The 144,179-nt window shown below is 49.2% G+C and overlaps 1 protein-coding gene across 1 annotated transcript; it reads right to left on the bottom strand.

The window, feature by feature from the left end:
• Positions 1-24,143: 24,143 nt before the first annotated feature.
• Positions 24,144-138,125, bottom strand: ZNF516 (zinc finger protein 516). Its single transcript, XM_060121446.1, has 6 exons — positions 138,065-138,125; positions 89,907-91,839; positions 43,780-45,177; positions 37,844-37,948; positions 36,930-36,997; positions 24,144-28,305 (listed from the first exon to the last, which is right to left on the bottom strand). Exons 2-6 carry the CDS (start codon positions 91,663-91,665, stop codon positions 28,246-28,248), a joined length of 3,390 nt encoding a protein of 1,129 aa, XP_059977429.1. The 5' UTR covers positions 91,666-91,839; positions 138,065-138,125; the 3' UTR covers positions 24,144-28,245.
• Between the last annotated feature and the right edge of the window lie 6,054 nt (positions 138,126-144,179).

Raw genomic sequence — 144,179 nt, 5'->3', positions numbered from 1 at the left:
GCTCAGCACCTTGACAGCATCTTCTGCCTGATGGGACCCCATCCCTCCCCTTTCGACAGCAAAGGCAGGAAGACTGGAACCCGACACCCCGGCTCCCTCACCCACCCAGTGGCTTGAATTCTCGGTCGCCTTGCCTTCGGATGAAAAGTGGATCTTCCTGTGCAGCCCGTGGATTTGATGAAGGTGCCTGGGTGCTGACGTAAAAGCGGAGGAGGACTTATTTCACACGTCACTTAGGACTCCAGGTCGGAGCGACTCTCAAAAACGCTCCACGCTGTAGCACAGCTTTGCCGTGAACTTGCTCCTTAGGGCAGAGAGGGCTACGTTCGGGTGAGCTTTAGAAACGTGCATTTCTCGTTTTCAAGGGAATATGTGCTTGACTGATCCCTGACAGTTTTGGAAACAGATACAAATGCTTTGGCTTCAGCAGACAAAGCTGCACACGACACTTAATCCATTACACTGATGGAGCGCTCGGCCGGTGGGGCTCTCGCCGTGTGCACTGAAGGAAGGCCCGTGTGCACAGACTTCGGTTTTCGACCAACACTTCGTCTCCTCTTCAGAATATTCCCATCAAAGACCAGGCCCCGAGTCCAAGGGGAAAATGCCTGCACAAGAACCACCCTGCCACATAGACGTGTGTCAGGCCGATTTTTAAAGTTAAGTGCAAATACACATTCTTTTCTCTACATGGTGACTGAGGCAAACACCCAGTGAAGGGCAGCCTCCCTCTGGGTTCACGTGTACTCGAATGTTTGCTCGACTAGGGTAACCACAGCGACAACACACAATTACACTCTTCTACCCAAATACACCCTGTTCCTCAACATTTATCTTCTTCCCCCTTCTCTAGAAAACACTCCTACCCGGCGAGAAATCACCAAGGCACTGAAGTTCAAAACGATTATATAGAAAGAGTCTGTTCTCTGAATACTTTTCTGTCCCTCTTTCACGGGTCCTTTCACAGGTTGTCCTGGAGGGGCCAATGTCATCACAAGGGTCCTTATAAGGGAAAGAAGGAGGCGGGAGGGTCAGAGATGCGAAGTCGGACGCAGCTGGAAGGTGATAGGCCGCTGGCTTTGAGACGGAGGAAGGGGCCGCCATCCAAGGATGCAGGGGCCTCTGGGAGTTGGGAGGGCAAAGACACAGGTTCTTCCCCGGAAGCTTTGGAAGGAGTACAGCTCTGCCAGCACCTTGACCATAGCCTGTGAGACCCCTCTCAGATTCTGACCTCCAGGACTGTAAGATAAAATTTGTGTTGTTCTAAACCATCAACTTTGTGGTACTTTGTTCCAGCAGCAACAGGAAACTGGAATATATATACATACGTGTGGATTTCAATCATTTAAATATGTGTTTATGCAGTTCCTCTTCCCCACCAACTTCATTTCTTCCTTTACATTTTCTTCCTTCATATGAGGTCAATCCAGTTTAACTAACCCTTTACCCAACTAAATCTTCAGTTGCATGAACCATTGCTTTAACACCACAGAGAAGAGGCCTAAATAATATATTTTAAAATCGCACTTTATGGATTGTCTCAGTGAATAGTCCACTTTAGACTCCTCTCTGGGGCCAGACAGCCCTGGGGGGGATTCCCGGCCACACCACTAACTCGAGACTCAGGCGATCAGCTCTGGCTCCAAAGGCGCGGTTTCCTCATCAATATGACGGGCATCATAGGATGTGCTTTATGAAATTGTTGTGAGGCTCAACGAGCTTATGCACAGGAGGGACTTCCCATCACATGTCACCACTGTTTCCAACACGGTAGCTGAGTCATGGGATAAATTATAGAAACTGCTCTATACCTGCATCCCTAATACCTTGCCAGGGTCACCCCCTTCCCCGCCTCCCTCCTTCACAGTTTTGCAAACTCCCAGTGTCACCCCCCCACCCCGTGACGTCCTCAATTCTCCCATTTCCAAAGGAAAATTAACCCCTTCTGCAGCATTTTCTTTACAGACACAGAAAGTACTTGTATTATGTGAACGATGGTCGTGTCTCCATTTCTAACAATGTGGCTCGTACCCAGCGCTCAGAAACCGTGTGAAACCTACTTGTGTCCCTTGGGGCTCATGGCTGGTAACCCTCTCCGGAAAGGCAGGCAAAGACTTTGTCTTGGCCGTGGTCGTTTACAGGAGTGTGACAACAGAGCCCCCTGGTAAATAGCATTATGTAGCCATATGCAACCGATTCTGAATTTGCTGTGATGCGATGAGGCTTCTCCTTGGCAACAGCAAAGATTCTTGGTAATAATGTAGGAGAACTCACGGGCCCTTCTCATAGCACGGTAGGCGGCGTCTCCACTTCTTGGCCATAAAAATTCTCAGAGACACACTTTAGGTGAAATGGATACACTCAAGATGTGTGCAGAGGAGAACATTCAACTTCAACGTGAAAATTACAGCACACAGGGAGTCCTCTTTTCGTTGGAAAGCTCACGCTCCTTTTGCCAAGTGACTAATCGGGTCAAATGCTATTGCACCTACGGTAACGGAAGCACCTCTTTCCTGAGAGGTTAAATGTTGCTTGGAGCGCACAGCGCAGAGGCTGATCCCGCTGGGTTTACGACTTGGGTGGAAAAGTTTGACGAGAGGACCTAGATGATGCTACGTAACTAATTACAAAGTGACTGATGCGTGTATGATGGCCAAGAGAAAGTCCGGCTAACTGTACATTTTTTAAAACGTAATTATCTAAAAGTCCTCAATTCAGAACCAATCTCAACAACTTTTAAAAGATGTCCCCCTGTTTATCAGGAAAATTTTAACAGGGAACTTTTTACAGCTCTGTTGTCTTAAGAAACGTAACGAGTGAGTACACTGACACATTTTTAAACACTCAAGGGAAAATATTTTTGCCTTTTGAATGTTCCAGGGGAAGATACAGAGAGGCAGTCCTTTGTGTTAAGCTGTATTAACCTGCTTCTTTAAAAAAGAACTCCATGTTTGTGAGGCTACTCAGTCTTTAAAGTAAAATATTCAGAGAGTTCATTAAAAAACAGAGAGAAAACTGAAACCTTCCAAGAGGACTATCTCAATTTCTTCCAAGCTACACAATTTAATTCAAGCCTTTCTCTAATGGCCTGGATTTATTCAGAAGTGGTCTAAGGCAACGACCCTGTAATTACGGTGCCCTCCACACTGATCGAGGGCTGATTACCACTCAGGATCTTAAATCTCAGTAATCTCTTTGAAACATTATTAAATATTAGGGGTTCGTGTGATTTGCTTTGTCATCACTCTACTTGTAACTTCTCTGCCACTCACTGCCAAGAGATTATGAATAAGAGCTGCTCCTTTAATCTCAATTTGTTACACTAAAAATGCAAAATTAAAGAAAAATGGGGAAAGTGTAATATTACCAGGGAATGTGATTGATAACATTGTGTCACGTTACGAGCTTTAATATTATAAACTGAGTTTTATGTTACTCACTTGTAATCGTGACATATTTAACATTTTAAGACTGGATATAATAATTTTATGGGGTAAAATGGATATTATTAGATGATTATACTGTAGTACTTTGTCAAATTCTTGTATATTAAATACAGAAAAACTACAATAAAAATAAGAGGAAGTTCTGCCTTCAGCTGAGTGAAAAAAGACGATTCATCCCTGATTCTCTTCTTTGCTCAAGTGCTACCCTGGCCCACCTTAGGGATCTGAATCATGTCGTTTCCGTGGCATCGGATAAAGGCCACGAATGGTATTTTATCCCCATAAATAATTTAAAATCATTTGTTGCTGGTATCGTGGCTGTGTCTTCAGTTTTATTCTCAGGCAGCAGTCCCCCACCCTGATCTCATTCCTATCTTGGAATGCATTCTCAAAAGTCATAAAGAGCAGGGTGTACATGGCCAGTTTAAGAAAGGCTGCCAGATGACATTGCAGACCCTGGGATGCTGAACTTCTAGAAGAGTCTCTTCCAGCAATGCTGCTTAAACCTCTGAAATTACAGTGAAAGGCAGATCAAACTTCCATAGAACACCTACAACAGAGGAGCAGTTTTCTCTGGGGGCAAAGATTTCACATACTGCACACGGCAGGTATGTGTAAGACCTGCTCAGGTGAGAGCCACAGAGGTGAGATGAGAAAAGGGGAGGAATCAGGCTTTGCACTCCCCACTGAGATTTCGGGAAATTCTAGTCCTTCGGACCAAACACGGAACACACAGAGGGGTCTGGCGGCGGGCCCTGAGACCAGGAGCAGTGTTCTTTTTATGCCGTTTATACGCACTCTCTTAGCCTTTCCATGTGCTGTGTAGAGCCGACATTTCAAACATACTTGCACTCATCTCCACACTGTTTCAAGGGGTGTGGCGCTACTACTCCTTTGTGGATTAAGGCACATCTCTCTCTTCCTCACCTCCCTTTCCCGATACACAGCCTCCTGACTCACCGCTCCCCTCGGGGCAGGAGCTCACGGTCTCATCCCAAAGGCTTTCCTCTCCTCCCTGATCCTGGAATAGGCAAGTGGCAGTCGATCTTTTTGCTTCCTTTCTCTTTTTCAGAAAAAAGGGAGGAAGAGGAAATTAAGAAGGTGAGGATGCCGGGAGAAAAGGCAGAAAATAAAGCCAGGTCTTCCGACTCATCAGTTCTCACAGGAGCTTAAGATTTGTCACAAGCCTGAGGGTGTGACGGGGCGTGATCTGAGAAGTGAACCCAGCCGTCTTCTCAGTGTGCTGCAGTTGGTTACCTGGAGAAAGGCACTGAGAAGTCCTGTTCGCCTTCACCTCAGGAGGGAGCAGGGCTGTGTTCAGGTGAGGACACAGAGAATCGTCAAGGCTTCTCCACACCAGCTCACCTGTCAGTGACGCTCCACAAATCCACTGTTGGTGCAGAGGCTTTGGGTCACCCCTGAATTCACATCCATCCTTTTCTGAAAACAAGAAAAGTGAAAAGCAAAACTTTACCTTCACTTTCCTTTTTTTAAAAATACGTTTATTTATTTATTTATTTCTGGCTGCAGTGGGTCTCTGTTGCTGCGCGCGGGCTTCCTCTAGTTGCGGCGAGCGGGGGCTACTCTTTGTTGTGGGCCACGGGCTTCTCATTGCGGTGGCTTCTCTTGTTTCACATCACGGGCTCTAGGCGCGCCGGCTTCCGTAGTTGTGGCACGTGGGCTCAGTAGTTGCCGCTCGCGGGCTCTAGAGCGCAGGCTCAGTAGTTGTGGCGCACGGGCTCAGCTGCTCCGCGGCATGTGGGATCTTCCTGGACCAGGGATCAAGTCCATGTCCCCTGCACTGGCAGGTGGATTCTTAACCACTGCACCACCAGGGAAGCCCAGACCTTCACTTTCAAATGCTAAAAACACAATTACATCCCAAACACCTTATGACTGTCTCCTCCAGGCTTTCTGTCACTCTCGAACACACATATTCTGAATATCAATACAGATCTAAATACAATATAGATTTGGATTTAGATACAAATCCCATACAGATAAAGGCATAGATACAGATAGAGATTTAGATGTAAATTTTATCGATAGAGATCTATGTGGTTACCTTCCTGCTAGCTTCATAATTTAAATATCTGTGGTCATAGTAGCAAGCCTAGTAAAAAAAAAAAAAAAGATCCAGTAGAGATATGTCAAAAAATAAGAATACCCACCATAGGTCTGCTTGGCGCACCTTACATCTTCCCAGCCCATTGGAGAGGAAAACAAGGCCCAGCAATGTCTATCATTATCGTTCACTCAGAACACCTATGATAAAAGCAGGCCCTGCAATATCTAAAAAAATTCCCTCTGTTCTGATAGCAAAGCACAACATAGGAGTGAATCCAAGGTCCAGTCTACGTGGAAAAATTCCTATCAGGAGATGCACACGTTAAACCTCATTTCCAGTCCAAGAGATAGATTTCTAGTATGATTTGTTACTTCAATAATTCAATTTCCCTGACTCCCTTGATTAGAACTTAAGAGAAATGCAAGCAGCCCCCAGGACCCAAGCCCAGGGCCTCACGAAGATCCGGCATCTGAATTAAAAGGTGGTGATGTCACCACCTGGTCTCTTCTTTTCCTGTCATATTGGGCTTTTATGAGGCACAGTGTCGGTCAACGTCGTCCATACAACCTTTCAAGACCAGCGTCTTTTTCCTTTTAGGCTGATGATCAGAAAAGGGGGCTTAAGGATGGACATTCGTCAGGATGGGAAGGAAGGGTATTCAACAGACTGTGGTCCCGGGATGGGAATTTGACCCAGGGCAGCAAAATGTTTGCAGAGCAGTTTTTTTTTGAAAATTATCTGGAAGGCTGTATGTATGTGTTTTTCCTTCTAAAATCTTGTTAGTATAGAACTTTTCCCTTTATCTATATGGGAAAAGACAGTCAACATGGGTCCAGCTCAAGGATCCTGGATTAACCCCAGAGTTTTGACCAAAGCATCAAGACATATTTGAATTTGAAGAAAAGTTTATTTACAGCGTTCTTTCTTAAAGAAACCCAATCAACCTACCACACAAAGAACAAAAGATAGAAGCCAGAACTTTGCCTGAAAACTTTCATCGATATTTTCTAAAGACTAAAACAGTTAGACTAGCTTCTTCGTTAGACAGGTCTACTCAAAATTTAGCTACTTAAAGCTTTCAAATGGCTGAATTTAGTAATCATAAGAGTAAACAAGAGTAAACAAATGGCTCAGACTCATCTCGCTGGAGTGTTTTACAAGGTGAGCCCTGTGGTCTCTTCAGGCTGTGGACCTGGGTGGGAAGAGCTGAAACCCCTGATTCAATCCCTTTCCGGTCTCCCTCGCCTCTCAAGTCTCGGCCCGGGAACCAGGGATCCCTTCTTGGGAAGCCCTCCCAGAGAGCTCAGCCGACCCTCAGGACACCTGCCCTCTCGTCCACTCACGTATCACAACGTGTGTGTCAGTGCAGCCCGCTTGTCCGTCTGGGTGCTGGGCTTCCGGACCAGAAACCACATCTGTCCTGTCCAGGTGTGATCAGCCTCTTAATGAATGAACGGGGCCACCTTTCCATCACGTGCAGGCGACCGACACCCATAACCGTGCAATGCTGGCTGTGTGGCCTGTGACACGAGCTCACAGAACATGCTGGCAAAGTGGACAAGGCATATGGCGGCTGCATTTATTAACAATGACTTTGAGTTCCAAGAAAGCCGCGTGCACATTGTGCAAAATGCTCCCTGTGACCCCCAGGGGCTCTGTAGCACTGGACAAGACCCCAGCTGTCTTTAGGTGGTTGAGTCTGAGGCCCCCAGAGCATTAAAGCAGCAAAGCTCCAGAGAGAAGAAAACAGTCAGTCTTTGGAACTAGACAGATGCAAGTTCCAATCCTGGTTCTGCCACTTTACATGGGGCGACATTTGATAAGTTAATTAACCTCTCTGAGCCCCAGAGTGGTGATATTAATAGCTCTGACTCTCCAAAGTGCAAATAACAAAATCATCCTCAAGAGGTAGATATAAATAAGACGTGTATATGAAGACCACAACAAGATATTTTAGATGAAAATAACTCATTAAACTGCCATGAAAAGCCAGGGTGAGTGGGAAGAGGAGAGAATGAAAGGCTGGCTTCGAACTTGGCGAGAGAAAAAAAAAATTGAGAAGACATTTAGTGATTCAGCTGCGCTATTATTAATGTTATTATTTATAAAGCATGTTAAATGAGTAAGACATTTTACCAAACACAGACAATAACATGGTCTCTATTTTTACTTAACCATCACAAAGATGGTTTTATGATGACATAAAACCAGCCTCCTAATTGTCTCAGTCAGATGTTTCGGTGGTGTTTTAAGTAAATGTAGAGTTCATGGTGCTGTTGTAATGCTGTGTGTGACTTATGTCTGCGAAGCACAGCATCACACACACCCTCCAGACCACCTGGAGAAATGTGGGAAAAAAGAGAAGGAGGCTTACTGTTGGCTGTATCTTTATCCCATAACTTTAAAGTTTTTTAATAAAAAAAAAAAAAAAAGATTCCAACCAAAGCTAGAATGGCACCAGAAATGTCGAGAAATATGAAAAATAATTACTCTTCGGGAAGAAATTACTAGAAATACCAGTGAGTGTATATTTTAGATCTGATTCCAAGCCTGGGCCAAAAGATGGAGGATGTAGAGAGTCAAAGTCATCTTCCATTGATGTTCCGTGTAGCAGAATCCATCCCCTGACTCGTGACAGACGGATGATGGTGTCAGAGGCCCCGACGGGAGGGGCGCTTCCTTGTTCGACCCAACTGTTTCTGTGGACTTTTTGCCTAAACTCTTCCGGGGGTTCTCTACCCACCACTGCTTGTGAGAGATGGAGACGGGGGCTTCTCTTGCCCTCCCCCGCATCTCATAAACGAGGGTGTTTGTAGAGAGCGCTTTGGTTGAGTTTCAGATTGTCCAAAATTATGAAGCAGCCATTTTCTAAGTCTTAGCACCACCGAGCTAATTGCAGGGACCATTTTATATTATGACATGTTCGTAGCACAGCACAAGGGTGGCACGTGGACTTGTCAAAACAAATAAACCTCTTGTTTTTTTAAATGAAATCTATTGCACAAAGAGCTAAACAAATTACAGGGTAGAGGCAAATGTCTACCTCCCCAACAGCATTTACTACCTGGAGAAAAACAGTGGAAACGTTCAGGAATTGACTGAAAAATTAACTGAGCACAGATGAAAGGTGAGCACGAGGGCAGTCAGGATAACATCCTCCTTTATCATTCAGGGACCCAGGGACCCACCCCACAGGCCTAGACACAACTCACTGCTGAGACCGCAGGGGACTCTGTGCAGAGGCCCAGGAGAGGTGTCAAGGCCCTGGGGTGGCACAGAGAAGGGAAAGGAGATACTTCTCAGGTTACAGGACTGGGTCCATCCTTGGTCCCTGAAAGTCAGAGACTGGTTCAGCATCCAAATCTCTACCTTCTTGTTTTTAACCAGAGATGAGAGAATTGGCCCGAAACGAGAATGGCAAATAGACAAGAACCAGGGAGTCAATAAAAATAAAATTTAGAAGAAAGGGGCCTGCTTTAAAATGAAATGAATGAAATGTTCAGGTTGGAGGGCAAAGGAGCCAGAGCCGAGGAGAACCGATAGAGCCTGTCCGGATGGTCCCTGACAAAATGTTTCAGTTGCTTTTTCAGATCAGGGTACAAGGAAGACTGGAACAGTGCCCAGAGATGGGTGAGCCAAGGATGCTTCTCAGAGCTTTCCGTGTATTAACTTTTTTCAAAAATAGAAAATAATCTATAGGCCCTTCAAAACACAACTGGTTAAGTAAATAATACATCCACAAAACAGTTGGCTTTGCCACCACTGAAAAGGATACGGTAGACAAAAATTTATTAGCGTGGAAGATGTTCACATGATAGATTAAATAAACAGGTTATAGAACACATATAAAATATAATCTCATTTTGGAGAACGTAGGATACTCTATCCTATTATATTAGCTATCGCATCATATATAAGAACTCTTGGGAGACATAGTGACCAAAATGCTAACAGCAGTGGTTATCTCTCTTCACTGTGAGATTTCAGATAGTTGCTTTTTCTTTTTGAGAACCAGTCTTTTCTTTTTTTAAAAAAATTAACATGTTTAGTCTAATTTTTTTTTATAGATTTATTTTACTTATTTACTTTTTGGCTGCATTGGATCTTCATTGCTGTGTGCAGGCTTTCTCTAGTTGTGGCGAGCAGGTGCTACTCTTTGTTGCAGTGTGCGGGCTTCTCATTGCGGTAGCTTCTCTTGTTGTGCAGCACGGGCTCTAGGCGCACGGGCTTCAGTAGTTGTGGCATGCGGGTTCAGTAGTTGTGGCATGCGGGCTCAGTAGTTGTGGTATGTGGGCTCAGTACTTGTGGCTCGCAGACTCAGTAGTTGTGGCGCACGGGCTTAGTTGCTCCGTGGCACATGGGATCTTCCCGGACCAGGGCTCGAACCTGTGTCCCCTGCATTGGCAGGCGGATTCTTAACCACTGTGCCACCAGGGAAGCCCTAGTCTAATAATAAAGGGGAACTATTTGGAATTTTTTTAAAAGTAAAGTGAAAAGGAAGAAATAGCCAGACATCATACATAGTAAAAAAAATAAAGAGAGAAAATAAAAAGAAAAAGCCCACAAGCACACAGCAGAGGAGGCAGGGTGATACAGAAATGCAGCTGCTGTTGCTAGAGACAGACCAGCTTCCTTCCTTCTGTCTATGATCAGCCCCATCCACTTGTTTCCAAAGTGTGAGACCAAGTCATGGTCTCCTCTGTTTCTGAACGTAATAGAAACAAAGCCTGCAAAACCAGCCCCGGGTGACGGCAGAACATGCCTGGCTTTCCGAAGCACATTCCAAGTTTAATAGTCCATCATTAGCTAGAGACAGAGCACACATAATACTCTACCCGTTGACTTTTTTTTCCTCCTAATTCATTTAAAAGAATAGTGTCAGTAAATCCAAAATCAGGCAAGTCTGCCCGGACAATAGTCATTCATTAGACAGGTGACGTGTCTTTAAAATAAACATGGGTGTGTGATGTGGAAGCAGACACACACACAGATCTATAATAAGACCGTCGCTGGCAGGACGAGGGAGATGTTTGGATCAGTGGTACCAGCAGCGTTATCCACTGAGGGACAGCAAGGGACACACCGCACGCGGTGGTGGGCAGGTGCTTGGAGATGGTGGCCGCTTCGGATGGAAAAGATGACCCTCTCCTGGGGAGCCTGGGGGCACAGGTGAGGGAGAGCCGAGGTAGCCCAGGACCACAGCCCCCCACAGAGAACACTGCAGCCTGGCAATCACTTCCACCCCTCGTCAATATCGAGGCCATTCCCATGGCATCTCCTGGGTGAAAAGCATTTCTTTCATCAACCTCATTTCTATGGGGAAGTCAAGCTCATTGCAAGCTGGCTGGACCTTGTATGGCTTTCTCCAGACCAGATTACTGCAAATGCCTATTTTTTTTTTCAAATAATTTGCATGGTTTTGGTGTTGCTGCCAAGACAAACCTATAAAAGGGTCATTTTCCAAAAGAGACAGGATGTGAACGACTGTAACAATGACATAGATTTGCTTCCTGGGTCAACGCCCCTGAGAGCAAGCACCACCTCTTACAGATCAGCCAGAGGTGAGTTCTCCCCTTGAACCCCACATGACGGGGCTTCGCCGTGCTGCTCTGCGCCATCTGAGCGTGTCCTCCTGGGCGTCAGCCAAGGACACACACCGCATCCCTGAAAGAATCAGCCCAGCTCCGCCCTGAGCCTACGGCTAGAGAGATTTCCTGCTGCAAACATGGCACAAAATCATTTGCACGTGGGGAAAAGGACCAAGCAACTTACAACGACACGTGAGGGGCATGCATCATCTTAATGCAAAGCACAGAAGGGCTAGAACTAGCTCTTCACCTCCACTCTTACTTTTTGGTTATTTGAGACTGCGTTCAGGTGAGTGTCTCACAGGGACACACGCTCTCCGAAGAATCCCCAACATCACCCAAGCTTTCAGTCAACCTCGCTTTCCAGGCGGTGCTGTTTCCAGCTCTGTAGGTGAAGGACGCCCCGGAAGAACATTTATACAAGGAGAGGGACACAGAGGCTAACCAATACAAGCGCATAACGTGTCCGTTTCTGGGTGAGGTGGGCAGACAACGTGGCACCCTCTTTACCCAGTCTTGTTTGCTCGTAAAACCCTAGGGAACCCAGCAGAGCCCACCAGTTCATCCTAGAACCCCAGGGAAAACGGCACACTTGAGGTTTAAAGCAGACGCGCCGTAAAGAAGAAAGAGCCGAGCCTGAAGGAGAGAACCTGGGGACCGGTCAGTTCCAGCTCCAGTTCTTCACAAGGGGCGATACCACAGAGCACCCCCTTTCGTGCTCCAGGTTTCCAAACTATGAAACAGAGGCGAAAATATTGCACTGACATCCCTCCCAGAGGCCCCAACCCTCAGTGTGAGAGCACAGGACAGCACCATTGAGTGTCCGATGCTATTCACTCTGCGGCGGTGTGTCCACAGGAACGCACAAAGGCCATGACCTTAGAAGACGGAGAGTTCCGAAGCTTTCTTATTGGAACGGTTGCCTTAATTAATTTGCGCACTCTGCGAGCTCCGCCTCCCCCGCCCGCTTTAGGAAGGGGCACCGACAGGTGCCTGGATCATTTGGCCAATGCAGTGGGTCCTCCTCCCCTGGGGGAGGAGCTTTGGTGTGATGAGTAAAAGAGATCAAAGCTCTTTGTCCTTCACGTGCTTTTCTTTCTTTCCTTCTCCACATTGTAAGGTGATGTTTATGGGACGCGGAGAGAAGCTTGCAGTCCGCGAAGATTCTGTTTGGGAGTCTCCCTTGGGATGAGTCAGCAAAGGGCCGGGAGCAAGGTGTTTTGTCCCCATACTGTGGGTCATGGGGGTCCTTTTTCACCGCCCTCAGCATGTGTCCTGCGTCTTCTCCGTCTTCGTGGGAGTTGTTCATACAAATACAGAAGAGCTCGGAGCCCGAGGCAGCCGCACACAAATGATGGCGTCCTCTCAGCTCCACTACGCGTGGCTCAAGCCTGACCCTTGACCCTCGCCCTCCCTGCAGGTACCTGCTCCTCCTTCGCTGACTCCCCCGCTCAGACAAGGGCCCCATGGGCTTCTCCTCCAGGAAATCTGGGAGCAGCTTCACACTCGCTCATCCGGTCCCCTCCCGTCCAAAGCATCACGAGATGCTGCGACTTCTGCCCCCCGGTACACATTGGGGTTGGCCTTCCTCACCTCCACCCTGGATCACAACTTACTCCTCTCCCCTCACCCAACAGCCATGACGAGCCTTCAGAAATACAGTTCGGATCACGTCATCATCTGCTTTGGAGAGCCATCCGTGTCTCACTTAAAATCAGGACCGGAAGTCCTGGCCCTGGCACAGCAATAGGTCCCGCCTTTCTGGCCACTACACATCCTGACTCTTCCCACATCTGCACCCTTTCGTTTCCCTACTAAGCCACGCTTTTCCCTTTGCAAGCTCTTCCTCCACCTTTCCTGGCGCCTCCCTGCTCATCCTTCAGGATTCAGCCTCCACAGCCCTTCAGCTGAGAGTTCCCTGACCCCTCCTCCAAATCCGGATCAGGTCCCGCATTTTAAAAATATCAATTTGGGGGCTTCCGTGGTGGCACAGTGGTTAAGAAACCGCCTGCCAACGCAGGTGACACGGGTTCGAGCCCTGGTCCGGGAAGATCCCACATGCCGCGGAGCAACTAAGCCCGCACGCCACAACTGCCGAGCCCGTGCGCCACAACTACTGAAGCCCTCGCGCCTAGAGCCCGTGCTCCGCAGCGAGAAGCCACCGCAATGAGAAGCCTGCGCACCGCAATGAAGAGTAGCCCCCAGAGTGGCTGAAACTAGAGAAAGCCCGCACGCAGCAACAAAGACCCAACGCAGCCAAAAATAAATAAATAAAATAAATAAATTTTTAATATCAATTTGTCATTATAAATGTATTTGCATAGGGGTTCATTAAATACCTTTTGAGTGAACAAGTAAATAACTCATGAAGAGGTCTTTTCATTTGTACATATGTCCAGGTCATATTTTTCACTTCTCTGCAAGAAGAGCTGGTCCCATCCCTTGCTGCAGTCCAGATGTATGATTTCTCTCTTAATTTGTCCATTTACTAATGCTTTTAAAGCTTTCAAAGGAGGAAATGCGGTTAGACTCAGCATGATTGTTTCAATAATTTGTATTTATTCAATAGACATTTCCAGAATACAATGACATGTCAGCCCTGGGCCGGGAGGGGATGATGTGGAGGGACCAGTGACACAGTTCTCAGTGAACTGCTTCCTCTTCCAGGTGCTCTCAGACCGTCTCCGTAATGCCATCTTCCAGAAGACTGCTCAAGCAAACCGCTATGGACTGTGCAAATCTACCATCTTATTATTTTAAAAAACTAGAGCGACAGTTGTCTCTTTCTTGGAACTCCCTCAATTTTCACAGTCCCTCTAAGGTCACCGACACCGCTCTCATCTGCAACTTATTTCCACGTCTTCAGATGGACTTGATCCAGTACAGGACATTTAAAGGAATTTCAAATATCTTGGAAACACTTCTTTTTAACCCCACAAATTCTTTTGACCCCGCCTCTCTTTTCCCTCCCATCTTTCATCAAAGTGACAGTCACAGTGTAAGGTATTAGACACATAAACATGTCCCTGCCCTTGAGAAACGTTTTACAATGTATCGGCCCACGGTTACATAATCTAGAATTTATCTGAAAATAATAAGCAGCTTTATTGATGCCAGACATTTTATATCATAGTCACTTATCTATTTGCCTTGCAAATTATTTTAATGAGAAAGTATTCCAGTGACATTGTAAGTTCATCACAGTAGTTCCTGCAGTAAGTCCACTCTTCTTCTCCCCTGAAGTCTTACATTATAACAGATGCTTCCTCGTGGCTTCTTGAAGTGATACTATGATACAAGAAATGGTCTGAGAATCTCCAGTGACCACTTTCTTCCATTTAATAGTTATGTAACTGATTTACGTGGCTTCTAAATGTTTTCTATGAATAGTGCAAGTTTAAATTCTAGTTCTCCAAGCAAACATGTCAAAAGAGGCTCCTTAATTTGGTTCATTACAAACCCAGCAGGTGTCCAGCCAAGGGCCAGACTTGTACGTCTTCTGAGGAGCAAAGGCATTTGGGTGGCAGAAGTTCTGCCACGTCTGGCGCCGTGAAAGGTGCACCCTGCACTCTGAACTGTGTCTCCACGCTCCCCAGAAAGCCCACCCTCCCCATTCACAAAGGCGGGCTTCTTCCAAAGCACGGCAGCCTCATCATGGTCCGTGTTTGCCTTGATCTCACTCAGGCATGGAATGCTCCCCGTCCCGGCAGCTCTATGTCTGACCCTTAACTGGCTACAGTTCCTCCACCTTCATTCCTCCAGAAGCATCATCACCTAGCAGTACTTTGATCTCTTTTTCATTTTTATTTTTTCTTTAAAGAGCACACATATTTTCCCGGTTTTTGCCAAGAGTGACTAATTGCATACAAATTTTTATTTTCAATCTTACTCCCTAAATCTTAGGCCTATGTTTCCAGCTATTTTATTGTATTCCAGGACGCTGTCATTTACATATGAGGATAATGGTAATGGTGAGGACGGTGGTGATCAGGATGGTGATGGTGGTGATGGTGATGGTGATGATGACATCATCAGAACCTCACTCTTGCCCTGGACGGAATCCCTGCCTCTGGAAAACATGGTCATTCAGCAGATAATTTACAGGGAGAGAAAGAAGAACTACCTAGTCTAATAAATCTGCAGACCCCGAGAGATCAAGACACTCCAGGGTGCGAGACAAATAAACAACAACAAACATATGTACATACACATATATGACACACAGTGACAAGTACCATGAAGAAAAACAGAGCAGAGAAGTGCATAGAGAATAAGGAGGATGGTTCCACTTAGATAAGACAGCGCGGGAGGGGGGGCTGCTCCGAGAAGGGGTGGAAGCAAGTGAGGCGACAAGTCAGGCAAAGATCTAGGGAAAGGGCCTCCAAGAAGCACAAAAGTTTTGTCAAGGACAATAATACTTCTCCACCACGACGTGCAGCCCACTCGCTGGGACGCAGATAACGCTGCGTATCTGGTCACCAGAGTGTGGAAAAGCACAGTGTGTATATTGGGCTGTAGCGATATTTCCAAATGCTGACCAAAAACGTTAGATATGAGTCTTTCCCCAAAGCAGAAGTACTTCCAGCATTAGTGAAACGAACGGAATTTATAGGTGGACTCGCTGACAAGTTTGATGTAGAAAAATGCTTAAATCTGCAAATCTAGAAAGACCTTACAAGTCTACTCACCTACATTGCACTCGCCAAGCACTGTTTTCCAGAACCTTCCCAGTATTTTTAGTAAAGTAGGAAACCCCAGGGTCGTTTGGAGTCATTCAGGGCAGGCGAATGGGCCAGTTCCAAGGAGGGGGCTGTGTCCTGCCTGGGCCCCCAGCTCGTGTCCTGGGATGTGGCCTTGGACCTGGAGCCATGCTTCTCGCTTCATCTTTGCCAAATTCCGGGATTTACGCTCCCCTCGCCAGGTCTGCACACCTGGATCCCGGGGGGTCAGCAGGACCCGCGTGGATGGGGCCGGCAGGGGCGGGGAGGAGCTGCTGTGTGACCCACGCTGGGCCTGGCCTGGTGTGGCCTCAAAGACCCCCCCACCCCGGGTGCCCACGCTTCTTCCCCACCCACCTTCTCTGCAGTCAGCACCGTCTTCCCACCTTTAAGACAATTCACTCACTCGCGAGCCCCTGGAGCCCTGAGACAAGTGCGCCACCGACCACATCGGAGCTCCGCGCAGAGGGCCCAGTTGCCTAACCCCACCCCCAAGCCCCGCTGATCCTTTATTATCGTCCCCGGGACCTGAAGGCCTGTGGGCAGAGCTCACCGCCTAGACCTGCTCGGTCCAGCCTTTGGCAGAGCGCGTCCTCGGAGGGCTGACCCCAGGCATGATGGGGGTGACTTTCTCCATCTCCCCTCGCCTTGTGCCCGGACGCTGTGTCCAAATGGCCATCCCCTTCTCCTCCTGCATCTCCCCCGCCCACCCGCCCTCTCTCCCTGGGCTCCTTTCGGGGAGATGTTCACTGTTACGGACTGTTGCGGACTGCATTGCATCCCCCATCCACTGGTGATGCCTAACCCCCAATGTGACTATGTCTGGAGATGGGGCTTTAGGGGCGTGACTGAGTGGGGTCCAACAGGACTTGTGCCCTTCTAAAAATTATAGGAGACCCAAGACCTCTCTCTCTCTGCCGTGCGGGACCCAGCAAGGAGACAGCCGTCCACAAGCCAAGGAGAGAGGCCTCCCGAGAAATCAGTCCTGCGGACGCCCTGCTCTTGGGCGTCCAGCCCCCAGACTGTGAGACAATGTATTTCTGTTGTCTAAGCTGCCCAGTCTGTGGTGCTCTGGGACGACAGCCTGAGCGGACAGATGTGTTCAGTATTCCATTTATATTACAAAAGATGGACAGTTTTATTCCCCGAATACAAGAGTCTGCGTCCTCTGCAGTCACACCTCCTGCACCCCTTGCCCCGAAAGAACGTGGCATTCCAAGCCCTCACCATCCTCCCCGCCCCCACCAGCCTCGGCCCATCTCCCGTCTCCCCACCCCGGCTCCGTCCTGTCCTTTCTTCCGCTCACACAGCCACAGCGCCCGGCCCTTCTCCCTGCGGGGCTGGCGGCCTCTTTCCCCTCATGCCATGAGAATGTTTGAACCGTGGGCCCTTCCCAGTGTCCTCCAGGCAGAGCTGCCAGCCTGCTCCCCCTTCCCTCCTCGGCTCTCTCTCTGGAGCGTCCCCCGGACTCTGGACCGGAGATGTTGTGTAGACGCTGGCTGCCCCCGCCCTGCAGCCCAGCGCTCCTCTCCTGCGCCCGGCGCAGACCACGGGGCCGGTTGCCCTGCCCTGTTCCCGAACCTCTATGGATGCGAGGTCCCGGCCCCGCCGTTCTGGTAAAGAGCGCCGTGCACATGCCCCGAGACCCAGGCCCCCGTGGAGGCCTCAGGCCCGGCACAGCCCTGGTCGGGGCCCGGGAAGCAGGACGCCCCGGGAGCCTGGGGATGTGTCCGCCCTACAGCCTGTCTGTCCTTCCTCCACGCTCGGGACCCGGGACCCCAGTCCAAGCCCGGTCTGCTCCAAGCCCGAGGGCAGGGTCCTTCATTTCCACGACCCAAACGCTTCCTGCAGGCACGATAATCCACTCCGCCAACAGCAAAGCGAGTGGCCTTCGACAGACAGGAGGGCGGTCACGTCTGCCCACAGCGACCCCCGCCCTCTAGGGTCCCGCGGCCCCGCCCCCGGCCGCTCCTCTGGCCCCGCCCCCGGCCGCTCCTCTGGCCCCGCCCCCGCCGGCCTGAGCTCCTGCAGCCCTGCCTCCCCTGGGCTGCGTCGGCCTCGCGGGCCTCCTTGGCTGCGCACACCACGTGGTTTCCCCTCCAGCCCTTTGTCCTTCTCGCCCTCGGCCTGGATGTGACATTTGTCCTTCTGGAGGAGGGTACACGTCCGCAGAGGCCCTGCCGGCCACCGGCAGCCCTCTTCACGACTCCCGGCCTTTCTCTGTTTACCGCACTCATCTCCTTCCGAAAGCTGTGCATTTGTCCTTTTGACCACTGAGTGTGTACCCCCAGGAGAAAGTAAACGCCCTTGAGAGACGAGCGCTCGGCGTCCGATGCACCCCCCGCATCCCAGGTGCGTGGATCCCAGCGGGAGTCCAGCAGGTGCTCACTTCGGGGACAGCGGAAGGAATGCCATCGCCGCAGACGGCCAAGGCCTGCGCGCCCCCAGCGCCTTCATATGTCTTCATCTTGGCAGTGCCCTCACCAGGCAGTAAGCCCACTGTCTGGCATGCAGTAGGTGCTCAATACTTGTTTGTTGACAAAAGTGATGAATAAAATGAGTTTGAAATGGGGGTGCCTTTACATTCTAGTGTGACCGCCATCTGCCATCTAGTGGTGAGAGCGGGCAACTTCAGGACGACGAGCTTGGGAGAAGCAGTGAGGGAGCTGAACAGGGATGAAGGCCTATGGGTACCAGGGCGACGGCGGGGCTCCCCTCACCTCCATCCTCCCGTCTGTAGGAAGAGCCCTGAGCATTCCGCTGTGGAGCCAAATCTTGCCCGTTACTGCGGAGTAGGGTGGGTAACACGCTGAAACCCCAGCAAAGTAAATGATGCAAAAGAAAAGGAACCCCAGATAAATGCACATTAAGCTTCCAGTGGTCCCACAGGTAAGACTGTGCGAATATTCGTGGTTGTGTTTGATGCTCCGGTGGGACGATCTGCTTTTCTCCCGACTTTGGGGAGATCAGATCCGTACGGAGTTTTGACTGAAAAGTACAGCAACACTGCGTTCCGAGTTTCCTTGGGGAACCTACAGACAGTGGGGGAACATTCAAGTGAATTGAGAAGGAAGGAAGGATGAGAATGAGGGAAAGGTGAAGAAAGCACGGATTAGGGATCACAGAGATGCCCGAACGACACACACTCACTACATAAGATTACAAAAATGCCGTAAGACTGCAAACTCCAGGTACCTGTGGGTGTGGGGGAGTCACGTGACCCCTCTGGACCCCAGCTTCCTTCGTATAAACAAGAATTTTGGAAGACGTGGTCTCTAGGCATTTTACAACCTTCAGGTTTCCTAGGCAGATCCCTAACTAAAACCTTAATGTACATTCGTGACAGGTGTGAACTTTTCAAATATTTCCTTGAATAGTGGTTTGTTATGTTTCTGTAGGGTTCACCTCAAACTGAAGGGCGCTGATCCCAGATGAAATGTTACATGATTCATTAATACGTTAGCCTGCGCCTCGGTTATGTGGAACCCTAACAAGGCTTCGAGAAAGCTGAAAAGACACAGGATTGAGGAGACGGGAGTGGGCCTGCCACTCTGTGAGCCGTGGCCTACCCCGCACGGGGCGAGTCAGGCCACACAGGTGGCCAAGCACAGCATCATAAACAGACACCGAGAATCGCTGTCCGTGATGGTCCACCAGCAGGTGTTTTAATAAATCCCAGGCATTACTTGACCACAGGCTACACAGACAACCGTGGGATGGGCGCCAATCTTATTCTTGGGGTAGTTAGCCAAGAAGCCCTGGGGGTTCGGAAGTGGCAGCCCCTCCCCTCCCCATGCCCACACCCTCCCATACTCTCAGTGCACAGCCTAATCGCTCCCAGGTGTGGTGGTACCTGCGGGGCACCTCAGCCCACCTTCCACGCCGGACGGGCACTCAAACCATCCCAGGACGTGAGCCAAGGCCCCCCGCCCCCCCTGCCCCATATCCAGCCCCCCTCCACCACCCAGGCCCCAAGCAGAGCGCGCCCAGAGAACATCCACCACCTCACTCCTGAGAATGAGACTTGGGACCGAGACCCAGACACTGGGTGATGGAAAACCAAGCGAGGAGCGAGGTTTGAGAAGAAATTCCACGGAAGGCTCAAGGAATATGAGGAATGCAACATTCCTGTTATTGTGGTTTTTAAAAATACATCCCTCGGAGATGCACAGTGACATATTTACAGTTGAAATGCCATGACGTCTGGGAATTACTTAAATGATTCCAAGTCAAAACAACCACGACAAAAAGTAAAAGATACCAACAAATCTTGGCAAAATGTTGTCATTGTTGGAACCCGGATGATGAATATGAATGAGTGTGTGTAACTTTCCATTAAGAAAAAGAATAAATGTAGAATAGAAGGAAAAACTAATCACAATACATGACTATAAGGGCCTTGATAACTTAGTTTTAGGAAAGCAGATGTCTGGAGCATGAAGGAAAGAATGGAGAGAGAAGGAAAGACTGAGTCTGGGCAAGATTGGCTAATGGTTCACTGTAGGACCCACCTGGAAGTCACACTCAGAAATCGCAGTCAGTGTTTTCATCTCTATGTATGTCAGTTCTTAACTTACAGAAGGTCAGTCAAGGGAAACTCTGATACTTCTGAAATATGACCGCAGAAATCCAAAATGTCTTGTTCTGATCCAGTGATGGCCCTCCACCCATCTCTTGACGGGCCATGCTAGGTACACCCCTTACCTGGAGGATGGCTGCGGGGACCCACGGGATGATGGGTGTCAGTGCTTTGGAAAGCGGTAGCACGTCCCGTGAGGTTCATCATCGTTGCTAGGCTGCATGCAGGGCATCACGGCAAAACAGAGCAGGGGGCTCGCAAGCCCAACACAACCGGGCTCTGATGGTGTGGCCGCAAGTTACTGGCTGTGTCACTTTGACTAGGCTGTATCTCCTCCTCTGACCACCTATTTTTTTCGCTTATAAAATGGAGCTAATAATGCCTGCTTTGAAGAGTGCTGTGAGGCTTAAATGAGTTAAAACAGATGAAAACTTTCTATCTCAGTCCTTAGCACACAGTCCTTTAAAACATTAGCTCGTTGTTGCTATTGTCCTGAATATATACCTCAAGACTGAAAGGTGTATCACCTAGACCTAGACTAAGACAATTCACTGTGCAACACGGTCTGACCCGTGTCCTTCCTGGCCTTCGTCTTTCTTACCTAAAAGGTCTCACCCTCTGTGTCTCATGTTCAAGCTTCCCCTTGAGCCCTGGACTTCCACCCCTGGCTTGTCTCTAGTCCTTGCACGACGGCAGACACACACAGGAACTCCGGACAGATGCACGGAGTCTACACAAAGGCAGGCCATCGCGCTGATGCCGGCTTTTGTCACAGCAACTTCCCCACTGATACGTGTTGTGGATCTTTGCCTGGAGCCTCACTTTGAGTTAATGTCATCAACGGATAATTGACAATGATCTCCACCCCTTGCCTCTTGTCAGATTTGACAATTCAAAATACGTTCTAAATGTACCGAGGGGCATTTCGCAGAATACGCTTCCTCAGGCTCTTCCTCGCGGAAACTCACATGTCACTTTTCTCTCTCATGTCAAGATCTTCTTACAGATGATCCAAGTCAACTAAGGTCTGACGCCAGATGCAGATTCTAATTCCAAGTCATTACCCCGAGCATTTTATAAAATTGTTGCCAAAATTCCAGGCGGGTGCCACCCGGTCCCGGGGACACGTGGGCATCTGGTTGATTTTCCGAGCTCCTTGACCTCTCTCCCCAGGTGGACCCCATCCCTCTTCCATCTACACCCCCAGAGCTTGTAGCCCTCTGACTCAGAACTCATGTTGACGTCTGCCTCCCCCACCCCCCACCGACTTTGAGAGCACCGAGAGCATGTGCTATTTTGTTCCTCTCTCTATCCTGGTATCCAGGCCTGCCTGTACTTGGCCACAGCGGGCACCCAGAATTTGTTGAATGAACGTATAATGTCAAAGTTTCTGCACAATTTCAGAGAAGCCTGAAGTATTTTGATCAGATGAGACTTGCGTGTTCATCTGCTTCCAACTGCCCTCTCCATGCAGCGGCCCCGATACTGATCCCCTCCCACGTGAACATGGAGCTTCTGTTTGACCTCTCCAGGGTCAGGGAGTCTGTTGTCCTACTGCTGAATGGCCTGACCCTCAGGTCATCCTGTCTGTTAAGTCAAAGTCAGCCTGTACCTTCCGCCCACTAGTCCCAGGTCTGCAATGCAAAACATCCCCAAGTTCTGACTTGAGCTATTTCTCAGGGCAGACCTCCGATCACCTCGGAACTGCTCACCTGTCTCGTGTGACACCTGTCTTCTCTGAAAGAAACCCCCTCTTCTGGTTTCTGTTACCCCGTCCTGGAAATGTTTCTAGTTTGTCTTAACCACTCTCTAGATGTCATGCCCAACACTGAACAGAACATGACACAAGGAGACTCGTGGAGCACAGTCAAGTGGGAATGACCCTTCTCGTGACCTGAATACTGCTCTTCTGTTGACAAATCCCAGGACGCTAAAAGGCCAGCTTCCTCTTGCCCTTACAAGATTGGAACTGTTGGCAGCAAAGCTAAGGGTTCACTCTGATGCCCTTCTCTTAGCAGATCTGACATCCCGTTAGGAGAGGGGGCTTGGAATGGGTCTCTCCATTATGTCTTCTTTAGTTGAAAGAAGAGAGAGAGAGGGAGAATGAAAGAAACAGGAAGGAAAAAAGGAAGGAAGGAAGGAAGGGAGGGAGGGAGGGAGGAGGGGTGGAAGGAAGGGAAAGAGAGAAAGAGAGGAAGGGGAGGGAGGGAGGAGGGGGGAAGGAAGGGAAAGAAAAAGAGGAAGGAAGGAAGGAAGGAAGGAAGGAAGGAAGGAAGGAAATATTCTCAGTGCAATCTTCATTTCACTGCATCTTTCCTCTTCCCATAAAGGAAACTGACCGGAGAGGGGTGTGTGACCATCACAGGCTTCCAGATTCCTGCAGGACTTCCCCGACCTTGAAGCCTGCCAGGGCTGGTGCATCAGTTGGCAGAAAGGAAGTCAGACATTCCAAGAACTCGTCACAGAGGCAAAGGCCAGCGCATTTCACATTTTGTTTCAATAATCTTGCTGATCTCTCGCCTTTTAAAAAGGTAAGACTGAGAACATGAGTAGCACAGATCAGGAATGCACCGCTGTTGTTTTCAAACAGCAAGACAGCGAGGGGGAAAGAGTGGAGTGATTTGTTTTGTGTGTGCAGCTCGGCCAGATCGCCTCCAGCAGGGCAAGGGGTAGGTTACAGCCACGGCGAACGTTCAGGCGCCGTCTGCCACCTAAATCCCACCGCCAAGGATGACATCGCATGGGCATGTGGCAGGCCATCTACACCGCTCTTTGGTGACCAGTGGACGGACAGAGACAGGGCAGCCGCTTTCCTGAAGGAAGGGGCACGGACACGGTAGGACACCCCAGAACCGGGGGAAGTGTCTATCTTGGCTTTGACTCCACGAACATCCCACGCCTGTGTTCCCTGGAGGGAATTCCCCACACCTGGTGACACACACAGAGATCTGGGCCTATTCTGGTTGTGTCGCACACCAAGAGTGCTACCAGGCTGGCGCTGCCCCTTCCTCATTTAGAATCAGCACCCTTCTGCTCAGAACCCGCCGCCTGGGAAGAGAGAGGTTCTAGATAAACTGAGTCATAAACCTCCCCCGTGCCAGGTTGGTTCTGCAGTTTACAAAACTCACAAGGCCCTCCACAAACTCCTCAAATCGGCGTTTTCATCCAAGAATGGAGGGGCATGAAGGGGCCACCAGTGACCCAGGCCTGGACGCTCTATTTTCTGCACCGACACAATGTGAAAGCCACATTCAGGTCCTCACCCCATCCCTTCCTTTTCCTGCCAATTGGGACGCAGATCTTTTAACTTCAAAACACGTGTTATCTTTTTACATTAAAATTCTGTTAGTGCATCTGAGGCCCCCAAGTCCTGTTTCTGCCATCTAAGCAGTAAATCTACTGCAAGTCTTAGAACAGTGTGTGTATTTGGCGTCAGGAAATGAGAGGTGCCCGGGGAAAATGAGAAATGCAGAGTCACCTTGAAAAAGAAAAAAACTGTGCGTGTCCTGGAGTCCACAAAAGACTTGAAAAAAATGCTGCGGCCATCTTGGCATCTTTTTAGATGAACCATCTTGTAAATCATCCAAAAACTCTTCTGCTTATATACATACAGCGCACTAACACTTGGTTTGTGTACAGCCAACAGAAAGTTTCAAACCACAGATCCGGACGGGCTGTCCAAGGATTTAAGCCACCTCCTGAAACAGGGGAAAAAGGTCTTACAGATCTCAAGAACTCCAAGATGTTTTTATTGATTTCAGTTTCCAATAGAATGAATATGTTTTCTCTAAATATTTTTTATCACACAACTGAAACATTGAATTATTTTTTCAGAAATAGAGTTAAATACAACAATCTAGTTACAAATTCTAATATAAAGAGTACAAAATATAATGTTATAACTTGTATTTTAAAAAAGAAATACAAACTCTATGGTCTTTCGCATTTTACTGCCTCAAAGCATAATTAGCAAAGTTGAAGAATGAACATTTTCCCCTCCGTCGCTCCACACAGACACACTACGGGGCACCTAAACCATCACTTGAAGTCCTGGCCTGTGATCTTTTTATTCTCTTTCTTTTTGCTCAGTGTATAAAATGTCCTGCGATTGGAACACACCCGAGTTAAAAGCAGTGGAACAGCATACCCTGCTTCAGACACGGAGACATTCTGAAAGTGGAAAAGTAACGTTGTACAAACGCATTCGTTGTTTTGTGCGTCGATCACACCCCCCAGGGGGTGATTTGCCTGTTTTCAAGACGGCACGTCGGTAAAGAGAATCTGGCCGTGAAAACCCAGGAGGTGCATTGCGTTCCAGGCACAGACTGAGAACTGCCATTCACCTTCTGTGACCCTGTGGGCTACACTCTATCTCCCGCTGGAAAAGCTACCTGAGCCAGGTGCCTGGGAAACAGCAGGGAGGTGTCACCTGCGACCTGCTGGGCCCGAGGCCACATCCCAGAGGCCTGCCAAACGATGACCCTGCGTGTGCACGTGCCTCCGTGTACTGTCTGCCTGACGCTGTACACAACCTGTGACTCAGCGGCCAGATCTGAAGATGGGCAAAACCAAGGCTCCGTAAGCTTGCCAAAGTGGCATATGTCATCCCCGGGGCCATTTCCTGGAACACCTTCGTTTCAAGAAACTAGTGTCTTTCTTGGTTTACAAAATAAATAAAAGTAAATATTGGGAAGCATCTCTTAAAGCACTGAATACTTTTCAAAACCCAAAAGGCAAAATCCACTTGGCCTGAAAATCTGTACTGTACCATAACCGAGGTGAAACGCCTCCATCTGAGATGGTCCCAGGGCCTTCCAGGAACCGGGGAGAAAAGCGACAGAACGGCTGGCCAACGCCCGGAGAAGATGCTTGAACAGCTGAGTTTTCAGAGAATTTAAATGTTCATTCTTCAAGTTAAGGAATATGAGTGAATAACCTGAAAGAGTCTCTAAGCTCATTATTTGTGTTACAACAACGAGGAACAGGGCGAGCAGGGGAGGGGGAGGAGTGAGACCAGCAGCAGGAGTGTGCAGGCGGGGGCGGGGAGACACACGGAGAAGCTGCAGTGTAGACAACCAAACCCTTTATTGTCTAAGTTACATTGACGCCAACACTGTCAAATCCTGTTAAGAAACAAGGAAACAGCAGATTGGTAGAGGTAGTAGAAAGTCTGTAACAGTCAGAGGGTGACTTACAGGAGAGACCATGCGGAAATTATCCATCGAAAAAAAGTGAATCAAAACACATTGGCTAAATAAATAAGAAAAACACAAATCGTATTAAATACTATGGTCAAACTGACATAAACACATGGACAAACCAATACAATACTGATGCTCAGTGGCAGAAGGGAAGCACAGCCGGGCCCCCAGACGGCTTGTCTTGGAGGGTGGTGTTCTTGGACGCCGCCCCCCCACCCCGGACCCCCGTCTGCTGAATTCAGGGAAAACCTTATTTCTGTGCTCCAGGTGGAAACAAGTATTCCAACTGGCTCGGGCTGCGTGTACGGCCAACGGGACCCCGGGACGCGCCCCTCTCCACCATGCTCCCCGCAAAGGGGTCTCCCGGGATGACACCTGTGGCTCTGAAGGCCGCCTCTGAAACGGTAAGAACGTACACGATCGTGTCACTCTGGGTACAGAATTCCTCTGAATAACTAAAACACAGAGAAACAGACCGAATCACGAGCCCCTGTGCGTTCCTGAACTGTCACCCTTCGCTGTCAGCCAAGAAAATAAAAGCTAGAAAATGCAGAAACCATCACTGTGGGGAGACTACGGAAGTGATCAAACGTAAGTCAACAGAAAGGCATGTCGATTTCTAGGGTGAACAGAGGAATGTAGCTCTGAAACTTTGCTCAAAATAACTTTAGAGGACAGTCACTGAATCGTATCTGCAAGGACATTCCTAATGACACCAACACGACAGATCATTCTGGTACATATCCGGTGTAAGAATATCAGGAAAAAATAAGTAAAAAAGTTATATATATATACACACACATACATGCAGCTATATGCGTGTGTATATACATGTATATATATATTTATAGATATAAGCTAGCCAGTTACATTGCATTGTTTGCAAATGTTGCAAAGTAACCTGAACGGTCAAGTAATTTAAATTCAGTAACAAGGAGAATCCACACCCAAACATTAACTAAGAACAACAACAACAACAATAACAACAATAATAATAATAAAATTCAACGAATCATTAGAACAGGAAAACCACACTTTAGGGCGTGTGTGTGTGTGTGTGTGTGTGTGTGTTTCAACAAGTCTTTGTATCAGAAGCCCATTTTCTACAAAAACTGCACTAATCCATTACTGTATTAGGTAAACTGTCGCTCTCACCAGTATTAAAGATTAGGATAATTTCTGTACATGTAAAATTATTGCTTTTTTGAAAAATATATTTAGCATATGCTCGTTTTAATCCATTTCCTGCCTTTACAAAATTTCACAATTAAAAAAAACCTAGTAAAGCTTTTGCAAAAAATTTCACAGAACATTTTCATTCAAGGCAGCAGTAACTTTTGATAATGCATAAGATCATTATGTGCAAAAGTCTGACACTCTCAGAAACGTCACCATCACACACGGTGTCATGGTAATCGGAAAAGAAAATATCTATATCTGTGGAATACAATTTCAACTGCGTACACTGCAAGGTTTAAGACCCTTTGTTACGGCCCTTAACTCCCCACCGCTAAAACTGGCATCTGCGCGACTGAGGAAGAGGTATATAAGCTGCCCGACCCACGGGCCGGGGGGGCCTCCACGCTCTGGGAATGAAGGGACTCGTCCCATGGAGGCCCCCCGGCCCAAGAAGAAAAGACGCCTACTTGCTGGGACAGATGGACAGGAAGGCAGGGAGGGAGGGGGGCGCAGGAGGCCCCAGAGCACCAGGACCCCGGCGACCTGGGCCCCCCCTGGGCTCAGGGGATCCTCCCGCTAGGACTAAAAGGGTCCAAATCGAGGGGGGTTCAGTGGCTAGATCATTTGTTAAGACAGGCAGTCTTCCGTTGTAAGCAGTTTGCAGAATGTAGCCCTGTTACCAAAAGGTCCTGAGAATAAACAAAGAAGCCTGCTTTGCTTAGTGCTCAACCAGCTCTCTTCTCCCAAGCACAGCAAAAGCCTTCCCACGGATGTGTTGTTTCCTCTGCCGGATTCACTGAGCACAGATGGGAGAGAGGGACACACCTGGGAAACGCAGAGGGCCCCCAAGGGGATGCGATGGGACCACTGAGGAAGGAGGACCTTGTCACCCGCCCGCCCCCCATCGAGCCTGTTTCCACAGCACCTCAAGGCCCATCCTTCCTCTTTTATTCACTATTTTAAATACCCACTGAGACAAGGAGAGACCAGAGCGTCAAAACTCCGTCAACCTGGACCCCTCCGCCGTCTGTTCTGACGTCACCTCCAACAGGCCTCTGAGCAGCGGCGGCGGCTCCTGTTTCAGTGCTTGGCTGCTTCACTCTGTCCGACACACACGAGCATCTTTCTTCCAGTGTCTCAAACCTGTCTTGAACAATATCGATGCTTTGCGCTCCTACCGTGGCTCCCACCTCCACCGTTTATTATAAGAAAATACGGACTATGGTCGGTGAGCACATATATGCATATAGAATATCTACACGTAATTCTAAGTCGAGCATCTTTGTTGATGTTTAACGTGTAACAAGGAGAAGCCCTCCCTTCAGCTTCCGCTCCGCCCAGCGGCTGCAGGATCTGAGGTGTCCGGTTGGGAGTTCTTCCACGGGGCGGTCAGGGTCACGGTCGGGACATCCACAAGGGAACTGCGGACGCTGTCCCGGGGCACCGGGGATGGTGAAAGCGTGTCTCTAGGTTCCCTTTCTGAGAGGCACTGTTTGGACAGTATCTGCATTAGAATGGTCTCTCCCCTGGGGAAAAAAGAGACAAGAGAAAAGCTCATTTCTGCCTTTGGTTTCCAAGTGCATTTTTCCTATTAATTTTCTTAGCAACGCCCAAAGCACCAACAGCAACCTTCACAGAGCCACTGAGTCAGGTCGGCAGAGACCCCTGGCTTCAGCTTTAACTCACTGCACACGAGCAGGCTATGTTTGCACTGTGCCTTCCTGCCTTCCAAGGCAGCTTGAGAAAATCACCCCCAGTGATCTACAGAGGTTCATTAGCCGTCTCTGTTCCGCATGCAAGAACAGCAAATCATAGTGCCTGAACCAGCTCCGGAGGAAAGGTTACAAAGATGGCCAGATGGGGCCGGAGGACTCAAAACAACAATGCACCGTGAGTAATACAAAGCGGGGTTCACAGGTGAACGACGACGCCAGAACAGGGTTGAATTTGGGGGCCATACGAACCAGAAGTACAGCACTCCCACAGGTCCGTCAGCACCTGAGGGAGCGTCCACCCATTTCCGTAAATAATTACCACGTTGGAAAAATAGAAAGGGTTATTCTACAGTCAAGGGAACTGCAAGATGAAAATGAGAATGAAGGAAAGCTGAAGCTTTCAGAGGAGGCTCTCGCACGACACGTGCAGCATCGCTGTTTGAACAGTGGAGTTTACAATCTGAGGACACGACAGGGCAAGATGAATCTTACTTAACTGCATTAACCTTCAGCTAAAGTCCCGATGAAGTAAAACCGACAGCTTGAAATTAACATGCACACATAAAATGCAGCGCTTGTGTGAAATTCCAACTGGTTTCCAGCTATGCCTGCAGGAACCCTAGAAATAAGTGTGTGTTGGGGGGGGGGTCTGGTTGACATAATGAATTAAGTGCCTCTCTTTAGTTAATAGTTTCAGAAAACTCCTACGTAAAACTAGCTCTGCATTCACGACACCTACCAGTCGACATCTAGCGGAAGTCAGAAAGATACTCAACAAAATTTTATGGGGGGCTGGGGGGAGTGGGCACAGTGGTACGGACAGTAGTTTATTTGAAATGTAGGAAACAGTAACGGAATGAGAGAGGTGATACAACTTCCTTAAGTAGATGGTGAATTTCCTGCAGTAAACTGAGAAGGATGTTTTGCATTTTTGCACAGCGACATCACGCCGTGGGGAGATCCATCATTGACAGGGCTCATTTGGAACTGGTTCCAGATACATTCGAGGACGGAAAATGGCCTTTGTGTTTACGGACAGAAAAACAGGAGTTATTGTTAGCTGTTAGGTGGCTGGCCTTGAACGTTTTGAGGAAGTATGTAGCAAACAGACTCGCTGGGGAGTCCATAAATGGGCAAGGAATGTGTATGAACACGTGTGTTGTGTGTGTCCACATTCTGTATACACAATCCAGGCACCTCCTTGGATTTCCCTTCCTTTGGACCAGAATACACAGACTTGCATTGGAAGAAGGAAAAAGGATGGTTAGAGAAGAAGCACGAAGATGGCCCTCTGTCCGTAAAGGACTGAAGTTTTACACTGCAGGCTCAGAAAGTTTTAAAGCTACGTATTTTAGAGGGACAGAAAAATCTGGCTAACCCGAACAACCAGGTTGTTTAATTCAGTCCACAGATCTAGAGGCACAGATGCCAAGTTTCTCTTTATAAATGAGGGGATGTGTTCAAACAGCACCTCACTTTTAAGAGAGCTGTTTTCACTTCCGATTCGTTGGGACCAACACCTTATTCCTCAACACAGCAGTCCTATATGGGGTTTTTAAGAAATGACTGAAATTCATCTGAGAAATGAGGCCCAGGGGAAAATGCAGCCATGGAAGAAAGGAGTCACAGAAATACTTAAATTAAGTGGACACATGCTATCTGAGCGCAAACAAGTTGCTTTTATTCTCCCACAAAGAAAGAGGCATCAGAAAATGAGAAGCACGCTTTCAGAAAACTTGGCTTTTCTTTATTGCAGCTGTGTGAATTGTGGACTCTTCAGTAAAACTGAACAATATTTATTCAGAAATAAATATTATCTTTCTTTAAGGCGCTTCAGCGTTCCAGGGATGAATAGTGACTTACGGAACTTGACGAGGCCTACTTTTTCTTCCCCTTTTGTCTTATAAGGTAAAGGAATGCATATGTGCTCACGTGTGGGAGTAAGTGACCCCCACACACAAAAGCCTATATCCTCTGGGACACAGGTGAGTCTCTCGGCCTCCGTGGACCAAGGCCTGCATTAGACATGCGTGGTGATGCTAAACGCTTAACGATGTACAAGGAACATCTTACTGGCAAGGACCTTTCCCAACAAGCCAACAGGTAGCTGGGACTCGCGTTATGACAGGTCATTTTGGATAAATCACTAGTTATATTCACGACTTTTCACCTTACGTTACACTGAGTGGGAAAACGGATACTGTGTTTCAAGACATTTGGTTTACATAAGTAAGAAAATTACTGAGACAAACCAGCTGAATTTTGAAATGCGATCTGTGATATTGAGAATCTAAAAGTGACACTGAAAACAGATCATACATAGATTCAAATATACCAGCCTATGGGATTTCTCCATCGTTTGCATTCTAATCTCCGTAGCTAAAAATGAGACAAATTAGGTTGCCATTTTTCTCCTCAGTTCCCTTTATTTTGATTAATGGAATTATTTCTCCAGCTTAACTGTTTTAAAATAGCATGTAGAATAATAAATAAACTATTAATCATAGTCTATAAATTTTGGCAAGGAATTCAAACAAGTCGTAACACCAGATTTCATATTTCAGCAAAAGACGGTCTGGTCTTTTAAGTCCCAAAACCAGGGGAATGGAGGGAGAGAGGGTTAATTTTTCTTGGTTTTAGAAAGACCATTATTTAATTTCTAACATTTAACGACCAATACAATTGGAAAAATAAATTTCTCCACAACATTAAAGAAACCCCCCCTACTCTTTTCTCTAACATCCATAGCGCAGTGATAGCAATATTTTAAAAAGCATACTATTTTCAAAAAATGTTCTTTCTAATGATGAATTTTGATGACTACTAGAAATTAAATGTTCAGTTGTGTTAAATCTATGGCAAAGCATCTTGAAAATGATGCTATACGTGAATTCCTCCTCTTACGTAGAGTTTTGCTTGGGACATCAGCTTCTCTTACGATCAGAATTATCTTCCTAATACAACAGGCGCCAGTAGCGGGTGCCTTTATTCCCCAGGGCTGGAAGATTCATCCCCACAGCTAGGGAAGCTCCACTAATGAAGAGGGCTCCTGGCTGCCAGGGCTCAAACCCTTTTACAACAAATGCAAAGGAACGGGATGCCCACAGAATAGATACTGTGCCCAGGAACAAACTATCCGATACCCTATTACCCAATCCAGACCTTTAACTTCCAAGGAGTCGGTAATCCTTTCCACCCCACCCAACAGAGGAATGTGCTGATAAAGAAACTGCTCTGGGATCTCCGAGTTCCAGTGCAAGCCTGTAACACAGAAGGGGCTTAGCCAGTGTGCGTGCAGAAGAGAGACCAGGACCAAAAACACATCAAAAGGAAACTCTCTGGCGGAGGGGTGTGGGAGAGAGACGGGTTGGGAGGTTGGGATTAGCAGATGCAAACTAGTATATATAGGACGGATAAACAACAAGGTCCTAACGTACAGCACAGGGAACTATAGTCAATATCCTGTAATAAACCATAATAGAAAAGAAGAAATAAATAAACTGCATGTATGACCTTGTAAACACAAAAACAAAAAAGGAAACTTTTATTCCTCCTCAAGTAACTAAATTAACTGAATTTAATCCACTCCGACGTATGTATATTATAACATTAGGATTAACTCACATAGGAAATTCAGGTATTAATACAGCAAAGTAAGGGCAGCTGCCGTATGGCTGTGGGTACAGACATGGCGTCTGCCCGCCAGCATGATGTTGTCTGAACACAAGGCAGCAAACCAGGGAATTACATTTATGTTGACAACACTTTTCTCAAGCTAAGAGCTCTCCCATCTTCCCTTTAAGGCACGACTAGCAGCTAGACTGTAAAACAAAACAAGACAAAACCAGGGTGTTTCCAAGCACACGGCCAGGTTCTGACAAAGCAGGGAGATGCTGAGAAGAGGGAGTGGCCGTGACGACTGAGCACAACGGTCCACGATGGGCACGTCCACACAGGCATCAACACATGCATCTACATGTTTACACGCATGTGCACCGTACATATACACGGCGCCCGTGTCTCCCCAGCTGCTCAGGACAACTGTTCACTCTTGGAATAACTGACAACAGCTAACGTGCTGGACGTCTGGTCTCTGCCAGGCTCAGTCCACCGTCCTCGTTAATCTTCTCAGCAAGTACAGGAGTATGTGCTGCTGTGGTCATCATTTTACAAATGAGGAAACTCAGGTGAAGTTCACCCGCCTGAGCTGAGGTCTAGGTTAGAGTCTCCTACTCAATAAGCCAACATCTTAACAATTCAGGCTACTGAGTCCCTCGGAGTAGAACTGGCTGATCTTCAACGTCGAGAGCTATTAAATATTTATATGTTCTCCACCAGGATCAAACCCACTTCAAACCCACATATTCGCCCGCCAAGAGGCATCACAAACTTGACTTGAAGGTCAGCTGGAACTGGTTTTGTCCGGCTCCTCCTGCCACGTTCCAGGCTCCAGGAATGGCTCCTCCCGAGAGCTGGAGCCTGAAGCCAGCACCCGGGTCCACTCCATCCCCTTCCCCTCCCTCCCATCCTGCATCCAACCCCCAAGTTCTTCCTGCCGCCAAACATCCCCACACCCATCTGCTCTCCGCAGTCCCACCCCAGCTCGGGCCGCCTCTGGGTCTCGCTGGGATGACCCCAAGCACCTCCAGAGCAGGGCTCAGCTCACCGTCCGGAACTCCGCAATCCATCCCCGACCCAGACTAACCCGACTCTCCTACAGACACACTGGTGACGTCATCCCCGGCTCAGGGTCCCCACTGCCCTCGGGATGGAATTCCCACATCTCAGCGCTGGTACCCAACGGCGGTGTGTCTCCCCAGGCTCATGTCCTGAGTGCCTGGCCACCCGCCCAGCTCTCCCCCCATCCGATTCCTCCAACGAGGGATCTCTTCCACCTCTGGGGTTGGGGCCGGGGGGTATTGGCGGGGGCATCTGCCGGCTACCCTCAACGCCCCGAGCCTGGCTCCAGGGCCCTCACCCTATCACAGCGCTGCACCTCTCTGCCCTGTTTTCTTATCTAAACCACCCACTGGACCTCAGGAACCATGAAAGCAGGAAAAGTATTTACCTTGTCTCCCAACATCCTCGTTATCTCCACCAATATGACAGAGCCTGGCACACAGGAGGTGCGCAATAAATACTGTTAACGACTGAATAAATGATTATTGTAAAACTGAATTCCCAAATACTGTTTCCGTTAGATAATTTAACATCTATTATGTATATCTATAAAAGTCCATCAACTGTTAGTGTTACATCAAGTAATTTATGCGTGAATACAGTGTTGTGTGATTTTAAAAACTCCCCTGATCCACAGCTTCTAAAGCCCACAGGAAAGAATGATTTAAATATTAATTAGTTACTGTTTGTAAAGCACACTAAACATGAAAAAGAACATGGCTGGTAAGTATAATGAGTCCCGTTCTAGACATAAATAACCACAGAATTGTCCTATGAATCTAGATCGTATTCTGAATCTAAGACAGCAGTTGGGATTTTTGTAAACAGTGAGAACTCCAGAATAAGAGAGAACAGTAAGATATAAGCCGACAGCTACTACTGCTATGTTTCGCACTTATCCTGGCAGACACATCTCTATGAGAATTCTTAAATTCCAAAATACGTTAAAGAAAACAGAATTTCCTTCAAGAACCAACATGTTCAGCGATTGATCAACAAATGCTCCTTTTAATGCGACAGAGGACAAAAAGTACTTCCAGAGGCCGTATCTCGACTATGCGAGCACGAGAGGTGTATACATCCAGCTCAGTTTAGGTGCCACGGGCCTGACAACACGGTCAGGAGACTGAAGAGCAGGACAGCTGACCCACGGAGGCCTTGCAACAGGAGTAAATAGCTCCTAAGACCACAGTATTGAGTCACTGTACTCAATACTGTGTACAGTGTTGAGTGGGCTGGTCATAAGTACAAAACTGCAGAACCTGGGTTTACAGAGACAAAGACGAAAATACAGATACATCTTTTCTCTTTCATCCCCAAGAATGGGTAACGACTGTGATGAATTCCCAGCATAACTATAAGTAACAAAGAACTAATTTAAAATAGAGTCTTAGTGACTTGCTTTGTTGATCTATTTCTCCCTGTACCAGGAGCCTTTCAAAGAGGCTTAGGTAGAGTCCCTGTGCACCAGATAAACTGACGTGTGCTCCTGAGGAATCTCACTGTTATTCAGAGACCTGCCTGGTGCTTCCCGGCCCCCGTCAAACACTCCTCTGGAAAAGCCGAATCTTAGGCGGATTGAACCGGCCGCTGTGTCTGCAGGAACGCTCTGGACTGACTTCACTTGTACCGTCAGTATGTAATTCTCCAATTACGGCACGACCTTGCCGCTGCTACAACCCACAGACACGTCACCGTGTGCGCCTTGTCGAAAGGGGGGTTTACTTCTGTTTAAAAGGAGAGTGTTGCCTAATTCGAGCTGAGGTCACATGTGTCCAGAAATCTTTTAATTCTGCGTTCAGTGAGATGTTCTTTTTTTCATCAATTGTCACAGCATCGTGAAATAACAGCCGTCGTTCTAAAACTATGGGTTTTATTAAGAGAGAAGTCACTTACTAAAAAACTGTAACAAAGGGAAAGGCATTCTGTCCATGACATATGAAGAAAAGGCTTTTAACAAAAAAATAGGGATTCTGAAAATTCGATAAAAAACAAAACGAGAGCCTCTGATCAGGTACCGTCCATCCTAAGGGCAGCTCAACCATGAACTAGCAGCAGGCTCTGGGCAGTGTTTTTATCGCTCACTATTCTCTTCTAGAGAAACGGACTGGAATTTCTGGAGGTTCTTCTGTCATCTATGTCACCGTCATCATTGTCAACGACCGTGAATCCCACACGTGTCCAGGCGGGGTGTGCTAACTGGACCTGACCACCTGGACTGGATCCTGGATGTTTATTGTGGCAGCAAGGAAACTTTCCCCTCTTCATTTACAAGGGGGAGAGGTTGCAGTTACAGAACCTTCTACGGCAACCAATCAGAAAGCAAGAAGGTTATGGAGAAAATGCTTGTGGGAGAGCGAGGACGGGTGTGACATCCTGTCAGGGGCAGAGAGGAAGAAAAGCTCTGAAACCACATGCTCTTAGCCCGGGATGACGGCACAGACCACTTAGGACGGCGTGTACCCCCTTACTTCAGAGCTACAGACCGCATCCCACAGTCACTCGTGCCCAGAAGCTGGCCACCTTTTGTAGATTGAATGCACTAAGGCCACACGTCTACGGTGACCCACGTTCTATGTACACGCGTACGGGTATCTTACGCATTACGGCCGAGCCGGTGGTGTGCATTAGACAGAGAATCAAATCAGGACAAAGATGAGGCCCTGAGACACCAAACTCAGCAGAACGCCTCTTATGGAGTGATTCAAAAATACGGTTCTGAAATAATGCCATGTGCAGCGACATGGATGGACCTAAAGACTGTCATACAGAGGGAAGTAAGTCAGACAGAGAAAGATAAATATTAATCGTATAATATCGCTTATATGTGGAATCTAGAAAAATGGTAGAGATGAACTTATCTGCAAAGTGGTAATAAGAGTCACAGATGTAGAGAACCGACTTATGGACACCAAGGGGAGGGAGGGGGGAGGGACAAACTGTGTGATTGGGACTGACATATGCACACTGCTAGATATAAAATAGACAACTAATAAGAACCTACTGCACAGCACAGGGAACTCCACTCAAATCTCTGTAATGGCCTATATGGGAAAAGAAGCTAAACAAAGAGTGGATATATGTATAACTGATACACTCTGCCGTACACGTGAAACTAACACAACATTGTAAATCAACTCTACTCCAATAAAATTTTTTTAAAATACGGTTCTGAAGGGCTTCCCTGGTGGCGCAGAGGTTGAGAGTCCGCCTGCCGATGCAGGGGACACGGGTTCGTGCCCCGGTCCGGGAAGATCCCACATGCTGCGGAGTGGCTGCGCCTGTGAGCCATGGCCGCTGAGCCTGCGCGTCCGGAGCCTGTGCTCCGCAGTGGGAGAGGCCACAACAGTGAGAGGCCCGCGTACCGCAAAAAAAAAAAAAAAATACGGTTCTAAAGACAAGAGACGAAGCCTAACTTGTTCTCAAGCTAACCTCCAAGCAAAACATCTTGAGTGGAAAAGTATGACTTTCTGGTGTTTTCTGTCACCAGCGGTCTCTACCAATTCCGTCACCCACAACAAGACCCAACGCAGCTGCATCGACCCCGACCGTGTCATTCATGGCCTGCGCCACCTTCAGTGATTATCAGGCACCCACAGACTGTCCCGCAAGACTGGGCTCTCATTCACAGCAACGAAAAGCTACTTACACATCTGGTAAAACACCACGTGGTACCCTTGTGACGACCATCGTGACACCCCTTTTCCCAGCTACGCGACATGAAAACCCACACACCCGTGAGTCGGGAGACCTACTTGTTTGGGGGCATCTGCGGAGGTGGCGTGGGCTTCAGCACCTCGGAGGCCGTTAGACTCAAACAGCACTGTGAGAGCAAGTACGTGCGTTAGCAGGGGGACGCTAGCTTCCCGACACCCCGCGACACGCATCCCTTACAGGTTAAGCACTTGCACAAAAAAAAAACAACGAAAAAAAGACCCAGCGCCCAGCCTGTGGTCGGAAAATACCAGTTTACCATAACACTTACTGTAAGAAACTGGAAACGCTGCCTGGGGCCGGTGCCCTTTTTAATTCAGGCCTTGTCGCCAAAGAGACCCATCAGTGACAACATTAATTAGCCGGGCGCGTGCAGAGGGCCCCTCCTCCTGCGTCACTTACCGTTTGGCCCCTGTCACTTTGCATCAGACCCGACCCGGGTACGGATGCATCCTTCACGCTTGGGATAAAGCACCCCCAGCCCCGCCTCGCCCTGGCTGTGTGGTGTTCCCACCACACACACATTGCTTCCCCCTGATTCCATCTCAGGCAAGCTCTTGACAAACAGGCCGAGGAATTCTGCCACTCGGCACCCACCGGTCCACAGAGGCCAGCTGGTGCCGAGGAGGAAAGCAGGCAGCCGGGTGTCATGCCGATGGGGGACGTGGGTTTCAGTGCGTCCTGGTGGCAGCGTAACTCATTACCCCGTGCACTTCTGAGAAGTCCACTCTACTTAAAGTGGAGCATTTGCAAGACAGGCTTATCTCAGATGAAACCACACAGCACTTGGATGCAAAGGAAAAATCATTTCAGGTGCAGGTGCCGGATGGGACAGCCTAGAGTGTCATCCCAGGAGAGAAGGCCTGACCCCTCACCTCACCCGGGCGAAATCTAAACCTGTCACCGACTGTGGAAAACAGAGACTGCCTCCCCCCAGGGCCCCCCGGGCAGGTACCTGTGTGAGCCCGCGTGTGGGCCCGGAGATGGCTAGACTGGTGGAAGCACTTTCCACACTCCACGCAGACCAAGTCTCCCTGGTGGGCCGGCGTCCGGAGTGTCCCTGGGCAGCGGTGCAGGGGCGGGGGAGGGAGGAAGGGGGCGAGAGGAAAACATCGTCAGCCCCTCCGCTGTGTCCTGATGGCGGGCACCTCCAGGCCCCCGGACAGCCCGCACACGCAGGACCGCGAGGGAGCACAGATTAGAGAGGATTAAACTCCACTCCCATGACGCGCCCTCAGGTGTGTGGGACCCAGGCAGCTGGTGGCCCGCATCCGGCCAATGGAGTGATGTGGCCAGACCAAGTGAGGGACCAGGAAAGCAGGGCTGGGCCGGGCCCCCAAGGCGACGCTGGGCCACACGCCTGGGAGCTGCGCCATCCCCACCTACCCCCCTGCCGGCCCCTTACCTGTGTGTCCTGCGCATCCCGGGCAGAGCACAGATGGGACACCTAGGAAGGAGGCCGGTCTTAGAGTGCCGACCTCCCGTTCCCTCCTGACCCTAAAAGATGTCCGGCTTTTGCTAGAAAAGGGACGCAGAAGACTCACACCTGTCTGTCTGCCTTTTCTGGATGAGGGCGTCTCTCTGAAGAAAAGCCTCATTTTTCATGTAACGGTAGCTCTGAAATGACTTCCCTGAGCCTAACCTTCCCCATCAGGCTCGATGGTAGCTCAACTCAATGGGGAAACAAAAATACTAACTAGAAAAAGGTATGCCTATAACAACAAATGTTTTTAAATGACGCTCCCTGAGCTGAGTATTTACACACCTGACATTTGAACGTAAAAGGTGAGTGAAAGGACGACCAAGGGGGTGGGGGTCTTAGCCAAACAGCTGAGACCGTATCCTTCTCTTGTCCTCATTCAGAAGCCACAGCACATATAAATGATATAAAATTGTTTCTACATTACAGGTACTGTTTATGGAGATAACAGTCAAAGAAATGCACGAATTGTAGGGCAGATGGTGGATTTCTCGTTGGACAAGTCATGAACGTGAGTCTCCGAGAAAGAGAAGAATTTGCCCACAAAGTTCTCAGCTTCTTCACCACCTCCTTCAGGGATGCGGAGAATGATGACACATTTTAACCCACTCATGCCCTGTCATTACTAAAAGATCAGGGTGTCAGCTTCCCAGTAAAACACGGAAAGTGTCACCTGGCCACGCGACCCCAGGAGCCGCGGGCTCATGTGCTGAGACCACCCGCCTCCTCTTTCCTGGAGTTCTGACCAGGCCAAGTCGGGGGGAGGAAGAGCTGAGGAGGGCGTCCCTGGATGCCTGACCGATGGGCCCAAGAGGGGGGGCCAGGGCTCCTGAGTGTGCCGGACACCCCAGTTCTTCTGACCACAGGCAGCCAGCGTGAAGACGGCTTCTAACAACAGCTAACGTACTCAGCCGTTCAGGGCGGTGCCTCCCTCCTCTGGTTCTGGTCCAGGAAAATCTCAACTTTATCCTCGCTTTTGCCGCTCCCTCCTTTTCACTGTGAGACCCTCCAGCTGGGCTCCTAAGAAGACCCTCTCTGACAGCAGCTGTGGTTGCCTGGATTTTCCCAAGAATAATGGGGCTGCATCTCAATGCAGGTCCTAAGGATGCCCCCAGGACACCCACCGATGAAGACGACTCCCCCATGTGGCCTCTGCATCTAATGGTCACAACATGCAAAACTAAGCCATTATCATACTTCTTTTTCTAAGTAATTCCCACCCAAACTAGCAGCAGAGAAAGCACAGCCCTTGCACCCACTCCCCACTCATTAAGTATGCATCAGCACACATGCACACACACACACACGTGCACACACACACACACACACACACACACTGTCTTCCCATGCATTCTATCGTATCATTTTTCTCCCTACTTTTTAAAGAAAAGACCCTTGCCCTTTATGGTCAATAATATTATGCCCAAACTACTTCAAAATTCTGAGCTAGTGAGAAAGGTTACAAACTTCATTTGAATTGAAGGCTACCTGGTGAGCAAACAGCTCTGCCACTCTGACCTCAAAAGTAAAGTTGTGTATAGAAAAGTGGGCTCAAAAAGGAAAGGAAGAGGCCTTGACGGGTCTTTGGGGGCACCTGCAGACTCTCCTCCAAAGCCCTGCCAACATGCACTCAACTTCATTCCGCTGCCCCCGCCAGGGGAGGGAGGAAACTGAAGGATCCCGCAAAGATGCTACCGAGATTCACACAAAGGAAGTACAAATCTTCTGTCATCATCCTATTAATATGTCTTGAGCATACAAGACTTTTTTAAAGTCTCGACAAGAAAAACCTTATATGTTATCCTATCCAGAATTATCCTGTTCTTTTATTTTCTATTTTTTAAATTCTAAAATCCAAATCATCCTCTACCACAGGCTGGACACAAATTCTGGAAACAGATAATTTACTATTTTATGACTGTTCTATCAACAAACCACTCACGTTACACTCATACCTGTTTCCAGACTTGGGATCTACACAGCAGAATGATCACAGGAAACGCAGCTTTTTTTTATCCTTAAAGGATTAGGCTTCAAGCCCCTGAGGGAAGTGACGATGATCGTTTCCAGGTAACGTCTTTTCTCTTTTGGCAGAGTTTCCAGACTATTCATTTCTACAGAAACATCATTTGGTCAAAACACAGGTGGGGAAAAGCTCTCTGAGGATTCTCTCTCTTAACCTCATAAAACCTTGATGTCTCAGAGGCATCGCCCGAGAGCACCGTTCTCTGTCTCAAGACAGTACCTCCCTCGAGACTCACAGGATCACACCTCCAGCACCACAGGGATGTCGTGTCCACAACAGGTGAGTGCCTCTTCCTTTACAAGATTCCCTTCTGCACGTTTCTGCCTTCCTACCGCGATACGTGTCACCCACGGCCCGCGTGGGGAGGCTGCGATCTTCACTCGCAGACGACACCCCTCGGGGAAACACAGCAAGGCTGCATCAGAGGACAGCGTGAGCCCCCAAACTGCTGACAGACTCGTGGAGTGGAGATGAATTCGCTCAGATTCTAGACTCTCATTTCCCGATGCCAAAGTCAACCACGTATGTACTCAAGAAAAAAATGGGTGCTCAGCGAGGAGTAGAAACCAAAACCTTGAGAGTTTAGTTACTACAAATTCAGTAACATGCCGGGAATGTAATTTTTGGGAGCGGCTGCACACAGTTTCTAGGCTGCAACAGGAGACGTAGCGTCTCCGTAACAGGAAACATCACTTCTCTGTTCACCTCTCAAATAGACCTCGCCACACCTGCTGGGTTTCCCTGCAGCTACGACACTTTCAAAGCATCATAAACAAACACTCAAGGGAGAAAGGAACCAGCGAAGGCCCCCCGTAGGCCAAGCAGGGACCGATACCCGTCCGCCGCTGGACCAGGAAAGGGATGCAGGAGAGGCAAAGGACAGGGTTTGAAGATGCAATGGGCCGGGGATGAGAAGAGCTCTGGGCTTGCTCTGAACTACCCCCAAGTCCAGACCAGGAGCCAAACCGAGTCCATGAGGGAGAGAAGGGGCCACCGGGGGGGAGCAAGTCCCTCCTGGCGGGGCATTCAAGGTAAACTGAGGCAGGCCAACCAGGATTTACACAGCTGACCTCAGTTCTTCCCTAAACCCAAGAGCTTCGGTTCTCAGAACACACCTATGAACTCACACACCAAGGCCAAAAAATTTTAAGCACTTCCCCTAAGAAACCCAAACCAGGGTGAGGGAAAACACCATAAATCTGCGCACTTACACCTGACACGAGAAGAGTAAATCATCCAAGCACAGCACACACGCTTTGAGGACGATTTAGCATTTTTCACATTTAAAAGATAAATATCTAACCTCTGTTTGCGGGGAGGGGGGAGCCTTAGAAACATGTATTTAAAAAATCTTAAAGAAAAGGAAAACATTTCAGGTTACCTGTACTTCAAAGTCTGTCGTCTGAAATTCTCTAAACCTTAACTTAAAACTCACTTCTACTTTTTTGGGAAAAAAAGCAACAACAAGGCAGGTCCACACGCAGCACAAAGAGCCTTTAGGAAGTGGGCATGTGGGCCGCTTACTAGGTGGGAACTGGCACGTTTAGAGCTGTGATCGGGCAGGCTGTGGGTTGTAACAAAGGACGTTCAAGTCTGGTTTACTAAGTGGAAGTCATCCAAACACTGGTGCAGACTCCACTCACTCTGCAGCCGGGCAGAGACTCCAGGAAGCACTGGACGGAGGGGAGAAGGTGACCAGGAGCACGGCGCCCACGAAACTCACCATCATCTACATCTAAGTCCTCTCTGTTTTAGGGTCCACGAAAACCTGTATCTAGAGAACTGAGGTTGGCGTGAGATCCCGAAAGGCCAACCAATATACATTTATTCCATCTCAGAGAAAATAATCTGCAAGACTGGGAAACACTGCTGAGAACATGGAAAGCTCACTAAACTCAACGACATCCAAAAAGGCGGAAACACTAAGCTACGTGGTAGCAGCCTTTCCCCACCTACCAAGGGCCGTGCGCCCAGAGCACCTGAAGCACAGGGGAGGGGATGAGAGCCTTAACCAGGACACGCCCTGTGCACCGCATCTTAATGAAAGCCTCCACCACCTCCAGGCAGCCAGGCCTCCGCTTCATTCTAGAAATTCTCAAGAAGCTCTGTCTCTGAGCCACAGCCCCAGAACCACCTGGGGTAAGGACCCCACTGGCAAAATCTCTAAGCCTGAGTTATCTGCTAGTCGAAAAACACCTTCGTTTTTCTCTAAGGGTCAACATGGACCAAAGGCCTCCTCGCCACACCAGCGTAGCACCAGTGATGGAGCTGGGCAGGTTCCAAGTCATAGGAGGAAACCGGGAACTGAGAGACGCACATCCATCTGCCGGGAACCACGGCCACCAGGCACCCCACACAGCGGATCGGGTGCCTCTGTGCTCGTGACGCCCCCGATCTGAACTTTGCCCCCAAAGGTGCTTCTGAGCTCCTGGAATTTGAGGGACTGGATCTCACAATTCATCTGAAATGGTACCCTACTTTAATAAATTACAGATGCTTCACGTACGGCTGTATGCAAAAAAGGGTTAGGCCCACCCAGGTAAGGTAACTGAGAGCCGGAGCCCCACAGGGGTTTTTGTCTATTTATTTTTTAATGGAAATACTGAGACTTCCCAGGGTTCTGGATGTTAACTGAGAGCTACCTTCAATTGATAATCAAGAACAAGGGCATCATATCCCATGCAGGCATTCAACGGAGCCTGTGGAAATTCGCTGACAATTCCTAATTATTATTCCTATTAGGTATTAATACCGAGGTGCTGGGAGGAAAGGAAGATAATGATCTGAGGTATAATTTTTTCCAGAATTTTAAACATGAGTCAATTCCCCAAAGCTGGTAAGGGACATTCACATTCTGCAAAGGCTCTGCTAACGAATGCTGGAGTACTGATGTGCGCTTTTAAAATTATATACGTGTAAAGATAAAACTTAAGCAACCACTTCAAATGCATTTGAAGCGGTTGCTTTATAGAGGCATGCGACAATGAACATCCACTGATCCTGGTTTAAAATAACCAAATGGAGGGACTTCCCTGGCGGCCCAGTGGTTAGGACTCAGCGCTTTCACTGCAGAGGGCCTGGGTTTGACCCCTGGTCGGGGAACTAAGATCCCGCAAGCTGTGGGTGCGGCCACAAAAATACTAAGAGCAAAAATAAGATAAAATGGCCAAGTGGGTAAGTGCCGCGGAGGCTGCCTGCTAGGCGCGGAGGGGGCGTGGCTGGCTGTGCCGGGGACGTCAGCAGGAGGCCGGGCACAGCAGCCAGGGCGCACTGCGTCGGGGCTCAGACACAGCCAGTGGGCAGCACTGCGCCCCTCTAAGGAGGGGCGCCCCCGTGAGGTCCCAGAGCCCCCAGGGCGGGCGGGGAGAGGGCCCGCAGCCCTTACCTCTGTGCTCGAGCGCAGGGCCGTTGCCGCCCCAGCTCTGGTAGAGAGAAGCAAAGTCCTTTGGAATGTGCGTCTTAAAGATACTGAGGATGTCCAGGCGCTTCTCGGGGCCCTCGGACGCAGGCTCCTGCTTGATGTTGTGTAAGACGGGCTGGGCCTGCGAGGCCGCAGTCCCTCTGGAGCCGACCTTGGCGGGGGGCTCTCGGGGAGGTAGAGGGGGGCCCCCGTCACCTTTCCCGTGTGCTTGACCCTGAGGCTGAGGGCTGAATTTGGCTTTGGGCGGGTCCAGGGCACTGTGCTTATTTGGGGGACCGAGGCCGGCCCCCGCCGGGGGGAGGCCATACTTGTCGCCCTGCCTGCTGCTGGCCGGGGGCTGGGGAGCCGCCCGGGCGATGACGGTGGGCGTCGGTGTGGCAGTTCTGCTGAAGCCCCCGCTGCCCGCCGCGGGCCCAGGTCTCGGGCCGGTCTCCTGCTTGGGCTTGGACGGGGGCGGCGGAGCCCCGGGCTGCTCGGGGCCGGGGCCGGGGCCGGGCTTGGTCTGCCGATGCCCGTCGGGGCCGGCCGCCCAGAGCGCGCAGGGCCCCCCGGGGTGGCTCTCCTTGCTCCTGGGCAAGCCGGCGGCTTTCGTGGGCACCCCCAGGGGCGAGGGGCTCCCTTTGGGGCCCGGCGCCCCGCCCGGCACCTGAGTGCGGGTGAACCGGGAGATGGGCAGCGGCTGACACTCTTTGCCCCCGAGGGCAGGCGGGGGGCCCGTGCGTCCGCTCCGGGTGAGGAAAACCAAGTTGCTCCTGATGCTTTTGGAGCCGTTGGGCTGAATCCACGGGGGGGCCGCGGAGTGGCAGCTGACCCTGTGCCAGATGCGCTTGTGCATCCACAGAAGCTCGGGGTAGTAGGTCTTGTAGCTGCAGTAAGGACACGGGTGGACGGCCAGAGCTGCCTGCGGGGAGGAGGCCCCCTCCTCGCGGCTGGGGTCGTCCCGCGTCGACCGCTCGCTCAGGTCCAGCGGGACCAGGTCTGGGGCCGGCGCCCGTCTCCCTCCCCCGGAATGCTCTTTATTGTGCAAATCAGACAGCTTCTCTTTCGGGTGGGTGGCTTGGCTCTCAGAGGGGAGCCGCACGTCCGCAGTCTGAGCGGGATGCGAAGGGAAGTCCGCAGCATCCCTGGAGCCGGGGTGAAATGCTGGCATCTTTAAGTCCACAGAAAGCCTAGGCTGCTCTGCTCTCTTGGAAGTGTCTCTGCTACTGCTTTCAAGTACGGACACGGAAGCCGGGATTCCCGCGCTGGGCTCCCTGGCAGCTCTTCCCGATGGGTTATTTCCAAGTGTGTGACTTTGGTCTCCGTTGGAGAGCGCAGCGGAGGCTACTTCTTCAGGAAAGCAGCAGCGGTGTGGCTTTGTCCCTGGAGGATCGAAATGGAAAACGTGACGTTACCATTTCTCTTCAGAACAGAAGACAGAGGAGCACACCCAAACCGCCACGTGCACGTGTGGAGGGAAGCGTGTGGGTCTCAGGAATGGTGCGATCCAGGACCTGGATCAACAAGCTCTGTGAAGAGCGGATCAACCTTGAGGGCAAAATGGCGCTATTTGGGGTGGGGCTTCTTTTCCGGTTAGACGACTCAGTAGCCTACAGGGGAAAATAACATAGCTGCCTATCTAGTGACATATAACTACACTGTTGCTAGTCAACAGAGGGGGACTAGTTCTATCAAAAACCAGAAAAAAAACTTCATTCTTTATAACAGCATAAGGCTTTCCGTGGCTTTCAAAGAACCCCTCAGCCCATGGTCACAGAGAGGCAGGGCTGGAAAACAGTGTGCTCTCCCCGCAGGGATCCTGCAGCTGCCTCAGAAACTACGGGCCGATTCAGGATGGGCCCCCGTGACTGTCTAGTAAAGTCCAACATTCAGCTCCCAAACCTGGACACCAACAGTTTCCTCTGGAGGCATGAGAGGGAAGGGGGTGAGTCCCACTCCTCATGCCCACGCCTCCCAGGGGGTATGCCCGGGAGAAACGGTGCTCCCTGGGTGGGACGCCCACTGCCGCTCCTGTGGGGTCTGCCTGAAGCCTTCTACAGGGGAGCTGGCCGGGCACGGGTTCCCTGCCACGGGGTGGCCTCGCACCCTCCCGGGTGAGTGCGGGCGACATCACCCCAAGTGCAGCCAGGCTCCCTGAGCTTGGGCACCGAGGCTGCAAAGCTTCTCCCCGACCAGACTGCACTGCAAGTGGATTCGACACGATTTAACAAAAAACCCACTTGAAGTCTGCACTGACGACCTTGGGTTTATTTCAATTAGAAGGTGCACAAACGTTTCTGGGTGTCTTAAACCTTTCCGACCTACAGAGCGTGGATTCTTCCCATCAGTACGAGCTCAGAGGTGTTTTTTCTCATTACAGGTATCATAGCGGGGATGGACTAAAATCTTAGGTTTTCTTTTATGAGAAAGCCCAATACTGTTGGTTTTTAAATAAGAATTTTTTAGAGATTTTAACATTCTCATGGAATGTAGGGATCTGTTTACACAGAATGTTAAAATTTTTCTATACTCAATGTTTTACTGTATTTCTAAACTTAGTATTTTACTATACTCAATATTTTGTAATAACCTACAAGAGAAAAGAATCTGAAAATACACACACACACACACACACACACACACAACTGAATCACTGTGCTGTATACCTGAAACTAACACACGATATTGTAAATCAACTATACTTCAATCAAAAACAAAAAATAAAATAAAACAAAATTTTTCTAAGTATATTTTTGGAGTTAAGACAGTAATCACATCAAATTGGTAAAAAAAAAAAAAAAAAGGAAGAAAAACAAGTGTATTCCAAAGGGATCTTCAGGAAAGCAGGAAAGTGTCCTTCACAGAAGGCATTTACCAGAGATCTGAAGGAACACAGTAACAAATATTCATTTTCAATTAGTAGGTAGACAGCCACTTATAAGCAACTTTAAAGGATTACGTCCACATAAGAAATGTTACCAGTATGTAGTGTATGAATTGCTCAGGAAACAAGACAAAAGAGGAGTACATTTTCTGATCCTATAGGCTCTGAAAAGCTAACACTTAAGTAAAGTTAGATATACCTGCCTGTCATGTGGGAACCTAGCGTTACTCAGAAAGCAAACCAGGCGGCCCTGGAAAGCTCTGAGGATAAAAAGGGCATTTAACCTGGAATTAAATGCAGGGGATTGTCTTGGCCTTTGTTTAATTCAGGCTGAGGCTCAGTCTATCAAAGTCACTTTTACATTTTCAAAGAGAGTCAGGACGGCGGCTTGGGGGACCTAGTTTTTCCTGCATTAAAGGCATATGGATTTATGAGAACACACACCAAAGCCTATTAGGTGAAACAACAGGGCCACTGTACCTGACACTACACATCTGCAGGTGTTCAGAGCACATCTGTCAGAGCCCCCAGAGGTTATGCCCCCACAAAGGATTTCAAACATCACGAGAACCTCCAGTACCTCTGACCAAGACACCAAGTGAAAAATTACAGCAGGCCCTCCGTCACGGTACCGGAACTGAGAGACACGGCTCCGAGGACCCCCGCACCGCAGAGCGGGCCGGCACACCTGCGTGAGGGTTCTGAAACCCCTTCCCTAGGTCCTCACCTCTGTGCATGGGTCTTAAATTGCACCAAGTAGCAAAGGAAGCAGTTTGTAGCCATGTTAACGCAGATCAAAACACACTTTTCAACTGACCTGCTGAGAAAGCAGATTAGATCAATGCTGTGAGCTTTGGTATTCTGGCTTATAAAACAGGTACCGTTTCAAAATTTTATCTCTGGTTTAGGGGGTAAAAAGCAATAGCACCGTAAAAGCCCATGATTCCCTCTTCTGAGAGGCTTACCACACTGGTCATTTAGGGGACAAAAGGACACATGGGTCTGGCGTCTCCTGACGGTCTTGGGCACAGGATGAAATGTGGCTGGACAGGGCGCACTGGGAGCTGACCCGACACCCCTGCCCAGAATCCACAGGGAGGAAGGTCTCCTAAGGATGCTACAGCATCGGTCCTCCCACAGCCCCACCATCATTTATTGGCGGCCTACATGAAGAAATGGGACTGGACAAAGGTATCAGACCCAGGGCTGACACTCAGCTACGAGGGAGAGCCAAAACCTTCACCAAAAAAAAAAAAGATTCAAAAGTTTTCAACAGGATGGAACAAAGGCTCAAAACTAACAAGAAGAAACAAAGTGCAGGAAGTGAAAGGTCTGGCTTAAGGGCTGTGCTGTGAGAGTCCAGGCTCCTAGGGAACCACAAGCTCAGCGTGAGTCTCCACGGCCCAGGGTTTTATTGATATATCAAGGTAAAGCCACAGCCACAGCCAGGGAGGCAAGGGCACCAGCAGTGCGCACCTAGCTGGAGGAGCCCAGTCTCAGCTCTGAGCCCCATACTAAGAAGAGTCAAAAGCATGTCCAGGACAGGCTCATGGAGGGAGGTCTCTGGAAACCATGTAATGTGGAGAATGACTGCAGGAACTTGGACTGTGCCACCTGAAACAGAGGGCTGCTGGCTGGACCACCACAAACTCTGACATTCAGTCCCTGTGTCCTGAAGGGAGGGAGGGAGGGCTAGTTCATCCAGCAGCATTCTAGCTGCCCCCTGGAATCATCTGCAAAGGACGTGAACCATCGCTGGAAGAAAGACCCACGGCCTGTGCCTAGACCGAAAACCAGCCTTTTGGGAAGAAGGGTCTGCACGTTTTTTGAAAAAACCTTTGGGTGATTCTAACTGTGGCCACGATCAAGGCGCGCTGGGGTCGACAGAGGACAAATCACTGGGAGTCATGGAGAACCGGATTTCAGGAGAGGCCGAGACAGACAGAGCCGCCGTGGGGCTGGAGGTCAGCCCCCAGCAGGCGGGGAGGGGCCGGCCTTCCGGCGTCCACAGGCTGCCTCTCTCCCCCTTCAACTCCAGGGCGGGGAGGATTATGCAGAAGGGACCAACGACCACCAGAAATGAACCGCTGGCTTCACAGGCAGCTCAGTGGCCTCACTGCTTTCCTTTCCATTCAGTGGACTCGGATGTGGTGGATTCTGCACAGGTGTGTCTGAGTGATGTAAAGGGGAAACACGCTTCTTTTTTTAGAAAACGCTCTGTCGTTGCTTCACGTATAACTTTCAAAGTAGCAAGTTAGCACTTCACTCTGGGGAGCGCGTGTTCAGCCACCACACATAAACGTGGGCTGGGCCAGCAGGGAACGGTTTCAAGTTTGGGGACTGAAGGCGCTTTCACAAGAAGAGCCTCATTTCTAAGTCCTCGGTTATCATATGTCACCTCATCAGCTCATCTTGGTTTAGTCTGTCCACTTACTGTATGACTGTGGCTCTCTGCCTCTCTTTTTATGTTTATTATAATTTCTTCGCTTCCCACCCTTGGTTGAAACAAAACAAAAAACACAGAAACTCTCAAAACAGAAACAAAAACAAAACAGAAACTAACGCAGCACAAAACCCTGCATGCCTTACGGTGGGCCTTCCCCTGGCACGAGTGTCCCGACGGACCCTTCAGTAAACCTACGGTCACGGCAGGCAGCTGTGTCCTGGGTAAACCTACGGTCACTGCAGGCAGCTGTGTCCTGGGTATGGAGGGAGAAGCTTCATAGACTGACTTGTCCCCGCCGTCAACGGATTCCTGACCAGTCTCCCCAGTTTCTCACCCCAGTTAGTTACGCTGTGAACACAGATGACTCGTTCTGACAGGAACCTAAGCAAATCTCAGAGGATGTTGTCAGCTACTAACGTCTATAATGGGATCGAGAGGAAGCAGGAGGAATGTGGGTCACCAGTCCCGCCTGCGAGACGCGGCTCTACGTCACCAGGGAGGGTCCACCGCTGCTGGCCAGGCTTGGTCCCCCGCGCCCGCCAGCCTGGTTCCCGTAGGCGAGCGGGATGTGATGCCAGACACCGGCCGCGGTGCCCCGGTCATGGCTGACCTCACCATCCGGCCAGCGTCGCCCGGCCCCGTCTAGGGGTGGCGTGGCCCTGACGGGGTCCCCAGGCAGCGAGGGCCTGGCTCGTAGCAGGAACCACACAGGTAAAAAGCAACAGCACCGTAAAAGCCATGATTCCCTCCTTGGACAGGCTTACCACACTGGTCATTCAGGGGACAGAAGGACCCATGGACCTGGTGTCTCCTGACGGTCTTGGGCACAAGATGAAAGGCTGTTGCCCTTAAGGGGAAGGAGGCGTCTTGGCTCCGCCGGTGAGCTGCCGTCCAGCCGGGAACACCCAGCGCGGGGCTGGGATGAGGACTCCCCCTTCCCAGGAGCCAGCAGCCCAGCGGAGCCAGCTACACCCGACATCACCTCTCTCAACACACCCAGGAGGTGAGGCTGCCCTCCCCCGCGTTGCAGGTAAGGAAACTGGGGCAGGGAACAGCTTCCACAAGGCCTCGCTGTGGCTGGTGGAGCCCGAGCCCTACCCTGGCCATCCAGCCGTTGCCTGCCCACCGCGTCCACGGCTGGGGAGGGTCCGCAGGGATGCAGGTGACCCTGTCCAGTAACTGCTGGGGGAGAATCAGATGCTGTGGTGGAAACCTAACTTGACTTTTCCAAAAGCTTACCCATATTTGGGCTGGGTGCTCGTAAGGTGAAGTACTGAGCCTCACGTGTGCAGCAAGTTTCTAGAACTTTTCATATTGGACCCCAGATGCCTTCAGGTCCTGCAATTCTAGAAGACGAGCTTTCTCTCCAAAGAGGATGCACAAGAACACGGTAATGCAGGAAAACTCAAAACGACGGCCAGGTAAGGCAGTTCGCGAAGTACTGACGGACCCTGGTCCCGCTGGAGAGGCCGCCTGGCCGCCTCGCAGGGCCTCCCCGCCCCCAGCGCCTCATGCCCCACGGCCACAGGACCAGCGCGTGGCCCCAGGAAGTGCGCGAGCTGCAGAGGAAACAGGAAGAGATGCTCTCCCCTGCGGCCCCTCCTCCTGCCCTAGGAAGGGATCCGGGAACGACCTGAGTATGAGACTCCATCAGCAGCCCCGTCCCTGAATTAAAACCCGGATGTAATAACATCTGTAGTGATGACCGCAAACGGTCGCTGGCGCTCAAGGCTGAGAGCAAACTGCGCATTCAGGTCATTGGTTCTCCCAACCCCAGCGGCTGTGACCATGAGATCGTCTCTTCCTGCCCCTTCCTAGCTGTTCCTCTTCGTTGAAAAGACCCACCAAACTAATTCCACACACGAGTGTATGAACGGGGAGTGGGGTTAAGGAGGTTCTCGAGACAGAAAATAGCCTGAACCCAAATTATTCTCGTGATTTGAGCCTTATATGGGACAAACAGTAACTCTCTCCCCAAAGATACAATATCCCAAGTACTGTAAGCCTGAAGAATTCTCACCGTTAAGAACTCCCGGATTAAAAGTAATTTTGAGACTTCAGCGGTTATTTTTAATATTTGTGAGTTCCTAGTAACTTTTATAACAAATATTATCAGTTACCGAAAACTTGTTGTGACAGCAAGAACATCCGTTTTTAAATAATGTTTCTCAGAAGACCCTTCTTTTCTGATTTTTATTTTACCCTGTCTTAAAAAGGGACAGCTGGGGCACTTCCCTAGTGGCGCAGTGGTTAAGAATCCACCTGCCAATGCAGGGGACACGGGTTCGAGCCCTGGTCCGGGAAGATCGCACATGTCACGGAGCAACTAAGCCCATGCGCCACAGCTACTGAGCCTGCGCTCTAGAGCCCGCGAGCCACAACTACTGAGCCCATGAGCCACAACTACTGAATCCCGCACGCCTAGAGCCTGTGCTCTGCAACAAGAGAAGCCACCGCAATGAGAAGCCCGTGCACCGCAACAAAGAGTAGCCCCCGCTCGCCGCAACCAGAGAAAGCCCGCGCACAGCAACGAAGACCCAACGCAGCCAAAATTAAAAATTTTTTAAATAAAAAAATTAAAGAAAAGGGAAAACTGGTAACAAAAAAAGATACAGGGCAGAATAAAAGGTATGATGTTTTAACAGAAATGAGAGCCATTATGCATCGAGATTTAGCTGAAACTTGAGAGTTAACTGAGACAATTAAAACACAAGAAATTAACAAAGAGAAAACTGCATAGGTGTCTGGGGGTGGAAAGAGTCCCTGGAAAGATATTTCAGCTAAAAGAATCTCAGAAACACTGAACCTCAATGAAATGTGATGAAGAGGATTATTATTATCATAGGATGTCTTGGATACAATGTAGAAATGACTTAAGAAAACGTTTTAGCTGCAATATCCATGGGGCTTTTCAATTAGCAAACACGGTTTAATAAGCTTTCTGTGCAAGTGAAGCAAAGGAAACGCTGAAAAGCACTGCCCCGGGCTGGTTCAATGTGGAAGTTCTCCTTCTGGGAGAATAAAGGAAAATAACCAAGGGGCAAAAGACGCTCTTATTATTGGTCGTATACAGAGGGACACCCAGAAAAGCACGTGACCAAGTGACCTACTTGCGAGGCTGCTTTAGGAGGGGTTACAGCAAACAAGGAAATCACCAGGGCTTCCAGGCCCAGGAACAACACCAGTACCAAAGTGAAAGTCCCAGCTCTGCCCCACTTCACCCTTTGTAAAAGGACAGGCTTTGTTTCCATAGAGAATAATACAGAAACTGCTTCTAATGGCCCAGTATCTATCAAGGACTATTCAGCTCTATGGTCAGAAAAATCTCTTTAAAAGAAGTGTTTCAAAGCTCTCTCACTCATTACACATATAATATGAACTATAATAATTAATAATAATAACAAAGTTTCAGTAAGGAAACCAGACGGAACTAGAACAATGAGTGACAACTGAATAATCATGTTTTAAAATTTGTATAAATGAACCAATATTTTATTCCCTAAATCGTTCCTGCTTGTTTTTCTGTCTGTCTGAATACAGTATAGGAGTTTTCATTTTAAGTAATTAATCTGTTCACATAAATAACTCACAAAACTGTAATTTATTTGCGTTAATAGAAAAATATGTAAATATCTTAGCACTCTGGAAGCCGGATTTTGATTTCTGAAGAAAAACACTTACAGATTAAATACAGGACTTCTGACTAAACAGTGTAACCACCGTTCCACAAGGACACTTAAAGCTTGAAATCTGGGGAATAATGTTTTCAAGAACATTCCTATTCAGAGAGTACAAAACCAACATTTTAAAGGTTAATCAAATACCTCGCGTTTCCACTCAAGCTTCCAGTAACTAGAGGGTAGTCCGTCCTGCCATAAAACATAATCACATTCTAGAAATCTAGAACTTACTGCTTCCTCACTGATACAACCATAAAAATGTGTCACTCGGGTCATTTGTGTGTGTTTTTTTTAAAATCGAATCCATGCTGAAGTGAACAGAATTCAGGTATATTTTCACAGCTACTGTCCATTTTATACACCCTCCTTCACTCCCCAAATCCTAACAGAAAGTATAAACTTGTCCACGTGACAAAATTCAAACAAATGTACAAATGAAAAGAAACCATTAAACAAAACTTTACAAACCACGCTCTGAAGAGTAATGAACATTTCCACTTTACTAAGGCAAAGAGAAAGTAATAGAATGTTATAAAGAAGTATGTTGAAGCCGAAGTAATTGTTGAAAGAAGGCATTTATATAGCTTTTAGATTTTAAAATGTCATTAAAAAGGTGCAGCAAGGAACAGCCCAGGGAAGCTTAGCACACGATGCTTCTTTTGCGTCACCCTCCAGCCCTGTTGCTTCCTAACCGGCAGGACGGGTACACCAGCTCGTCAACCGCTACAAAAAACGCACGTCCCTTAAAACGCACGTCCCTTAAACCGCCTTCGTTTTTTCTTCCACAAGCTGCCTTTTAAGAGACCAAGCTCGGAGCAAGACTTCGGCAGAGAAGTCACCCTGTACATCTCCAACATAAAAACAATTACAACAGACACGAACCAGCTTTCACGTGCTTGGAAAGTTTGCTGCTTAATTATCCCGAGATACAAAACCCGAGTTCTGTGTATTTACAAACAAATTATAATGACCCTTTTTAAAGAAACTGGGACTCTTTATCAGGACAATCTTTCACATGTAAAACCAAGCACGTGCTGACCTGCAGAACAAAGGCCACTCTGGGGCACAGTGCTGGCCGGGCTGTCCCTGGAACCGCGGCTTCCGGCGCCGTGTGCGGACATCAGCACTAGATGGCGCCCGCTCCCAACGCGAGACCCCGCTGCCGGCGCCTGCGCTCCGCGTGGCGTCCCGGGTTTCAGAAACGGACCGAGGAGGCATGACTTTTGAACAACAGGTACGTGTCAGCCGAAGAGGTACACCGACAACTTGCTTTAGGTGTGCATCAGTACAGTTGTGCATATTTCCGTTGAAAGGGCTTCGCAAGTACCGAATGTATCTGAAATGGGTAAGAGTCGTTCATCAAAAGCTCTTGATGTGTCTGTTCATGAGCATTTTCAGAGGTTAAAATGTGGAGGGCTGTAAGCTAGTGATATACTTGGACGATCTGGCTAACTCAGGTGAAATGATCTGTCTATGCCATTAGACCGTGAGGGTTCGATTACAGGCAGCACCTACAAAGGTCCAATTTTTGGACAGAAGACCGGGGTGCTTCAAAGGGGAACCGGCCCAAGACAGGCACGACATGGCCTGATGTCCTTCCACACAGAACTCTGTCTACGTGAAAACCAAAATCCTTTTCATTCGTGGGGCACTGTCGTATGTGCCTTCACACTGAGGGTGGGCAACATGCTCTGGGGACACGATTTCTGAGCACTTGGCATCTACACGCCCGCCAAGTTAACCCTTTATTAGTTCACGAAGCTGACCGTATACAGTAAGCGTCCCATGTTGCCTGGTCCGGCATCCCTCCTCCTACGGCGCCAGCTGATGTGCAACAAGGATGGTCCCGACCTCACACGGAGTTAACTGTGAACTAGGAAGCCGCGAGCCTGGGCAGGAACCACGGAGAATGTTAACTAAGCAGCACCAGCTTGTTGCCTAGTCATCTCATCCCCACCAGAAGCTGCTTCTCTAGCCTTTTATGGTTATACATGTATAAGTGAGTATACAATACAGAGATTTTCTCTATCGCTCACATAAAGAGTTCAAACTATTTTATAAATATCAAATCTCAGATGTTTCACTCCCCCAGAGACATTTAGTGGCAAGAATTATTTTATATTTTACTTAATAATTTAAGCAAATATTCCCAAATCACGTCACTAAACTGTTTGGACTCTTCGGCAGGCTGCCCAGGCCTGCTGCTGAACAAGGGGTTGTAGTTATACTGTTTTCCATTAAAATGCAAAAACAAAGCATACATACATTTCTTCTTCACGAACTTCTTCACTCTCTGGTTTTCACTTTCTCCCCCCCCCCTTTTTTTTTAATAAAGAGGAAATACCTGTATTCCTCTTTCTTGCATATCTTTGGTTTTTCTCCTGACTGATAGCTCACCTTCAATTTATCCAGCTTTTTAAAAGTCTAGACAAAGAATTACAACCCCGATGGAGCAATGCCGCACAGAAAAATCGCAGGAAAGCCCCAATTACTAACGTTTATTTTCTCAGTCCTTTAGTCATATTTCTATTTTGAGAAGCAGTTGCAATATCGTATTTCTGTGACTGTTTTCCAGGAGCTCGTTGGCTAAGTGGGAGCTGTGAATCTATGAATTAAAAATGTTTAAAGCTAAGTAGAGGGTTTTCCGTCAAATTCTATCAGCTGAACTCAAAAGGGAAGGCCCTCCACCCGGCCCCTCTGCTTCCACGGGCTTGGCATCCCATCCGAGGCCGTCTAAGGGGAACTGCAGCTGTGGGATCCCTCCCGCCCACCCGCCTGGAGAGATATCTGGGGGGGGGGGGAATCAGCAAACACACTGGTCACCACTGTCACTCAGCCCACGACAGGCCCTGCTGCACTCAGGCGTGCTCGGCATTCTCTGGGCACCGGCTGAGTGTGGGCAGCTCCTTGACAGTGAGGTGTGCACTTGCGTGCGTGCACGTGTGCCTGTGCATGTGTGCACGCATGGGAGGGGGCGATGGCCACTCCAGGGGGGGGGGATGGCTCTCGGAGGACATACTCTGAGGACACAAGTCACGTCTCAGCCCCGTGTCTTCCACTCGCTAAAGGTGCCGTCTCGGTCAATACTAATTAACTTGTTCGCTCTTTGTATAAAACGCAGGCGTGACTGCGATGCTTCTCGCTGGACTCAGTAGTGAGCTGAGCACACACGTGGCCCTCACGAGAGCCTCCCCTGGCGACAGGGCTGCTGCTCATCAAACCGCCAGTGAACAAGCGGACTCGCGGTGATGAACGCAGCGGCCCGGCCACGCGCCAGGGTCCGGAAGGCTCCCTCACGTCCTCTGCTCTGCCCGCCCTACCGTGCCTGTGACCTGCGTTCTCCCTCTGCACCCACCTCCCGAGGCCCCTTGGGGACAGGGACCCGGACCCTCCCCAGAACACTGAGTTTGGACTGGACAACAGCAAGACGTAAGATGGGAAGTGATCTGCAAAGTCACCGCTGGTCTGAACGTCTAGATTCTGTGACCTAAACCCACTTTTTAAGAACGGCAGCCACTGACGCTCTCTCTTCTCTCTGACCTAAAAAACACCCTCAACAGGCTGCTGGGGTTCTAGCCCCCTTCATCTATAACCTCCACGTCTCTCCAGATGCCGGCGGCTTACAGGTTTATACGGGACTGAAAAGATGTACCGATCCTGGCGGCAGAGCTGAAGCCATAATAAAGCACAGTCAAAGATGCAGCGTGGGGCTTCCCTGGTGGCGCAGTGGTTGAGAGTCCGCCTGCCGATGCAGGGGACGCGGGTTCGTGCCCTGGTCCGGAGGATCCCACATGCCGCGGAGCGGCCGGGCCCGTGAGCCATGGCCGCTGGGCCCGCGCGTCCCGAGCCTGTGCTCCGCAACGCGAGAGGCCACGACAGTGAGAGGCCCGCGTACCAAAAAAAAAAAAAAAAGATGTAGCGTGTTCATGAATGTGATGTATCTGCAGAGCTGCCAAGTCATCCCGGGGCTGCACTGGGAATCACCAGGCCCAGCCGGCACCCTCTCCTGTCTGTGTCCGTCCGTCCTGAGCCTTCGCTTCTTACAGGCACAAAGGGGACGCACGTGCAGACAGTCACGTGGCCACACACAGTCACGTGTGCGCAGAGGCACGCCCAGCCACAGGCATGTACGCAGTGCACACAGGCTCACGCACACACGCGATTTCCCACAAGAGAACGGCAGTGTATCTGGGCTGGAGGGCTGCCGGGGGCAGCTACCGTCCAACCAGATAATTGCCCACGTGACCCCGAGTCCTGAGAACTCGCTCCCTTTCCCACAGCCAGACAATTACAAAGTCCAGAATTCAAAACCCAATGCATACACCATTCTTTAAAAGGAGAAAACGTGTGTGTGTGTTGGGGCTAATTTTAAAAGCTGAGCGCATCCATCCACACCCTGAAAACCTGCAAGTGGCCAAGCTCAGCACCACCACGAGCCGCACAAGCAGGAACCCAGGGTCCCCGCTTCTTTCCTCCACTCAGACTTCGATCAACGTCTCGATTTCTAGAAAACACATTCACCAAACCTAAGACACGTAACTGCAAAACACAAAATGGCTATTATCTTTAGAATCTGGGAAAAAATTGCACAGCCACGCGTCCTGGTCGCTGTGTCTTCGGAACCACAGCTCCATGGCGACACATCCACACATCACCTCGGGTCTCTGGGCACCAGTCAAGGCTACCGCTCGGCCTGTGTGCCACGAGTCCCCTGGACGCAGCCGGGGCACCAGCCCTGGGGCCGAAATCGCCCCATTTCCGCTCTGCGCGGGGGCAGGTGGCCAGGGCGAGGACCTCGGCCTTCCCCTCCCGCCCAGCAGCTTCTGCAAAGCACCCAGCAGGCACGGACCGACTTCTGGGCCTGAGCTAGACGGCAACACAGCTCAGCAAACGCCGTGAGCGAGGCAGGGACCTCGGAGGCCAACCACTTCTACCTGACTGCCCGCTGGGCACGGGGGATGCTCCGTGTACGGCCTCACCGCCGCTCCAGGGGGCCCTCGGTCACCGTCCCTACTACCCCCTCAAACCCCAGTGACCCCGTGATCACCCCCAGGTGCATGTGCTCGTGCATGTGTGCGCCCCTGGGTACATGCGTGTGCACCACGGTCCCAAGGAGACCGTAGAATCCGTTAAGCCATAGGAGACGGTGCAGCCACCCTCACCGTCCCCGGCAGCAAACTGCGATACACACCTGCCCCTTGCTCCTTGCAGATCTTCCAAAGCCACAGCTCAGGTGGGAACAGGGTCAGCGGATACGAACTTTCCTTGGAAGCGCCTGGTGAAATGGCTTCCCAGCGCCACGGCAACGGCGCAACCCATTAGGCAACAGGGGACGCAGTCGCCCCCAGGAGCAGGGTCTGCAAAGGCACCACAATCAAAGGCAGCCCCCCGCGGCCCCTCACGCTGGACCCCCCTCGGACGCTCACGCTACGTCCAAGGGATCAGCAGCCCAGAGGCTGCAACGCGCCCCCAGCGCCCAGGACAGCCTGGCCACGAAGCGATGCGGCCAGCGTCACACACAGGGGCTGAGGGGCCCCGGCCCCAGCTCAGACTTGACCCCGGCCGCATGTGGAGCCGCTGCAGCCCTGTGTGCAGGGCAGGAAACCCAGGAAAGACTCAGAGGTACGACACGAATGGGTCTGGAGATAAGGAGGAGTGGGACGCCGCCGGAGGGGTGGGAGATGTCGTGGGGGGGTGACGAGGACAGCCTCTCGTCCCCTTTACCTTCCGGACACTCAAGGCTGTTGTGTCCTCACGGTTCATTTAAAAACCACAATGAAGCGTCCACCCGCTACGGACAACCCCAGTCATAAATCCTTCCGTATTTTTACGTATCTGTCTGTTAGTCTGTGACTCACCCACACGGCACACGAGGAACACGTGTCACCTTAACTGCAGAGACTCATTACTGGGTTCACAGAGGAAAGGGCCTGTCATGTCCCTGGGGTCGAAAGACCGTTCCCCGTGGCTTGGAATCCCACCTGCAGTCCCCTGGGGCGGTGGGCACACATCGAGTCTAGTACTGCATCAGGCCGGGGGTCTGCTGGCCGCCAGGGGTCCATCAGGATGACCGGCTTCCACGCCGGCCAGCAGACACAGCGCCACACTCTGACATGTCATCCCAGTGCCACGCCACGCCCTGCCACGGAACGTCCACAGAGGCGGCGCACTGACATCGGCGGAGCAGGCCACGGGACAGCAGCGTCCTCGGCGGCAGCACGGCCTCTGGGACCTCTAAGCCAGCCTCTCCTTCAGGGCCCACGTCCGCGGCCGCTACGTCCCGATCGCGGTCATCGCGAGGAAGCATCCCTGCCCGTGGACACCGGACTCCTTCACCACTGGGTACCGTCTGCCTGCTTCTGCACCTGAGGCCTTTCTGTTAATCGAATTCTTCTTCTTAAAACAAACAGCAGAGCCTGTGAAAGCAGCTTTCACGTCTCACCAAGGCCTTCCCTTTCCAGGCTAACCCTTCACGGTTTTGCTAACCTGTTGAAATGGGTGAGGATTTCTGGGCTTCTGCTGCAACTTTTTTGTCAACCCAAGAGACGTACAAATGCCCAGGTGTCAGGAACACCCTGTTTTTCACCATCAGCGGCAGGTCCCACCCGAACCCACGGACGATCCTGAAACAGACAGGGTGTCTCTTTCTCAGAGTCAGAGACGTGGAGCTCTAAGTGTGCAGGTGAGACTGCAGCCCGGCCGCCTCCCTGCCCCGACCTGGCCCCTGCCTGGGCAGCCTCTGACACCCAAACCTGGGAGGGTCCCCCCGGCAGTGAGACCCATGTGTTGGAACCCAGGCTCTCTTGGTTCCGAGCAAGGGCGCTCAGGTGTGAACTCAGAGTTGCGCTGCCCCCTCTATCAAATGCGCTGACGCCTCCGTTGTGAGGGGCTGAGCCCCAAATCAGCAGGACACGAGCCCGTGATGGCCGTCCCCTCACAGGGCAGCGGACACCAGCCGAGCCACCTGTCTACCGTGCCGTCCCAGGCAACACCTCCATGCCCCCCGAACTCTTTGAGCCTTTTTATGGTAAAATAAATCAGAGATTCCGAAAATACACAAAACCAGTTCACGGTTCAGTAAGTTACTCTAAGGCGATCGCTCTCGTAACCGCACCCAGGTCAAGAAGCAGGCGCTGCCACCCCCCAAAGCCCCGACCATGCCCCCTGCACACACGCACGGAGCCTCCGTCCCGGGCTCTGCGGCGCTCGCTCCCGCGCCACCACGTGCCTCTGCAGGTCGGGCCCTCTGGCCCCCAGCTGCCCCCACCCCGCCCTCCTCCTACCCCCGTTTCTACCGGGACACCCCTGCCCTGCGGGCGCTCTCCCGTCCTCGGCGTGGGTGCCAAGTTGGCCTGGCCGCCTCTCCCACGAATTCCCGGGGTGACGAGGACGGAGGCGTGTCACCAGAACTGAGACGAGGCCTCGTGTTCCGGGGGGTGAGGAGTGGTCTGGGTCCTGGGGGACAAAACTGGTAGGAGGGGAAAACGCGTTCCGTTTCGCATCACACGTCAAGATGACCTTGCTGTCATCGTCAGGATGTGCGTCCCTAACCACACGCTGCTGTCCGAAGCGGATGGCAGCTCCCGGCAAGGCTGTGAGCCGCTTCCCGGGACCCTCAGCCCTGTGCGACCCGCCCCCGGGGAACTGGGTGGACCCAGGACCGAGGGTGACTCAGCTCACCATGAGATTTAAGGGGTGGCGTCAAAGACCCCGTGAAGTGGAAAACGCCTCACGATGGGCGGTGCGGACGGCTGCCGTCACCACGAGGAAGCCCACAGGGCACTGGTCACAAGGCTGCATCAACGTCATCCCCCAAAACCCAGAGGGACCAGGGCAGCCGGGCAGGGCACAAGAGAAGTCTGAGAAGAGGCTTCAAAGCTGACAGCTGTGCGTGCTTCCAGGCTGACCGTCTCTGTTCTCTGATCGCTATAAAACAATCTCTAAAGAGCTGTCCTGGGTAGCCCTGTAAGGGGCCACCTCGGCCGACAGATTTTCCTATGAAAGATTTAGCAACAGCGTTTGATAATCTATCTCCTTAACACCTGGAAATAAGGTCACCATGAACACTGGGACCCAATGCATTGCGAGTAGCTCCGCTAAACAAGGCCCAGCCACCCATTCACAAGTCAAGGCAAAATGCATGAACAGGGACAGAGACCCTTATCTGTCTAACCTTCAGAAAAGAGAGAGCTGCGGAATACTAAAATCCAATTAGAATCCCAATGTGGAACCTGAGATTAACAAACACACACTACTATACATAAAACAGATAAACAACAAGGTCCTACTGTACAGCACAGGGAACTCTGTTCAGTATCTTGTAATAACCTATAACGGAAAAGAATCTGAAGAAGATGTACATATATATACCTGTATCTATATATACACAAACACACACACGACAATCAATTTGCTGTACGCCTGAAACACTGTAAATCAACTATACTTCAATAAAAAAACTAAAATTACAAAAAATCATGACACATTAAGTGAGAATTTTTTTGGCCACAGACCCTGTGTCTTACAATTTCCCATATTCTGTAGTGATATCTTTCACAATAAGTTGGCAAACATTACTGTGACCATTAAAAAATAATTTAAAAAATTCATAAAAGTTGTGATTTCAGAGGAATAGACAGCAAATGAGTAGAGATACCTACGTCTACTTCCAATTTAAGCAAATAAAAACAAATAACACAGCCTGAAGAGGAGAGGACCGAGAGAAAAGATTCCAGGACAATTAGGCTGAAACTCTCCTGAATGGGGCAGTTCCCCCGTTTCCTCCGCATGGGTGTGCACTGTGTAAAAATGCTATGCTTTGTAGATCAAGGATACTAGAGTAGGGCTCCGATGACCAAATTTTCATGACCGAATTTAATGACAAAAATTTCATTATCAAAATTAATTAAAATGTATAATCAAAATGAATAAAATTCTCTCTCTCAACCTTGCCCTCAGAAGACTACGGTAAATGCTACCACTAGCACAACTCGCTCGCCAACTGAAATGAAAAAGGAACAAACTCTAAGAAGATAATTTTGAAGTTAACAGTATTTTGAGGGGGAAAGAAAAGGCAGGCACTTGAACACCACCTGAGGAGAAATTATTTTTCCGGTAGCAACAGTACATTCACACCAGAGTGAATCACACCCAATATGACACCAAAAACACCCCCAAGGGCCAGTCTCCAAGAGCCACACGGCCCTGCAGCCGCGTTTGATGCTCCAGGTCCCCAAATGAGAGGCCCCGGCGATCTGGAGCCAGTCTCGGGCCCCCGGGGCAGGGGGCATCTTTCTTCCAGCAGAGACAATCCTGGAATGTCTGGGTGCCATTGCAGGAGGCCTAGACCAGCCCCTCAGCCCACCCAAGGATCCTGTGACTCCCTGTACTGGATGCCTTCCTGCTTGAAATACCTGGTGCGGTTTCTATGTCCGGCACTGAGCCCTAACAGGTAAGACTGCCTTGCTTTGTTGGGGGAGGGAGGAACCTGTGACTCTGAAGACTTCAAGTCATTTTGACACAAGGGAAACTTTTCTCTTGCAGATGAATTTCTGCAGTCAAAGATACCATCATCCACCTGTAGGCAGCCGTCTGTGAGTCAGGACAGAGGAGGAGAAGAAATCCTCAACTCAGATTCTCACACAGGCTTCCTCTCCCCCAGTTCACCATGTCTCAGGGCATGCAGCTCACACCCCATCAGCAAACACCCCCCAGAGGAGCTGATCACAAGTTCAGCTTGTATCCATTTAAATACATCACAGAGCAAACATCCATCCACCCGACCCTCTAGCGACTACACGGCTGCAGCGTGCTCATCTTACCTCCAGTGACGCAAACTTGGGATCCTAAAAGGAGAGAAAACTTTCAGGGGTCAAACGAGAGATAATAGCAGCTGGAATTCCAAGACAGTTTCTGGATTTTAGAGGCCGTGTTCCCGGGACAATTGAGAAGCACGTGGAATCCCTCGGGCCAGCACCATCCAACAGAACTTCTCCAATGATGCAAAGGCCCGACCCGTCTTCCCGTCCCGCACGGCAGCCTCACGTGGCTGGGGGATCAGCGTAGGGGACCAAGCAGCCTTAGGGGTCACGCGCCCTACGGAGAAAACCTCAAGCTCAGCCGCCTTCCTAATACGCCCAAGGCAGACACACCCACCCCCCAGCACACTGGTCGCGGCCTGGGCCTCTTTGCTGCCTTATTCTAGACAAATCCCCCCCCAAATCCGAATCCCACAGACTTGCATCAAACACCACTTACTTCAGGCAAGAAAACTTCCAAAGAGTTAAGCAAGTGGGACACAGCTTAAACTAAATATTCCTTAATCGAAAGACTCATTCTAAATTCATCTCTTCATTTAGGATCATGATATCAGAGTTTAGAAACAAGACCGTGCTCCCCGACATTAGGAGACTGGCAGCAAAAGTAAGGAGATGAGGCAGAATCATCACTGTTGAACACGTGTCATGCGCCGTTAACCCCCGGACACGATGGAAATCAGAAGTGTTAGGAACTCCAAAAGTAATGACAAAATACAAAAGCCAAAAGCACCAAACTCAGCAAGTTCTAAAATTGTACCTTAGTCACAAAGAAAGGGCCGCTCTGGACTCGGGAGGCCTGAAACCCAGTGTTAACCTTCCGTCCATAAAAGGAGAAGACAGCTCCAGAGCTCTGAATCTCCTGTCTGCTCTGAGGATGCGAGGCGGTGGCCCTCCTGTAATATCCAGGCATCTTCTGCACGCAGGCAAAGTGGAAACCCATCTGCACACCTGTGCCACCTCCAGCATAAAATGTTTTTAAAAATATGTTACGTATCACTTTGTATTATCAGGTACTTAGATAACGAAGCTAGCAAACCAGGTAGGTCATCTTAACCTTAAAAGAACCTGAAAAATCCCTTAAGATGAAAGTGTCTGAGACCCAAGGAAGTCAAACCCAAGCGGGTCGGAGACAACAAAACACACTGTAGCCCAGAGGTGCCAGGCGGAGTGGCGGATGGGCACCGTTGCAGCGGTGTCCTCAATCGTTTTCAGAGTGAATGACACCGAGGTTCACTGTCCCCTGATGGGGCCCCATTCCTGAGAGCAGGAAAAGGGAGCCAGGGTCCTCACACTTATTGCTCTCAGTGCCTGCAGGGCAGGGAACTCTAGCTCCACGTGGTGGGTGGAAGACATGGGGGGAGGGGAGGGGCAGGGGGCCTCGAGGGACACCCCAACGGGACAGGAGGAGGGCCACTGTGCCCAGCCACTGCCTGCACTCCTGGACTGTCACCCCACCGTCCACGGCACGTGTGTGGCCTGGTAACCCTGCCTCAATCTTCAGGAGAACTGGACTCTGCAATCTGACCTGGTGACCCATAGGGTCAGCCCGGGCGAGAAAGGGGCCACGGATTTCAAACTCCTGTTGCCGGAGCTGCTGTACGCGGGATTAATAAGGGGATGAAAGAGGGGGACCAGCCGAGAACAGGGAGGGCGTGGCCCCTGAGGAGAAGGCGAGAGGCCAGCCCACTGCCAAGATGCGGCCGCAATGACAGAGGTGACCCGTGGCACCTTGGTCGCTCTGGACCCTTCCACCTCAAAGTCTTCTGAACATAGTTGCAGGCAAGTTGGAGGCCTAAAGCACACTCAGTTCACTCGTATTCCAAGAACCTGGGTTTCTTTCTCAGTCTTCTTTCTCATGGTGTCTTAAAAACCCCGAGTCCACCCTTCCTTATCCCCACGCGCCCCCAGCCCGGAGCGCCATCCCACCAATGACACCAGCGGTCAAGCCCGGTGGCCCCCGCCGTGTACCCCTCCTTGCAGAGTCCCTCCTCTGACACCAGATTCCACATCTGGGAAGAAAGAACCTGGAAACCCAGTCTTCGTCCGTGAAGAACTGAAGGCAGAAGCCAAGTGCTGTGGTTTGGAAACATGACGTGCTGTGTAAATGACCACGAACAAGGCAGGTTCAGACTCAGAAGGAAAGCTTTTCTGTCTCTGAAGTTGGCTCCGTTCTCCGCCCTCCCCCAACCCCAAGCACCCAAACCTGGCCGAAAAAATGTAAAGTTGTTTCTGGAGCACCTGAAGTGGAATTTAGTACCTAAATCTTACTAGTCCAGGACTTCAAAATTATATATACACATACACATACCAGATGTACGTAACATACATTGCGTATTTATGTCTGGACGCACACGCATATGTGTGTCTGTGTGTAAAATTTGCGGATAAGTACTGACATATCCCTAAATTCTGAACATGCTGAATAGAAATATACTACATATCCTTCTCTGCAAGACCATTAAACTCCTTAACAATAAGCATCCCATGTTATTGGTCTTTAATTCCTTGCAGCCCCACAGCCAATAAACGTTTGTTGAATGAATACATCAATCGAAAGACAGATAGCAGGACTACAGAAATAAAAGGACCCATGTTTTCTATGCAACCACATAGGAATCAACCAACTAAGCCCATTTTTTAGAATTGTATGAATAAAGGGGGAGGGGGAAGCTGGGACAAAGCGAGAGAGTGGCATGGACGTATATACACTACCGAACGTAAGGTAGCTAGCTAGTGGGAAGCAGCCGCATGGCACAGGGAGATCAGCTCGGTGCTCTGCGACCATCTAGAGGGGTGGGATAGGGAGGGTGGGAGGGAGGGAGATGCAAGAGGGAAGAGATATGGGAACATATGTATATGTATAACTGATTCACTTTGTTATAGGGCAGAAAGTAAAACACCATTGTAAAGCAATTATACTCCAATAAAGATGTTAGAAAAAGAAAAAAGAAAAAATGCTACATGCTTGGTATGGATTATAGCATGATTTTGATATTCTAAATAAAATATTCTCTAGCCAAATTTTGAAAAAAAAAAGAATTGTATGAATAAGATAAACTGCAAATTTCTAAAAAAAATTAAATGGTACAATACTGGAATTTCTAATTGCTTAGCTTTTTCCTCTTATTTTCTGCTATTTTTGAGGCGTTCCTACGTTGTTTATTCTATCATACGACCACGATCTGATTTTACTCTCTCAAATAATCAGGCCCCCAAACGGCCCCCCTTTGGCCCCCCCCATGGTTCCACCCCACAGAAACTGATTTTATGCTAAGATAGAAAATGTTTTCTCAATCTAACCCACTTCTGGCATGGGTTAAGTGTGACTGGATCAAACTAAAACTGAAACGGGTATTTAAAGAATGATGTAATATTAGTGAACGAGTTAAAAATCTTCATGAAATCCCATGGACAAAAATGTTCCAACACAACATTTATGGATGCGAAATTAGTGAACATCTGTTCCCTTAAAAGGTTTTGTCAAATGTTTTCTCAAATTGATACACTATTTAAACAGCTTATATAACTACCAAGTAGCTTAAGGAATTTTATTTAACTTTTATATTTAAAAAAATTAAATATTTGAACAAAAAGGTTTTCTGAAGAAACTGATATCACCAAAACCACATTATCCTCTGCCCTTACTCTGAACCAATTCACTTTAAAACTGTACTTCTAATAGAATCTGAAAGACTTCCACGTACATATACACATATACATTCCTAAGTACTTAAATAAACTATATCATTTATGGCTGCTTGGCTTTTGGCACTACTCATTGCTCACAATCCCGCTGTGGGATAAAAACCCTGTTTCTTCTGAAACGAGGCATTTCCCTTTTTATTCATGAATAGCACGCTAGCATGTACTTAAGTAAGATTTCATTGAAAAAAATAATCTTAGGTAAAGTTGGCATACCAGCTTTGATTTTCTTCATTCAGGGAGTTTTTTAAAAGTCTGCACCCCTCAAGTTTAATGTGAGGTTTTAAGAGTCAGCTGAGAAAACCAAAATTCAAAAAGAGTCATGTACCAAAATGTTCATTGCAGCTCTATTTACAATAGCCCAGAGATGGAAACAACCTAAGTGTCCATCATCGGATGAATGGATAAAGAAGATGTGGCACATATATACAATGGAATATTACTCAGCCATAAAAAGAGATGAAATTGAGCTATTTGTAATGAGGTGGATAGACCTAGAGTCCGTCATACAGAGTGAAGTAAGTCAGAAAGAGAGAGACAAATACCGTATGCTAACACATATATATGGAATTTAAGAAAAAAAAAATGTCATGAAAAACCTAGGGGTGAAACAGGAATAAAGACACAGACTTACTAGAGAATGGACTTGAGGCTATGGGGAGGGGGAAGGGTAAGCTGTGACAAAGCGAGAGAGAGGCATGGACATATGTACACTACCAAACGTAAGGTAGATAGCTAGTGGGAAGCAGCCGCATAGCACAGGGAGATCAGCTCGGTGCTTTGTGACCGCCTGGAGGGGTGGGATAGGGAGGGTGGGAGGGAGGGAGACGCAAGCGGGAAGAGATATGGGAATATATGTATATATATAACTGATTCATTTTGTTGTGAAGCTGAAACTAACATACCATTGTAAAGCAATTATACTCCAATAAAGATGTTAAAAAAATAAAAAAAAAAAAAGTCAGCTGATCAGCGGCAGGTACCCTGGCAGGGGATGGCGCAAGGTGGGCACCCAACAGCCTTCCTGGGTCTGGTGACTTTTTTAAAGCTCAGTGTTTGAGCCCCAACCTATATTCCGACCTACTGAGAACTGTTAGTCAAAGTTACCTTTTCTTAGGTTTTCTTAGATTGTCTTCACCAAAAATAAGGTTTACCTACTACTACATGAGCTCCGAAGCTTGTTAAAGTGCTCTTCGTCTTGCCAAACTGCCTTAGAATCATTTAATTATGTGAAAGGTAAAATAAGTCAGTAAATTCTAGTTTTGTTCCTAAGTAACGGTCTTAATTTTTTTAATGGCGGGTCATGAGAAGGATGATATAAACGTGCGTGTCCGTTCCTGTTCCCACGAAACATTTGACACTAAACACACAGAGTCCGGCCTTGAATCCTTTTTTCTCAAAAGAAGCGATACACGTACACACACACTGATGTACACGCACACAAACACTCACACACAGACACACACCAGTCACACTCACAAATGCACACATTACACACCCCACACACGCACCGCGTGAGCGCTCCTGAAGACACGGCTTGTTTCAGAGCTTCTCGCTCCGGTCCCTCAACAAAGCACTGCTGGGAGAGTCAGCGTCAGCCCGACCGTAAAAGGTAAGGTCTTCGCAGCCGTTTCAGTTCCAACCAGCAAGGAGCTCGGTTTGCAAAGGAGTAAATGTGCCGTTAGCAACCTTCTCCAACACCTGGAAATTCCTTGCTAACTTCCACGAACAGCGTGAGCTATGCCAGCAATAATCCCTCCATGCCAGACATACGGACACTGTGAAGGAAAAACTGACTTCCCACATCTGTGCTGAATCACTGCATCTCACGGAGAGGGAAGGCCAGGCCCACAGGAAAGACAGACAAAACCTTAAGGATGGAAACCACAGGGCACTAAGACATTTTATGAAAGGTGTGAAAGCTTCATAGTTGGAACACACTTCAGTCCGTCCGGAGGAGGCCAGCTCCACAGCGAGAGAGGTCCCCTGTGTGTCCCACACATCGCAGGAGACGCACGGCCTTCTCTCTTTCAGGCGGAGCTGGGAAGCCCCCCGGGCCCAGCTCCGTGGGCACCTGGACAGTCGGTCTGGGAAGGCAGCACATGCTTCAGACCATGTCAACGGCCCTGAATTTGCCCATGAGTGACCAAAGCCAAGATCTGCAAGTTTTCCAAACTTACCGTTTGGGGCTTTTTGGTCTTTAGTCAAATATATAACCCTGTTTCAAATCATAAGATGTAACCCAAGCCCAAGTATCAGATTAGGAAATTGCGATTCATATTCTCTATAGCCCTTAAGAAACAGAAGGCAACGGTTCCTAGACTACTTACCCTGAGATTTCATCTGAAACATCTCTGAACAGTCAATGTAGAGCCATCTTTGATGGGAAGTAACTACACACGGAACCTCCACAGTAGTGGAGACCAAGGCTTACAGAGCCATAGGAAGGAAAACTTGGGGAAAGTCTTCATCTTTGGCAAAAAGTATTTCTGAAGATACATGTTTCCCTCCGTCTTAAGTACTGCCTCCTTCCCAAGTTGAGTCTAGATAAAAAAAATGTACTCCATTTCTCCACTCTCCTTCCTCCAAATTTATCTCCAGTTTCCAATCAGCAAGCAAAGAGGGAAGAAGTATGCAGGCAGGGATGTCCACCCAGCCATCCCCACGCTTGGCCAACACAGCCCCAAAGACCTCCATACAGAACCTGGAGAGCACAGGGTCAGGACGGCCTGGGATACTGAGAAATGAACAGATTTTCACAATGCTTCGCAGCTTGCCACCATCCGATGGCTGCTGTAAAGTTCTGAAATGAAACTTGGCACAGGGTCTCCGCGAGATGCCTTTGAACTCTGAATGCTTCCACTCTGTAACAACTTACCCAGTGGTTCATCTGGTCCCTGATTCCTGACTTCAAAGAACAGGCTCGCGCTGTCCCCGGCAAGGGCAGAGATCTGGGAGCACAGTTTCAATGTTTCACTTCACGATGCTCTCAGCTCTTTCGGCATTTTATTAACTCATGAAAACGTGGAAACCAAAGCCGTCAGGACAACTCCAGGAATCCGGAACGTTCAAGACCTGAAAACTTTTCTGCCTTCACCCAATTTGAAAACATTCATGACTTTTTGTCTTTACCGAGGATATCTGCAAGCAGGGTCTCCATTTCTCTAACTCATGCTTTGTTAAATATTTAAATAAGTGCATACTCCAAGGACAATTTTTTATGACTTTAACCTATCCCAGTAAGTAATCCTCAGTGAAAACCTGTTATCTCAGAATTCACATCTGACACTTTTCTGCTATTTAAAGCCAAGAAGTAATAAAACTTGAAGGAATTTTTTAATCCCTTTTTTTGATGTAATTATTTTATTAACTTGGTAGCTTTCAATGAGAGAAAATACTGCATAGGAGATTTTATGATTCCTAAAAAGGAAAGAAATGCGTAGTTCCTTTTATGGAATTACTGCTGTCACTAAGTCTCTGCATACATTTCAGAAGTTCCTAGGTCAATATTTACATCTCTAAAGAGAAATGCTATTTAAACACTCAAAGGACAAAACGGTGCTCACCTATTAAATGTGAAATCCTACAATTTTGCTGGTTTTCAAGTTGCAAGTTTCTCCGCTTAGGGGTCAAATACAACTGTGAATTTTTTAAAGTAAATTATAAGCAGTCTGTTGGTATCAATAAAATAAGTATGTCAGTAAAATACAGTCTTTTAGAATTTCTCTTTCCCAATGCTTTTGGGGTCCCCAATGCATGGTTTCACCGCTGAGAAGGACATCCTCCATCAACAGTAACTCACTCAGATCCCCGCCTGAAATAAACTGGCCTCATATGTGGGAAAAAAAAAAAAAGGAAAAAGAAGATTGTGTTTCTTGGACTAGCCTTACATGTGAGAGTTAAGGTGAAAACAAAAACGCTTTAGCAAAAATTTCATTCAAAATGTAATTAGGGCTTCCCTGGTGGCGCAGTGGTTTAAAGTCCGCCTGCCGATGCAGGGGACACGGGTTCGTGCCCCGGTCCGGGAAGATCCCACATGCCGCGGAGCGGCTGGGCCCGTGAGCCATGGCCACTGAGCCTGCGCGTCCGGAGCCTGTGCTCCACAACGGGAGAGGCCACAACAGTGAGACGCCCGCGTACCGCAAAAAAAAAAAAAAAAAAAAAAGTAAGTAATCTCTATTTTCTCTTGAAAACCTGTAATACAGTGCTAAGCAAGAGAAAAAGGAACAATCGCTTTAAAAATATAAAGAATTTAGTTGTGTGTCAAAAACTGAACAAATGATGACAGACCCAGTTTGCTACTAAGTGAAGATACAAATGTCTTTCTGCTTGAGGCAACTACAGAAATGTCACACAGAAGAAGCAGGGGCTGCGGAGAGGGGGTCTGGATGGGACCCGAGGCCTCGTTTCCCAGCTAAGAAAAGAGACACAAAAAGTCTGTGGAGAGCCGGTGTCCAGGAGGGGCTGGAACCCCGTTTCAACAGAGCTCCTGGGTATCTCACGCAGTCTCACAAACAGAGCCCGTCAGCTGGGAGAAGACCCGTTAAGTCACAGGCTGTCCCCTCTGTCTCTGAATGCCACGAATGAGTTACATCTCCAGCTTCCAAGACCCCGCGGGCACCAACTGTCCAGAATTGTACATCAAACTGTAAACAAAAGCTAATAATATATGAAGTTTTTAAAAACGGGTAACAGAACTATTATTTGTCAGACGCGTGCAGGTGTATGCGTATACGCACTCCTGTAAGATATAAATGTGTTCGTGTATAAAGAGTGTAGCCAAAGGAGATGCACAGGAAGGCACAGCTGGACCAAAAACTCAACCATAGTTGCCTCTGAGTAAGGATGTCACTTTTTTTTCCTTGTTCCTTATCTGCATTTTCTACAATGATTACACTGTGTGTAACGGAACAATCCAGGAATGTTCATCAGAATATACGTACTAAAAATACGAATCATCTCGTAACCATAGCCTTTTTACATTCGTTTGTGCCCAAATGCCAAGGAATCGGGGCTGTGCGAGGCCCCGTGGACCCACAGCCCGGTAACCTGGTGCCCAAGCCTGGCAGAGACAACCACCACCCCGGCCAGGTCAGCACGATGGCAGCCAGGTACCGCAGTGGCCCTGACACGGCCAACAGCTCCAGGGGCGAGGATGCTTTTTGTTTAATATTTGTCTAATACCTGCGTTTCTGTAGTTTTTCACTCTTAGGAGTCACTTACTGCTGCTCTCATTTCCTGAAGATCTCTGCTGGGCTTGAGATTTAAGGAAGCTGCGCATCCCATCTCCAACCACAACTGCTCAACTGTCTGACGCTGTGAAGCCCTTCAAGCACCTCTCACCTACGGCCCCCCTCCTATCACCATTCCACACCCCCCATCTCGGTACAGGGCACCTTACCACATACCCGAGTCCCAGAAAAGTAACCTGTCAAACTGCTAGAATCGGTAAAATACTAGACGTGGGAGAAAACCCAACCAGCTGAAGCTCTGGTCATGCAGATTTCTCATTTTAAGGGCATACACACTATTTGGGGAACTATTTACATGTGGGGAAGGCGGAGGCAGGGGCAAGGGTTACATTATTTTATGGAAAACTGCAGATACCTAAAGAAAGTAATTTCTAAATCTGAGAGATGATCCAAAGAGCCTGGACACAAAAGCAATTCCTGTAGCTATAAAAGTTTACGCTTCACATGCCTTTATGCGTCTTAAAATGCTGGGGGGTACACCCCCTGAAAGTGTTACATTCTAAAAAACAAAGTACATATAAACCGGTTGTTCAAAGATAAAATCGCATTTTTTCTCAAAAAGTTTTACGTGGGGCAGTTAAATTCCCAGAGTCTCCCCCAAACGGGTACTTGACCTGACAATCGCCGAAGGTTACTGAACTTCCACAGATTACGGCGATCTTTTGAAGACGCTAATAACAGACCCCAAAAATTTTGGTGATTCCCTGCCCCCCACAAGAAAAAGGATAAATAGAAGAGAACAAAGAGGCAGGAGAACTCCGAATTCTGAAGGTCAAGTGAAACACTACCAAGGTCAGTGAAACACTATTCTCACGGATATTTCCCACCGTCAAGGGAGACCACGGACTCGGAAATGTTCAAAAGTGGTGACAGCTTAGGAGTCACCCTGAGTTAGGCTGGGGCACGTCGGAAAGGGGACGGAGACGTAGCCTGAGGTGACGTTCAGGCTGCCATAAGCCCTGAGACAAAGGAAGGGCCAAACCCCCAAGAGCACAGCTCGCCCGGCTGCTACTGCTTTCCTGGCCGCCCGGTCAGAGGGCCTGGCCCACATGCCGGCTGTACAGGAGCAGAAAGTGGGGGGATGGACACAACCCTGGCAGGTCCCAGGTCCAGGCTTCCTGATTTAAGGGACAGGTCACACGTCCGGGGCACGCCCTGAGCCCTCGGGCTCCACCCCGTCTCAGAGCAGAACAGAATCCAGCCCGAGCCCCTGGTGAGGTCTGTCCTGGCGAAGCTGCCACCTCGTCCCTCCCTCTGCCCTCACAGAAACCTGCTGGACAGCTCAAGGCAAGGGCTGGCTTGAAGGACACACGGGGCACTGGAGTTCCCTACTCTCCAAACAGCCAGTGTCTTTTCAAAACACCCGAGCAGGACCGATGGGTGACATCATCCTAAAATAAATCCGATGAAACTTCCCCAAGCCCACGATGGAGTTTTATATAAGAACTACTCTAAACTACACAGAGGGATGCCTACATTTTGGCAACACTTCACCTTTCTTTGGTCTTACTTACAGTAAAAAAGTATATACATTGTGCCACAGAATCTGTATTTTCAAGAGAAAAAGAGGTTTTGAAGACATTTCCATAGGTCTTAGTCACCAGGCAGGTCTGGCTCCCAAGCCATCATGGGTCTTTCTGTCTCATGCATGGATCAATCTGTATCACTTTGGCCTTTTGAGGGCAGGGTTGTTGGGTTTTTTTCCTCTTAACTGATTAATGCACCAGAAAATCAATGATTATCATTGCTTATTGCTATTTTAAGTAAAAGTACGGCTACTTGAGCAATTTAAAGTAAATTCCAACTAGACTGACATATATACACTGCTATGTATAAAACAGATAACTAATGAGAACCTGCTGTACAGCACAGGGAACTCCACTCAGTGCCCTGTGGTGACCTACATGGGAAGGAAATCCAAAAAAGAGGGCATATATGTGTACACAGAGCTGATTCACTTTGCTGCACAGCAGAAACTAACACAACATTGTAAAGCAACTATGCTCCAATAAAAATTAATAAAAAAAAACAGAAATGCATGAAGAACATGCTCTTTCAAGAGAAAAAAAAGCCATCGGCCATAGGGAAGCAAGGACATGCATTTCTCTGGGCATCTGTGACAAGACTGCCAGTGTCCTGACCTCCTACGGATTAACCCTGTCAAATTGATCATTGAATGAAAATACATTTCTTTCTTCGTAAGAGAAAAACTCATAAACCACAGAATTTTTAAATTAAAGGAAATAAGATAAAGTAAATCCCAGCCCAATTCAGCCGAGTTGTTATACATGCTAATCATGCCAACCTGGTCTTTGGTGGCGTTGATTGGAACCCAGTAAGTCACTGCTGTCAGCTGCGGGTGTGGAGGATACGGCCCAAGTGAGGCCGAGGTGGACACTTCGTGGACAGAAGCCAGGGGATGACGCCATCCCGACCCCCTAGGTGGTGTCTGTCCACCCAAAGGGCTGCGGCTCCAGGTGGCAGGTCTCAGCATCCTCCCCTTCAGGAGTCAAGGGTAAAGCACACGCGCGCCTCCCCCCGCCACCGCCGCTCAGCCCTCAGGGCCCAGCTGTGGACCCAGGCAGACACTGGGGATCAGACACAAGCAGGGCTGTCCCTGAGACCGTGAGACTGGGGACCAACTTTCTGGAAACCGAGGAATCAGAAGTGGAGGTCAATGCAACCGTCGAAACAAGTATGGTCTCGAATTGAAAGGACTAAGTACGAGGCAGTTCTAAGACTACAGAAGTGTCTCCACGTTTATGGCGAGGTGAGGACAGGAGACACCCAGACAGCGACTAAACGGAAAGGAGTCGTGGACCAGACACACCTGCGCAAACAGACCACAGCGAGGAGGGTGACCTTAGGAAGAGGAGGTGTGTCTCCAATTCTGCCAAGAAAAGAACAAGCCAAAGAGTTTAAATTGCAGGCAGTAAAGGCGAGAAGAAAATCTCAGATTATAAAATACATCAAACCGGAAAAATAAAACCATCTAACATAATTCTCCTCTGCACAAATCTTGAAGATATGCAGAGATACTTCACGTTTGTAATTTGTTGGTTGAGTTTTACCTAATGAAAGAACACAAGCGGTCCTCTCAAAATCGTACGCAGTCCTGCAACCAAATGTTGCGTCATCTTGCAGACTGGCGTCGGCATGGAAACCCTGCGCTGAGCGCATCTCAAGGCTTAGACTGGGATACACTCAGAGATGCCGGGAGTCCCCTCCCGAAAAGGTCAGCGAAAACACGTTTCCACACCAGGGTTCACGTGCGCTCTTTCCAAGGGAAGAATCCCCAGGAGGAAAACACCCACAAGCCCTTTTACGGGCTGGAAAAGGAGAGGTTACAGGGATCAAACTCTGCAGTTCTCAAGTCCCTCCGGGAGAGGGATGCAGCCCCATCCTTCCTGCACGTTCCCACAAATGCTCCCCTGATGTGACCTGGAAGGACCTCGCCTCAAACACCAGGTAAGCGACACGACAGGACAAGACATCTGTTGGCAGATGTCTGGATGCTCACCTCTGAACCGCATTCAGGTGAGTCAGGACCTTCCGCTGACTCAGGAAGGCCTCATCTCAAGGTGACATCAGACTCCAGAACCTTCCATTTCAATTACAGACCGATCTTTTAAAATGAACTCCAGAGCTCTCTGTATACTCTGTGACGTCAGAGGGATGGGAGGAACCCACTGCTTTGGGGACATTTCCATGTGCATCGTGGAATCTACAACTGGTAAGTCAGTAATTCTTCAACAGTTCAAACCCGGGACAAAGGACTCTCAAGGCAGTGGTGATCTGCCAGATTTTGCTTCACATATTTACGCAATATTTTCTTAACCAAAACTAAAGAAGGGTAGCTCACACACAGGCAAAATCAATTCAGAATCAGAAGAAATACATCCAGTAAATAAACCACTTCAGGACTAGAACCGAATTCCTTATGCTGCTCTGGGGGAGGGGTAGTCAGTCATCGGTCATTATTGACTATTATTTGTGAAAATCACAGGCTACAGATCACAGACCACTGAGATTACAAGACACATCTCTACATCTGGAGAGCCCAGGTCTAGAGCAGGATCTAAAGGAGTCTTGGGTCTCTTTTTATTTTGAATTATGGAGATAGGCCCGTGTGTGTGAGCTAAGTTTCAGCGGTTAAGGTTGGAGTCTTCTATTTTTACACCTTGACTCTTAGCAGATTCTTTGGGGCATCTGCAAGGGTCCCACAAAGTCAGGGCAAAGCTGTGACCCCAATACTACACCCAGCACGGAATAGTGACACCCCACCATGGAAGAGAACTGACCCAAGAGACAACAGCCAGCTTCAGCCCAGAAGCAGCCCAGAAGCTACCAAATTCCAAACAGAACGGAACTTCCCGTCCTGATGACTGACGTCTGTGCCACAGAAGCAACCCCTGCAGTATTCTTCTTCTCTAGGACGCGTTTCAGTAGCTTTCAGCATCACGGTTCCCTCGTGCTGTGTGGTGCACTCCAATGTGTCACGTCATTCTGGCTCCAGGTGCTTTGTTGAACATTTTCTGTGTTAGAAAATGCTAAGATTTTTTTCATCACACAGAGAGACTAAAGGCAATTGTTGTTTTCTCTTGAATCTCTTTTTCCACCAGCATTGTTTTGACCCTCAACATGGCTAATGCACGTGTTTAAAGTATTAACGTGTGTAAACAATAGAAAGAGAGGTATCTCTACCAGAAGGCCCTCCCCTTTTCTCCCTCAGCTAATTATCCTTCGAACATTCACAGCCTGAGGTCCCAGCATCTCCATCTAGTAGTAAACAGAGCTGCTAAAACAGGCCTTGGTCGGCCAACGAGCAGGCCAGGAAACAAGACCAGATGTCTCCCAGGTGCCCTGAAATAACCACCTGCCGGAAGATTCACCCAGAGACGGGCACCAGGTGACACACAGGCTAGCCAGGTAGTCTGAATTTCACACCGAGGACAAGTAGCTTTTAGCATATGTCTCAAACATTACGTGGGACGTGCCTATACTTAAAAAAAAAAAAAAAGTATTCGATGTTTACCTGAAATTTTTAAAATTTTTTATTTACTAAACCTCTAACGTGTTCTCAACTAAACAAATACTTTATTTACATGAATGACTTCAAAGGAAACACTTGTGTGAATTAGACGCACGGTCCAAAAACAACGTGTGAACGCTGATGGAGACACCAACGGTATGTATCACGAAGAAAATTACTTCTCATCTAGATGCGGTATCGCTCATTTACTGAGAAGAGCTGAATGTAGGCATGGAACACAGAGGAGAAGCCAGTACTACCTTCAAAGGACCCGAACCACAGGGCAGGCACTTAACTAATGACTGTGATGGGGCCTCTCGGAGCCTCAGTGACTCCAAAGGTCCCTCCCGTGCAAGCGAGGGCCTACCTGCAGCCCCTCATTCCTGCACCTTCTCTGGGCAGGTTGCCAAGACATCCCACCCCCAGTCCCCGGCCCGAGGCCCTGCTGCTGGGCTGGGCTTTGGGGCAGAGCGCGGCTGGGAAGGGGAGGTTCAGGACTGTCCAAGAGCGAAAGAGAGAACAGGCACGGCTCTAGCAGGTGCAAGGTAGCCTCCCACCGGCTCCTCCTTGGTCCCTCCTACCTGCCTCTGCCCAGCCAGTGCAAGCAGCGTAACAGAACAAGCTCCTGACGTCTGGAGTCACTTGGCTTCAACGCTTATAACTGGCATGATCCGGAGAAAGCGTCCTTGAACCTCCACCTCAGACTCCCCGCTAACACCCACACCCCACTGGGTTAGGATGGTTTACCAAGCCTCCAGATGCTGGGTGAAGAAGCTAGCACATGGACATTCGTGTGTAATAGGATATTTCAAGCCAGTAGAGGAAAGACTGATGACAGAATAAATTATGTTGGAAAAACTGGAGAGCAATATGGAAAAAATGTGCAAACGTCTCACAGAATACGTCACAAGTCCCACGTGATGAGCGCAATGTGTAATAAGGTAAATGTCGTAAGGCAAACTAGCTTTATTCAATGAAAATATTTTAACAGTAGGGTAGGGGGTGCCTTTCTAAGTGGTGTGTAAAACTGAAGAACCGTAAAGGAAAAAACTGCCAATCCTGGCAGCTGCAGAACTTCTGCAATAAAAGACTTCATAAAAAAGTCTTTTATTAAACTACGAGACAGTATTTGAAGCAAACAAAGGTTCATATCCACAATATATGAAGCGCTCCTATAACTTAATAAGAAAAGGACAAACAACACATTATAAAAATGGGCAAAGTGCGTGAACAGGTATATCACACAAGAAATACAAATGACCAACAAACATGAAAACATGCTTATTCTCACAGAAACTATGAAAACAGAGATCAAAGCAATAAATGTATAACATTTTTCCTTTGAGGCAGCAACTGTAGTACCTTTATAACACCCAGAATTGTTGAAGGTCTGGGACCATGGGCCCAACTCATAAACTGCTGGTGGATGTGAGGATGTTACAACCTATCTGGCAAAATCTTCTGAAATATGAAATGTGCAAACCCCTCAAACCAGCAATTTCATTAAAGAAATCGATCATGAAGTTCTCCTAAGTGTTATCAGCACATTTACTGCAGGCTCTACTTGTAATGAAAACTGGGAAAAAACTTCCATGTCCATCCACAGGCAAATAAATTACGATCACGTTCCGTCTGACGCAGGTCAGGAGACACTCCATGGATGTGGCTGACTCCCAAGACATGCTGTTGGCTAGAAAAGCAAATCACGCAACGAGACAAGTAAAACGATCTTATTAAGTATCAAAACGAGAAAAACAATGGCGCACGTGTATACACTGTGTACGTAAATATTCTTTGAAGACCTGAGGGTACAAAGTAAACATCTCCTGAGTGGCTGAGGTGGGGAAGCACGGCTGCAGAATGTGGACTGTTCGCCACGTATTCACCAAAGACTTGTCCGTTTTGCAAAGAATGAACAGAATTCTAACATCAGTTGCACGTGCCAGCCGGGATCCGGCCCGTGAAATGTTAGCCCTTGCTTGTCCACCTCCATCACTGCCCCCGTGACCCCTGGGGGCCGGGGACACAGGCTCTGGAGGAAAGAAGCAGAGAAGAGTCAGTCGTCAGCCTGGGCACGGGGCTGGACAAAGGTAGCCTTGGCCTCTCCCCTCCTCACTGGGGGGCAGGAGAGCTGGGGTAGCGGTAGGAGCAGTCCTCAGGCAAGAAGACCAGGTCTGGGGGACCCTAACCTTGCCCTGGAAGGCCTCCCCCCACCAAGGGCATCCGAGGGAGCTGGGAAGTGACACGCCCCCTGCAGCCAGGGCAGAGGGACAGGGCTGGGGGTGGGGGTGGGGGGTGGGGATGGCAGCAGTGGAGGTTCCCAGGAGGAGGCCTGTGGGAATGACAACGGCAGGGTCACGGCGATCTGTTCCGGGCGCACTGCTCACAGTCTGGGATTCTGTCTCTGGCCTTGGGACACAGCCAAGACAACAAGCACAGGATCCTGGGAGGCTGGACAGACTGCCACGTGTGCCCACTGCTGCCCTCCATCAAGGCTGGTCGTGCATGCTGAGCACTGGGTGCGAGCGGATGTCCTGTTTCCTCCCACTTCCTTACTCCCCTTTGCCCATCTGATAGGAAGAGGCGCGAGGGGGAGGAGCCTGAACAGGATGAAGCTGACCAGTGGCCAGCTGGGTGGGCGCGGCTGACGCTGGACCAACAGATGGCGGGAAGGAAAGACCGGCCCCTCACCTGCCCTGTGCACCTGCTCTGGGAGGCTCCCAGATGTGGCACTGCTCCAAAAACTTCTGCGAACTTGTACTACACCCCCCATACACCAGACCTTTAAACTCAGAGGAAAAGATCTTCAACACAAGAAGGAAAACCCAAGAAATTCGGACCCAGAACAGAAAAGAAATGTGGACATTTAAAAGGGATCCAAGAATCACGTCTGCCCAGCGCTGTCCGGCTCACCGGGCAGCTCTGTGTAAGCGATCTCATCTCTTCCCAGCTGACTTTCAAGCACGATGCCCTTTTGTAACTGGGGTTTCAAAACATATCAAGAATTGGTTTCTGACTTGTGAGTAGGCTGTCACCATGGAAACTGCAGAGACTCTTTTCTCTCGTTGGTGTTGACACACAACCTGTCCAGAACCTCGTGTTCAGAGTTTCCAAAATTTCCCAAGTCAGGACTTTGCAATCCCTTTCTTCACACCTGGAATTCAGGAACTCGGTAAGTCACCTCCCCAGTGACACATTTTAACTGCACTGTGAGGCTAGTAATGACACTCCTCTGTCAGCCAAGGAGCTTTACAAGAAAAACAGCTTTTAAGGGTTTAATGCCTGTTTTCAACCTCATGGCCGTGCCCTACCAAATTTCATCATTTCTGAGAAAACAGCCCCAAATCATATTTCTTAAAGATGAAAATGTTCACGCCACCCCATTACTATGCACTTCAAGTCCAATACTGGATTAATCTGTATCAATCATATCTCATGAATTCTGCAGAAATCAATTTTAAAAAACCAAGAACATCATAGACAAGTTTTCAACCAAAGCAATTACGGTACCTAGGAGTCAGACTGGGAAACCGACCATCATTCCAACGTCAAAAATGATGTTCTCCAACGGGCCAGTCCACTGACAGACTCTTCAGTCACTGGATTACTGTCTGCAGGAACAACACGACTTCGTGATTTTGGAGGAAGCTGCCATTCCCCAGCAGGTTTCAGAGATCAGGTTTAGGCACACGCGGCATTTTCTATAGGATGACCAACCGGGCATCAGAGGGTACCGCTGGGTTATCATTTTAAATGATATACTTCAGTAACCAATCAGGTTATTACGTGAACAGAGTAGTCATAGTAAAACCGGAATACAGTTTAGTCACAGTGCTGAAAGTAATTATTCTGGAGTTCTCAAAAAGAACATGAGTAATACTCAGATCTCACACATTGTTAGGGGAACATATTTGGCAGCCAGAGTCAGCCCAAATGTCTCACTAATCTGTGAAAAAACTTCTCTCAAATCAGTGGCTGCCTTTGTAAATAAAACAGCAGACAAGGCATCCTTTAAGCGGATGCGACTACACTGACCGCACACACAGATACCGGTAAAATTCCAGTAATGAAGGTGGGACCTTCTAATCTTCAATCCAGAGAAGACTATCCCTAGCTTTTTCAATTCTAGTAAAATATAGATCTGAAACCACAATCTGTTTTAATACGCAAAGGCTTAGACAAACCGTGTATGCAAATACTGGATCAGATCAGTAGCCTACAAGGTTTCATGAAAAACCAGCCTCAGAATAGGTCAGGCACACAGGAAATTAAGAACTTAAAAAAAAAAAAAAAAACTTACAAACGAAAAAATTAAGAACGTGTGCCATAGACACGTACACAACAAAAACACTTACCGAATAAAACCTAAATGCTTGAGAAAAGAGAATCTCAGCTAACTAAATGATTCACTGTACCCACAATGAACACGCAGACCAAGGATGATACAAATCGATAGCGCCCACGGTACAGAGCTGGCTGAGCCGGAATGTGCCACGGGAAGGACAGCATATCCTGAAAGAAGGGGCCGCCTGAGCTCTGGGTGGGGCTGCTTCCGAGGTCACGGGCGCTGACTGTGAACTTCAGACTCCCAGTGGGCTGGGCCAAGGCAGGAGCAGGAAAGGGATGCTTGTCTCAGCAGGAAAGACCCCAGGGCTGGGGGCGAGGGCACAGGGCCTCTGCAGCTTCTCAGCATCTGCACACGGAGGACTCCCCTGGAAAGGCTTCCCCCAAGGGCTCCACGTCCCAGCGCCCCACACAATCCCTAGACAGTCCGCAGGTCCGCGCTCTGCCTCGGTCTTGGGCCCTCGAGCGCCAAAGCTGTGTCCGCCACCGACTGCGCACCAGGCCCACCCTCCAGTCACAGCCCCGGCCCAGGTCAGGGATCAGCCCAAGCGCACGTGTGGCACGTGGACCCTGAGCCCCAGGGCGGTCGGGTGGGCGAGGCGTCCAGCTCCCGATCCTTATACGGCCACCAGGCACGGGGACCCTGGCAGTGAGGTGGGAAACCCTCGGGGACCTGAGTCACCACATCCTGGGAAGCCAGCCATGACCGTGAGCGGGGTCAGAGCTGACCGCACGCACACCAGCTGCCGCGCACTCGGCCGTCCAGCATTGCAAACGCTGAGCCCGCTTCTGCTCCTCCAGTGATAAAGGTTCACAAAGGGCCCGGGACGCAGACCCCAATCACGGCGCCCACAGGAAACATGCAGGATCAGAAGTCGTGAGAAAGGCTCCTTGCGGAATACCAAACTCACCAAAAATCACCCCAAACATAACTAACTCCAGCCCATCCAAAAAGGCCACGATATTATTTCACGTTGAAGCAGCTCTTTCAACTTAAAAACTTTGCAGGATCACAAGAAGTTCATGTTAAACACTGTCGGTTAATCCATGGCTACTATTACTAGTCGTTGCCACTGTTACGGACACGTGGCGACTAGACAACTGGGTGAGCATCCCCGCTGCCCCAGGGCTCAGCCCCTCCCAGGAACACACCATACCTCTCCTGGGAGTTCACCGCGGACGGAGGAGGGACCTAACCGACCCCTCCCAGTGGGGCTGCCGGCCACTGCGCAGTCAAGATCACCGCGGGGCGTCAGGACGAACACCTGGGCCCTGCCCACCGAGAGCACAGTTCCAGGAGAGGGACGTGCCCACCGTGTAAGGCACGAGGCCGACGCCACGAAACTGCAGAGACGCAGCAATTCCAGGAACACAGTGGGTCAGGGTTGGAAGTGAGAGTCCGGGCGGGAGGGACTTCCAGCCTCCAATGTGCTCGCCGGGGAAACGGGCTGCTCGGGCCCCCAGAGGGTGAGTGGGGAGCTCTGGGCAGGGCATTCGGGGCACAGAGAAGGTGCAGCGGGGGAGACGGGGAGGCAGGTCAGGGCCACGGCTGTGGTCCCAGGAAGCCAGTGTCACGAGCGGGAACTCCTCGGCCTGCGATGACAGCATCAAAGGGCTGAGCAGATCAGCCACCTGGGCACTTTCAACCAACGGTAGGAAGCAGGGGTGCCGTCAGGTGTGCCCCACCACAGGTCCAGACAAACATAATGATCACGCTTCTGATCACGAACACAGGCAGGGGCGTCAGTGCTGGTTGGAATGACATGTCTACAACGGCAGGGACAAGGCACTGTCTCGGGGGTGACACCCCGGCTCAGCAGGTGTGAACCTCACTTCCAAAGCCCAGGGTCATCCCCCTGCAGAGCTGCCCGGGACACACCCCCACTGATCAGCACCTGATGGTTCAGAAGCAAAATCAGTTCAACCCACCTCTCCACATGGAAGGCCACATCTCAGGGGACTGGGGTGAGAGACCCAAATTCCGTTGTTTCTACTCACCACTGATGGGTCACATCTACCAAGAGGGCTCTCATGCGTCACACGAGAGGTCACAGGCTCCTGTCTGAACTAGAGGAGACCAAGCTCCTCTTCCTGACATGTGAACCACAGGGAAAGAGCGGAAAATCGTAGCCAGCATCACCCATACCGCAGACTGGGGAAAACTAAGTCCAGCGGGGCAACAGGACAGAAATAACAGGATTTAGGATGTGAAGCAGAGACGGAAAAGACTGAAAAGCAGGCACATCAAATAAGACTCTGTAAACACAGTGCAGGCATTTTTCCTGGACTCCAGGAACATCGTGAATTTTGCCTTCAGACAGCACCCACTCGATATTTACCGCAGGCAGGCAGCCTCCTGGTGACAGGGTGAGGCCGGCACCGCACGCCGCCAAGCATGGGCTTCCACAGAGCTCGGCAGGGCTACCTCCATCTCCGTCGCCCCCAGGGTGGGTGGGAGTGGAGCCCTGGACGGGGCCTGAGCCATCCTGGGACCACACGCTTCTGCCCCTCAAGTGACCAGCCAGGACACACACCCTCTCCTAGGCTGGGAGACGGACCCTGTGGACCCTGATTCTGGTTCTAACTCTTGTACCAACAAGAGCCATGTGGACAGGATGTCCAGGCCATGCCGGGCACCTAACAGGGACACGGTGGCAACAGCCCTGCTGGTGGCGATCCCAGCCCCCATAGTGCCACCCAGGGAGCAGACACCCAGAGGTTGAGGACTGAAGACACACAGCTACGTCGTGCGAAAGGAGAACCGTAACCTAGGCGACCCCGCTCACGTGCCTCCCACCACCATGCTGTCCTCGGGCAACAGACACACCTGGAGGCTCTGGGCAAATTACAGTGAGTCCCCCTATGCCTTGGTTTCCTCTCTGTTAAAATGGGGGGGCAGACCATTCCCAGCTCTAAAATTCTATGATTCTATCTTGTGTGAAGGAGAGAGATGGAGACAGAGAGACAACGAATCAAGCGTTGGAACTTTGCTAACAAACAAAACGGTCTGCATGGTGTCTGCTTAACGACGCTGAGGACCGTGCATCCCACGTGTCTGTCTCAGTGTCAGGAAGAAAATCCGGAATATAATCTCCACAGTCTCACGCGTTTCACAGCATAATACGTTCCTTCTGGAAGGTCGGGGATGCAGCGCTGTGTTCCAGCAAATTTGAACGTGCACGCCAGGCACAGACGACCAATGTCTGAAGAACCAGAATGTAGTAAGCACACCCCTAAGGCACTATTCTCACCATAACGCAATCTCCCTGGATAATTCGGAGGCATATCAGGGGACCACGGGGCCAGTGAATAATCCCCGTCGTCTCCGTGCGTGTGCTGACGGAGACGCTTCCGGTGGCTAAGATGCTGACTAAACCACAGGGCGTTCTGCCGTCGGCTGTCAAGTGCACCTGGATACTTCTCGTAGAGAATCCACTGCACTTTCCTACTGAATAAGAATTTAATAGGAGGGTTTTCAAGTCTCTCTTTATTCCCAACTAAGTCAACTCCTCGATGTTCAGGACAGCAGAAAACACTAAGGGTGGCGTCACCCTCACATCTGGCTGAATGCATCCGTCTGCCGTTTACGGTCCCTCTTCTGTAATCTGGAATCAACCAGCTCTTCCTTGAGCTCCGCCTCTGCTGTCCGGATTCCCCTTGTCACCGGTCCCCACCCTGGTGCTGTGCCCCAGCCGCTGGCCGGCACATGGCAGGGAGCATCCCAAGCTGACCGCCTGATTTCACTTGTACCAATTCCGAAGGCTCCTGTTCAGTGGGGGGCCCCGGTACCACGTAGGACTGACACGGCTCAGGATCACAGGGTTTGTAATTGTACAGGGTTGTTCCCAGATGTACCTGCTGCTATCCCCCCGTTACACGGATTCTATTTCCCATCCTCTCACTTTACTCACGTTCTCTCCTCCTGGGTCTCCTACCCCTCGTTCTTTGTGGTGTCATTTTTAGCCTCTTGGGCCGGGGGTGGGGGGAGGCACGGATGAAGCCCTGTGTTAAGATAAAAGTCCTTCCCCATCACTGAGCATCGGAGATGGGAACCAGGCGGGGCTGCAAACAGGTCCCAGCTTCCCTGCTCAGAACATGCTCGCCCTGCACCAGAAGGACGGTGGGGAGAATCCGTCCCCTTGGAGCTCCTGCTCGATCGCAAAGTAAACGCTAAGAATAAGCAACAATAAAAGCCTCCCATCCCAGCAGGCCCGGCCGCCACTGCAAACACCCCTCCCAGGCCCACCTCACACTCCACACTCTGACCTTTGTCCCTTGATTTCCCCTAAATCCTGCTTCAATGGGAGGACGTGTAACAACATTTCCTCCCTAAGCTGTTCTGATGACCGTCCATGGTCTATCAAAAAAATAATAATAAGATTGGCCGGTTAACCTTTTGGAGAGCTGCATGACCACAGCCTGACCCGCCGCACACAAACGTGGACTGTCGGTCAGTCTCAAAGCACGTGCTCAACTAACATTTTATATAATCAAAACACTGTGGCTCTTCTTACAATGACGACAGAAAGAAGATGAGCTCTAACGTCCGAGACTTTGGCCTGGTGGCAGCAAGTGGAGAGATATGAGAAAGTGGAGGCTTTCTGAAATAAATCCATGTCTTCCTTCTAACTATCTTTTCTTCCCTTGACTATATTTTTAAATTACGAAAACTCTCTCCTTACTTCTTCCAACTACACATAACACTACGGCACTTGCTCTAAGAACGTTTTATTCTATTAGGTTCAGCCATAGGGTTTGTCAGTCAAAAACAATAAAACAGGGCTTCCCTGGTGGTGCAGTGGTTGAGAGTCCGCCTGCCAATGCAGGGGACACGGGTTCGTGCCCCGGTCCGGGAAGATCCCACATGCCGCGGAGCGGCTGGGCCCGTGAGCCATGGCCGCTGAGCCTGCGCGTCCGGAGCCTGTGCTCCGCAACGGGAGAGGCCGCAACAGTGAGAGGCCCGCATACCGCAAAAAAAAAAAAAAAGTCAAATATTGCAATTTCAAAACTTGGGGTTTTACTATCAATTAAGTTACAATCAGTATCCAAAGATATAGAGAAAGGGTGGGCTCAACAGACAATACGCTTGATGCGATAGAAATCAGAATAACAAAAAATAGTCAAAACCAAGGATATACTGTACAACACAGGGAAACAGCCATTATTCTGTAACAACTTTAAATGAAGTATAATCTATAAAAACACTGAATCACTGTGTCGTACACCTAAAACTAATATAACACTGTAAAACAATTATACTTCAATTAAAAAAATACCCGGGGTAGTCACCTAACTTTTAGCCGAAACAGCATATATGCAGATAAACAGTAGGAATGGGTTCTGCGTCAAGGCAAGGCCCCCAGCACCAGGCAGGGCTTCTCCCAAGGGCACCACGTCTTAGAGTACAGGGACTTGATGCAGAGAGTCCTCTGAGACACAGTCAGCAGGCTCCTACCACTCCTAAGTCATCCTAACGCTTTATAAGCAGAATTGCGCTTTGGCCCGTTGACCCGTCTTCAGTAATAAATTCTGAGCACCATGACCCTGCTTTGTTTGAAAATGTTAATTTTTCTAAATTTCAACTAAATGCCCTTTCAGTGCTCCTCTTAATTAAAAGGATTAATTTTTGTGAACTCCAAAAGGGTCCTTTCTATCAGTGCCACGTCACTTTCTCAATAAAGATTGAAATCTAGCTCCGTAACACATTGTAAATTATTGGATTTTATTCACAACTTTGCTCTTAGACTATTTTAAGTCTGTAATGAGGGCTGCTGGGAGCCGGTCTTATGTGGAAATAAAGGTAATGGGACGATCAGAGCTTTCCAAAGGAGTAGACGCAACACTCGACAAAGAATATTTCATGAAAAAAGCAAGTTTCTTTCAATTAACCTGATAATGCAAATTGTCGCTAGATCCAGGAGCGGCATTCAAACCCACGCCTGGATGTCAAAAATCTGTGGGGAAATTATGGCACAATGGGGGATTTACTGGAAGGGGCACAACGATCTGAACTCTAATGTCAACTTTGCTACTAGAAGTAGCGGGATTCATTCCTCTGAGAATGAGTATGCTCTTCCGTCCCTCAATTTCTACATGTTTCCTCTCGTCATTTTAACCGGTCATCCCACCAAGGTTCTGAGAATTTATCAGAGTCATGTCACTGTTTAAAGATCTAAATCATCTTTTAGTGACAAGAAAGGCAAGTGTTTTCCAAAGCTGAATGCATTTTTTAACGAGAGCAAGGCTCACTGCAGATCAAAACAGAGGATTCAACGTACCCATTTGCTCTTGCAAAGTAACTGCTTCCAAGGCCTCGCCAATCCCTGCTAACGAGACTGCTCTGTGAGTATTAAATCCATATAACACATCTCTCTCCTTACGGGGCATCCATGAAGCAGCGATTTAATGCCAGCTAGAGCACTAAAGGCCTGCCACGATATAACGTTTGTGTTTTTAGGAGGAAAGCTACTGTCCTTTGGGTCTACAAAAAGTGACCCGTGCAGACCTACAATGTTCTTCAACATTTTATGCCACTGTCATGCCATAAATTTCTTTTTCTAGTCTCTCAATAAGCTACAATATTCTGTTGTCAACTCGTTACACCCACACCATATATAATCTTGTTATGGAATCACCTGAGATCTCACAGTTCTCAAAAAGTTGATTAATACAGAGAAAAGAGATATAATCTCATTAAAAAGTAAATGATAATCTCTAAAATTTAATGAACCTTAGAAGGAACAGAAAGAGTAAATGCCAACTTACAGTGAACGTAATTTGATCTTTCCCACACAGTGACATTAGAAGCACTACTGAATTAGCTTATTACTAACCATTTACCTGCCATCATAATAGATGCGGGCAAGGACAGCTTTTCCAAATATTAAAAATATTTGTCCTCAAAGTAGGAAAACAATCATCGGCAGCTTTAATATTTCATCCAATGTGCTCCAAAAAGTAGCCATAGTACAACTGGAATGTGACCAGTAAAATCCATAGTTGTCAACATTTTTTAAAAGGAAAAACAAAAATTAATCTTCCAAAATGCCACCCAGGGGGTCACAATTGGGTTCCCCACATCTTACGTGACAAGCTGCTAGAAGAACCCAAAAAAGCTCACGGAACTAGCACCGCATTTGCAGAGAACGGTATATTGCACTGCTCCTTTCCCACAGGTTAACGACTAAGAAACGAAATGCAAGATACGAGCCCCCGCTCGCCGCAACTAGAGAAAGCCCGTGAGCAGCAACGAAGACCCAACGCAGCCAAAAATAAATTAATTAATTAAAAAAGGGTGGCGCTGTGGTTAAGAATCCACCTGCCAATGCAGGGGACACAGATTCAAGCCCTGATCCAGGAAGAGCCACACGCCGCAGAGCAACTAAGCCCGTGCGCCACAGCTACTGAGCCTGCGCGCTAGAGCCCGCGAGCCACAACTAGAGAAAGCCCGTGAGCAGCAGCGGAGACCCAACGTAGCCAAAAATAAATAATTATTTTTAAAAACGTGTTATTTTCATTTACCTACATACACACATGTGCAGATTCAGCATAGACTGATTGCCCTTATAGGAGCAAAGAAACAACTTTTTTCTACACTTTTACTGACTCCACATATACTTAAGTGTATCAGATGCTCACACAAAACGTTGTATAGACCTGGAATAACTAAACTCTGTTCAGGACAATTGGCTAAATCTTTAATAAGGGAAAGATGACATATGTTTGTGGGGTTTTTTAAGACATGCACAGGGGCAGTCTTCCTCACTACAGCATATAAAAAGCCCAGCTGAAGCACCTGGATCGCTATCGCCTCTGACCTTTCAGTAAAAGCAACATCCATTAACCAATTTTCAGGGAGAAGAGAAAACCATTCCTGGCTAGACAGAGAAAGTTACAAGTCTGTAACTGAAACATCACCTTACACTGAAAAGAATTACCCAAAACAAAAAAATTATGAAGAAAATATCAAAATGTTTAAAATTTTCTTTTAAAAAATAGGAAAATGATGAAAATAAAGTTGGCCAAGCATCTTTAAATATTTACATAGCTGCAGTTTGGAACGTAATCTGGTTCCAATTAGCCATCTCTAAACCCATAGGGTTACTTGAATCTGAGAAGATTAATTATAACTGCACACAATCCGAAGTTCCTCTTTCACTCGCCTGTCTGGTGCAAGGAGAGGGGCAAGGAAAGCATGTGTGCCCAGCTGACGGCGAGGAGAGAAGGGCACATCTTGGAGGGGGTCCATCACCTGTTCTTTGCTCAGAAATGTCTGATGCCCCAGAGAGACCATCACCTACATAGCCAAAGGTGCGAATTTATGCAAACACTATGGGCAGTCATCAAACGGGAGCCTCAAGTGGAACTGACACTGGGCGCAGACTTCCTGAGTACAAGTCTACCAGAGCCTGGGACGCCTGGGAAAAGGCACCAAGCACAGGGTTACCTGGCTGTAGGGCCACCTAAGTAGGAGGCTACCTGAGCACCAAGACTATGTGGGCCCGGGAAACCAGGGAGCCGGGGCACCTGGCGGCAGGGCTAACTGAGCCCAGATTCCCTGACCATGAGATCCTGGGCAAGGGTTAGCTGGACCTGGGTCACCCGGGGACAGGGCTGCCTGAGCCTCAACTACCTGGGCATGGCTGATGGGCGAACCAGAACTACCTGGCCTGGGCCACCAGGCAGCGGTCTACTGGGCCTGGACTTCCCCGGCTCAGGGCCATCGGGCACAGAGCTCCCTGAGCCTGAACCGCCTGAGCGTGAGCTACCCGGGCAAGGGCTTCCTGGACCTGGGCCACGTAGCTATGGGGCGACCCAAACACAGGGCTACCTGAGCCCAAGCCAGCTGGACGTGGGATACCTGGGCAAAGGCCACCCAGGCACAGGGCTACCGGGACCGGGACCGTCCGAGCCCACCTTACCCGCGCCTGGACCACCCAGGCGCACGCGCTCACCTGGTGCAGGGTGGGCCGCCCCCTCCTCTCCGCTCTCGTAGGCGGCCTCGTCGGCCAGGCCGGAGCCCGGGGAGTCGGCGGCGGCGCAGGCCGAGCCGGGGCTGCTGGGCTGCGAGGCCGAGTCGCCCTCGCTGAGCGAGCCGCAGCGGGCGCGGGGCGCGCGGTCCCCGGGGCCGTCGCGGTCACGGTCGCGGCGCGCGCGGCGGTGCACCCGCGAGTGCAACACCATCTGGTGGTACGTGCGGAAGATCTTGCCGCACTCGAAGCACTCCGACGACTTGCCGTGGCCGGCGGGGGCGGCGGCGCGGCGGCTGGGGCGCGCGGCCGGCCGGGGGTCCGGGGGCCCGGGCGCGGGGTCCCCGGGCGCTCCCGCCCTCTTGCGCGGGGGCCCCTGCGCGCCGGGCTCGGGCTCGCGCTTGCGCTTCTCCTGGCTCACCAGGATGAACTCGCGCCGCTCCTTGTCGAAGGCCACGTCCCCAGCCAGCGCCTCGTCCCACGCCGCGTACTTGAGGTACTCGGCCGGCTCGGCCACCCTGCCCCGCGTGGCCAGCTGCCAGGCCTGGTAGCTGTTGACCGGGTCCAGCTCGGCCACGCGCCGCCCGGCCTGCCCGCGGGCGGGCGCGCCGGCCGCCGGACGCAGGTTCAGGCACTGAAGGAAGAGCTGCTGGGAGTCGGCGGGGCCGGGCGCCGGGCCCTCCCCGACCGGGGCCCGCGGCCGGCCGGCCTCCACCCGGCGGTGAATGGCGTTGTGCGCGTTCAAGTTGTCCAGGTTCGTAAACAGGTTCCCGCACTTGGTGCAGACTTCGTAGAGGCTCAGGCCGGCCACAATCCCCTCCTCCTGCACCACGTTGTTGATGGTGGCGATGGGGTCCAGCTCGCCTCGGGGCCTGTTCTTGCTTCCTGCCTTCGGGCCGTGCGCCTTCATGTGGTTTTTCAGGAACCACGGCTCCTTGAATCTCCGGCCGCAGATGTGGCAGCCATGGTCGAAGGAGCCCCTGTGCTTCTTCATGTGTGCCTTCAGGAACCAGGTCTGGCTGAAGGCCTGGCCGCACACCTCGCAGGGGAACTCGCCGGGGGGCAGCTCAGGCTTGCCGTTCTCTGCGAAGGCGTCGCCGCGGGGCCCCTGGGCCGTGATGTGGTCCTTCTCAATGTGGCTGAGCAGGGACTCCTCCCGCAGGGTCACGTAGCTGCACAGCCGGCACTTGAAGGGCTTGTGCGCCTGGTGCACGTGCTGCTCCAGGTCCTTCCTGCGCTCGAACTTGCTCTTGCAGAAGGAGCACTGCCCCGCCCCCGCCGCCTTGGCCTCCTCCGCCGCGCACGCCGCCCCCTCCGCCTCCTTCTTGCTGCTCCTCAGCAGGATCTTGCCGCTGTCCATCTGGGTGGCGCCGTTCAGGATCCTGTTGCAGGCCGAGGTGCTCTTCGTGGGGCTGGCGCAGCCGTCCAGGCCCTCGGACACGCGCGTCTCGCCCGCCTCGGGCTCGTGGCCCTGGATCAGAGTCCCCGTGCGGTGGCCGCGGATGTGGATCTTCAGGTTGCCCTTCTGGGAAGCCCGGTGGTCGCAGTAGGGACACTTGTAGGGCTTCTCGCCTGTATGCTTGCGCATGTGCTGGGACAAGGAGCTCTGGAAGGGGAAGCTCTTGCCGCAGATGCAGCAGCTGTGGCTCAGCGCCTTGTCGCCGTCCGCCTCGGGGCTCCTGCTGGCCCTGGGTGGGCTGGGGCCCCTTCTCAGCTCCGTCTCGGCCTCTCGGGGGCGGTCCATCTCGACGACGAGGGCTCGCCCGGCCGGGGGGGCGGAGCACGGCGCTCGGTCACGTGGGCCTGCGTCTTATCTCTCCATGTTCAGGCGAGCCTCCCGCTTGCCGGCTGCAGAAGTCCGCCTGCCCCGCGGAGGGGCATGTCTTACCTGGAGAGCATGGCAGAGGGCAGCAAGCACCTGGAACAGAAAAGACACGGAGATCTTAGGAACCAGGTTTCCCCGCATAAATAGGGGCCCGGTAACATCCTCGGACCGCGATCTGCACGCTCCTCCTTAAGAAAACCAATCCCGTCCAAATTAAAGGAAGGAAGCACCCACGAAAGTTTAAACAGACGTACGAGCAGCTGCTTCCCTTTAAAAAATGAGTAATTAAACAATTAATGACTGATAATAATTGTGTGCTAAATCATTAAAATAAATCATTGTAAATGACTGCACACTAGAATAATTTTTTATCAAAGATAAACAGTGTTTAAGGAAAGACTGTGGTGAGAGACTTCGTGGGAGTGTGCGGAACACGGGCGACGGGACAGGAGCGCGTCTGAGAATGAAGGACAGAGACCCAGGCCAGGCGGAGGATGGCAAAACGCGGGGGCACGTGCAGGACACGTGAGCTGCGAGGAGGGCGTTCACAGCCGGAAAAGGCGCTTTACAAATGCATCTTTGTATCTTGGTGAAGCACAGATAATTTAGTGAAAGAGAGGCAACGAAGGACAGGAGCAGAACCCTGCGGTCCTTCCAGAGCTGGGCCTGAGCTGCTGCTCCAGCACCTGGCGGCCCACGCTGGCCGCCCCGACGGACACCACTCCCAGGGGTGTGTGACCACCGGGCCGTTGCCACCACAACGTTCGGTCTTCGCTGCCTCTTAGATAAAGCCCAAACCCCTCGGCTGGCCTCACCGTGCCCTTCCCGACCTGGTCCTGTCCCTTCTCTCCGGCACTGGCCGCAGGGCCGAGTCCCACCCCAGTGCAGACACCCTCCCGACCCCGGCAGGTCCTCACATGGGAGGCGGGGTCTGAGCCCAGCAGGAGCAGGGGTCACACTGTGGGGTCACTGTCGCTCTCACGCTTATCCACCCCCTGGAGAATGAGGGGCCGGGGCTGCTCCTCCAGACGCCTGGGCGCCTCCCTCACCTGTGCACAGGCGAAGGGGAAGTGGACGGGGTTGCCCAGCGCTGTGCCGGGCACGGGTAGGGCCACGATCTGGGCTGCAGGGAAGCCAGCCCAGATGCCTGTAAACGCCAAACAGGCCCAAGACAGTACACACTGACAAGCAGCTATCTCAGGACTTTCCATCTGACTCAGCGATACGGAGAATAAAGAAAACAGTCCAGAAGGGATGTGAGAGGTAGAGTGTCTTTCTGAACTGTATTTTGAGGGGTATATTTATGTAGAACTGAGTCACTTTGCTGTACAGCAGTGATTAACACAACACTGTAATTCAACTATACTTCAGTGAAGAATTTTTTTAAAAAAAGCAAGCAGGGGTGGGGCATTGGGGAGAACAGCCGCGCACACAGGCCCCTGGGGCCCAGTCTGTTTATCCTTCTTATCTCTAAACAGAAGTAACTGAGTTAATGATTCTGAGGGTCTCCCTCCTGGGGGCTCCAGACTTGCACAGAGAGGCACCCAGATGGACAGATGTTCTTTTTTAAAAAAGCTATAACATGTAGAAAGGAAGCCACATTTTTTACAAAGTTTCAACCTCATGCACACTAAGAACTCATGTTTGAAAAGCAACAAAATGTGAAGAAGCTATGTGTTTCTGGTTGTCAAGCAGACAGTGGACAATGCACATCGTTTATTCAGAGAGGAGGCCAGGCAGCAACGCGTTGTTTGCTCTGGGTGGTCCGACCTGCCATGTTTTCCCCGGAGCAGACTCAGAGAAGAATGCTGACGGTGGAAGGCAGGGGGCGGGAGGGTGTCACCCAAACATCCCCAGGGGTTCCAATAGATGACACTCTATTCCTCCACTCACCACGAGGGACAGACGCCTTCTGAAAAAACAACACAACTCCTGTTCTCCAAATGCCTCCTCCCAGAGACCCACGCCAGAGGCAGAAATCTCATTTAGATGATGTATTCTCAAACTTCTTTCGAGAAAGCCTCATGCTAGCAAGTTTCCCAGGCACCTAAAGAAACCAACTCAGTCTGAGCAACAAACTCTGGAAAGCAGCAGGAAGCACAGCTGCTCAGATATTCCTTATTCTTTACACCAACGGGTGCAGAGCCACTCCCACACCCCAGGAGAGAGAGAGAGAAGTGAGACGGGAACTCCCAGTAAAATAAACAAACAAAATCTCCCCTAAACTTGGATAAACAAATGAGGTGAACAAGAAGGCTTCTTCATGACAATTTAAGCTAATTTGTTTTTTCAAGCTGTTTTGGTCTTAAGACGACCTGCATATTATTCATGATGATTTTATAAGACAAATGATTTGCATGCATCCCGGGCCATCCCAGGGCTTATGTCAGTCCCCCAAATGTTGAAGTTGATATATAAAAATATAAATGAAACATACTATTTACATTTAACGTAGTGACCTCATCTGGGTACAAAAATCTGCCGAGTTTAAAGAACCGTCTAGAATACATTTACAGAGGAAAAAACAACTACAACACCAGAAATTGGTGTCTGTTAAGTAATGGGACAGACTTCACTGGACCACTAACTTGGTTCATAAAGGATGTTAAATGTCAGAACTTCTCCAGTTCACGGGAATTAAACATCCGAAACCCCAGCCAGGAAGACAAGATTCCGGGAGCGTGAATGCTCAGCTAGCTAAGGTTCATAAAAGGCAACCTACAAATTGCTCCTGGAAATAAAATGAAATTGTCAAGAGAGAAGAGTTGTTCAAATCACAAAACCGCACGCACTCTGTGTGGGTTTCCCTTCCTTCTCTGCTACTTTCCCTGCCATGTGGTGTGCTGCTGGGAGCCGTAGAAAGTTAAGGGCTCTGGAAGCCAAGAAGCTGCGCTGGGGATCCGCACAGAGACCCCACCTGCGTGCCGTCCAGGTGTGGCGCAGAGCCCAGCCCGGGAGTCCCGTCCCCCTTTTGCCAGCGTGTGAATTTCAGAAGGTGTCCTTCACACCCAGGCGTGCCCTCACCTGTCAGGTGCTGAGAGTCAGGGAAGGACATGAGGAAGCCGTGTGACACCAAAACCCCTTGCAAGGCACCTCCTCCGAGTGCCACTCAGACCCCCAGTCACAGTGCAGAGCGAACAGTCCACGGAGAATAAAACACCTGCCCAACGGGGCCTCGCTTCTACTACCAGGTAGCAGCCCGGCTGAACGAGCCCAGAGCAAAGTGCAAAGAGGATGAGATGTGAGCACAGCCCCCCTTCTTCCCATGGGGGGCCTCAGTCTCTTCTGCACATTTAAAAAGGCTTAGCGCTGCCATCTTTGCTACCAGAGAAATCCACATCCCATATCCTCATGACAGCCTTGATGTGTAAAATTTCTGATTCCCCAACACCCCCAAACCCCCAGCCAAAGCCTAGACACTTCCCCTCAAGAAACCCAAACACTAGAGAATATACTTTTCATTTCTTATTCGGGCTTCCTGCAAAACTTGCTTAAAAGTTCACAAAGGCAGCAGAACCCTGCAATTTATAGGAAAATTCTCAAGCAACGGCCTTCAGGGTGCCCACGAATCAGCACAACCAGCTCTTCTTTCTCTTTTTTTCCCCACTTCTCTGCCCACCCCCATCTTTCAACCCTGAGCCCTGCTGTCATTCTCTGTGAGGATGACAGGAGATGTCTTTTTAAAGAACTTAAAAATATTTGGAGGGGGAGAATGGAACAATACCATAAGGGTAATGACCACTTAAACTCAAAACACCATTATCTTAAGGAAATCATAACATCAACACAACCGGCTCCACTTGAAAGAGGCCACTAAGTGGCCCCCTTCCTGAAGCCCACAGTCGACTGGCAAAGTTTCTTGCAAACCTTTAGAGAAACAGTCAAAAAGGAATTCCCCACAACTGGCTTTCCTTAGTCGGTGGCCAAATCAACAGATCTTCGTGATGATTCTTTTCAGCTGCAGACAAAAGTCCTTTTCCCCAAAAGAACAAGGATGGTGTCATCAGAACTTCCAATGTGAAAATGCAGCAGGGCAGCCGCCCCAGTTAGAAGACTTAGGGGAACTTTATTAGCCCCATAATCCACAGCACTGACTCTGCTATCCTTTAAAAAAAAAAAAAAAAAAAAGCCCACCAGCCTCTGTGAGCCCGGAGGGGTCTCTGGTGGTGAGAGGTGGTCATCCAAACACTGCCCCGCGATAGTGTCACACTACCTGGTTTGAGCCAAATGCATTCCGGTACCGAGCTGTCCCCATTTTATTCTCACAGGCAGACGCACGTCTAGTGAGACTTGGTGTCCCAACTTCTCCTGAAACACGTTAACTTAACGATAACTAGCCTTACAAAACGTGTAAGTAAATGCTAGCGTTTTACTCAGACCAGAGCGACTAAAGAAAGTCTTCTGGCAACACAAATATTAGGAAGTAGAGGGGAGAGAAAATCCACACGTGTGTTTCAGCTGGCATACGACCCATGTATATACACACATAGAGCACAGCCCCATTTGAATCATATCTTGCCCATAACGAACCACAGTTTTCTTGTTATTATATTACAAACTTTTTCCAAGGCTGTAATTGGGAACTTGCCAGACAAGCCTGTAATTTAATTGTTTAGGCATAAAAATGGCTTGCTGATTAGGGTTTTAAAATAGATTTCCAATGCATCTCTCCCTCTGTGTGTGTGTGTGTGTGTGTGTGTGTGTGTGTGTCTCACAGGGACGTGACAAACAGTTTGAAGCTACTTTTGTAAAATGCCTTCCATAATTTTGGAAATAAGTTTCTTTTTGAAAAATTTAGGTAATTTCATATTACATAAATATTTATATATATTGCCTATATCATTTTATGATAACAATTATAACAACAGGAAAAAGTAACATGTTTATTACAGAAAATATAAATCTGCATTCATAACATAAAATGCATTATCATGGAGATGGGGGCGGGGTTTAAGAGAGGGAAAAATATAAACTTTTTGAAAATAAAATATGCAGGTAAACTTTAAGACATCAACACGTGAGGGCATAAATAAATAAAGCACCAGGTCTAAATGCACATATGTAAGGGCACTGCCACACCTAGAGAGAGTCTTCCTTTTTGATTCTTTGTTTTCATGCCTGCACAGCACAAATGAAAAAAGCTGACTTTCTCAAGACTGCTGACACTCACTGGATTTGGGAAACATTTAATCTGCGGGTAAAGGTTTCAACAAATAAATCACTTCTGTAAGTGAGGACCTGGGAACTGAGTCTTGGACCTAACAGAAGGCAGAAAAGTCACTTCCTGCAGCATCCCTGGTGACCTTGTGAAACAGCTCCAAGGACCCGGTTAACTCCACCTGCCGACAGTAACTCCTTTCAGAACAAGCCCTGCAGGGCTGGGATCCAGGACACACACCAGAAGGAAAAGCCCTGTGACGAAGCTGTCAGATCTGTAAGAACCCACGTGGGACCACAGTCCATCATTGTCCCGCATGCCCTCCCGTGACAGCTCCCACGGTGGAAGCCCCAGGGCACGGTCGTGGGGCGAGTTAACGAGGGTTTCATCACAATCTCTGAGAGCTACTGGGCGCCAGGCCACTCATGAGGCCTAAGGGCTCGGATAACTAAGCAACAGTCTCGGCTTCGAGGGACCCAGGCGTCAGAAAGAAACACGTAACCACACAGAGGACAGCAGCAGAGCACGGAGGGAAGCGATGACCTGCCCTGGCCAAGGGTGGCCGGGTCTCCCCAGGGAAACCCAGGTGGGTGTGGGTCCAACTAGCCTTTAGAGCAACCCCCAGCCCTTTCACCCACACCCAGGGGTAACCCCATCATCCTGTGGGCTGGACCTCCAATTCACACTTGAATCCACATGCTCCCCTTCATCTCAAACCAAGATCATCTTCCCAAATGCAGAGCTGGGCGACCTCTTTGAGGCCTCAACCCTTCAGAGGCTTCGCACACCCTGAAGGTGAGGCCCGAACTCCCCCGAGGGGGCTTCTAAGGCCCTGAACCCCTGTACTGCTGGGGTCCCTGGGCCCCCAGCCAATGGCTGTGCACCTGCCCCGCACCCCAGCTGGATATGCGTTCACTCCCACCTTGGAACCCTCAGGTATGCGGGTCCCACCCGCCGTCCACCTTCTCAGGTGTGGCCTTTCTAAGAGACCCTTCCTGACCCCCTTGGCCCTGTGACCAGGTCAGGCACAGTCCCCATGCCCCAGCCTTGGCCCTGTCCCAGCTCATGCCTGGACATGCTTCTATTACCGCTTCTTTAACTGGTCACTCGTGTGTGAGGCATCCTACTCTGTGAAGGCAGACCCACCAAGTACCACTGAGTCCTGACATCAGCGCAGGGCCAAGCAGGAAGCGGCACCATGAGAGGTGGTCCAGACCGTGAGCTCCGAGGTCAGGCTACCCGAGATCCAAACTCGGTTCTGCCACTCCCTGGGATCAGCTGTGTGACTGCGAGCAAGTGTCTCAACCTCTCAGTTTCCCAGTCCATTTCTTCATTTTAAAAATGTAAATGATGGGACCTCCCTGGTGGCGCAGTGTTTGAGAGTCCGCCTGCCGATGCAGGGGTCGTGGGTCCGTGCCCCGGTCCGGGAGGATCCCACGTGCCGCGGAGCGGCTGGGCCCGTGAGCCATGGCCGCTGAGCCTGCGCGTCCGGAGCCTGTGCTCCGCAACGGGAGAGGCCACAGCAGTGAGAAGCCCGCGTACCACAAAAAATAATAATAAATTTAAAAAAATAAAATGTAAATGATGGTAATGAGAACTATATTACAGTATTTTTGTGAGATTTAAAGTAATGCATGCAAGGTGCAATGGTGAGCACACAGCAAATGGCCAATATATGGTAGGTATTATTATAAATTAATAATTGCTAAATAAATGAATGAGATGTCAGTGCAGTACCCAAAGATACCTAGTCACTCGCAGTGACACTGTTTGGTTTAATAAACTCAAAAGGAGGAAATAAGAGTTTAGGAAGCTATGTTAGAAATGGCTAAATAGTAACCCGTATGTATTCACCGGGCCCTAAAGGTTCACCACAGAAGTTGTCTAATACAATGACAAAGTATTCCACGAACAGCTATCACCATCCACAGCACACAAGTTCAAACCTGTCCCAGCTCAAGACTCCATACAAAGTCAGCTTTAATACAGACTGGGTATTAGACCATATTTGAGAATTACTATTACTTTCATTAGGTCTGTAACACAGGAGACTTTCTTAGTTTTTGGAGATGTGTAATGAAATATTTTAGCGGTGGTTTACAAAAGAGAGGAGAAGGCAGATATATCAATGCTAACAACTGCTAGGGCTAGATGGTGGGTGTATAGACAGACGTTCATTAGTTACTCTTTCCATTTTTATGGGTTTGGAATGTTTTTCACAGAAGTTAAAAAATAACTCCCACTTGCAACTCCACTCCAGTAAGTAGCACGATGGGAAGCAGAGCTGCTCTGGGGCAGCCCAATGGGCCCTCCCCCATCCCCATCCCTCCCCTCCCCTCCCCTCCCCCTCTCTAGGCCCCCAGGAAGCTCAAAATTCTCTAAGGAATGCACTTTGGGAAAATTACCTTTTGTTAAATTCTAGTATTTGAAAGTCAAAGAAAGAAAAATCATCTGAATAATATGAAACGGTCCACATGAAAGCAGTATTTTAAGAGGTTGCTTGCTGGTGTTTCAGAGGCTTGCCCCAGAGACATTCAAGGGATCTCCCCAGAGCTCCATGGGGCCCAGCCTTGGGGCAGACAGTGTAAAGTCAGCCATCGCAGCCAAAATGAAGCAGCCATGAAGACGTGGGTGCTCCGGAAGATCCTCCCATCGCGCCCCAGGGCAAAAGTCCAGTAAGGCTGCCGGGCTTTATCTTCCCCAGTTTAAACAATCATTTTCTGACCAACTAAAGGTGGCGTTGTCAGGGGGAAAAGGTAGCATCCTGTATTTTTACACAGTAAGCATTGCTCTGACCCTACAGGAAATCTTGGCATTTTCTGCTCTGTAGAGTAAACCAACACAAAGCAAAAGCCAAACGGTTTTGTACTGCTTCCCTCAAAACCATCGAATTCAGTTCTGTCGAAGTCATATCCTGGAAAAGGAATCAGAAGGCTGATTTTTTTTTTGAAATAACCTCTAATATTTAGAGTAATCTGCATAACAAAACAACTGTGCAAGTTTCTTTAAAGGCACCCAGATGAGACTGCAGACCTCAGGGGGGCACGAGGGGCTGCAGGAAAGCTGGAAGGGGCGTTTCCCACACTGGGTCTGCTGCCCTTCTGTCGACAGAAGCAAAGCCTGATGCGCGTGCTGTTTGTCAAATATGTCTCTTCAATTCTAGTTCATTAATTAACCACGTCACGATACTAAGAGATAGTCTGGCTTCCCTGACGCCCTGTGGTCTCTCTCCTTCTCTTTCCCTTGGTCACCGGGGGAGAGGGGGGCTTCCGGGAGTCAGAGGGATGGGGGCTGAGCCCACAGGGGGGGGCCACTGTCCCGGGTGGGGGGGAAACAGGAGAATTCGGGAAATGTGGGGAATCGGTGCTGTGGGGAAGACGCCCTTACAAAGAAAACAGCTCAGGGCCGGCGGAAGGCACAAGATATTTACAGGATATTCTGGCCCCAGAAGGCAGGTCATAAAATTTAAGAAGTGACCTCCTGAGGGCGGCCGTGAGGCAGTGAGGCTGCAGGGCCCGTGGGTGCTGCCGTCAGTTTCACATACTGCCCGTCTGTCCTCCAGCAGACAATGCAACGGGCCTTCCCAGTGACACTGTGGTCTTATGAGCCATGAATTAAAATGCACCATTAACATCCTGCACAAGCTTATCTACTGCGCAGACAAAAAGCCCATTCTGTGAACAAATGGGGAGAAATTCCACAACAATGAGGAGTTCCTCTCCCCACTCGCCAATCTGCCCCAGATTAACAGTCCCAGGCTTATAGTCCCCAGACGGGGTCCGAGCCGCCCCATGAAGTGGTGCATTCACTGCCTGGAGAGCCAGGGCGCTGATGGCAGAGCCAATCAATAATCCATTATAGAGCAGACCCCGTTTCCATCTCATAAGGAGAAACGAACGCGAGCAACCAGAATCGCAACGTTCACGGGGGAGTCCGCCCCGCCTCCCTCGCTTGGGCAGAAGGACACAAACCCGCTGTCCCAGAGTATGGGGGAAGCTCAAGTGGACCCGGCAGACCTGTTTCCCAGCAGCCGGAGAACAGTGTGCTTGGACTTTTCTGCCAGAAGCACTCGTTTTAAAGGTAAACCTCAAAAACGCTTCGTTCAGGACACAAGGCGATGTGAACAAAGCACGGACACAGTGGTGACAAACGCCCATCTTCCGAAACAAAGGTTTCCTTTCAATTATTTAGCCCCCCAGATAAATCAATGCGAGTGCCAACACGAGTCCCCAAATGTAACTAGCCGTCCATAATAAGGGTTTACTGTGCAAACTCCGCGATCATTTAAAAGCAAGACTCGCTTCCATTCTGTACCTCAGACCACAGCTTTGGAATCACTGCTCCATATATAGCAGAAATGCAGAGAGGACCTAACCGTTATTCCACAAGTTGGTTATCTTTGATGAAGTTGTTTACCACAATTTGTCAAAAACCCAGTAAATTCCTGGTTGAGCAGAGAGAGAGGCCATCTTCAGCTCCAGAGAGAAGAACATTTCCTCACGGTATAAATAGTAACCCGTATGTATTCACTGGGCAGTATACCGAGATACTTGCTCAAGAAAATATAAATTAACGTTAATATATAAGCTGCCCACACGTCCTTACTAAAATACAAAAACTCGTAGTCAAATCCGACCTTACAGGGGAACAAGGAAAGCAGATGAATACACAGATAGAATTCCTGATCACATTCAGAAAAGGCCAAGAATAAACGGGGAAGCGTGCGATTCCATATCCTGGAAAATCCAAAATGGTATGGACTTAATGAAGAGGCATCCACGTGAAAATAAAGGCAATGGATTTTGTTTAATCTCAAAAGAAGATTTTTTTTTACTTGCGTTTACTTGCGTTTTCTCCTGCTCTCCAAAATGAATACATTACTGATACTTGTTATTTACTGGTTCCTAAGTCTCATATTAAGTAGTGGCCTTATCAATCTATTTGTCCTTACAAAAGGAAACTTCACAAAGCCGGGAAAAAGAGTCACAGGAGCAGGGGCTTGCTCTGAAAAAAAGAAAAATCACAGGAACACGGGCTTGCTCTGTAATTTTCTGCAGATAGGTGTCCTGCTGGAGCTCCGGGTCCACCACAAAGAGCTGAGATCTGGCAGTAAATCCAGCTTCCTGGAGGGGCCAGCACTGCCGGCGTAGTTAATGATCTTGTCAACATTTCCATTAAGAGCCGCATTTCCAGAAGCTCAGAACTGCATCTCCCCCAAACTGGGCGGCTCCATGAAATCTGTCGTCACCAAGGGGCTTTACAAAACTAGAAGAAAATCACTTGCTATTCAGTACGGGAACCACAAAAGCACAAGTTTTTACTTTCACTCTTTTTCCATCCTGCACGAAGATGATGAAAGCCAACGTTTCCACTCATTCAGAAACACTGAAAACTCGGGGAACACCAGACAAAATGAAGACTCATCAATTTCTTTTTTAAAACAAACATGGAACACCAGAAGGCCTTAGATAAACGGCAGGGAGAAATCCCATTTGAAAGTGGCTTATAGGTTTTTACTCAGCCTAACCTCAAACGTGTAGAAACCGCCACCAATTCGGGGTCCAATTTAAATTGTTTTTAATTTTTTTGGTTGTTTAGAAATTACCAGCAGTGAAAACAAAATAGTCATGGGCAGAAACACTGCATTGCATTTCCTATGGAACACTTCCTTGAAATGTGTATTAGCCGATGGTAAATATATTTTAACTGAAATCTGCTTCTAGAAATAAGCTGTATTTTATTTCATGTAAATCAACAGCAAAGGGCAATATTCACCTCCCACATGCATACACCGACCTGTTTTTCCAGCCTCTTACCTAAAACCAACATTTCTCTCCCAGTATAAGAAAACAGATCGCAATTAACACCTATTCAATAGTATCTCTTTCTTCTGTGCTTTTTGTGAAAGCACCTAGAAGTCCCCACCACCAAGTGAAAGAAAGAATTGTGTCCAGGAATACAGAAGGAGGTAATTATGTGCAGTAAACCATAAACCGTTCTGTTAAACATTACCCTCCAAGGTAGTTCTGTTTAGCAGAGAACTCAGGCCCCAGAAATCCCTTCATGAAGAGGACACAGCAGATAAATACTTCAAGAATCAATTTTAATAAATGCTAAGCAGCAGCTTCCCAAACATTTCCGGTAAGAATACAGGAATTGACTGAATTGAATCCATTCTGGTAGGACAGCAGAAAGGTATATCATGCAAGAAGATATTTAAGACTTTGTTTGCCATTGTACCAACACCAATCAATACTGTAAGAGGATCAAAATTATAAAAGGACAAATTCTTCCCCAAATGCTTTACTAGATAAAGCGCATACACCATAATCAGTTTAAATTTTCCAGATCCCTGACTAGCAATAACTACTGTAACATGACCTGGTTTATCACTAACCCAAGCAGCGCCTTTGAAAGCAGCTGGGTAGTTCAGCCTCTTAAGGAGAGTGATCTATCAGAGAATGTTTACCAAGAGCAATTCTTGACAAGAACGTGATAGCACATGGCTGTAGGATTTATTCTGCCTTGTTTGTCTAAAAATATATTTTCAAGCACAGTTAATGACACATCACTGCAAGTTCTAATTTCTGAAGATAAAAGACTATCTATACTTTCCTTGCAAAGATAAAAGAATAAACAAGCAAAATTCCACTTTCATTCCCCATAATAACATTATTGTGTGATTCAGCTACTAAAGCTAAGAAAATTCTGCGCCTGAAGTGATCCTAAATGATCTTGCAAGAAACGAGGACGGGCTTTTCTAAGCCACAGCATCTTACCCAGAAACAGCTTTTGGAAACAGTAAATATAAAATAAAACCAGGCACATTTCTGAATTCCAAAGCTCCTAGCTCCTGCCCCCTCCGTCCCTGGAGAGAAAAGATATCGAACTTGAAATCGAATTTCTCCACCGGCAGCCCAGCCTGGATTATTTGGGAAGTGTCGCGCTTTATGAGCCCAGGGCGGGCCTGTGGTGAATGGAGAGGGAAGAGTGGGCACATTTTCCAGGAACCCAGAGACCAGGACCCTGCTTCGGCGACCACAGCTGGATCATCCGTCTGGTTCCGGCCCGGAACCAGGGCCGTACTGGAGGGTGCTGGGGGCGCCCTCTCCGTCACACCGGCGCCCCCTCCCTCCCTTCACTCCCCCACCTCCACGGGCTGCTACACATCCAACCCCAGAAGCCCTTCTTGCCCCGTTCCACCAGGTGCTGTGAGCAGCCCTGCAGGCATCGCGGCAACAGACAAGGTGAGGGGCCGCGTGGGCACAGGTGGCGGTGTGAAGGCAGGTGACCCAAAAGCCAGGGCGGCGGCTCTCGTGTTCTCAGGGGCTGTGACATCCAGGTTAGGGACAATTACTCAGGCCCTAGAGTTCACCGACACAAACCCTGCCAACACCTGTTCGGTGAAAGAGACAGTTACCCATAAACTTCGTGTCGTTTACCCAGGACACAGGTCAACACAAGTCTGTCGCACAACAGGGCCACGTGACCACACACAGGTGTCCCGTGAGCACAGACCTGGGGGAGAAAACAACGGGACATGCATGGCCTGCCCACAGAATTCACATGAAACAAAACAAAATGCAATTGCTCTGAAGTACGCGTTTCCAGCTCAGTCGTCTGAAGGAGCTTCTATTTTGTCACCAGACAAATACCGCTGATGATCAGAGGCCGCCCTGACCTCCCGTCTCCCGACCAGAGATCGGGCACGCGGGTCACTGCAGTCCGCTCCTGCCTCACTCGAGGAGGACGCAGGTCCCAGCGACCTGAGATGCCAGTCACAGGCCCTCGTTCCTGGAGGAAGATGCTCTGGCTCCCCTCCCCTCCGGAGCGGGCTCACAGCCAACAGCACGACTCCCTTAACTCCCGCTCTGAGCCAGGCTCGCCAGCCTCCATCTAGCAAAACCCTTCCGCCAGGGGCTTCCCTGGTGGCGCAGTGGTCGAGAGTCCGCCTGCCGATGCAGGGGACGCGGGTTCGTGCCCCGGTCCGAGAAGATCCCACATGCCGCGGAGCAGCTGGGCCCGTGAGCCATGGCCGCTGAGCCTGCGCGTCCGGAGCCTGTGCTCCGCCACGGGAGAGGCCACAGCGGTGAGAGGCCCGCGTACCGCAAAAATCAACAACAACAACAACAAAAAACACCCTTCCACCCTTCTGGACCCGCGACGAGCAGCTGTACCATTTCAGGGACCGCGCTCCAAAGCCAGGTCTGGACCATCGCATGGGACTCATAGGCAAGAGGAACAAAACACATTTGGGGTCTCGTTCAACTACAGGCCCAAAGCTCGAGCCTCTTTCTATCCATAAACAGCCGAGTGCAAGCTGGTCAGCTGCAAAATCGAAGGACGATTAGATGTCTGGTGGCGAGTCACGTAAACTGCCAGGTTCTCCAGCTTCCGCCCCAGGCACCACCGCTCCCCTGAACGAGGGACCAGCCCGGGGCCTCGAAGTCCTCAGACACAGAGGCATATCGTGACGTCAGCCAGGGGTGCCCCGGGATGTGCAAGCATCTTCACTGGGACCCTCAGAACCATGGACCAGTTTTACCCTAGTTACACACCCCCACGCGGTCACCACTCACTGACTCACTGGGGGGTGGATACGGGCTGTGACTTCTTTTTTGTTTAATTTTTATTTATTTGGCCACGTTGGGTCTTCGTTGCCTCTGCGCGGGCTTTTCTCTAGTTGCAGTGAGCGGGGACTACTCTTCGTTGCGGTGTGCCGGCTTCTCAGTGCGGTGGCTTCTCTTGTTGCAGAACACGGGCTCTAGGCGCGAGGGCTCAGTAGTTGTGGCACACGGCCTTAGCTGTTCCGTGGCATGTGGGGTCTTCCCGGACCAGGGCTCAAACCCGTGTCCCCGGCATTGGCAGGCGGATTCTTAACCACTGCGCCACCAGGGAAGTCGTGGGCTGTGACTTCTGAGTCTACAGTACTGCTGGCTTCTCAGCTCTACACTTAAAATCATATGAGCAAGTGATTCGTACAGATGTACACCCTAAAACTGCTTTCGGTTTGCTTTACATTTACTCTGAGTTTTGTCTTTTATTTTTTTCCAAAGCGGGTTTGCCGCTCTAAGGGTGCCCAGCTACAGGGGCTGCAAAGGCCACGGGGAGGTAAAGCCACCACACTCGGGCCTTAGACTTGTCCTTCCGCTGAATTAAGCCGGCAGGGCTCACGGGAAGGTTACGGAGACCTGCCGGCAAGGTGCCACACACGCAACACAAGATGCTTATTTTTGAGAATTCATAGGTAAGTGCATATTACACCATGGGAGGGGCGGGGCCAAGAAAAAAATCTGCATAAGTTCCTTGTATGTTAGAACTTTCTCCTCGGGAAGGTCTCAGTAAGGAGCTGCAGGATTTGTAAACACTTAAGCTTTTTCTCCTTAAACTGAACCTGCCTGCATTTTAGAGAAGCAAACCCTAACTGCTTTCTCAGTTAATGGGAGTTTTCTCAAAGTAGTTCTTCAGTCTCTCAAAGGAAACTATACTAAATAAGCTAAGTAAGTGACAGGAGACCCTTCAAAATTAGAACCGAGAATAAGACCATGATGCTCTCTTTAAGGAGTGATATGCAGAAGAATAATCAACATGTTCTGTTTTGTTTTGTTTTAACACAAGGAGCCTCCTTTCCTAAGAACACGCTCATCCTGTCCTGCAATCAATCAGGATAATTCCTCCCCACGTCACGCTCTGAAAACACGGCTCCGCTAGGAAACAAACAGGAAATCTCACTTTTCTTCTGAGGAGGTAAACCTCTCACTCACCTTCAAGTCCCGACGTTCAGCACAGCTATTTGTTTGAAAGGATACCCACTGATGTTGGGTCAGTGTCACCCAGCACGTGTGCACCCTGCACTTCTCCACGTGTGCAGGACCGCATTCTCCAGATGCTTCAATCATAGATCATTTAGCGAATTATCCCTTGTAGCTCTGATTCCTGATGTCACAAGCACTTACGGAAAAGCCACGCCAAAAGAAACTTTCAAAAAGAGAATCCGCGTCGTGTTGAGTTACAAGGGTCCGCAGTTTTCTCAGGGGCTCACGTGCTTTCACCGGCTCCCCGCTCCGGGCCCACACCCTCACCCCAGGCACGCAGACGCCAGAAGGAACCTCTTCCCGCCCCGCCCCCAAGGGCTCCACGTGCAAATCCCACGTCTGCTCCCTCCTTCTCTGACACCGAAAATGCAGTGATTTTCCCCAAATCCAGAAAGAAACCGTATGAGCTCTCCCTTCCCTATTTTGCATCGTAATATCTTTCATATTAAAATCACATTTAGTATTTTCCTTCGGGCTTCTAAACTTATAGCAGCGCCATCCAGGCTTCCCCGGTGAGCCTGCCGTGGCCACACGGAGTCACGAGACCATGCCTGCCCATCGCCACGCCAGGCACCGCGCGGGATCCTCCTGGGGGAGGAACGTCACCTGAGGTTTCCGTTCTTCAAACCCAGAGACTCCTTCGTACAAATTCAAATCAAACCATTTCATGACTTTCATCAAAGGACAATCCACACGATTACCGAAGAAAGAGGAAAAAGAGTGTCACCACCGCACATCTCCTTATCAGGAACCACAGGCTCAACACACTTAAGTGTCTAGAATGTCTGTTTAGGTGGAAACACCGAAGCCACAAAGGCACGAGTCCACGCATGTCGGGGCACACAGGGTGCAGAGAAAGACCTAGAGCTCCTCTCGTTAAAGACCACCCAGAAAAACCAAAGATGGAAACAGGAACACCCCAAAGTTTACAAATGATGGCATTATGGCTTTCTGCACTGAGATGGCTCCTCCCAGCAGGGAAAGGTCAGCTCTCTGCATCTCGGAAGCGCTCTGCCCAAAAATACCGTCCCAGGAGCAGCAAGCTGTGGAAATGTGGGCAAAAAAAAAATCTTACTCATATGCAAACTAACGTCCTTCAGCAACGCCTTCCCAGATAATAAAAGTGAAAGTCCTCATACACTCTGCAGATCTGCTTACACAGCTGCCTCTCAGGGAAAGCGTCTTGAAGAGTTTTGCTCTTGAATTGGTCCTAATAAAAAGGAGGTGATAAAAGGGCTTCGCAATCAGGTGTTCATGCTCGGTTACTTTTCTATTTACCATCAAACTCCTTTTAACACGTTTCCAGCTAAGCCGGGAAAAGCGGTCCCACACCAAGGTCAAAGCAACAACTCGGTGCTTAGCCTGCCCTCAATCCCAGGTCTGCGAAACGGAAGTCCGACGGATTAAATAGGAAGGAATTCTAATTGAACCAAATTTGACTTGCCCTGAACGTGTTAAATGAAGTAATAAGCCCCCTCATCTAACGCTGGTGCTCTGGGGAAGAGACAGGACTCTCCCGGCCTCTCAGAGTCTGAAATGATCAACAGTTGGTATTACAGTATCGATAATTACCTTTTTAAGAAAAGTTTGCTATTGGTTTTCTTTAAGAAAGAAATAAACTGCTGCAAATGCACAGGGCCTTTCGTTTCCTAACCTTGACTGTCCGCCGATGCAGGCTGTCACACATCACCAACAAAGACCCGAGGACGTGCTTTCCTGGGCGACACTGTGCTTCCCTACAGGTCGAGCCCCACCAGAAACACCGCACCCGGGGGGCTGCCTGTCCTGGACCTCGGATCTCAGGGCATCTCCATACCTCATCCTGCCCTGCTCGTCCGTGCTGATGAGGCAGAGCATCGGATCGGGAGTCTGACTGGGGTGTGCTACTGTCCTCACTGCATTCAAAAGACCTCTGCAGTAGGTGACTGACAGCGAGCTTTAAAAACAGCACTCGCAGACACCTTTTAACGTCTAAAATGAGGTATTTCTGCTGCATGAGCTACAAGCAGTGCATGCAAGTCGATCTTCTTAACCATAAATTAAACGTACTATTTTATCAATGAAAAAAGGCAGGCGAGGATCCCTGGAAATAAGAGCTCCTGGTAATTTCCCTTTCTTTACATGATCACGTAACATGTTGGCATCTCCGGGCTCAGGGGAGCTAGCGGCTCCCTGAGCTAGCGGCTGGCGTCCAGGAAGGGCTGCTGGGAGGCACCAGGGTCCCGGGGGTCCAGGAGTGCAGAGCCCTGCAGCAGGGTAGGTGATGGGGGGCCTGCAAGGCCGCTCCTGCACCCCAGACCTGGTCATTTCACTCATGAAGAGGTTGAGACGTTTCCCTTCCTTTCTCCCCTTTTAAAGAAATTACTTAGTGGACGTATCTTTTAAGACCTGAGATGTATCTTGGGCCCCTCAGGACGATGCAGCAGGGCCAGTGAGAAAGGATGATATCATCTAAGCAGCATCAGCAATGCAGAGAAGCAGCACGGGGTGTACGAACGACATTCGGTGGTGAATTCACTGCTGCCTCACCATCAGGGGATCTCCCAGAGGCCCCGGCCAGGACCAGGCTCTCTAGGTGCCCAGAGGCTCTTCATTATCTCACACCAGCTGGATGACTTGTCTTCAACGTTTGAGTTTTTAAAACTAAGCATGAACTTTTTTCTGACAGTTTTTCCTTGACTGAATATCTCAAAGTCACATGTGTTCAGAGGCAACTCCCTGTTCCTGGACACAGCAGGTGAACAGGGAGAGGAAACATAAAAGATTTTACTCTTTGGCTGTAATTCATTAGTCAAGGAAACTCAAAGAAGAAAGAGGCCGTTTAAAAACTCTATTTACCGTTTCCCTTGGGCCAAGGGAGCCAGTCCACATCGAGGACGGCTCTGAGACTGTGATGCCCCATGGCACCTGGGAGGAAAGTTCCAGATTCGGCTAAACACACGGTCAGAGGGGAGCATCTCAGGGCCGGCGCCCTGACGGCAGGCGCTTTGCACCCTCATCTGTAGATCCATTAAGCAATAAAAGACAAAGGAAGCAGAGCCGGAAAGACCGTGAAGCATAAGTCGATTTTTGAAAGACTGACCCCTGACGTGCTGTGATGTTAAGCGTCCCCGGCTCTAACGGGGAGGAGGAGATCAGAGAAACCCAATCGGAGGCACAAACGACGAGACAGCGGACGGGTCCTCCTGGAAACTGCCAAGGCCAGGAGAAACGAAGGAGGACCAAGGAACCGTCACAACCGGAGAAAAGTGACCACCAGATGCGGCGGGGAACCCGGCTGGGGCAGAAGGCGGACACTCACGGAACTGTGAATCCAAACAGGGCCCGGAAGTCAGCCCCTAGTGACACACCACTGTAGTTCCTGCCCGCCTGACAAAAGCACTGATGTTGTCTAAGGTGTTGCATCAGGGGAAGCTGGCTGAAGGGGAGATGGGACGCTCTGAACTATTGCCACAACCTTCTGCAAATCTAGAATTAGTCCAAAATTTAAAATAAAATTACACTGCCTTGCATGCTGTGCAGAAAACCATTTAATCACCCATGAAAATCAAAATAAAACATTTTAGTAGAGAGCATATGCTTTTACAAAGCCTGTCTCATTTAAATGAAATGTTGTCTATCTGCAAAAAAATAAATAACTGAAACAAATTAGAGAGAGAGTAAAGAGAAGGCCAGCATGTGAGAGGTCCCTCCAAACAAAGGAAGCACCCCTGGTGTGGTCCAGCCAACCACACGATGGACCCGCCTCCACGGAGCAACATGAGGGTCCCTGTGGCTTCTTTCTGAGATCTCCCTGCAGGCACCTGAACACCACCCCACGGAGGCTGCCACTCAGTGGCCAGACAACAACAGCTAACATGTTTTGAGGGCTTGCCAGGTACCAGGCATGAGCTCAGCACATATTCCATCTCCCCTGTAATTATGGTCATTCTCCCCACTTTACAAATAAGGCAAGTAGGGCACAGAGAAGGCGAGCACATTGCTAACGTCACACAGCACGGAGGTGGCCAGGCAAGGGCTGGGCGGGCAGGGAAGCTGGGGGTCTCGCTCTGACTGGGGAGAGGCAGAGGGCGGAGCTCCACACTTGGATATTGAAGAGGACACCTTGGAAATAAAGACGGCAGAACAGAGAAGATGAAACGGAGAAGACAGATGTGGGTGGGAGGGCGAAGGCCCACGGAGGACCAGGCAGGGAGAGGCTTCCACAGCTGGGGGCACGTGACAAGCTTGAGCAGCGGGGAGGACCGCAGAGACCCGGTTCTGCCTATACTTTCCTGTGCTCACTGCACCCTGGACTCAAGCTTTAGAAGCGCAGAGGCTTTTTGGATTCAAAACAGACCCGGGCTTCCAACCGCTGCTTCTCGGACTTTCCCTGTCCCCTGTGACTCGTCTAAGCCTTGCTGAAAATTGCCGAGGTCCCTTGGGAGCGAATATTAATTCAAGCTCCTTCCATATTCTTTTTGTTTGTTTGTTGTTTTTTGCAGTACGCGGGCCTCTCACTGTTGTGGCCTCTCCTGTTGCAGAGCACAGGCTCCGGACGCGCGCAGGCTCAGCGGCCATGGCTCACGGGCCCAGCCGCTCCGCGGCATGTGGGATCTTCCCGGACCAGGGCACGAACCCGTGTCCCCTGCATCGGCAGGCGGACTCCCAACCACTGCGCCACCAGGGGAGCCCTCCTTCCATATCCTTGATGTGTGACACTGATTACATTAATCGCTATTAGGGTCCTGCTGAAAGACGGGCACAGTGCACGTTTGTGTGGCTGCCCCCCCCCGCCCCCGCCAGGGGCCCTGCTGCCTCTCGGCTGACTCAGGGGCGGTGACATCACCCGGGGGACACTCCTGCCCTGCGGCTCCAGGGCGCAGCTAGCCCCCGCCCGGCCCAGACCACCCAGTCTCCTGCACGACGGCCACCGTCCGCACGCGGACCCTCCCCCTCACACGGACTTCACCCTAAGAGCCCCGGGCAGCGTGAGGAGGACCCGAAAGAGAACCCCGCCCGGTGACCTGCATGCTCAGGTGCTCAGCGCATGGGAGGGCAGAGGCGGGGCCGGGCATGCGGTCGGTTCCAGGGAAATCAAGACCATGGCAGCAGGGATGGAGGAGGGGCTCCCGCAGACGCCCAGAAGGAGATGCTGCGGCAGAGCCGGAGGCGCGGGAGACATTCGGGGTGAGCACCCCGAATCTGGGGAACGGAGTTGGCAAGGCGGCCCTGGCAGGGAAGCGGGCCCCGGGGGAGGGGACCATGGGGGAACAGGGGGCAAGTGGGCAAACAAGGCAAAGGTGATGAAGGCCCTCACTGCCGGCAGGACCTGAGGTCAGACTCTCAGGGTCACAGGAGGCTACCATGTGCTGCGGCCATGGGAGGGGGACCAGGGAACCTGCAGAGCCCGGCCCGTGGACCCTGCAGCGACGCGCCAATTGGGCAGACGGGGCAGGGCCCGAGGACTGGATTTCCAAGGAGAAACTAAAACAGAGGCCAGTTCAGGGCCTGCCGGAGGCTCAGACGTGAGGCCTCGGGGTCCGGGATGTAGAGTCCATGAGAAGCAACCTTGGGTCTCGGGGAGCGTCACCTGGAACCTGGGGCCGGGAGGAATGGAAGGACCGCTGGTCCCGCTTCTCTCGCCTCAGAGAACAAACAACTTCGGTGAAAGCAAACATCTCCCACCAGTCTCTCTGCCCAGGCCCACCCCTCTGAGCACCGGGGGCAGAAGTGACCCCTCTCCGCCAGGGACTGCAAGCTACAACTGGCTCAGAGAGGGTGCTGGCCAGGGGACGTGAAGCCAGGTCCTGTGGCTGTGATCTTCAGAAAGACTGGCTGTGATCTTCAGATCACAGCCAGGGGCTGGCTGTGATCTTCAGAAAGACACGACACGTCAAATCAATTTAGAGTCTGAGCCTCAAAAGTCTTTTGCAATCTGATGGGCAGCCTCGTTTTCAAAGCAGAAGTTTAGTAACTTCCTGCATCTGCAGACATGTTCAAACTGTAAGTACCTTCAATTCCTGATTTTTCTGTTACCAGAGAAATGCATTTCCCTGGATAAGGTAACCACATGCATCACAGACCCTCAGGGCAACTACAGAAAAGTAAGAACAGATGCAGGGCGGTCTGAGTGCTTCTGGCCACTGCCAGGTCATCTCTAGCTCCCTCTGTCCTGCCGGACAGCCTCTCCCCAAGAGGCACCATAGCCTCTTCCAGACCTGAGCTTGAGAACAAGGGGACACCTTGAGTAACCCTGGACGGCCGTACACGCAGCCCAGCCCGTGCCCATCTGCACATAGAGGCCTCAGCGCCACTTCCAGACATGCTGACAGGCAGCTGGAGGAGGTCTCCTGGTGCATATGTGACGACACTGAGACTTGCTCTCGTGGACCAGAAAGGTCAAGAAACGGGCCATCGATCTCCGCTTCCCACTTTCGCAGAAATGTTTTCATTTATCTAAAATTAGAGACGGCAGAATTAAGACTGGCGGCGTCCTTCAGCGTCTGTGACTGGGGACAGGCCCACGTCCACTTAATAAGAAAACCCACCACACTAGGTATTTATGAGACAGAAACTCTCACTCGGGGGGAATAAATGGAAACTTCGATCCACACTCCCCTGTTACCTACCCTGTTTAGACCTCGACAAAGGGCCTGGGGTGTACAGATTGCATTTAGCAGTGCTTCACATTTTCTATGCTTCCCCAACCATGAAAGATCCTTTACCATCAGAGTATAGCACTGCCAAGAAGGAACACAGCGCTGAAAGAAAACGTCCAGGTCTCACGCCTCCAACCTCCCCTATCGATTTTAGAGGCATTTAAAGTTCATTCCTGAATAGTTTTTCTTAAACGAAGTTATAGTCTTTCCACAGGTTTAGCTCCGTCTGCCTGAATAAATAGCTGATGTAGTCAAGTCAGGCTGTGCTGAAGTTCCCTTGCCCTGGAGAAAGCCTTTACCTTCTCCCTGCAAAACGTAAAATTAGTAAACTGTACAGCACAGTGAGGCCACCGGCCCAAAACGACACCCAAACTTATTATTATTAGGGATTTGCTGTCCTGTTTTTATGTTACTAAGAAAGCTACACTCATTACCTCCTTCTAGTTGGAGGGCTCTTTGAAAATAAGTTTTAGTACAGATCTATGAATGTGTGTATTGTACAGAGCGGACAGTTAAAAGAAAGTACTCACGATTTCAGGTTACATACTTTCCCGTCCACACTGAAATAACCAAAAACGTAGTAATGGTTTCCACGACTGCATTAAGGGTCAAAGTGCTTTCTTTCAATGTGAAAAGAAATTAAATAAAATTACTGAGTTGGGCCAAGGGAGGAGATTCACTTTTCAGATAAAAGGGATTTTGGTAACTTTAGTCTCCTGACCAGAAACTTTAATATTTAAAGAAATATAATTTTAATGTTGGGACTAAACAGAGACTTCACTGTCTATTTTTATCTTCTTTTATTCTCAAGTCCTGGAATCTGAAAGGTTAAGTCACACTGTACCTAGAAACATCACGGTGTTGTCTTATGTTCCTTTCAACTAATATTCACTAATTTAAAAAACCAACGTAGGCACTAACTGTACATTTAAAAATCGTTACAATGGCAAATGTTACCTTATATATATTTTACCACAGTAAAAAGCCAAAACAATGTAGATTTGAAATGCTTAAAATCATTTAAAATGCTTGAATATTGTACTCCCTTAAAGATCGTAAGACAAGACATAAGTGAATAATATTTACAGGCTTCATGAGGTCAATAATCAATTGTTAAAATTACTTAAAATATGTTGCTCCGGAAACAGTATTATCTCAAATGAGGATTAGACCTCTAGATGTCTGAGGTCATCACTAGAATCCACCAACTGCTTACAAATTTTTTTTCTAGATGAGGCAGCCAGTTTTCATGGGCTGAATCTGGGACAGCCTTAAACTCCCTGTTACACTTCATGCTCTCTGCTGAGTTGTCTGGGCCAAAAACTTACAGAAAAGAGTCCCTTTCTTCCCCCCACCAATTTTAACTTAGCTCTGGAGCAAATGAGAAGTTTTCAGAGTACAATTCTAATTCGAATATGGAAAGAAGGGCCCCATAAAGGGTATATTTCTATCCAGCACAATATGCTTCCCACAGTGACTCTTTTTTGCACTAATGGCTTGAGAAATTCCAAGTTCAGGTTATTTTAGATGCGGCATTTAACTGACACTGTGCAGTGTTCTGATCCAAGGGGCCCTTTTATAAGTCAGCTTTGGAATGTCCCACTTCTTCCTGGGCTGGAAATTCCATACGAATCCTCTTCTGTGCTCTCTGGTTTATTCTGAGAATTTTAATCCACTTCATTTTTTGGTAACAAATATTTTACAACCATCCTCGGCCGAAAGCACTGAAGCTCTGACCTAATTCACATTAAGAACTTCTTCTCTGCGATTTTATGTAAATCCTACACACTGCAACGGCTTACCCTTCCCTTGACAGTGTTTCCATAAAGTTCAATAAACCTGATTTTTAAAATTCCTTCTATATTCCTTTCTCCTTCCCAAGTAATTTTCTTAAAAGTATTCTTGCAAGCTGATTAATTAAAAGACAACTTTCAGATGCCTTATTCTACCCACATCAAAGACATGACCTACAGTCTCCCTCACCAACCTGCTGGCCAGAAGAAATTAGAATCAGATAAAAACACTATTGCTATTAAGAACTTTTAAAGAATAATTCTACAAGCATGTGCAATGTAGCATCAGTTCAGAGGTTATGACAGCCGTCAAACCCTCAACCTCCTGAACTCAGAAGGCAGGCGTGCTCTGCCACCAGCATCCTGGTGGGACAGGGGAGAAGGCTGGTCTGCATCCGCTCCGCCATCTGGCATGAGACAGAAGCAACCCCTTGCAGGGAGCTTTCCTGGGCCTCAGCCCCCTTCCCTGTACCGGGATGGGTGGCCTCTGCATTCTTTCTCTGGCCCTTACTGTGCCCGTGTGTGGACTGAGTGCTTTGTCACCTGCCCACTTCTGTCGGGGGAGCACGGAACACAAGTATCTCTGGGATCCGGGAGGCCCAGGCCACTGCTGTCGAAACATTCCCGCAGAAGCAGTCAGGCCTCTTCCCGAACATTTGATGGCCTCACAGATTGTATGATGTAACTGGACGGAGATCCTGGCCCAGCACAGGAGGCACTGCCAGTCTTAGGAAGCTGGACCACACTGTCTGGGTGCAGCCTCTACCAGGGCCAGACCTGGAAGCCCGGGTCCTGCACTCACCACGTCTACACTGGGCCTCCCTCCATCTCCCACTGGCCCAATCCGTCACCACGTCTCCAGGACCACACCCTCCAATGCCCCTCTAGGGTCCCCCTTCTCCAGTCTCACAGCCACAGGTCTGGCCCCAAGCACCACCCTCCCTCTGCACTGCCCTGCACCGTCTTCCCTAAACAGCCCCCTCTTCAGTCCCCCCGCCGGCGAGCCTCCTGCTGAAGACCACTGAGGGGTCACCCAGAACCCATCACCTCACCGCTGGTGAGAGCCCTCAGGACGCCCACTACCCTGTGGACAGAGCCCAGCACCCTCGAGACCACCCACAGCCCCTAACAACCTCTCAGACATCACCTGCCGTGCTCACACACGTGCGCACGCGCGCACACACACACAAGAGCACCTCGAGGCTCCCTCCTTCCCCAGCACCCTCTCCTGCTCAGGAAACTAACTCCAGCAAGGACGCCTGTCCTCCCCAGAACCATCCTTTCCCATCTACTTGGAAACGGAATCCGGCCAAACAAAAGAACATTCAAAGAACTCACAGGCAAAAAAATAAAAACGAAAAATATCTGGTAATGATCACTAAACCCAATAAGCAAAGAAATAAGTGTAAATAGAATCAAGTCTAAGTAACTGTGACATACATATAAACGTGTCATTATTACATTGCTTGCAAGACAGTATATACAATGTAAAATAATAAATTAACAATAGTAGACTAAAACAACATCCAAAAAAGGAATTACAATACCGTGTGGGGAGAGGGGAAGAGATAAAGAAAGGGAGGAAGGTAACAGAAGTACTCATTTCTTCACCCTTCCCAAAGAGGAAGTCGAATTATATTGTTACTGAAGTGGATAATTGAGAAACAGGGGTTTAGGCAAAAGTTATAAATATAACCACTAGTAAAACTGAAAACATTGGACTTTCTATCTACCTTCTGATTTCAAGAATTAAAGGAGAGGAAGCATAATTCATACACCTAGAAACAGAAAACAAAGAAAGAAAGCGTAAAACAAGGTAAAAGTTTTTTTAAAAAATTAGGAAAGAACACCTAAGAAATCTGTTTCAGCAAAAAATATAAATGAATCTACTTATTTAAAAGACTCAATGAAAGGGTTAAAAACTAAATCCAACTATATGCCCTGTGCAGAAGACACCCAAAATGAAGGAACTCAGAAAATCTGGACACACAGACAAAATATACCAGAAAAATGCAAACAAAAACAACAGTGAAGACAGAAATATCACGAAAAGTTTAATTCATGGTTCAAAAGGCATTCACTTGCACAAAAGGCATTCAATTGCACAAAAGTCATACTATAATGATTAAGGGTAAAAAAAAAAAAAAAAGAAATCACAAAGAATAAAATTGTCCTACACCTTTAAAGTCAAATAACAGAGAACAAAATACACAAAGCAAACACCCCAGTGAATACATGGAAAGATCAAAAGAGAGAAAATGGATCTGGGAGAATTAACAAATCTCTCTTAAACCTGGCAGATTAAAGAGGTAAAAACAATAGAAGACTTGAATTAAAAAGTAGAGTTCAATCTAGTATGTAAGCATCAAACCCCACACCAGCCACTTTGCTAAAGTGACAACAGGAGGTAAGGTGGCTGCATGCTTACCACAAAGATGGGCTCTCACAGTTCCTTAAATCAGAAGCAGCACAGCTCTCCCAGGCTCCATACATAGTACTGTGATACCAAAAACTAACAAGCGAAAGCAAAAACAACGCTAACGAAAGTCCACCCATTTGGAAAATTTTAAACTCTCTGTAACAACTCCTGGGGCAGGACGAGATCACGGGGCAATTGCAAAATGCTCCTGAAACTCCTCTGTGTCAAAATTTATGGGACACACAGAAAGCTGAAAGTATAACCAGCTGCAGGATTTAAAAATAAAGAAAATACGTCAGTGAAATATTCAAATCAAAAAGTAACAAAGAAAAATTAAAATCCTTAAATTTGAATTTTAAAAGGTAACCACAAATCAGAAAAAAACAGCAAAACTGATAAATGAAGTCCATAACTGGCTCTTTGATAAGCCCAATGAAGGAGAAAAATGACAAGCTGGCCTAGTCAAAAGAAAAAAAGGCAGGGGCTGGGGAAAATTAGGTCTACTGACCACCAAAGGAAGGAAAATTAAAAGAATACAATGTTCTTCAAAACATTAACAAGTGTGATAATATTGAAAGAAATTACTAATTTTTTAATAAAATATAAATGCCCAAAATCTATCCAGGAATCAAGAGAAAAAGTAACCATTACAATAATCAGGTAAGAAATCAAAACAATTGTTACACACTCCTTCACCCACTCAAATGCAAAAAAAAAAAAAATCAGTTTCAGTCACACACCTTTTGCGAAACAACTCAGATGTAGGCGATTTGAATGTTTGGGGAGCAACAACAAAACACAAAGCTACTGTCCTAATAAACAAAACGTTCCTACAAAGCAGCAAATCATGAATAACTCAGTGGAAAAACCGACCGAGTAAGTGAACAGGTGGTTCACAAGAGAAATAATAGTCAACAAACGTTAAGAAACGCTAAATGTGGCTTTAAATTTTTAAAACACAATGCGGTGTTTTCCCTATCAAGTTGCCCAAGACTTAGACTGATAACACCAAGTGCTGACAAAGAGAAAGCCACAGGTCCCTGACTGCTGCCGGGGCTGTGAAATGGCATTTTGATATCCTGTTGGGAAATGCGTCCACATCCATCCATGAAAATGCCCCTTCCTGCCAAAAATTCCGTTTCAGGGAACTAAGCCCAAAGAAACATTCTCACACGCGCACAAAACTGTGTATCACAGAGGTATACTGCACACTAGGAAATGGGTAGCAACACAAAGTCCCCCACGGGGACAAACACAGCTCAGCTTCCCCGGGGCGACATCCACCTGGCGGGAGCTGGCCCGCTCCCACTGGCCGATGCTCACCCCAAATTCCCTTCTGATGGGTCAGAGTGGACCACACTGGGTACTGGGCATTTGGAAACCACAGACGGGGTGTGCAAACATCTGTACTCCACCCATCCCTTAAAGAGTAAGTTGTGAGGTTATGTTAAAAAGAAATAAGTTGCAGGGACTTCCCTGGCGGTCCAGTGGTTAGGACGCTGTGCTTCCACTGCAGGGGGCACACGTTCAATCCCTAGTCGGGGCACTAAGATCCCGCATGCCGTGCAGCGTGGGCAAAAATAATAAATAAAGATTACAAAATAAAACACTTTTTGAAAAAGGACTAATTTGGGAAAATGATTTTTTTTTAAGTTGCAGGAAAACTCACATAACATGGTCAGATTTTAATTTTTAAGTTAAAGTTTATATATGTATATTAAAAATCTACATATATTGATTAAGCTATTATTGGATTTAAACGCCTAATACAGCAACTGGCATCTAGAAGGCATTCAACAAATCGTAGCCTGCATAAAATAAAATTACATTCATGTTGTGAAATCTCTCACACGTTCTTTTTTCTCAAAATGCAATTTCCTCTTTGGATGGTAAATATCTTGCCGGCAAAGATGATGGAGTCTTTGCAGTCTACGAACTTTGCATTTTGTATACTTATCTGAAAAGGAATAGTTTAACTTAGGCAAGTGGAACGCTACCCTAAGTATTTGGCTGTAACTCAATTACTCAACTATGTGGTTGAAAATCAATTAACGTGTTATCTGCCGTGAATTCCACACCACCCACCCCTAACGGAAAAGCGCTGTGTCTTCGTAGCATTTTGTGAACTTCTACATAATTTATTTCTGAAAATCTCTATGTCTTCAAAGTGAAGTACTGTGTGTCTTTACCCCCTTATGCAAGAGAAATACAGTATAGGACCTCGGGTCCCAGCTGTCCACATTTAATTCTGGTTCAATAATTTAAATGTATAGCTTCATATTAATTCCCTGGAATAATGACATTCAGATCAACTCCCTTCCAGCAAATGGGATGGTACACAAGAAACAAAGTTAAGGGGTAACGGGAAAGGAACCCCACTTGTGCTCAGCTGCTACAATTCCTCTCAGTTAAAAATAGGACAGGGCTTCCCTGGTGGCGCAGTGGTGAAGAATCCTCCTGCCAATGCAGGGGACACGGGTTCGAGCCCTGGTCCGGGAAGATCCCACATGCCACGGAGCAACTAAGCCTGTGCACCACACCTACTAAACCCGCGAGCCACAGCTACTGAGCCCGAGAACCACAACTACTGAAGCCCGTGTGCCTAGAGCCTGTGCTCCGCAACAAGAGAAACCACCTCAATGAGAAGCCCACGCACCTCAACGAAGAGTAGCCCCCGCTCGCCGCAGGTAGAGAAAGCCCTCACGCAGCAACCAAGACCCAACACAGCCAAAAATAAATAAATAAATTTATTAAAAAAAAATAAGACAGAGCTCATATTCGTAGTTCCAACTTCAGACATCTTAAAGTGAATTAAACAAAGTGACTTGCAAGTGAACAGGAAAGAAATTCTGCCCTGAGTGATTCAATGTAAGCCTGCAGTCCTGTGTCTGTTTCCCACTAACCTCCAAACCCAGCCATGGTTTGTCTAAGAAAGGGATGCTTTAATCAGAACACTTGCATTTATTGTCATACTGAAGTCCATCTGACTAGCAGATCCCCAGGCAGATGAATACCCATAAATGTCACGTGCCTGGGTAGAAACTGCCTAAGCTCTTGAGTGCCCCAGCTGTACGGCCAACTTGGGGTGACTGGCTCTGGGGCCTTCAATCATTCCCTAGATAAGAGCCAACTTATGAAATCCAACTCGAGATGCATGTGAATTTAGAAAACTCTGCGAAGAATGTCAGGCCCACACACTAAAGAACGGTGACCCTAAGAAGTTCTCACTTCTCCTTGGAGTGGAAGCATCCCTTTGCCTAAACGTGCACACGTCTCCAAAGCACTGTTCTGTTGGGCCAGTGAAACAGAAAAAGAGAAACAGTGCTTTTTATCAGAGCTGAACAATGTCGATCTGGACTTTGTTATCCTACCTGAACGCTAGTCGATCTTCTTTTTTTTTTTTTAAGTCCGGTAAGTTTCCTGAACACTGATACTACGAGTCCACAAGCAAGAGAGTAAACAGAATTCTAGCCTGTCTCAACACCATTTAACTATCCAAAGAAGCATTTCAGTGATGGATAGGGCAAGATATGGAACGTGACCTTCACTCTAAATAGAAAACTTGCTGACCTGAACCTGGATTTACAGGCAGGAATAGCAGGTAAACCGCAGCATCGTGGCAAAGAACAGGGCCAGCCCCAGGATGAGGAAGCAATTCCACCAGGTCTCACCCTCAAAACGTGACAAAACTTAATAACCACACGGAACAGCAGTCTTGAGACACATGGGGATACAGACTAGCTTTGCGCCGTCTTCTAAAACGGCAGGGTTTTGTGCCTACCTGTGGCAGGTAATAAATATCCCAACACAATGTGACTCCCTTGCAATTTTATACCTAGAAATCCCCTTCCAGCTGGCTGGCAAACCATCCCCAAGCGTACTCTGCAACACTCACAAAATGGCCCACTGTAAAGTCCTCCAGGGCAGGACCTAACAGCACATGAATAATATACAAATCATAGTCAAAAATACTGCTGACATGAAGGAACACAAATTCATGACACTGTATTTAACCCTCAGCTCCTTGAAAGAAGCATCTTTTTTTTTTTTTTTGCGGTACGCGGGCCTCTCATTGCTGTGGCCCCTACCGTTGCGGAGCACAGGCTCCGGACGCGCAGGCTCAGCGGCCATGGCTCACGGGCCCAGCCGCTCCGCGGCATGTGGGATCTTCCCGGACCGGGGCACGAACCCGCGTCCCCCGCATCGGCAGGTGGACTCCCAACCACTGCGCCACCAGGGAAGCCCAGAAGCATCTTTTAAAGGAGATCATTTGCTTTGAGTTACTTACTTTATTCTTCCCTCTGAGAAACACCTTTTCTGAACATTATTGTTACCCATTTGGGGGGAAAGAATCTTCATTTTTCTTATTATTAATAGTATTACATGGAAATGACCTACTTTAAAAAGACTGATGAAACACGCTGGTTCCAGATCCATTTTGAGGAAAAGAAGTTTGGCCTTTCCATCCACACGGCCCTCCTAAGTGAAAACCCCCTACGCCAGCACTTTCACGAGCTTTGATACACAGCTCAAAGTGTACTGAGCTCTCATCCAACAACCGTATTTCACATCCCCAGGACCTGGGAGCAGAAATGAGATCGGCACGAGTTCATCCATGAAGAATGCAGGGAGAGGCCCTGCAAAAGCATAATCTCAGGAAAATATTCTGTTCCTCCAACAAAGAGCATTTTGTTGGTGTCCTACCATCATTGCAACAACGATGTACAAAATAATCAATGAACTCTGCCCAGGGTTTTCACTCCAGATACACTTTAAGCCCCCAAGCGAAGTTAACAGTTTCTCTATTTTATAAAGTTGCTTTTTATATTGTGAGGCTAACAAAGCAAAAAGGTGGCAAATGAGGATAAAACAGGTTTAAGGTTTAATATGCTCCATATAAGGTACATCGATCTAATTGAATGAGACCACAATTCTCACCTCCTTTGTAACATAAACAGGTGATTTTTTTTTTAATGTGCAAAAAGTAGGAAGAACCAAATGCTTTTTTATGCTGGATGTAAAGTTTATACGTTTACATATTACCACTAGATGTGACAGAGAATACACTGGAACCATCCTTCTGTGTTCTGAAATTCTCGGGTAAGTGACCTTCATCTGTAATTTAGTCTGCTTTCCGCTCCCTTTCTTTCGGGTACAAGGCACATCGTCCTTTAACTGGCCCTCGGAGGAGGCCAGCATCTCACCCCATTTCACAGATGAACAATTAAAGGCATACCGGCTCCAGAACTGGCCAAAAGGCACCACGACTGGATGTTGGATTGGAAGCCAGAGGCTGCCTCTTACTACAATTCCTTCCCACACACCTGCAAGCCGGGATTAACACTTCTGAGTTTCTGGATGCTACAGCAGAGGCGGGGCTCGGCAGCAGGGAACAGGGAGACAGGAAGGCTCCTGATTCCCAGCGTGCTGGGCCAATTTACCAGGGACTCGCCAAGGGACAGACACAATGCGGCGTCAGGCCCCAGCCTCCCTTCAGCGCCCAGCGCCCCCCGACCCCGGCTCCTGGCTTGAGAGTGGTAAAAAAGAACTTTTCTCCCTTAATTAAGCTGCTCGGATTCGACTGAGATATTTCCAAAGTATCGTATCTCCCCTTAGAGTCCTTGTCTACAAACAGCTGAACTGGAGGAGTGGAGGTTCCTCGTGGACCTCAGCAGCAGGCCCTGGCTGACGGCAGGGGCGCCTGCACGGGCAGCACCTCCAGCCCCGCAGCCGCGCATCTCCACGGGGGCTGAAGGGGCGAGTCCACATCGGGCTGAGCCCTAGTGTAAGATCCACGCCAGATGTCCGAAGCTTAGTGTGAAATAAAGAGCGAAGACTAACTCAGCAGTAACTTTTATGTCATCTACGTGTTCAAGGAACATTTTGGACCTACTGGGTTAAATAAAACACATTACTCATTTTACCCACTTCTTTAACCATTTTCCATGGGGTAACTGGAAAATTGCAAACGACAGCAGCATTCTATCTACCAGGCAGCACTATCTTCACGTGCTGGTCAGCCTACGGCGGCCCCAAGGCCAAAGCCAGCCTGCCCGCCACCTGTTTTGTGTGGCTGGTGAGCTGAGGATGGTTTTTACTTTCTTAAGTAGCTGGAAAAGAATCAAAGGGAGAACAGTATTTTGCGACACATGAAATGACATGAAATTCAAGTTTCGGTGTCCACAAAGAAAGCTTGTTTCCTCACTGACGTGCTGTCTGTGGCTGCTTCTATAACTGCTACAAGGCAGAGTGAATTAGCTCTAACAAGAAGTTCTGGCCCACAGAGCCCAAAATATTTATTATCTGGCCCTTTACAAAAAAAAGGCTGCCAGTGGGGAGGGATAAATTGGGAGATTGGGACTGACATATACACACTACCATGTAGAAAATAGATAACTAATAAGAACCTGCTGTACAGCACAGGGAACTCTACTCAATACTCTGTAGTGGTCTATACGGGAAAAGAAGCTAAAAAAAGAAAAAAGAGTGGATATATATATATATATGTATAACTGATTCACTCTGCTATACACCTGAAACTAACACAACATTGTACATCAACTATACTCTAATAAAAATTTTAAAAAAGAAAGAAAGGAAGGAAGGGAGGGAGGGAGGAAAGGAGGGAGGAAGAAAAAGGCTGCCGACGCCTGCCCTAGAGATTTGCAAATACAGACCCCTGTTTCCCAAGCTCAGGCCCCTCTGGGCTCTGGTGCAGGCTCGCTAAGCCGACCAGGAGAGAAGGCAGCTGAGGTGGGCCAAGCCCCGCTAGCTGGCTGGACGGCTGGATGCTGATGCAGGAGTTTCCCTGCTTCAAATCCCCAGAACACCCTCTTCCTTTTTTTTTTATTTTTTATTTTTGCGGTACGCGGGCCTCTCACTGCTGCGGCCTCTCCCGTTGCGGAGCACAGGCTCCAGACGCGCAGGCTCAGCGGCCATGGCTCACGGGCCCAGCCGCTCCGCGGCATGTGGGATCTTCCCGGACCGGGGCACGAACCCGTGTCCCCTGCACTGGCAGGCGGACTCTCAACCACTGCGCCACCAGGGAAGCCCCACTCTCTTTCTTGATGGATTGATTACTCGAAGCCTCCGCTCACCTTCACAGCAGACATGGCCATGTGCTGAGCGGGGGCCCACACGCTCAGGTGGCCGGCCCCAGCTCAGGGCACCCTTGACACTGGCTCCCAGCTCCTCCTGGGGATCCATCAGTAATCCCGGCCACCTAGAAAGGGGGAGGGGCCGGGAAGAGGAACACTGGCCTTCCACGACATGATCTCCACAGTGACACAACTCCGGAGGGCGCAGACCAAGACTCAAAGTCTCTAGGCTTCAAGGAGCATGAGGAAGGTCAAACTCAAGGTGACTGCCCAGAAGATGCTCTGCTCAGATAACCCCAGTTCCTTACCCGCGAGAGTCTCAGTGGTTAAGGAAGTGGGGGGAAGGGGACCAGAATGACTTCCTAACTGTTATGAATACTAAACAAAATACACACAGAATGTGGGAGCCTTGCTCACAGCGGGTGTGAGATGGATGTTTGTGGAAAGGAAATGAACCTTGGTAGAGCATTTATGAGCTATTTATTTGGGGGGGGGGGCTGGTTTTTCAGGCATTTGCCCAATTTGATTCACGTCTATAAGTCCTTGGTAGTAAAACTTCAATTTCTAATACAGCGAGAAACTGTTAATGCTCAATACCTGGGATCATATTGTCAAGGTGATTCAAAAAATAGCTCTCAGTGCAGGGTCCTGTGTTCTGATGCCCTCGGCTCCTTGTACCAGGGCAGCTCCAAGGAACCACCTTTGGAAAGCCACCGCAGACCCACCCTAAGAGCATCACTGAAGACCGTCCACATGAAAACACGTGGCCTGTGAACGAGGTCCACACACAAATCAACGTGAGCAGTCTCCTTTAGGGTTCCAGGCTAGAAAAGGCTTCTCTTTCACAGAACCGGTGAGTTTTGCCTGTATTGTCAATTCGACATGTAAATGGCCCTGTTTCACTCTTGTTTTAGTGACCAGAAAGCTCAGATTATAAATTTTGGTCCAAGCATACCCACCGGAGGGAACACAACGATCTGGATATGGAACCCTATTTTCCCCTTGTGAGGACCTATGATCCCATTTCCTTGTTCTTGACTTTTATTTAAGTTTTACTCTGTATTTAATGTAGACCTCAAGTGTGTACCTCACACCCTTTATGGAATGGGGATAAACAAGCAAACTCTTCCTACCAACAGACGAATAACAGGATTTCAATCACCAGATTCTCCACATGCCTCTGCCAATATCCTCACAGAAGGAGGGTGATGTCCATACACCGATTAAATAAACCTCTACAATCCAAGTTTACATGGGCCGTTACGTATTTTGAGAAATGTCTAGAAAGGTGGCAAACTACCTAGGGCATAGTGTCAGGAAGATAATGAAGAAGTACTCAGCACTAACTTCTTCAGAGAACGGAAAACAGAATGCAAAATCTGGGTCTCAGTTTACTGATTTTTCCCCTTAAGAGAAAACCTAGAATGTTGGCTATGTTTGCCCACGTGGAGAACGCAAAGGAGACAGGTTTTCTAAGCGGCTCTTGCATGATGAAGACAAATTCACTGCACCCTGGCCCAGCTCCCAAATTTGCCGGAGCAGGCAGAGGGAACGGATCCCCTATACAGCATCCAGGAGCAGAGCAAGACCCCGCCAGCCCGTCCCATGGGTGCCGTGGCCACCTGTCTGAGCTGCCATCGCCAACAGGGAAAAGGGAAGTGTGGTCTCACCGAGGTCGGCTTGCCCCTCTCCCCCACCTGTCTTCCTCTTCCTTGCCATCTTGTCCACCTGCACCAAAGATGTGCACAAGGGAAGGTGCCCACCTGCTCTGGTCTCCCCTGTGGCTCTCCCCAGCCCACCCGGCAGTCACCCACTCCATCGCGATGAGAGCCTGGCCCTGCACGTGCCCTGCTCTGCACCAGCGTGCGCTTCACCTCTGCCGCGGCCTCAGACAGGAGGCCCACCAGAGACTGCGGGTCTATCTCAGCCACCGCTGGTCCTCGAGGACCCCTTTCCCTGCATGCTTTGCTGGCTCTTTTCTTCTAGGACTTTCTATCCCCTGCTGGTGATTTGCTTTCTATATTTACTCTCTTATAAAAAGTGATGAGAGTAGGGTGTTACCATTGGGTTTCCCAAGAAAATCTGTACCTGGGCCCCGTGCTGAGCTGGGAACGGGTGCCCACAGCTGCCAGGTCTTGGGTGACGACGGGGCTTCCCCGTTTCCTCCCAGTCTGAGTTCGGTGATGCTGGGTGGCCTTGAAGTAGGACGGTTTATCCAGTTCTCCCACTAACACGATATCCCCATGGAGAGCTGCAAAAATTTAGTCAACATTTTTTCTTCTCTCTGGAGACAGATTTAAGCATCAGAAAGTGAAACTGAAGTGGAGCCCTCTCCCTCCTGTCCTAAATAACCCACCACTTTGCTGGGTCTACATTCGCAGAGCTCCATCAGCCCTGCACCTTCTCAACAAGGTCCTCTTGACCTCAGACTGCGACCGCACTTTCTTCTGTGCGCTCAGCACGGGGTACCAGGAAGAGACCAGACTGTGACTCAGGAAACCTGGGTTTGAGCTCAGCTCCATCACTGTGGCCTCAGCGAATCACTAAGTCCTTCTGCCGTTCAGTAGCTGTAAAATGCCCAGATTCACCCCCAAATCATCTCTAAGTCAGCTGCAAATAACACACATATAATTCTCAGTATGAGCCTTTTTAAACAAGTCCAAACAGAAATAACATAAACGTACAAAGAAAGGTAAATAACCAGCAAAGTGAATTTTTCCCTTCATGGTCATCCTGTAGTATCAATTGAAAACTCCCGACAGACATGAAAACCCTACTCTGGAGCGATGCACCCCCGTAACCTGCTCGGGCCACGAAGGTACAGCTCAGTAAGCGTCTAAATGGTGCCTTTGTGGCCCCAAAGATCTAATGCACTTTCCAGAATAGTCTACTATTTCCATGGACACTGGAAAGACCTAATTTAACCGCTGGCTGAAATGCATACTCTCAACCGCCCTCTGAACGTCTGTAGCTAAATGAACACGGATGGTCAATGGACGCCCACACGCACAAAAAATCCCAAATTCTAACTGCTGTAACCTCTTTTTTTAACCAATCCCTACAGATACTTGAAAATGTGTAGCTATTAGGAAAATTAACCTTCCTTTGTAAAGTTCAAATTTTAAGCAGCCCATCATCTTTCATCAACCTAGAAAATAACTGATAAGCCAATCTTCCTGTAAAAACCCTGAACAGATTCTGCTTTTCTGTCACCAGGGTAATTTACTGAGGCCAATTTTAATCCTACCACTAAACCACTAATCCCATGACTCTGCAGAACTGTCCCAAGTTTACGTTGCTATGGCAAGCATTCTTACATCAGGAATTCAGTTATTTACTCATAGTTGTGTTTTTCAAGTTGGTTTTAGAAATGAGATCATCGTCCTTGCCTCTTGTTTTAAAACGTAAAAAGCCACGTCTGAACTAAGGAGGCCATCTGAGCACGTGGCTGGGTCATCACAGTAACACTAATTTAAATTACGCATGGTGTTACTCAAAGGAACAAATTATCACCGTTTTGCTAACGGTCATGCTAAAGACACAGAAAGCTCTGGTATGATGCATCTCCATCTGGTGGGACTATGGTTATCAATGTGAATGATTTTCTCCAACCGGCACAAAAATCGCCCCGGGTCACTGACGGTGTCAATATACATGACGTCACCCAAAGCAGCCTTCACTCAGATTCTCTGAGAGGTACCTTCCCATCCACATATGCCCACATACGCTTTACAGGCAACACACATGAATGAGTATAAATGTGTTTACTCCTCTCCTTAAAACAGGAAACACAGTATGGTTAAAACGAATGAGACAGATTCAGCAGGAGACTATCTGGACACACGTGAGCTTTGGTGGGCAACTCGACAGCCATACGGGACCTTAAAAATGGAGGCAGAAATCGTGATTCTCCACGTCCACAGCTTCCTGAGACGTGGCATCTAGCAGAGGAGCTACCCTTGTGATTAAATCCACATCTATCTGAAAATTCGAAATAACACATGTAAACTAAACAAGGTGAAAACATCTAGATAATCCCAGACCAGCACCACAAAAGTTTAAATTATAGAACAGGATCACCCATCTGTCCATTGGTTCATCCATCCATTTAAAAAAGAATAGCTAATTCTTTAAGGGGAAAAAAAAAAAAACACATTTTTTTTTTTAGCTCTAGGTTAAAGTCACCAGAATAATCAGGAACGAAACAGTGAAAGTCCTGTCTCACTAGCCCAACTTTCTGCCTATTTACAACCAGCAGAAGTTTTAACTGCTCACTTCGGGCTGTGTGTCTTCCTGAACCAACACAGTCAGCCAACATTTAATGTCAAACTCTTTTCCACAAAAATTATTTCAGGAAAAAAAAGTGACACTTGCTCACAGCCCTCAAATATCAACAGAATGAGAAGCTGCTAGAGACAGGAACAGCCTCTCGGCACATCTCTGGTTGCATCCTTCACTGCCCTCACTTTCGAAGAACATTCTGGAATGCTGAAATGAATCAGTACCTCATGCAGCCCAAGTCAGCCCGAGCAACATAGGTTAAACAGTGCCATATGGCAAACACAGGCGCATGCTGCCCTTTTCTGAGACAAAGGACAAAAATTCCTAAACAAATATCCTTTCTTTTCACAGGGGAGGAGGTGAAGAGGGGAGGGTTTTTCAAGTGAGACCAAATAATGCCGAAAAAAGCTTTTTCTTTAATTCTTAGAGCCTAAGAAAAAAACTAGAGTTTTACCAGAGAACCTCAGTTTTTCAGAGTCTCCCTTCAACTACATCCTGAAAGCTAACACCACAAGTTAGCCTAGCTCCCTATACCCTAAATGAGCAAGAAGTAACAAGACAGCTGCACCCGAGGGCTGAGCTGACAACAGCGGTCCTCCGGGTGCCAGAAACGGTGAGAGACAAGCCTACCTGCTTCTGAAGGAATAAAACACCAGCTTACTTCAGTCTTGAAAATAAAATACATTAATATCTCAACTGACTTTCAACACTCCATTGAGGAGGTGTCTGAACCTCACGATCACATACAATACATGTCTCTTAAAGTCAGGTTTTGGAATGCGATGACTTGATTACATTCCTGACAGCAAAGCATCATCAACAACAACAAAAGAACAGAAAGAAGAAGAAAGAAAATCTACCGAATGAACACATAGTTGAAATACACTTGTAAAATATGTTTGTAAAACGTATATTTGAAATATATTTGCAAAACGTATCTAAACCCAAGGGAGCTGCTTTTTAAGTTTATCTTTTCGACTCACCGGTGTGGTGTTTTACTCATCATTTTACACATATTTACATGTTTGGGTTCTAAAAATAGTTGCGTTTCTAATGATTTCCGCTTTGTAACTTTCAGTACCATTGGCACTGAAGACTACATGCCAACTGTTTTTCGGGAAACTACTTTTAAGGGATATTGAAAGCCACAGAATTATACTTCGTTAAGATTCCGATGTATGCTACTGGAAAACATTTCATTCCGGACATAAATATTCCAACCAGCACTAGCTTTGGAAACAAAAGCTTCAGCTGTTCAAATCACATGTAGCCAGACGCAAGGGATAAAGAATACACAAAACAGACAGTTGCAACTGCTAATTGTTACCAGTCAGTCTGAAATATACTTGATATACCTTAGCAGATAGTGTAAATTTCAAATACAAGCAATGCATTTACAGTGCCTATATATGTATCCTCCCTACGACTATTTAAGTCATAACTCTCAAACAGTCCTCTCTTGAAGAAAATTAATTTTAAAATAAAGATGCTTTTAAAAGAACTGGATGAGACATTTTAAACTTATAGTGAAAGTTTTTCTTTATTTTTCCCATAAGGTTGTTGTATTAAGAAATTCTTCTTAAAGAAACATTTGATGTGACCCCTTTCTTAGAATGGGCTCGTGACAATTTGTCGAAATTTCTGAAAACTGTAAGGTATTCATAGCTAGAGTCAGAGGATGAAGAGGATATGCCCTCCCATAAGTCACTTCCCCCTCTGGTGAGAGAGGTAGGGCGGGGGTCTCAGCTCCCTCAGGGCAGAGGTCACCCCTCCATCAAAGAGAAATGTCCCACCTCCCCACCGCCCCCCACACACACAATTCACTTGTTCCTGGGTCCAGAGAGGATGGCAGCGAAGGCATGAATCTAAAAAATGCTGTCACTCTTGTGGTCCCAAGGCACATTCAAACCCTAACAGGCTGCTGCCAACATACTGCTGGTCATCAGACGGAAAAGGTTGGGGGTGACATCCCCAAGGAGAAGACAGGAAGGAGAAGAGAGCCACCGTCACCTGTGTGACTCATGCCGCCAGTTAGCACCAAGCCCAGCGCAGAACAAGAGTCGAAAAATTGCTGGTACCCAAACTCCAGAGCAGACAGAATGGCAGCCCAGGGATGCACACCCACACTCCACATTCACATCTGCCTTCTCGCAGCTCCATCCCGCTAGCCTGCCTCTACACCACCACACATGGAGATGTATTCCAAACACCACCTGATCAGACCTCAGAACAAATCCACTCCTGACACGGCGCTATTCATTGAAAAATGCAAAATCCAAATGAGATGAGGCTTCCTACCAAGAGCATAAGGGTCTGGGAGCTAAAGACAGTGATGCAATGAATTCTTCCTGTTTAGACATTAATAATTCCGGAAGAAAAGATCAAAGGCGCCCAGTGCTAAGCAAGCCAAGGCAGGTCCACGTGCTGGGTGCCAGTTCTGCCGGGGCACAGGCAGCGGGGCACAGGCAGCGCGGCCAGGGCGATGCCGCGCACAGGCAGCGCGGCACAGGCAGCGCGGCCAGGGCGATGCCGCGCACAGGCAGCGCGGCACAGGCAGCGCGGCCAGGGCGATGCCGCGCACAGGCCCACTAGGGTCCTCGGGACGGCGTCCAGCAAGAAGACAGTTAATAGAACTTGCCCCACAGCCTCTAGAGCTTTTGAGGGGGAGGGGTTAGGGCAGCAAAGAGATGCATTTTTTGAAAGAATTGACTGTGTCAGAATAAGTCCATCCAAGTGCTAAAAGGTATAAACATTTACAGCATGTAAGATGTCTGCTTTTGAAGAAGGAACGTTACGTTCAAATATTTATAACTGCAGATATCTGATCAAATACATTGCACTTTCTTCTGCTTTCTACCATTAGCTCTATGCCTTCAGCTGAAATCTATGCCTTATCACCGAGAAAGGTTAGCTGTCTCCAGCTAAATTTGGCCATCAAACGCCAATGAAAAAGTTATTTGTCTCCTGCACAACAGAGTTGCTTTATTCAGTTGGAAATCTAGCTACATTATAAGCAAAATACCACTTTTAATGCTATAACTGAAAGCAATGCCGAACACGGAATAAAAACCAAAAGAGTGCAGTCTCTTGCACACTGCAAACAAATATATTATGAAAGGAAAGTACACACGTCTGGACAAGCTCCTTCCCGCTGAACAGAGCCAGCTTCTATTTCAGTTTCCTATTTCTATGCCATTAAGGTATAATGCAGCTGAAACTCTAAACACAATCTCCAGCCAGACTTAGAGCCACTCCCACAAAATTCTTTATAAGAGTCCTTCTGGTAAATTATGAATAAGACCAACACGTATCCTGGAAAAGGAATAAATAAAACTCCACAGCAACCCCATAAACTGAGCACTGGTTTTTCAAGAACTATCCATGACTAAACTCTACTTAAATTCCTAGGTCACATTATCATTTTTCCCAGTTTAGTAACGCTGAAAACCATCTGTTCGAGTTGACCCCACTTTGAGTTCTTCTTTAAAGAAGTCTCCTTTTCTTTTTCACATAATTGTTGCTAAACTTAATCTCCCCATTGAACGCTCCACCTGTAAGACTCAAATATCTCCACGTAGGAGCAAGTAAGGTAAATGAAGTTAAAGTTTAATTCACGGAAGTGGAGACAAGGTGATTTCAGCATCGACCTGTTTTCACAGACATCTCCCATTCTATTCACTCTGCCTTGGTCTCTGAGATGTCTCACCAAGTTAGAAATGTGGGGACTTCGGAGCCCCAAGGAAACTTTAGTCTCTAAATGAGTCAGTCAACTTTCAAGGTCCTCTACAAATAACAATGGGATTAAGACCAGTGATGAAAACTATTCTCAAATCATCACTGACTAGTATCAGTTACACGTCCAAAAGTTAAAAGTCCTTGATGGAGCAAGTTTCAGTATACTAAGCCATTTGGAAAGATTACGCTGACAACAAAAGCTTTCGGAAATGAAACGAAGCAAAACTCCTCTCTCTTTTTCCACTGTTGAATCCTGCGCCTACCAACTATGCTCCTTGGCTGTTCTGTTTCATTTTACAGACGTTCGCATTCTTCTCAGTGAGCTTTCTGGCGCATCCCTGGGGCTTGTTATTTTTTTAGAATGTTAATGTGCTCTAAACGTTTCATTTTATTCAAATTACCAAATTTAACAAAATAAAGCCTTACTAATGAACTAAGAAAAATACCAGACATAATATATTTGTATCTTAACACATCAAAATTCTAATTCCATTACCAAAATACTGGAGTCTCGCTCAGAGCTCAGGGTCTCCCAGGGTCCATTCAAGACGGCATGGGAATTGCTCTCGTGAAACTCTCTGTCCTTCTCCAGGACCCGAACTCCCAGACCCAGGCACGGCCGGCCAGCTCCGCACCCTCCAGTTTCGCACACAGGCGGGGAAACTGCGCGGCAGTGGTATGTGGGATAGTTAATTCCGGCCAGTCTGTGTCAATATAAATAACACAGCTATTTTGACGCCACAATCAAAGAATGCAAGAGAAAATGAAGGAGGAACAAACAAATGATAAAACGAGCTCTTTTTTTTTGCGCGGCAGTAGAAAGATCCTACCGAATAGCATGCATGCCTAGTTCCTTAAAGTAGCACTTACATTCCTAAACCAAAATACTCCGATCATACTAACAGGAAGGCACGAAAAATAATCTGGCGAAGATCCTGTTGGGGGAATAACCACCCTTGCTTCTCCTCCGGTCAGACCTTTAATGGTATTTATCACACCGCCACGGGGTGGGAGCACCTCAGTGTTTAAGTCATCTTTAATCAAGGCTGGAGACCTACGGGCAGGTTCATGGGGGAAATGCAGGTCTGTTGCACGTTTAATGAAGACTTTTGTGACCTGCCGTTAGGTCGGCGCGGTGCGCGGCCCAGGGTCCCGCAGCCCTGCCCTTTGTTACGCGGTGGACCCCGCCGGCAGGCCTGGCCCCCAACCACGGACACCCCGGGGCTTCCAGCCGCAGCCCAGAGGGCACGCGGGGTCCCCACGGCCGACACGCACCAGGTCCCACGAGCAGGACGCAGCAACTCCACGCGCGGACGCCCCACACGGGGACGCCCGGGCCCGGTGCCCACCAGCCCCTCGCGCACAAATCCGCGCGCTGCCCGCGGCCCGGCACCAGGTCAGGTATGAACACTTATGTAATCGCCCGGGGGCCACGCCTCTCCCACCGCCCCACCTCCGCCAGGACAAAGTGAAGTTTAAAATAGAAACCAATTACCTGGCCTCCGCCGCGCCTCGGCCCCCGGAGCGCGGTCCGCGCCGCCGCGCACACCCCCGCCCCAGCCGGGGCCCAGCGCAGCCCGCCCCCCGCCCCGGCCCGGCCCGGCCCGGCCCGGCCCGCACTCCCCCGCCCCGCGCCGACCCCGCCCCAGACCAGGCCCTCACCCCCCGGCCGGGCCCCCCAGTCTCCCGCCCCAGAGCAGCCCCGGGCCCTGCACTCCCCACCCCCAACCTCATCCCCGCCCCCTCCCGCCGGCCCGATCCCTCCCCAGTTAGACCCTCTCCGGCCCGCACGGACCCCCGCCTTTGTTACGGTTGCGAAGTTGGGCCGTGGGTCCCCGTCTCTTTCACTTCTTGGGTTACAGTGCAGGCGTGTGACGTCCGCTCCACATGACGGGGGCGGGGGGCGGGCGCCGGGGGGAGGGGGCGGGCCGGGCCCTCCCCCACCTCCCCGCCCCGCCCGCCCCGCCCACGGCCCTCCCCCAGTTAGCCGGGCCGCGAGAGGCCACCGCCCCCGGGGCGGGCAGGTAAATGCCACCGCCCCCGCCGGGCCCCCGCCTCCCCAGGCGCCCCAGGCCCAGCGCCGCACCAGCGGGAGAAACAGAAATAGGAATGATTTAATCTAGCGACGCCTCCCCCTTCTGCCCATTCCTCAATCCGCGAGCTCACAGAGATTGGGGGGCGGGGGGAAGAGAATCGAGTCGTACTCGGATTTAGGGGGCGGAAATGGCCCGGGCGGGAGGCGCGGGGCTCTGGACACCACCTTGTAACCGAGTTAGGATCTTGATGGGAGAGGACGAAGGTCGCCCGGGGTCGCCCGTGGACCCTCCGGCAGACCTCCGCGCGGCTCTGCAGCCGGACACACCGTGCGTGGACCAGGTCGGGTAGCAGGGTGCCTCCCAGGGGTCTCGGGGAAGCAGGGGACACATGTGGGTCCTTAACCCGTTCCCTGCAGCATTACCATCCGTCCCAGGGCGAAGCAGCACAGCCACTCCAATACGGAACAGAGATGCTACATGGCTAGTAGCATGTGTCCACACACAACACTACCAGTATTCCTAGGGAAGTTGGTGCCGGGTTAAACCCGTAGGAAACGTGTGGCGGCCCGTGACGCGCTCCGCCCGTGAATGTGCCCATTGTGCGCGGGAGCCACGGCCAGCCCTTCGCATTCATAAGTCGGGTGGGCAGCAGAACTCTGACCATAAGCAGGTCACATTCTATCTAGCCTTTGCCATGGACTAAGGATCAACTGCCAGTGAGAAAATAAAATGTGAAGTTGGAAGGTCCACGCTGCCCTTCACTTTTACAGTTAACACCAGTTTCAACAATCCTCGACCTGGCTACGCTTAGCGCCCGGCGAGTGGGCTCCCTCCCTCCGACCCCAAGAGCGCAGGGCGCGCCTGCCGCGTGGGAACGTGACGGAAGGAACCACACATTTCGATTCCCCAGTCTCTGAGAAGCACAATCGCATCACTCCTTTTCTTCCCCGTCTGCAGGTTTCGACTGGAATCCGAAAGCACTTCTTACGCCCATTCTTTACGGGGGGACACTCGGAGGATGGAGGGTCTCCATTTGGACTGCCGCGTGCCCACCTAGCTTCAAAGACTCAGAAAAAAGCGTGTCCACGTCTACAGCTCTCAACTGTGCAAATCAGGAGCCTGAGGACGCGTGGGGCTGGTCGGATTTAACAGTGTGCAGACACATGGGCGCATGCACGCGCGCGCGCGTACACACTCACACCCCAAATTACCTCCGGGATGGAGAAAGCCGCTGCGGATTGGCCGGGAGAGCCGTCACTCACACCCAGGGGGCAGGGAGACTTCGCAAGGCTGTTTCCTTTTTTTCCCCTTCCCTACCGTTTCATTTATTGGTAAAACAACAGCAGAGGTCTGAAAGTTAGCCATCTGCGCCGAGAGAGAGTTTGCCTTCGTTAACGAGGGGGGGGCGTCAGACAATATCCGTTTAAATATATTTTGTACTTCCTCAATGGATGAAAGGGGAAATTAGCAATCGGGGTGGGGGAGGACAGGGAGAGCGCGGTGAAAAGGAGGGGGTCATCCGGGAGGGGATGGACGCAGGGTGAAGCTGTTCTCAACACCCAAAAGGGACTCTGACCTTTCACTGATCTCGAAATTAAAAAATGTTCTTCACAGGTCAGATTAGAACAAACACTGGTCCTAATTTATGAACTCATTATTTTAATTTTATTATTTAAGCATGCGCCAGCAATCGTGTTTCCTTAAGAAAGAACTGACCTATTTTTGGCTGGAGATAAACGATCATGTTAACAGATGTTAATCTTGTAATCTGTTTTTCCTGTAAGCACTTTACATACCCGGGTTTCAGACCTTAAAAATAACATCTTTTCCAAAAAGACCTGACGTCACAATTCACTCCCTGAAAAATCACTCCCCCTCTCCAGTTTTTTTCCTCCGCAATGATCTCAAAGACATTAAATCTTTTCCACTTTATAAACGCTGATTTGTTCTGCCTCGACTCCCACAGGCTTTTATTTGCATTTCAAATTCCACAGGTTACACCAGTCGCCTTTTCAAAAAATGTAAACCAACAATGAAGCAGCAAATGGCTTTCTGTGCATCTGGATTAAATAAGGCACAGAATGAATATATTTTAAAAGAGGGCTGAGCAAGTTGATCTTTGCACACCCGGAGACCAAGTAATTCTTTATCAGTAAGCCCAGCGGAATGAGTAAAACAGAGACACCCAACCCCAGAAGCCCCTGGTCACATCCCGGTCTGCTGCGGGGAGCTTATTAACGCTGATAATAAGCGAGGCTGACTTACAGACCCACATTTTTCGGATACAAGGCTCGGTCTCTCGGGTCCCTAATAGCAAAGCTCCACCGGCTCCCCAGCCCACCACGGGTGATTGTCACCGCACACCAACCTTCCTTCATGAACCACTGTTTTAAATACCCAACTCGGCTGTCTTTTAACAAACTTATTCATACAAAGTTTCTTTAAAACTCGACGAGGCGGTTCGATCTAAATACTGATCTTAACACTTCAGTAGGTTAGCTCCCCCTGGAAATGGCAGACGAGGCGCTTCTCCACCACCACCACCACCCCCAAACACACACCCCAAGTATTCTTTTCTAGTATACACGCGGGTATACAACGCGATCAATACCTCCTCCGCCCCCAGCCACGCCAGGCTGGGTGCATCTCCGAGGAGCCCCTGCCACGCAGACCCCGTCTCCCCACCCCGCCTCAGTCACTGCGAGAACCCTCGTCCCCAACCCCACTCCGGACCTAACTTCCCTTCCGGGCTCTCACTTCTTTAATGTTAGGGTCACTTATGCGCTCCCAGCTGATGGGCACGCAGCCAGGGGAGGGGGGAAACAACGCCCCTCCCCGCAAGCACGTCCCCGAGGCAGCAGCGCTCGGTGCCCACTGGCATCGACCCCATCCACCAAACCCTTAATAACTGAAGCGGCTCCTCGGGCCCCGAGGCCCCAGCACCCACCTTCATTAGCCGGAGCGTTTTACTTTAAAGTAAGGCAATTTGCTCTTTGTCTCCTAATGGATGGAGAGCGCATCCGAGCTCCCCTCCTCCCGCGTCGCCTTTGACGAAGTGTACAAAGCCGGAGCCTCCTCCGCGCTCCCACCCCGCCCCTCCACTGCGGTAAAAGCCACCTCCCGGGCGCTCGCTGGGCCGCCCCAAGTTGCATCTTCCCTCTCCCGGAATTGCGGAGCGGAGCAACTAGCCACCGGGAAAGCGAACCGCCCTCCCCGCGCCCCGGAGTCCTTTCCCGGAGCCCCGACCCCCGCGGCGCACGCCGGGTCCCCCACACGTCGAGGCCTGGTCCCAGCGACCCCCGCCCTCCCGCGGGCCCCGCCGCGCCTACAGCCCGGCCCCTACCTTGGCGGGGAGGCGGGCGGCCCGGGGAGGAGGACGCGCACGCCCCGCGCCTCTGAAGGTGAAGCCGAGCGCCCGAGGCGCGGAGCCGAGCGCTGCACTAGACCGACCGCGCCAGCTGCGCCCGGGCGCGGGGGACGCGCGAGGGCGCGCGGGGCCCACCACGCGCCCGGCCCCCTCCCCGCGCCGCCCGCGCGCGCCCCGGACGCGCCCGCCCCGCGGGGACCCCGGCGCCGGCCGGGCTCCGGGGGTTGCGCGGCGCGGGGAGGGGACCGGGCCCCAGCGGCCCGGCGCAGGCCCGAGGCTTCCCCCAGCCCCGGAATGGTCTGCCCTGTAGGAAACGCACACGCTCCACTATTGTCTCATCAGCACAAAGTTCTGCCACACTGCGGGGAAAGTCTGGAGGCTCGCGATGACTCAGACACTGATAATTCTTCCCCTAATAGCACTGAATCCCGATCCCAGCGGCTAGTTGTCGCCCCTTATTCCCAAGGACTAGCGCTGCCGCAGATCCAGTTACGGGAAGCTGTTTACGCGCACACACGGATACACACACAGGCACGCATCCATACGTGCAAGCGTGCCGGGAATGCATGTTCAGCCGGCTCGGGCACCTGAGCCCTAAGCCTGGAATCCAGATTCACAGGCGGGTATCCTTCCGGTGGTCCCAGCCGCGCGTGGTTTACAAGCCGCTTAGGGTGTGCGTTTCACCTAACTTCCTGATAAAGGTGCCGGGGGTATTCAGACACAGGGTATCTGCAGATGAAGTCCGGAATCAAGATGGGGTCCCACTGGAAAGACTTCAGAACAAGATTCTGCTGTCTGGCAATTTAAAAATCCCTGTTGTTTTTTATTTTTATCCTTGAAAAGTTCCACTTTTTGTTTTTCAAACTCCACTTTCTCACCCCAATTACTACTCTCCGTGGGCCGTAGTTAGTTGCACTAAGTCGAGTCTGAGAATGGAATTCCCAATTTGACTCCAGAAATCTTTCACGGGGAGTGGGTGACTGCAGAGGAGAAGGGGCGGGAGGGGGCAGATGGAGGGGAAGGAGGAGAGGTGAAGGGGGGAGGCTGTGGGAGCGGGAGCCCCCCCCCCGCACGCTCGAGCCGGGGGTGACGTAGACCCAGGGAGCGGTGGCCTCCGCGGAGTAATGCTGCCCTCTCCCACCAGGCTCCTGGCCGTGTTCTGCTCACCTCGTGACGATCTGCAGTGGAGATGGATTCCATCCAAGACCCGGCCGTGGCTCTGCTGTGGAGGCCGCGCTACGATCCAGGCCTTACCTTCCGCGGTGGCATTTCTCTCGGAGCCTAACGTTCGCTAATACTCACGGCTGCTGCAGCAGCTGGGGGCCCGCTCCAGCTCAGGGCATTTACAACAGAAACCACTACGGACCAGCACCCAGGAAGGGAGTTGTGCCTGCAAAGCTGGACTCTCAGCCAGTGGGCCATTCCGCATGTGTGCAACGTGAGTGCAGGGTGTGTGATGTGTGTGCGTGCGTGTGCATGTGCGTGCGTTTCCACGAAGCAAGGGAGTGGGGGGTAGAGAGACAGGGAGGGAGCAAGACGGCCGAGAACCTCTGCGAGAAGGATTCCTGGTCATAAAATATGATTAATGATCTGCACTAACTCGGAGAGCAGGCATGGTAAAGGTCGTTGACGATTGTTGCTGGTTTCAGCCTGAATGCCTGAGTGCGATGTATTCTTGAACAATCAAATTTAAGCCCGATTCACAGAAAAGTATTGAAGTGCCCACAATTCTTTACAATGCAGAGTAAAAATGCACAAATAAAAGTACGCCCCTGTTGCAACTGATTACATGGATATAAATGTCATATAGAGACGCACTATCACATATATAGGTATGCGCCCCCAAAGAGATTAAAATTTGCCTACTGAAACTTTAATACTTTTTGTAGTATTTTGGAATGGATTTGAGTCCATGGTAAAAGTTCTTAGGTCTATTTAAGACTACAGGATTGCACTAATAACTTCCATGTGTGGAAAATTGACAAGTTAGACCAACAATCGGTGAGCAAAGCTTCCACGCTCCTCCACATAAAACTGTGAGCTTCATGACTTGCCTTCTTTCTCCAGCCTGCTTATCACCCACATGTGATTTCACTCAGGGCCACGCGGGTTCTACAATAATAGTGTGCTTTTCTTCCCTGTTTCTCTACAATGCATGCAGAATCTGAGAATGTAACTTGAGAGGCCGTAAGAGTTACATCCTGGGGAATGGCAGCTTGAGGACCAGCTCGGTTTTGTTACTGGTGAGAGCACCCTTCGTGAGCCGGATGTGTTTACATTACTGTTCGTTTGTCAACACACTATTTTAAAAATGGTATCAAAACAAAATATATGAGTTCTCGTACTACTCCTACAATATATTCAGCATGGTCAAAATTTCAACTGTTTAATATCTTCAGACATTTAAAGTCCCCATTAGAGTTTAAGGACACTGCTTCTGCACAAAATATACATCCCTGAAATCCCCCAAAAGAAGTCCTCCTATTTTGAAATGTTTAGGTAAATTACAATATTTGGGTGGAGAGAAATCAGCAAGACTGATGGATTAATGGTTGGATATACATTGGGTATTTATAATTTTATAACAGAAAAGAATTCTGGTTAATGAAATAGTTGGAGAAAAAAATACTTATTTTCCCTTGTTATGGTCTAATGAATTATCTGTTCAGGATTTGGGACTCTGTCCCTTCAAGCTAAGGAAAATGGCATTTTAATGAAACAGTGTTGAATGGCTTGTCTGCATAAGTCAGGCAATGGTGTGTGATTATTGGGCATTTAGATCAGAAAGGTTCCTAAGAGATTCCATTAAAGAATAGTTAGAAGTGAAAAACAGATACCAAAAAAAACAAGAACCTCCTAAAAGGCCTTGTCCGTCTGAAAGCTGGAAGTGAAACTCTCTAAACTATAGTGTGAAATCTAAGACAAACTAGAAATATTTATTAAATATGCATGCTCAAAATTTTAAGTGCACTACTTATTAGTAAATATTTAATGTTAAATCTTTGTGTGAATTTCTTAGGATTTTCTAAATTATATCTGAGAAAGGAGAATGACATCATATACCTAAGTCCAGGTATAAAATATTTAGCTCTCTGAACTAACTTAAATTTAGAGATTTCAGAGTGGATTGGGGATACATTTGATTTAAATTGTCAACCAGTATCCCTAGGTAAAGGCTGTTTTAAGAGCAGCACAGCTGCTGCTGCATTTATACTGTCTGGAGTAGGTGGCAATCTCACGTATAAATGGAAATTGGCTATTTATTTAGTCACTGATGGTTTCAAAAACGTTACCGCAGTCCTAACTTGCCGTTCTTTCCTAAACTCTTTCCCTTCCTTAGAGCCTGGAGACTCAGAGAATCCGCTGTATTTAGATTACGGAGGAAGGGAAAACAGCCCATCAGCGTGAGCGATTCAGTATGGAATTTAACATATGGTGACCCCCTGCCCTGATGAGAGGCAAAGTTGTGATTATATTTTAAATAGTCTTTACAAAATGGTTTCAGGCTGCTTGAATCTGAAGTTAACCAACAGAATATTTTTAATCGTGGTGTAGGAAACTATCTCAGTTGTTTCTTAAATTTTAATTCTTATGGAAGGTGATGAATACTGTAGTAGTGAAATAGACACTATACGTTTCTTCTAAACACACACACACACACACACACACACACACACACACACACACACACACACCCCATTACCTCTAATGTGATCCATGTCCAGATTCTCCTAGCTTCTCACCGAGCAGCTTTCTCTGGTGCCGTCTTTTGTGTAAATTTGACAATTTGGGTCAATCTGTCTGGGCTTTAGGCTTACTCAGTCATGGTGGAAACCTGCGTGTTGTTTGAAAGACTTCCGTGACGATTTCTTCACCTCTCCGTGGCGTCCGAGTCTGAATACACCTTAAAAGCCATACCTGAATTTTTCAATAGTTTAATAATCAGCAAAGCGTCTCTTCCAGATCTGCGCAAAATGGACCCATATGCGCGACACAGAGAATGGTTTCCTCATTTTTCCCCACGGCAGAAACCCTAACCTTCCCAGGGAATCAGCCGTTTTAACAATCTGTCCTGGTTTTCTGCTCAGAGGAAAATTCCATGATGACCCCTACTCCTGTTCTCAACGCAGCACGGCTTCTCTTTTACTCTTGTGCACCGGTTTTGGTTAATGACAAAGATATCTTTAATAACTTTCGGTCAGAGCGTTCGTGCCGATTCAGAATTGAGGCAAAAGCATCATGGGACTAACAGTCCCAGGGATTTGCAGGCATGTTTTCTCACCATTTGCAGTTTGGGGTAACTATGTCAGAACCTCACAGCAGGTAGAGGGCCCTCAAATCTGTTCTTAATATCAACTTAAGTGAAAGAGTCTCGCAGCAGCTGGCTGCGGGAGAGCTGATACGGAATTCCACAGATGCGGTTCCTAATGGCTGGAAGAATAAAAGGAAGTAGGCCGCAGAGCAGAATTCATTTAAGGAAAGACAAATTCAGGAAGGATTCTTCTTTGGAAAGATTTCCCATGTTCGGGAAGGGAGGGAGTGTTTTTCTTATCACAGGATCCCACAGTATGTTAATTACTTAACAGATAGGTTGTTACTAACACCATACTTCTTACAACAGCAAAACCAATGACTTTTTCTGCCCCCAAATCTCATTATGTTTCCCCATGCATAACTGATTACATGTGCGTGTTGATGCAAACTTTTCTAAGAGAACTGAAAATAAAATAAGGGAACCGGCAACATCTCTTTCACTGTGGGTAGGCAGATATACTTGTAATGAAACCGAGGAGGGAATAAATGCTCAGAAACCTTCGCGTGAGATCTCATTTGACACATCACAGAAGACAGTTTGAAGGAAAGCAGAATTTGGCATTTAGGTGGTTTGATGATATTAGAATCAGAACAATAAGAAAAGAAGTGGTCAGGATACGGGTGAGTCGTTGTCATAATTATGGAGTCAAGGCATTTCGTTGATGAGGAAGGCTGGGTACAATTTTTTTTATTAATTTTTATCGCAGTATAGTTGCTTTACAATGTTGTGTTAGTTTCTACTGTACGGTAAAGTGAATCAGCTCTACGTACACATATATCCCCTCTTTTTGGGATTTCCTTCCCATTTAGATGACCACAGAGCACTGAGTGGAGTTCCCTGTGCTATACACAGGGAACTGTGTAGGTTCTCATTAGTTATCTATTTTATACATAGTAGTGTATATATGTCAGTCCCAGTCTCCCAGTTCATCCCTCTCCCCCCATCCTCCTGGTATCCATATGTCCGTTCTCTACATCTGTGTCTCTATTCCTGCTTTGCAAATAAATTCATCTGTATCATTTTTCTAGATTCCACATGTGAATGATATGATACGATATTTGTTTTCCTCTTTCTGACCTACTTCACTCTGTATGACAGTCTCCAGATCCATCCACATCTCTGCAAATTGCACAATTTCGTTCCTTTTTATGGCTGAATAAGATTGGGTACCTTTTTTTTTTTTTTTTTTTTGCGGTACGCGGGCCTCTCACTGTTGTGGCCTCTCCCGTTGTGGAGCACAGGCTCCGGACCCGTAGGCCCAGCGGCCATGGCTCACGGGCCCAGCCGCTCCGCGGCATGTGGGATCTTCCCGGACCGGGGCACGAACCCGTGTCCCCTGCAACGGCAGGCGGACTCTCAACCGCTGCGCCACCAGGGAAGCCCGGGTACAATTTTTTTAGTGACTTTTTATTGCAGTAAAAGAGACATAACACAAAATTTACCATTTTAACTATTTTTAGGTGTACGGTACAATGGCGGTAAGTACATTCACAATGTTGTACAACCATCGCCACTGTCCATCTGCAGAACTCTCTTCATCTTATAAAAGGGGAACTCTGTCCCCATCAACAACTCCCCATCTCCTCCACCCCGCAGCCCCGGACTACCACCGTTCTACTTTCTGTGACTGTGAATTCGACTACTCGAGGGAACCTCATCTAAGTGGGATCTCAGAATATTTGTTTTTTTGTGTCAGGCTTATTTCACTGAGCATAACGTCCCAAAGGTCCATCCACGCTGTAGCATGTAACTAGGTACGATTTTGCCTTCTTTATA

The sequence above is a fragment of the Lagenorhynchus albirostris genome, chromosome 14, assembly GCF_949774975.1.
Source record: "Lagenorhynchus albirostris chromosome 14, mLagAlb1.1, whole genome shotgun sequence".
NCBI classification, from domain to species: Eukaryota; Metazoa; Chordata; class Mammalia; order Artiodactyla; family Delphinidae; genus Lagenorhynchus; species Lagenorhynchus albirostris.
The sequence above is the reverse complement of the archived record's forward strand: the minus strand, read 5'-3'. Positions and strand labels throughout refer to the sequence as shown.

What these genes read in the sequence shown, in the direction of transcription:
- ZNF516 (XM_060121446.1), bottom strand. Translation starts at nt 91,665, where the DNA reads ATGGACCGCCCCCGAGAGGCCGAGACGGAGCTGAGAAGGGGCCCCAGC. An exon ending in GGCGGCCCACCCTGCACCAG is followed by an intron (nt 45,178 to 89,906) that starts GTGAGCGCGTGC and finishes TCGATCCTCCAG; the next exon opens with GGACAAAGCCACACCGCTGC. An exon ending in CCCTGCGCTCGAGCACAGAG is followed by an intron (nt 37,949 to 43,779) that starts GTAAGGGCTGCG and finishes ACCGCTGCCCAG; the next exon opens with GGACACTCCGGACGCCGGCC.